General features: G+C 46.9%; 2 protein-coding genes across 2 annotated transcripts; both read right to left on the bottom strand.

The window, feature by feature from the left end:
• Positions 1 to 17898: 17898 nt before the first annotated feature.
• On the bottom strand, positions 17899 to 18039 carry Mrln (myoregulin). The gene has a single exon (XM_038341290.1). The coding sequence runs from the start codon at positions 18037 to 18039 to the stop codon at positions 17899 to 17901; it is 141 nt and encodes a 46-aa protein (XP_038197218.1).
• Positions 18040 to 42366: 24327 nt separating this feature from the next.
• On the bottom strand, positions 42367 to 142870 carry Ccdc6 (coiled-coil domain containing 6). Its single transcript, XM_038343043.2, has 9 exons — positions 142557 to 142870; positions 99544 to 99693; positions 84816 to 84944; positions 70036 to 70139; positions 67954 to 68114; positions 62364 to 62520; positions 54534 to 54634; positions 47396 to 47520; positions 42367 to 46521 (listed from the first exon to the last, which is right to left on the bottom strand). Exons 1-9 carry the CDS (start codon positions 142836 to 142838, stop codon positions 46318 to 46320), a joined length of 1413 nt encoding a protein of 470 aa, XP_038198971.1. The 5' UTR covers positions 142839 to 142870; the 3' UTR covers positions 42367 to 46317.
• Positions 142871 to 144179: the final 1309 nt, after the last annotated feature.

The following is a 144179-nucleotide window of genomic DNA, read 5'->3' as shown; positions in this document are numbered from 1 at the left end:
CCTCTCTTTCTCTTCCACCACTCTTGTCCCCAGGGAACAGTCTCTGTACCCCTCTCTGTACTCCCTGCCCTTTTCTCTACCCCTTCTCTTTCCTCTTGAGGTTAACCTCCTGTATGAGCCTTGTCGCAAGGCGCCACATCTCTTCGCAACAGTTTTAAATTAATTACAACAACTTCTTCCCATTGAGCTTGGCCCTCCAGATATCCTTGGAAGAACAAGGAGGCTGCTTCTGAGTGTTTTAATTCTTGGAATATTTTTTTCCCTTGAGTTTGTTTTCTTTTCCTCCCAGGGCCTCCTTTTGTAGCCCAATCTTGTCCTTCGACTCTTGATCCATCTGCTCCAGCTTCCCGAGTACGGAGATGTCAGGTGTGTAGCATCACACCTGGCTTTAAGTGTGTTTCTGGATTGATTTATTTGAGAGTGCTGAGCTGAAGCAGAAGTTTAGAAGTACAGATAAACTTGGAGATTGACGCCCCATCAGCACACACACCACTCCCAATCCACGCAGAACTTAACCTGCCAATGATTTCAGGTGAAGAGACAGAAGTCCCAAGAGGTTGAGTGAAGAGGCTAAGGGTATAGAGGATGGAAGTGCGGATGCCAAAGCCAAGACTGCCTCTTGGCTTTGTAACCTCTGTTGGGTTTTCTATCTTCTGTGTCCTGTTTCTTCATCTCTAACACACAGCTCTCATTGTAACTGTGGAGAGCTGCCAATTCTACCAGAAAAGGTATTTGTTATAGCCGAACACTAAGAAACGCAGCAAGCCCTAGCTCATAAAACTGTACCACAGAACTCCATCACAACTTTTGTTCTGAACTACCCATGCTATACAATAGATGGCTCATCTATTACAATGACTACGGACAGATGCCGCAGAAAAATCCTTCAAGGAACGTCATCCACATTAGCTGTCGAAACTTACTCGAGAAGCTTCTGTGTTATCAAGCTGCCATGGCAACCACCTAGGATAATCAGCACAGCCCAAAGACCCATAGTCTTAAAAACCAGGTGTGGTGGCATGCACCTTTAATCCCAGCACTCAGAAGGCAGACTCCGGCGAGTCTCTGTGAGTTGGAGGCCAGCCAGCGCTACACAGTGAAACCCTGTCTTGAAAACACAGCAGCAGCAGCAGCAGCAACAACAACAACAACAAAAATTAGTGTCTTAGGTTGACCTGCACCACTCCTCAGGCATCGCCCCCATCCACAGCTCTCTGATATCACCTACAACTCCATATATCTTCTGTCCACTGTCTCTGAATGATCTAGAGAGCTAGGCTCTGACTTAGCTGTGCTTCTTGGATAGCCCTGTGGTTCAACTTTTCTTTGGCAGGTCAAGATTGTTCTTCATTAGATAATCCAGTTAGTAGTGTTATACTATGCTGTTAATAAATCAAAAAATGGGCATTGCTGTGGGGTAAAAAAGAAACAGCTAGCAGCGCTGGCAGCTGTGATCAGCTTGAAACAGCGTAGCCCCAACAGTGTAATTGGTGAGAAGAACATCATAGCTAATGAACACTGAAAGCCTAAGCCTCAATACTCAAAGGTTCTGTTTATGAAAAATGAGCCACTGGAACATTTTCCTAACGTTCAACTAATCAAATAAGCCCTTTCAATATGTAATCTATGAAACTCATATATGATTTATAATGTAGAAATATGCAATTTGTAATTGTATTATAATACTGTACAATACAGTACTCAACAAACACAGATATTATATATTATAGAGTAATAGGACGTATTTTATATTTCATACAAATACATGTAAACGTGTTAACATATGTATGAATATTTCATAATTCCCCTTTGCTTTTTGTAGAGTGAAGCTTACAGTTTATGTTTGCTCCAAATTAGGAGATGGAATCTAATCATAACTGATGAAAAAAATCTCTTAAGGTGCGTTAGTGGATCACCAGCCTAAGATACTCCAAGGTAATGTGTGAGAGATTTCAGGATGTCAAAACATAGGAAAGAACCCTGAGAAGCAGCTATAAATTCTGGATGTCATAAAATAGCAGTTGAAAGAAAACCAATGAAAGTTTTTTTTTTTAAAAAAAAAAACTCTAAGTAATTTAATGGGACGAAAGTTGAAAAAGCTTTAATCTTCATCCTTTCTTCATGATCTTTCTGTTATTAGCCAGGGTTCTCCAAAGGAACAGAACTGATCTATTATATTATGCAATTGTAATATATGGGGTTTAGGTATCCTATGTGACTGACTTACAGGATGCAGTCCAGGTAGCCCAACCATGTCTTTCTCACATTAGAGGGACTGAGAACCCCGGAGCTGCTCATCCCACAAGGCTGTGTGTCCCATCAGTCTCACTCCGGTGCAGAAGGCCCAGAGGACGCCTGGAGCTGCCGATCTTCTGTCTATGCTGGAATCCCCAAGAGCTTGGTTCTAATACCAGTGATGCTACAGCCACAGGAGAGTTCATCAATTCAGCAGCGAGAATGAGGGTAAGCAGACAGAGGACAGTTTTCTTCTTTGAAGTTCTTTTGTCTGGGCCCCCACCAGTCAGCAAAACCCAGACTTAGAGTGGGTCTTTCCCACTTTCAAATAATCTAATTAGGACACGTTTTTCTCAGGAGTGAGGGCCCAGCATCTTGGGTTTCAGTTGATGCAGTCAAGTTGGCAGCCAAGATTCATCATAACAACCTAACATCTGAAATCCTAAGGATTATCAGTGAGCCAAAAATGTCTCCTTTCCCATAAAGACCAGCTATTTTAAAAACTATAAACGTGGGACAGCCACCTTATGAAAGTCCAACAGCTCGTCCACTGGTCAAAGGTAGAGTCAGAGAATTATTTAAACAAGACATGAAGTGGGAGAGAGTTCTGGGGGAGGGGGCTTGTAGAACAGGAAGTGGTAAATATAAAAAATACATTGCATGCATGTATGAAATCTCAAATCAATAAAACATTTTAAAAGGGTAAATTTTAGTGAACATGTATGTCTTTATCATTTCCACATAAAATTTACTGGAGATATACGTGAATTTGGGGAAGAAAGATGTGATCAAGTTTCTCCACAATAATTATAAGTTTGGGATGTTTTAATATAAAATTCTATATATCATATACTTATGAAAAGTGATTGGAGGCATTGCTTTGGGGATATGCTCTCCACACATTTCTTCAAAGAAAAATAATCCCTAGATGTGATATTATAATGATCATCACCAACTCTGTTGTCCTCAAAGCTCAGAATAGGGCACTAATTTTAGAAGAGGGGATGTAAATTATCATTAAGTACTACACTAATTACAGCTGTTTTTAAAAATCAATCAATTATTTAGTCTGGAATGCATTAAAAACAGAGGTTAGGGATTGGGTTTGCATAAGGTACATTAATTGCACTCTGGAGGATTTAGCCAGGAGAAGTGAAAACATACAAAGACTTGTATACAAATGTTCATGGAAGCATCATTTGTAGTAGTCAAATATTGGAACAATCCAAATATCCTCTGACTGATAGATAAATGAATAAAACATATCCACACAGTTAATACTATTCTGCCATAAGAAGATGCTGATGCATACATACTGTTCCATGATGAACTTTGAAAAACTGTGTTAAGTGAAAGAAGGCACCCAGAAAGAAAGACTATATATGAAACCACTGTATTTATATTCAATGCCCAGAATAAGACTGCTCTCTGGGAAGATGGCTTAGCAGTTGTTTGGGTTAGAAAGGGGACACAGTTCCTATTTGGGGTGATGAGAATATTCCCAAATGAGTTGTGCTGGTGTATGATCACTGGGACACACGTTTTAAATTTCATGTAAGACATCCGTCCGTGATGCCTGATGACAGGAAGGGCACGTACCAGCATCTACCTAGCTACGTGTTCTGTCTTCTACCACGGAAGCATCTGCTATGCTTATAGGGCAAATAGCAGTTACAAAGCTGGTCTCTCTCAACCCAGAAGCATTAACTTCCCGTGTTTACTAGGCCATCTCTTGGGTTTTTTTTTGTTTTGTTTTTTGTTTTTTTTTTTTTTGGTTTTTTGAGACAGGGTTTCTCTGTGGCTTTGGAGCCTGTCCTGGAACTAGCTCTGTAAACCAGGCTGGTCTCGAACTCACAGAGATCTGCCTGCCTCTGCCTCCTGAGTGCTGGGATTAAAGGCATGCGCCACCATCGCCCGGCCCCATCTGTTTTGATGGGTTCTGCATACCCAGGGGTCTTTGGATCTGCTATTCTCTCCTCCAGTTCTTCCTCCAAGTCTCCACATAGCTAGTCATAACAGTCAAACCTCCAATGTTACTTTCTCGGGAAAGGGTCCATGGCTTCCCGCCACTTTATTATTATTATTATTATTATTATTATTATTATTATTATTATTTACTATATCTCTCTGTTTTATTCTTACATAGATCAGCATCTTCATGTGCTTGTCAGTTGTTGGTCTGCCTACCTTATGAGAAAGCCAGCTCCAGGGGGAACAGGGACACTTTTTACTTTCTTCTTCAATCTGTGCTGGTATCCACCACTGGCACCCAACGTGGATAACTGGATCCACAGAAAGCTTGAGAAAGCTTGGGAAAGAATAGAGTAAAGCATGTTTTCTTGATAGCAGCAATTTCTCAGGTCTGCTCTGCTTGCTAACGGCTAGCAAGCATTCTCATCTAAGAAAGGCTTCCTGACTCAGTTTTAGCTGCAAAACCCTGCAGCTCTTTTATGAGGTCCTGCCACAAAACACTTAAATGGTGTTGATGAAAAGCTGAATGTGTGTTTTTCGGTTTTCAGCTGTAGCAGGAAAAAAGTTGTGCTGTTTTAAAATGTTGGCTTTCTGGGCCGTACTGCCGGGGCAAACTCTGACTCTTTCAGGCAGGCGGTCCAAATATGTACAGAGCATTTGAATGTGGTCTTTGAGAAGAATGCTGCAGCTTGCTTGCTGGCAGGGACCTTGAAACGCCATAGCATAAAGCTAAGGAATGGGCTGGATCTAGCTGTCAAAGCCACGGCTTTAGTCCTACTGATATTGTTTGGTAAATTAAAGGCTCATGTGCTCAGAAAAAGAGAGAGATACAGTAAAAGAAAGATTCAAAGTCTAAAAAATGTCTAAATGGTTTACTATGTGTTAAAAATATATGCAGGCTAAAGGTTAAACTTCTTAAAAGTAAAAAAGAAAAAAAAGGAAGTAGTTGGGTGTGGTAGTACACACCTTTAATCCCAACACTTGGGTAGAGGTAGATTGACCTCTGTGACTTGAAGGTGTGGTAGCACACACCTTTAATCCCAATGCCTGGGAGGCAAAGACAGGAGGGTTTCTGAGTTCAAGGATAGCCTGGTCTACAGAGTTATTCCAGGACAAAGATATACAGAGATCCTGTCTCAAAAAGTAAAAGTAAAAATAAAAGAAATAAAGGTTAAAACAAAGCTGCAAAAAGATGGAAAATACACAGAGAACCTTGATACTGTATGCTATTATGCTCTCTTTGAATTGTTTGAATGCTGAGGAAGAAGCAACAGCTGCTAAAAGATATTTGTTTATAAATGCTGCTGAACTAATCCAACATAGATATTTTGAAAATATCTTGACTTCAGAATTTGGATCTAAGGATATGATACTTTGGAAAAGAGATTCTTCTTTTGTTTTTACAGGAAATGAGACCCTGTGTATTGCTTCTATCCCAATATGATATGATAGACCACGCCCTCCTGAAAGGTTGCTGTGAACACTTTCAGAAAATCACTTCACCCAACTGATGACTGAGATGAACCTGGCACACAGGTTACACGATGAAAGATCTGATTAACAGCACTCCCATTCAGCAGGAAGCAGTTTGGTAAGAAATAACTGTGCCCATATTCCCAAATATTGTTTATAAATGTTCTTTTACATTTAAAGGGGGATATGATATAGATATGAATAATTTGTATCGATATGAATTTTGCTTTAGTGATTTAAATTTAGTAATTTAAGGTCAATTTTGCTATATGTATATGTATTTCTAATCTTGATTAAGGTATTGTGATTGTGTAGTTCATTTTAAAAATGTAATGTATAATTAGGAAATATAGGTTAATGAATAATCATTGATAATAGTCAAGCTTGTAGTCATGTTAGATTTTCTAGATATATAGAGATATATTTCAGTTAGATAGGCATTTTTCATCTCTTTCAAAGACTACAGAATTTGGCATTTAAAATGTTTTAATAGCTTAGGACTTTTCATGACAATGAGACATGTCTGCTCCTGGCAGCAGCAAGCTACTTCAAGAGGAAGATGGGCATCAAAGAGGCTCCTTATGGGGTTTGATAGCCATTTGGGCAAGAAACTGCTCTTGCCTGGACTGTTGCATAAACTGGACACAGAGAACCCTCAGAGAGAGGACTGCTGAACTTGCCTAAAGGTAAGATGGTTTTTCGGGGTTCCTGCCTGACTTATGAAAGAGTCTGTGAGACATTCTGAAGGACACAGCAGATAGTGACTGAACTGCCTTCAAAATTTCCTGCTTCATAGAAAAGTCTCTGGATATTATGGGCCTGAAGACCGAAGATGGATGCCCCAACGGTACAGAGGAACTTTGGGTGACTGTCCAGGTAGCAAGATGTCTCTGTGATTTCTAGAGTTTTGGAAGTAGCTTACTTCTTGTTCACCTAAGTAATATTATATCCTTCTGGAGTCTTTGATGGAGTTGAAGAATAAATAGTTATAGTTTTACTTAGTTATGAAAAAAGATAAAGTAGATATAAATATTATAACTGTAATTCTTGCTTGATAACTGTTGTTATATGTAATTTTACTATGTTAAAGTGAAAACCTTTTTTGTTTAAACAGAAAAAGGGGAAATGATGTGGGAGTCTTCTGTTTGTTTTGATTTCATTCTTTAATAAAGAAACTGCCTCTATCTATTCTTCAGCTGGATAGTTAATTGTTGGGTGACAGTATGTATTGAGCAAATGATCTCTATATAGAAAAATAATTTCATAAGCAGAGCTGCAAAAGTGAACCTGTGTGTCGGGAGAGCTCCCCTTTACAGGAGTCTGAGGCATGACACTCAGGCTCCAGCGACAGCCACCTCTTGGCTGTCAGCACAAGTGACTTACACTGGAGACCCAGTTGGCAACAAAGGGCTTTGGATGATTACATGTTAATCTCCCCTAACCTCAGTCCCAGGTCACACAGTAGAGCATGTTTGGGGACTGTCCTGCAGTTTATAAATAAGTCTGAATTTGCAGCTGGCCTTGGACTGGCCCACATGGCAGCTTGCCCACAGTCTGTTCAGCAGGTAGAGGAGCTCCTGCTACGATCATCAAACAGCCACGCAAACAATGACCCAGAACAATAACCGGGGTATGAGCCATCATACCAACATCCCACACTGACACCCTTTCCTCAAACATGGCCCCCAGCAGCGACAGAAGTGTTTTATCCCCAGCACATATCCCCTGGGGCTAGGGATTGTCCGCCCTTCCTGCAACAGGTCTATGGCTTATTGTCCTTAGGGATACTTCAAGAGGGCACTCAAATGTTAGAGCATCTACCCTCCTTGTTACTGAGTGCTTCACAGTGCTGGTCACCCAGAGGTATTCCTAAGCTCAAGGAAGTAGCATATCTTCCAGATGGGGCATCTTTGGAGTCTTTGGAAACAGTCTGCTCAAGATAAAATCGGAGGAGGCTTCTCTGAGACTTGTATTTCACTTCTCACATGAAAAATGACTTTATGTTAAGGAAGAGAGGGGCAGCAGAACACTGGTAATATGAAGGGGAGAAGACAGAAAATGAGGAGAGAGGTTTAAGGAGAAGAGGAGGGCAGAGGAGGGTCTGGGAAGAGGGCAGGGAGAGGGATGGGAGGGGAAGGCAGGGAAAGGAGGGAGGGGTGGGAGTAGGGGCAGCAGGTGGGGAAAGCAAATTGGTGGGTAGGACGGAGGTAGGAGTGGGAAGGGAGATGGGAGGGGAGGGAAGAGAAGGGGTGTGGGGAGAGGAATAGGAGTAGGGAGTGGGGAAAGTGATTGGTGGGTAGGACAGTAGAGGGATAAAGAAAAGGATATGTAACACTGGGGATGCTTGAAACAGCTGTATGGAAACCTATTTTTATAAGCTTCATAGATACAGGTATAGATCTATGAGTTTAGTTGGAGTGGGATAATGCTACTGCAGAAAGCCCATAGGCTGACTAATAAAAAGCCCTGTGCCAGGGGTAAGTATAAGGTTACGTTAAATCTTGCCTAAAGACCAGATGCAAAGCTAGAGGCCAGGTAATGGTGATGCACACCTTTAATCCCAGAACTTGGGAGACAGAGGCAGATCCTGTGTAGGCTACTGGCCTACACAGGATCAAATCAGAAACAAATCCAGGTGGTGGTGGCTCACATCTTTAGTCCCAGGTCTAGGGACACGTCTTTGATCCCAGAACTAGAGGGAATATAAAATGGGAGGAGAGAGGCTTAGTCTGCTTAGTTTATGGTAGCCCAGCCTTGGTAGAGGTAAGACTTCTCTAGTGGCTTGGTTGCTTTGCTTTTCTGGTTTTCAGGTTGAGTCCCAATTTCTGTCTCTGGGTTTTTAATCGTTCATACTATAGGTAAAATGATGCTTCCCCCTTGTGCTTTCAGTCAGAGGTTGTCCCAAAAAAGCAATACAAGCCATTGTTATTATTCTCGGCTGCTGTGATGACGAATCTTGGTTGTCAATTTGACGGTGTCTGGAATCAACCAAAACGTAGGCTGTTGCGCACGCCAGTGAGGGCGAATTAGCTCCTTTTCGGTTGCTGTGATAAGATACCACAACCAAAAGTCACTTACAGGAGAAGTTTATTTTGGCTCATGACTCCAGAGAAATAAGCATCTGTTGTGTCGGCTAGATAGGTCAGGGAGGCATGGTGGCCAGAATAGGGAGTTGAGAGCTCACATCCTTAGCTGGAACCACGAAGCAGAGAGCAAACTAGAAGTGTCCCCAGTCTTTATTTTTTATTTTTTTATTATTTATTTATTTATTTATTTATTTATTTATTTTTGGTTTTTTTGAGACAGGGTTTCTCTGTGGCATTGGAGCCTGTCCTGGAACTAGCTCTTGTAGACCAGGCTGGTCTCGAACTCACAGAGATCCGCCTGCCTCTGCCTCCTGAGTGCTGGGATTAAAGGCGTGCGCCACCACCGCCCGGCTGTCCCGGTCTTTAAACTCTTGAAGCCCCCTCCAGTGATATCCTTCCAACCAGCAAAGATAACCTCCTGAACCTTCCTCACGTCATACCGCCGGCTGGGGACCAGTTCTCCAAACACTCAAGCCTGTGGGGAATATTTCTTACCATTACAGAAGTGTCACTGCCTTGGCGGTGAAGGAAGCTGTGTGAGGAGATTTCCAAGAGACTCCCAAGTAAACAGGACACGAGTTTTGTAACCTCTGTTTCTCCAGAACACGGATTTCTTCTTGGAATGTGCTTTGAGGCCCCTCCCAGGTGTAGTCAGTAGGAGCGGGTGTGTTCCGGAAGACATGCTACTGCTCACTTTTTGTTACACGAAAGTGCTTCCAAGCACGGCTGGCCCTTGTGACTGTATGCAGCCTTCACTTATACGACCCTGCCTAATCCTCAGGATATAAACTGTCTGAGTTTATAAGTCTTGGCTGTTGTGTAAAACTTCAGCCCACCTCATTTTCAGACTTCCACTCTTCGAGTTTTGGGCTGCCCACTAGAGCAGTGACAGAGGGATTTCCTGCATTATATTATCTGAAACAGGAAGACCCTCCACCCCACCCCCATTTAGGCAGTGACACCTGGTGCCAGCCCAGATAAAGGACATGAACATGGCAGGAGGAAACTTTGATGTTCACCTGCTTGCCCTCACTCTTGGTGGCAAGTTCATCCATCTTGTTGCTCAGGTATTCCTTTGCTGGTCTTAGAACCAACTTCTTTGGGCTTCCAACATAGGCTAAAGAGTAACAGCTTCTCCATGAGCTCGCTGGGTCTCCAGCACCAGATGGGTACTGCTGAGACACTCAGCCTTGTGGACTGAGCCACTATCAGATTCTTGAACTCTCCAGGGTGAGACGGCCACATTGAACTAGCCAGGCCATATCCTATAAGCCAATCTAATAAAGTCCCTGTGTGTGTGTGTGTGTGTGTGTGTGTGTGTGTATTCATTAGTTCTATTCCTTTAGAGAACCCTGACTAATAACAAAGGCACACCAGAGCTTGAAGGAAAGACCAGACCATACACTTTGGCCACAGGACATGCAAACATCACGTTGGTTTTGCTCTCGAGATGCTTCCTCCATGCTGGCTAGTTTCTATGGTACTGGAATGTGCTGTTCAGGCTGCCGGTGGTGGAGAGATCATAAACAGGTGTGAACCCTGTGAGCGACGGTAATGACCAGTTTGGCAAGGTATGGCCCTGGTTGCAATAGCGATGTGAACGTGGTGTGGCAAGATAGCCCATGGCTGTAGTATTGGCATGAATGTCATGCAGATAAGCAACCACTTTCTGACTGGAGCTAAGGATTGCTCCATGGGAGGAAACACTGATGCTGTAAATCTGACCAAGAATCCATGACTGAGAGCTCACAGTTCCCAGGGAGTGAATTCACCAATGTTTATTGTTGTTGTTAAATGGACATAGTACCTAGGTTCCTATCTCTATAGCCATAACTTAGCGCAGCTCTCAGACCATATCAGAGAAGTTTCTTTGCACTGGATGGTCATTAACCCAGAAACCCATAACTGGTCAAAGTTAAGAGAGTGTCCGTGGAGTGCCGTGTCTCAAATGGGACATCTATGTCACACCCGAGCCCCAAGGACCACCATAGAAGGGAAACAGAAGACTGTAAGAGTAAGAGGTGTCACACACAAGCCCCAAGGACCACCATAGAAGGGAAACAGAAGACCATAAGAGTCAGAGGTCTGGGAAGACCCCAGCGAAACATCTTCTGGGCACGAGAGGACTGCTGTGTTCATGAAGTCACAGCAGCTATGGCTGCCTGGACAAGATCCAGCCAGTCAGCATTCTAGCCTGACCAGGAAAGGGTTCACAAGCTATAGACAGCTTATGGCTTCTGGGGGAGGGAAAGTATTGTGTAATAGACTCTTCACACACACACACACACACACACACACACACACACATCTTCTCATCCCAGAAAGAGAGACTATGTTGTGTTATGGAATATAGTTTTAAGATGTGTTACATTTGTTTATGCTGTGGAATATTTCTTTAATGATGCAAAGATGTGTTGCATTCTTTTATGTTGCATTTGTTTAACTCTGTGAAGCTGTGTTACTTTGTCTATCTAAAACACTTGATTGGTTGATAGCTAGGCAGGAGAAAGGATTGGCAGGGCTGGCAGGCAGAGAGAATAAATAGAAGAAGAAAGAGAGAGAGAGAAGGATGAAGGAGCAAGAAAAGAAGGGGTAGGCCACCCAGTCACCCAGCCAGACACAGAATAAGAAGGAAAGAAAAGATGTACAAAAATAGAGAAAAGTAAAATCCCAGAGGCAAAAACGTAGCCCGAATTAAGTTAAGAAAAGCTGGCTAGAAATAAGCCAAGCTTAGGCTGGGTATTTATAAGTAATAACAAGACTCTGTGTGATTTATTTGGGAACTGGGTGGTGGGTCCCCCAAAGAGGAAAGAAGAAAAAGCAACAACAATGATGGGTTAAAGTAAAAAAAAAAAGTCCAACTTGGTGGATTAATATACTTTTATTGGGGTTTGTAGCAGGAGTATGGTTGAAGGGCTACTTACAGGAACAGAGATGGCACAAAACCAGTTACATCACCAAAAAGAGCACCCTAATATTAGTAGCGACTCCCAAAAGCTGCATCCCTGTCACTCTCTGAGCAGCTTGCACTCAGCTCCAGGGTCTGAGAAATCTCCTCTCTTCCTAATGAAATCCTTTTATAGACTGGGAGAGTGTTCGTGGATCTGCTTTCCCAGTCATATGACCATTTGCTTTCTACTACAGGCTCATGAGTTTCCCCGGTGCCTGGAGGGAATGTTTAAACTTGGAGGAAGCTGCAATTCAACGGAGAGTCAATTTTCTTTAAGTGTGAGACCCCCGGTAGGTCAACCACACTCCAGGGGATGACCCCATACTCATGAACATATTAATAGCAGAAATTGAAACCAGTGCGCTATTAAAAACACAAGAAAATGGGAAGGGGTGGGGCATGGTACTGGGAAAGAGCTGGGGCACTTCCTGGGTAAGCATCGCGACAGGCTTTTGGATCCCTAGACACCCCCACATAAGTCCTACACAGGCGTGTGGCCGCCCACCTGTAATTATACCCTTAGAAAAGTTAGGGAGAAGTGGGGTGGATATGACAAAAATGCATTAGATGCACGTATGAAATTTTCAAATAAAAATGTCCTAAAACTATTTTACAGATGCTTGTGTTTACATATCCAGTGCAAAACTGAGGCTTCTACTCACAAGGCCCCACTGCCGACGGACAAACACAAAGCAACGGACCTCAATGACTGGAGACTGTGAATGCTGCTTCGTCACAGACTGAAGCTTCTGCTTCCTGAGAGGCTGAAGCAGGCAGTCAGCACATTGTGGGCTTTCACATGACTACATTTTCCTTGTAGGATCCTTCCGTTTAGGTCTGAGACATTTCATTAGCATCCCAACCCCTTGCCTTCCAGATGAGGAATCAGTGAGGTCATGAACTTCTCCAGCTTGATGTGGGGCAGAGTAATGGCTGCTAGGAATGCAGCTGAGGGGAAGTGGTCTGGAGCTGGGGTCCTGGTGAAGGGTCAGAGCAGGGTTCGGGGGCAGGTGTCTGCAGCTGGGTCTTGAATTCCTCATCTTCTGGCTGCACCATCCCAGGTAGGATGCCCGGTGAGAACTTCAGCTTTTGACTTAATTCCTTTGAACTTGTCTTTTCTCACTTATGAAATGGAAATCCTGTATAAATGGAAATATGAACAAATCAGCTGATTTGCACATATTAAACTTCATTAACTCTGTAAAAGCACACAGCACAGGGCACTAAAGTTCTAGACATGGGTGCTAATGAGTAAAAAGGTTTCTGCAAACTTGGCATGATGGTGCTTAGGAGGCAGTGGCAGGTGGATTTCTGTGAGTTCAAAACCAGCCTGGTCTATACATCAAGTTCTAGGACAGCCAGAGCTCCATAGTGAGACTGTGTCTCAAGAAAAAAAAAAGCAAGTAAGTTTCTGCAGACACAGACAGTTCAAGACAATAGACAATTTCTCCCAGGGACACAGAACCGAGGCCACATGAATCAGTACCAGGAGATTATGCAATGAACAGCACGATGTTAACTATGCTTAGTCACGGTAGTTAATACTCACTGGTGACAAGTCAAGGAACACTGTCTACTTCAATCCAGGCTTGATTACAGTCACACGGGTAAACACTAAGTTCTATGAAATGCCATAGCAATCCACCCCAGAAAAAACAAGCAAACAAACCTGTTACCCGATCCAGACTGCACACATACATTCCTATGCTGTAGATACTGGTGTAATTCATGAAGACAGCTCTTTCCCAGGACCACTGATGGGAGCTGAAGGTATCTGAGCTCACACAGCTATGCTTCTCTTCCTTTTCTATGTTTCCATTTGTGTGTGCACCTATGCATGTTTCCAAGTGTGCGTGCACACCTGTATATGTGTTATCATGCCTGCGGTGGCCTGAAATTTTTGTTGGTAATCATCCTCAACCCCACTTCACCCTAGTCATTGAGGCAGGGTCTCTTAGTCAAAACCAGAGCTCACTGATATGGCTAATCTGGCTAGCTAGCTCGTCCTGGGGATCGCCTGTCTCCACTTTTCTAAGGGTTTAATTGCAGGTGGGCAGGCACACGCCCCCATAGCATTAATGTAGGTTCCAGGGATCCAAACTCCTGTTCCCCGATGCTTACACAGGAAGGGCCCCAGCTCTTTACCAATGACTTAAACCAATTATTAACACATTCTCTTGCTTGGTTTCATGTAAGTTTTAGCCTTGTTCATTTAATATTTGTGGTATGTACATGATATGCAATTTTTAATATCCACGGTACATGCATGATATATAATATTTAATATCCATGGTATATACATGATATACAAAGCAGATGTTACTAGTGGCTCTCCTTCCTCCCTCTTTCCCTTCCCCCTCTTCCTTTCTCTACCCCTTTCCTTCCTTCCTTTTCCCCTCCCTTCTTTCCTTGTCCAACATGAGAAAACCATACTCAGAGTGGCTAAGCCTCCTGCCCAGAGGCAGTACCACTGTCCAGCCACTGGGGTGACTCTTAATCTACTTGCTACACACACACACACACACACACACACACGACTACAGAGGATCCTTTTACAGCGCAGGTGGTTCAGGATTCAGGGGGTTAGGTGTAACCAGCAAGCTTCTAGAAGCTGCTGCTGAGTCCTTCAATTACCCCCACAATGTTTTCATCGCACCCTGGCCCTGCATTTCCTATCCAACCACTGCTCTGTTGAGCCTTTATTCAGTTGCCCCACTAGACTACAAAGTCCACGAGAGCAAGCATGTGTATTCTCCGTTCGACCTGGCTGCCCAGCACCGCACCCAGCAGAAAGAACTGGAGTATATTTGAAGAGTGGAGGAAAGTGAGTGACCCACGCACAGTGACAAAGCTGTCACTTGGCAGGTTATGATTCTGCTTACCTGCTGATAAAGAGTGCCTCTCATATATCTTTTCTTCTCTGAAGGCACACGGTGACACCGACTTGTAATTGTGAGGTCCAGGAATGGTGGATAAAGGAACCCATGACTTGGGAGGTGGCTCTGAGCGTAGGGAGAAGGCAGAGTAGCCAAGGTGACTGAGACTTGCAGGAGGACACATCACTTTTCCCATCAGACCACAGTAATGAGAGTGGACCACAGCCAGGCCCTGTGCTAAGAAAGCACTCCCAGCCCGTCATCTCAGTTCATTTTCTCTGCTGACCGGGGACACAGGAGCATCCTTATCCCTTAGGAAAGGAAGCTAAGACATGGGGTAATCAAACCCGAAGAGGTCAAGTCAGGACTCCCACCTGCGCATGCAGCTCTAGACACCATGCTTCTGATGAAGAGCCTAGAGCAGAAAGATGATCCCAGGGACAGGAAACAAGGGCTTGTATACAAGGCAACTTTACTTAGCTGTCCGTGACCTGATACGGGCTCCAAGACTGCCCAGTGAGGTGGGTTGAGGAGAAACACATGACATCTACAAGAGAGGAACCTCATGCAGAAACCCTCATATGCAGGAGACCCTTTATGTGCAGAAGAAGCCCTTGTGTGCGGAAGACTCTTTATGTGCAGAAGCAGGCCTTGTATAGGGGACCCCTTATATGCAGAGGCAGGCCTGGTGCTCAGAAGAGGACTGTATCATGCTGTATACAGGAGGAAGTCGTATATGAAGCAGTCTGAGAATACGGTGTCAAGAAAGAGCAGGACCTTGTTAGCTCTCATTTCATGCTCAGTTTGACTCTATTTGTTCCCTGGTTAAAAATCCAACATCTCAAAAAGGTTAGGTAAGAGGCCACCGGGGAAGATGTCTCAAAGGTCCAATTCCTTTCACAGCTCATTAGGCCTCTTATGAAACCTCATATTAAAGACTGGACCAAATCTAAGACAGCCGTCCCGTGGAAGAGATCACAGTTTTGTTAAGCATGTGCGTCTAAGAACCAAACGAAACAAAATGAAAACCAGGGTCTAAAGGACAGACCTTTGTGTTTCAAAAGCCTTTAGAAAACAATACGAAGGTTATACTTTAACACCAGCTGTTAGAAAATGCAGGAATTTCGGAAGAGAGCGAGTGTACTGTCAGCTGGAATGTGGGAAAAGAGTAAATTTAAACTTCCTTGAACTTGATGAAAGATTTTCAAATGGGCATTGAGACAATAAAGGAAGACAACGATACACAAAATACAGCAACAGGCCAGAGTAGGGCATTATGGTTAAAAAAAAAAAAGGCAAGCCCGGATTTGGTTTTAACAAGCTTATCTTTTCAAGTCCTTTTATTTACCTTTGGAGGGAATGTGATATTTTGGTTCAAGGCCTTGCTTTGCCACATCCTCACTTTGGCCCTGAGCTGGCACACGGCCTCTGAGATTCAGTTTCTTCATTGGCTAAACATAGCCAGGCCACACCTGTTGTAAGCCTATGGTAAATACCACTCAGCGGCTGTTTAACACAGGCTTCAGTCTGTCTACCTAGCTTTTCTTCTTTTTCTCTGTGTGGGCTCTCTTTTCCTCAGACTCTCTAGCAAGCATTATTTTTTGTTTGTTTGTTTTGCCGAGACAAGGTTTCTCTGTGTAGCCTTGGTTGTTCTGGAACTTGCTCTGTAGACCAGGCTGGCCTTGAACTCACTGAGATCTGCCCTCCTCTGCCTCCCGAGTGCTGGAATTAAAGGCAGGTGCCACCGCCACCAGGTTTCTCTCAAGAATTTCTATTCCTGGGGCTGGAGAGATGGCTCAGCGGTTAAGAGCATTGCCTACTCTTCCAAAGGTCCTGAGTTCAATTCCCAGCAACCACATGGTGGCTCACAACCATCTGTAATGGGCTCTGGTGCCCTCTTCTGGCCTGCAGGCATACACACAGACAGAATATTGTATACATAATAAATTAATAAATATAAAAAAAAGAATTTCTATTCCTAGCTCTTATGTATGTGATGGTGGAAATATTTATTTAATTGTACCGTGTTAAGAAAAAAATTATTAGTTCATAAGTATGTGTAAGAGTGCTTATGGTTTTTAGTGGGTCTGGTCTGTTGTTACATTGCCTGCTTTATATAGGTAATGCTTCTGGGATTAAGTGTAAGCTTGCTGTGTTAGAAACAATGACAAGCTGTACCTTCTGTGTCGCTGTGAAAAAATACCATGACCAAGGCAACCTATAGAAGGGAGCGTTTACTTGGCTTATGGTTAGAAGGCTGATGCCATCATGAGTGAGGAGGCACGGCAGCAGGCAGGCACGGTAGCAGGAGGAAGAAGAACCAGAGAGATCACATCTTTAACTTCAAGGATGAAGCAGAGGGTGAATGAGAAGTTGCGGGGGGGGGGGGGACTATAAATATTCAAAACATACCCCTTGGGAACATCTGAAAGGAGTGCCACCACCTGCGGACTGAGTGTTCAAATATCCTATGGGGACAGTTCTCATTCAAACCATTGCATAGGGCCCAGAAGATGACTCACTGGGATGACTCCAAGTGCTTGATGTGCAAGTGTGGGAACCTAAGTTAAGACACCTGGACCCTCAGCGTGGGCATGTCTGTGAGCACAGCACACCGGAAGACAAGAAGAGCCCGGACAGCTCCCTGAGTAGTCTAGCCCAAACAACGAGCATCTAGGATCAACCAGAGACACTGTGTCAAGAGCACAAGACGGGGCACCCTAGAGGAGCACACCCAAAGCCAGCCTCTGGCTCGAGGCACAGGGATGGATGCACTCATGCCCCCACACATGCGCGACCCCCTAAACAGAATGGTGAGATCCTTAGAAAGTCAACTCCACTCATGACTTTACCTACTGGCTTTACTCAGAATCCTACATAACAATAATGTTCAAAGAACAAAAAAAAATCAATGCTTTATTCCTCTTTGGAGGGGAGAAGAAGCTGGAGACAAGATCTCTCTATGTAGCCCTGGTTGTGGAACTCACTCTGTAAATCAGGCTGGCCTCGAACTCACAGAGGTCCACCTGCCTCTGCCTCCCGAGTGCTGGGACTAAAGGTGTGCACCACCATGCCTGGACTTTTAACAGTGTGAAAGTTTCACACAAAGAACTCCTGCTTCAATTCATGTGAATCTTATTTGTAGACCATCAAGAACTAAGAAATGCATATGTTGTGATCATCCTAATGTCTCGTTTCTAGAATAAATCGGTATGTCACCGACTTAAGGCCACTCGTCATATTAAAATGTAGGTCTTTATTCACTGGGATTTAGTTGGAAACATACAGAGTAAACAACGTCAGGCTTTCAGGAAGTTATGACGACATATATAATGGACATTAAGTCAACAAACAAAACAAATAGAATTTTCAGAAGCCGTCCCAGAATTTCATCTTCCAGGCTTTGGGGTGAAGTTGTAGACATTAATATCCAGTTTTTACCACTCATATTCAGATATTCTTGCTCCTTAGAAAATAAAAAGAGGGCAATCAGCACCCTGCAATAAGCACATTATATTCCTTACTTCTTTGGTGAAGACAAGCCTTCATATGAACGAATGCTCTACCTATTTGTAGCCAACCAGTGAAGTAAATATTTTTTCCCCACTCATTTTGGTGACTTTATGCCATAGTCATTGGTTTGTTGTTAGTTATTTTGCTTTTTAGGATTTAGTTTTAAATTTATGCAAGTGTTGAGGTATATGCAGATGAGCACAGGGCCCTCAGAAACCAGAAGGGGATTTGGATCCCCTGTAGCTGGGGTTAGAGACAGTTGGGAACCATCTGTAACTCTGGGGACTGAACTGGGGTCCTCTGGAAAAGCAGTACGTGCTCTTAACCACCACGTCGTCTCTCTAGCCCCTGGTCACGGGTTGTTTTTTCTGCATGCCAAACTCGCCTTTCGCTCTACAAGGAATGGGTCAAGAAGCTTCCTGAATGATCATTCCCTTTTTATGCTGTCTGACTTGCCACCCAGGATTCCCATGAGAGAAACAGAGGGAGACATGGGAGATGCAAGTAGTAACAGGAGATGCAAGTAGTAACAGCATCCTTCAAAACTGAATGGCACAGGGTCTTTTCAATTTCTGGAACTTTCCTTCGGGCCTCTCTTTTGTGTGTTTTGGCCTCTGATCAAACATCCTGTCCTCCGCGTCTCTGAGTTATAGAAACCTTTGTCTGTTACAGTTTTGTTTTGAATAGCTGGAATCTTAAACAGAGCTTCGCCATGACTGGTTTCCTACGCTGCAGGAACTTTTTAGCCGTGCATCTAGTGCGGGGCTTACACCATTCCTAATGTCCTTTCCAGAAAACGAGCAGGCAAGTGAACCCTTTTCCAAGCCTTAAACCGAGACTCTGTACATCCTCTCAAAGGACCACCAAGACCTGAACAGAGTGGCAAGATTTGCCTGGTAGGCCATTTCAATGGATACTTTTCTTCACTCAAAGCTAAAAAAGGCAAGGTGAGGGCTGAAAGAAACAGATGAATGCTGAGCTAAATCTCCTTCCACTTTGAGGACTCTTCCTCCATTTCTGCACCCACTGGCTCCACTCTGCAATCTCCCAGAAGGGAACATCTTACCAGAGCTACACAGCAGTCACCCGCAGAGTAAGCACCTAGTCTTTTCTGCACTCAAGATTTCTTTTGCCTGTGTTTCAGCCGAAGAGGGGGCAGGGCAAGAGCCACATACAGGTTCAGGAGTATCCTTCCCTTCCTCCCATAGCTCCAGCCTGGGTGTCCTCAGTCAGGGCTGCCTTGGGGACCTTTCCATTCTTCCCCAAATCAGGAAAGAACGAGAATAGATAGGTGCTGGAGGAACAGAGGGATGGATGGCGAGAGGCCATTTCTCACCTGAGATTTTCGGGCGGCGGCAGGCAGCACGGCTCGACCTGTTTCCAACTCTCCTCTCCAGCTTTCGCAGGACCAAAGTGCTGTGGGCACAGGTGTTCTCCTGGCAACCTCGGTCTCTGTGTCAAAGCACATGGAAGGCTTAATTGGACTGCACCGTGGTTCTGCAGAGGTGCAGCAGCTGCACAGGAAACTGCTGCAGGACTCGAAAGGAAGAATCGTTGAAGACGGGAGACAAGGACGTTTTAATTTTATTTTAAGATAGAATTGGGTGGCTTAGAAACTGAAAACCGAAAAGAAATACCAAGTCAAACTGAAGGATTTCCCTTGTAGGGGAAATATCCACCACACTTTCTAAAGAAACAATTACCTTGAAGTAATAGCTGAACAAATGCATCAATATCCTCATGGCAAAGCTTAAACACATCTCCGTGTAAGAGACCATAGCTCACAAGGCGGCAGGGCTGATTTTTAAATATTAAATTTTAAATATTTTACAACGTAAGAAATAGGGCAGTGGATTTATAATAACAAAGGGCTGTAAAATATGGTCGCTGTGCCCTTCAACCATGTAATTATCCTTCCCGGACTTAATGTCTTGAACATAAAGACACTGTGCTCAACAGTGCCCATTGCGGGTTTTCTTCTGCCCCAATCACCAGACCCCAGCTCTCTGATAGGCTATTTCTCTGTACAGATTCAGTGACCGCTTTTCAAAAGTTATTGGGACCAACGAAGAGTCAAGTTCTTTTTCCTCAGAGTTTGAATTTTTTTTATATACATGATCTTTGTTGGGTACGGGCTCTGAGTCTAAACCCAAAGTTCATCCATGTTTCAAGGTTTAGCACCTATAAACAGTGTAACCCAGCCTGTCAGAATCGGACTTGGAGTCTTCCAGTTGTGGGGTCTGACAGACAGGAAGTTTGAGAGCTTGGGATGCAGGGGGTGAGGATTGGGGTCTCCATCTCTACTCCACATCAGGCAAATAGGCCAAGGTCATGGGAAATAAATCAGATATTTAACACTTTTACCAAGTAAATACATACAGGTAAAACTGAAATTATTTTAATTACATAAGATAAATTAGAAAATAGGAATGGCCACTAAGCCATTATTCAGCCATGGATAGAACGTAATATATCCATTAAAATGATGGTTAATGCACATATGAAATCATAGAAACATCACTTAGAAGATGATGCTTTGATGTAGGTGTGTCTTCTATCTATCTGATGATTTCATTGGTTAATTAATAAAGAAACTGCTTGGCCTGAGGTTAGAACATAGGTGGGTGGCGTAGACAGAACAGGAAGAAGGAAGTGAGGCAGATGGCTCAGACAATCTCCTTTATTAATTAACCAATGAAATCATCAGATAGATAGAAGACACACCTACATCGATGCTTAAATAGTTTAGAGTGGCCACAATACCCCATATACTCCTATGCATCGTACTCTTTGAAAGAACCACATGACTTCCTTCAGAAAAGTACGAATCCAAATAATCTTCATAGTATCTTTACTGGAGACAATCCAAAAATGCCTAGGTGCCATGTCCAGGCATGGCTTCTAGGGCCTTCAACCTGACTGGGCAGTAAGGGAATGAAGAAAAGACAGATTGGGACACAAACACCAACAAGCTGGGATCAGGTGGTCTGGGCTCTTGGCTGGAGAAGCCACAGCATTCTAGAAGCTCAGGGTATTTATATAGAGCTGAGAAGAGAGGTGAGGTCATAACAGATGGAGAGACAAGGAGGAAGGGTTACTGCACAGAGACAGATGAGGAGGCAGGGTCATGGTGAACAGCTGGATCAAGGCACAGGTTTAACAAATCGCAATAGTGGCAGGCTCTGTAGGGGAGCAGTCTTCATGCCATAAATGTCCAGGGAGAGAAAGCTACAGCGGACAATCTCCGCACACACACCACCATCCCATTGCCCTCTGAGCCTCACTCCAGAGGAGAAGGCTTTGCTCTTTTCTCTACGGCTCCCAGGTCCTTGACACAGCCATGCCCATGCTGACAGCACACATTCATTCAGGACGTCACTCACTCGGGAATTTCTGTCCCTACACCCAGGGAGGCAGAGATAAATGGTGGCATAGACATCAAGCTGAATGCCATACTGCAATGACAACTGAACCACAGTGATAGACAAAGTTAGGATGAGCCTTATAAAGACCAAAACCAAACCTCACAAAGCAAGGGACGAAAGCAAAGACACGGTGTTGGCATTTTCACATAAAGCAGATAGTGTGAGCCCCATGTCCGGTTGAGGAGTGTGTGTGTGTGTGTGTGTGTGTGTGTGTGTGTGTGTATGTATATATGGGTAATAGTGGTTTAAAGGGTAAACATGAAGAAGGAAACGGATACTGAGCTAAGGTTGTCCTTAGTATAACACTATACTTGACAAGGAAGCAACTTAAGGGAGTGGGGTTTATTAGGTCCCATGGTTTGAGGGGCTACAGTCCATCATGATGAGGCAGGAGCATGAACAACTAGCTGGTCACTCTGTAACTGCAGTCAAGAAGCAAAGAGAGATATATAATGGCCCTCAACTCATTTTCTTCCTTTGAACTCAGTCTGTGGGATGTGGCGATCCCTATTCTGGGAGGGTCTTCTCTCTTCACATAGACCTCTTTAAAAGCACCTTTAAAAATCTGCCCAGAGGTGTCTCTCCAAATGCACTAATGTTAACCACCACAATCACCCATGACAGGGCAGAGGTCACTAAGAGGGACAGGCAAGAGCTTCCAGCCGGGTCTACTTCTTGTCAATACACTCATAATCACTTTTAAACTATTTGTTATCCTGTGCATAGAGTATGGTGTGGGAAGATTGAAGCCCAAATTCTAATTGGTCTTAATAAATAGAACCCAGGGTCAAATATTAGAAGGTGAAAGCTTTTTGTTTTTTTGTTTTGTTTTGTTTTGTTTTTGTTTTTCGAGACAGAGTTTCTCTGTGGCTTTGGAGCCTGTCCTGGAACTAGCTCTTGTAGACCAGGCTGGCCTTGAACTCACAGAGATCCGTCTGCCTCTGCCTCCCGAGTGCTGGGATTAAAGGCTTGCACCACCACCACCCGGCAGGAGGTGAAAGCTTTAAGGATCAGAGAAGCAGTGCGACCAGCCAATAGAGAGACCTTTTACCTCTACCAGTGTTCAGAGCGAAGGGACGATCCTGTTCTTAGACTGTCTCCTCAGACTGCATCTTCACACTGCACTGAGCTCCTTCTCCACCCACTTTATATTCCTCTCTCTGCCCAGACATACCACTCCTGTCTCCACCTCCCCAGTGCTGGAATTAAAGGCATGGGATCCCAAGTGCTGGGATCACCTTTGTTTGAGCTCTGTTTTTCTTTTAGACAGATTCAATCTCGTGTAGCCCAGGGTGACCTTGAACTCACAGAGCTTCCTCTGCCTCTGTCTCCCTCTCCTACATCCTGGGATTAAAGGTGTGTGCCACCACTCGCTGGCTTCTAGCTCTGCACTCTGATCTTCAGGCAATCTTTATTTGTTAAAGCACAAACAAAAGATCACTCCGGAAGAGCAGAAGTTTGAGGCTAGTTTAGGCTACATAGTAGGCTCCAGGCCTGCCTGAGCTATATAGCTAGACCTAGTCTCAAAAAACAAAAAGAAAAGAAAACAAAATCAACCCCTCCACATACAAAAGAAATAAGGAAACCTTGTGCATATGAGTTTTGTGTGCCCTTCTGTATTTACAGCAGACTTCATAATTAAAGCACTGAGTGGGGAAAGGCAAGAGAAAAATACACACACAGGCAGTGGTCAGCATATCTATGCTTAGGTGCAAGGCCCATGGGTGATTCCCATCTTACAAGCTGTTTCCATTTCTCAGGTTCATTGAGTCAGCAGGCTATTGTCCTTCCAATCTTAGGTAACCAGAAAAAGTTATTTTCCTGACAGCATTCTTTCTGCTCTGCTAAAAAGTAAAAAAGTAGTCCATATTGATTGGTTTTGCTAAACTATCACTACAAAACTATGAACAAAAAGAGCATTAGATTTGCCAGTGAAATGCTTCCTCCCATGAAAATATGTCAGCGAGAGACTCACCAAACAAACATGTTCCCATTTCATTCAAAACACCCATGACAAACAGGAACTTGGCCGTGTCCTGTTTGTCTCTTCCCCTTGATTCTAGATCTGAATCCCTAGTAGATACAAGTTTGTTTGTCCCCATATCAACAGTGTCAGCATGAAAACACACAGCTTTTATCTTGGATTAAAACCTTGACTATCACAATCCTTTGATAGCATTTTTTTTCTACTTTGGGATATAAAGAGTATACCTGGGGATAAGCTGTATAGTAGCATCAATTTTCAGGAAAAAATTTACTTCCCAGTTGTTTTTCTAGGAGAGTTTTTAACTTGCTGACTTGTTTAAAATTTATGTGTAATTTTGCTGCATGCCTTATCGGTCCCTCCAGATCTTTTTCTTTTTTTTCTTTTTTTTTGTTTTTCGAGACAGGGTTTCTCTGTAGCTTTGGAGCCTGTCCTGGAACTAGCTCTTGTAGACCAGGCTGGTCTCAAACTCACAGAGATCCGCCTGCCTCTGCCTCCCGAGTGCTGGGATTAAAGGCGTGCGCCACCACCGCCCGGCTTCAGATCTTTTTCTTTTTTATGATTTATTTTTTTATATTTAAAAATTTCCATCTCCTCCCCTTCTCCTCCCCCTTCCCTCCCCTCCCCTCCACCCATACCCCCCTCCCTCCCTCTCCAGGCCAAGGAGCCATTGGGGTTCCCTACTCTATGTTAAGACCAAGGTCCTCCCAACTCCCCCCAGGTCCAGGAAGGTGATCAACCAAGCTGAGAAGGCTCCCACAGAGCCCATCCATGCAGAAGAATCAAAGCCCAGCGCCTTTGTCCTTGGCTTCTCAGTCAGCCTCCACCGTCGGCCACATTCAGAGAGTCCAGTTTGGTCTCATGTTCCATCAGTCCCATTCCAACTGGAGTTGGTGATCTCCCGGGGCCAAGGGAAGATGGGGAGAGAAAAGCGTGAAGGGGAGACTGGGGGGAGCTCAGAGGAATGGGATGCTTGGGATACAGGAAGGGTCGATATGGGAGCAGGGAAGCATATATCTTAATTTAGGGAGCCATCTGAGGGTTGTCAAGAGACTTGACTCCAGATCTTTTTCTTATCTCAAATGTATTTTAAAATCGTAAGACAGGACCTTCGATTTCTGTTGTGACACTCAAGGTTATTTGGGGTCAAGTTTATTTTACAGTGAAGCACAAAATTTACCCATCCCCAACATAAACCCTTCTGCTTGTCTTTTCCCCATTTTCAGAGGCCCAGGGGAGTTTGTGGAGCATTTTATAGGCTAATATATTAAAAATAGAAGCAACAAGAGCCAGAGAAATGGCTCAGCGGGTAAGAGCACTGACTGTTCTTCCAGAGGACCTGGGTTCAATTCCCAGCACCCACATAGCAGCTCACAACGGTCTGTAACTCCAAGCTCTAACACCCTCACATTGACATATGTGCAGGCCAAACACCAATGCGCATAAAATAAGAATACATAGATTTTAAAAAATATGTAAGAGATAATAGATGATGGTAGTCTTTTATAAAATTTGAAGTTGTCCATTGGCTCCATCAAGACATTGGTGTAAATGACGTAATTCGTCGCCAGGTTCCATTTTTTTATGGGGCAGCTCAGCAAGTGGCATCCTCCAAAGACAGAACGAGATGGATGGGGGTGGATGATGATGGCGCTCGGTTCCCAAAGATCGGTTTCTCCTTCCTGCTGCTCCCAGCTTTGCAAGCCTTTGCCTCAACACCACAAACATCTGATTTTCATAGCGAAATAATACTGACTCCTGGGACCACAAGAAAAGTGTATTTTCTAACCGTTTAGGTCCCCCTAGCAAAATAAGCAAGCCAACAAAAAAACCTGACAGCATTTCTAGTTCACACTTCTCTTTCAGTCATTCCTTTCCCCATCCTCACATGTGGACTTCTTTTTCTTTTTCTTTTTCTTTTTTTTTTTTTTTTTTTTTTTTTTTTTTTTTTTGGTCAAGGCAAAGAACAGTACATGCTTTGTGAGTCTCTTTTCCTATCAAAAAATAAAATAAAATAAAATAAAACACTTTTCCTTGAATTCAGTGAAGAGTCTTAAACACATGAGTCACGCTTCAAAAATATTTCCTTTTTGCGAGAGCTTTCTAACCCTGTGTCTTCATCTCCATCCAACGGCTAAGATAATATTCACCAAAGTTCCCTTGAGACGGGCGCTGAAGAGTGAGACCATGGAAAATGTCACCGCAGTAAACTCCATTCACCGAGGGTCTGCAGTGAGTCAGGCCCTTCCTGGGACACCCGGTAGCCCATGGCCGCTAGCCTCCTGGGGTAGATCCAGACACATCCAGAAGGCTAGCCTCCAGACGACACTCTGTCAACTCCACAGACTGGGTAAGGCTTTTGGATGAGAAGCTGCTTCAGAAAGGGTCAGAGTTGCAGGGGGCACTGGTCAGGCTAGCTGACATTACTAGCCACATTCCTTTGCTTGTTCAGGTTCCTTTCCATAAATGTGAATGGCCTGTGGGACAATTGGGTGTACCTGGGGCCTGACAACCCTGAGTTTTCCAGACTATCTTTATACTGGTGAAGAGTTTTTTGTTTTTTTGTTTTTTTCCTGACATTTGGGCAATCTACCCTCAGCCAGCGGGACATTCCCAGACCACAGGTCACGATCACTGCCTCATAATGAGGTCAGCTGGAAATAAGTTGTCTTGTTTGACTTTGTTTTACCTTGTAGTTCAGACCAGCCTTGGACTCCAAATGTAGCCCAGGCTGGCCTCAAACTGACACTCTTTCTGGACTTCCTAAGTGCTAAGACAGCATAAGTATGCCACCAGGTATCGTTTGTCATCTCGTTTGTAGCCATTGTCCCTTACACCTGAAGGGTTTCCTTCCTTGGCCTGTTCCTGAACATTCATTAGGCCACGGTGGCTAAGAGAAAGGCCGAGATTCAAACTGACGAGATTTGAGCTTCAGGTCTGGGACCTCAGCCAGTTACACTGACCCCTGGCATCAGCAAGGACTTCTGTAACCTGAGGTGGCAAGAGCATTTTCCTTTTAGGATGATGAGAGATCTCAGTGACTCTTTGTGTCTAGAAAGTAAATATGTAAGGCACAATAGCAGTAATTATTAGTCATAGCCTAGAACATTGCCCTTCAGCAAATCACTCACAGGTTCCCTCAGGACCTTCGCATGAACTCTTTGGGTCCTTGTCCACCCTGAGAGTCTACACTGCTGTAGGAGGAGGGCCCGCTTGTTTGTCCAGGCACATTGTTTCTTCGGTGCTCCATCCTGAACTCAGGCAGAACCAATCCTCCATACCAAGCCATGCCTGTCCCTACATGGCCCCACAGCAACAGGTCCAGGTTCCTAGAAGGTGGGGGCCACTGTGCTGATCCTGAGTAACGGGCCAGACAGTCTGTGACACTCTCTGGTTTTCCACAAGCGCTGACATCATACATGTGTTCAAAACAGACACCTTCTTGGAAGACTTAATGGCCTTGTTCAGATGAAAATCACAGTGGGGGAAAACACAGACTACTTTTCTCAGAAAACTGTTTAAACAAGAAAAACCCCAAGGTTGAATGTGTTCAACTTGTCTCAATTTAAAAAGGGCTTTGCATTCCAGTGAGGGTTGTGTTCACTAAGATTGTCTTTTTGAACTTGAGCAAGCCTATGAAAATCTGTTTAGATGTTTTTGCTCTATTTTTTTTTTAATGTTTGCTTGTAACTGGGGAACTGAGCTGGCAGGCCACAAACATTTGACACAGGATGCCATGACCAGCAGCCATTTAAATGACAGCCTGAAGCTCTGTAGCCCCTAAGGGCCCCAAACTCCAGTGATGTGGGGATTAACTGGGAATGTATGCATGTTAATTTGTAAGCTCTATAAGATTTCTGAACTGTCAGCTCAAGTTGTATTTTCTGGGCTGACTAAGGCCCCAATCAAGGATGCCCAAAGCAGAATCGCATCAGAGAGGCCCTTGATACAGAGCAAAGACGGCCTTCATCAGGGGGAATCTCGGATAGGAGAAAACCTGCCTGAAAACAGGAGAAGAACCTCCGGCATTACAATGATTGCAGCCCTGATTGCCGCAGCCTGCTTACTGATTACAACTTAATTTCAAGGTGATTTTCTCCTTTCTAGCTAAAGAAAAAAATAATTAGTAGTGGAAGTATTAAAGAGACGCTGGCACCAGAATGCGCGCTCCATTTTCATCATCCTCTCATTTTGCTACATGAGCTCTTGAGAGGGACAGACTTGGCCAGGGCCACTGGTCATTGTTTTCAGAGCTGGTGCCACAACTGCCCAGCAGCCTTCTGACATTTACAGTCGTTGGTCTGAGCTTCAGCAGAGTTCATTATTTGTAAAGAATCTGCCTTTGTCATCCCCCCAACCCTCCAACCCCCCCCCCCCCGCCCGACCCCACATTTTTGATTCAGGCCAACATAGAACCAGAAAGTTCCCTGTAATGTAAAACACGAGCGAACACAGGAACTATCTGGCGGGTCAGGGTCACACAACAAATTTGACAAAGCAAAGTTGAACTGAGAACAAAGGCGTGTTTGGCCACGTTTGGGCCGTGAACAAGGAGAAGGGAAGAGGAGGATCTGGAGCTGGATGGAACTGGTTTAGATCCTGGCTGGCTCTCTAGGCCTTTGGAAGAGGGATGTTACTTTATCAGGGAGAACAGAGAGAAAAATAACACCTGCCTGACAGGCATCTGTATGATTTACTTCAAGGCCAGCGTCAATTGACCCCCCACACTTTGAAGTCAGGCTCATGAAACACCAGCGGTTAGAAATTAACACGAGCCCTCTCTTAGTTGGAGAGACCAAAGCCCAGAGAGATCAATAATCTCTCCAAGGTCATCTGCTGAACAGGCTGTGACTTGAGAATGGCAAAGAAATCTGCTTGGCACCAAGGACGTAGGCTTTGGCATGGCAGTTTCTCAGGGCTGATAAGAACAAAAACCAAGAGCCCGGCATGCTGCCTGGTGCTCAGGAACCACTGAGATGAATCATCAGAATCAGAAAACCGGCCCTTCTCAGCACCCGACCAGAAGAGCGAAGGAGCGGCTCAAGCAGAAAGCCCTAGGAGGGTGAAGCCCATGGAGATGCACGCCGCCAGCAAAGCCCTGCTTTGGCTGGTAGCGCTTGGGAAAGGCCGCTTGGCTGCCAGGTGCCTGCCAGGGGGCAGAGGGGTTCCCGGACCTGGCTCTCACCACTTTGCCCATGCTTTTTCTTCCAAGCCATCCCTGTCCCTTTTCTTTCACCCATGCTACTCACATCTCTCCTTTCATGTCACCACCATGTCCCACACATGCCCCAGATGCTTGAAAGTCAGCATCCTGGCCCTAAAACAAACCCCTTCTGTACTCATGAGAAAAAGCGTTCTTTTCCTCATCGGCTACTGGGGCTCCTGAAGGTTTGGAGTTCCTAGTTACCACATTCTCACCACTAAGTAAGTTGTATGTTGACCCTTAAATTATGTCAGTTTTTTTGTTTTTGTTTGTTTGTTTGTTTTCATTTATGTATACATTATTCTGTCTGCATATATGCCTGAAGACCAGAAGGGGGCACCAGATTTCATTACAAATGGCTGTGGTTACTGGGGATTGAACTCAGGACCTCTGGAAGAGCAGCCAGTGTGCTCTTAACCTCTGAACCATCTCTCCAGCCCATGTTGGTGTTGTTGAGTGGTATTAGAAACAGTCTGCAATCCAAATGATCAGGATGTTATCGTCTGCTAATGTCCCACCCTCTCCCTAAGTCACAGAATGCACTCTTACAAGGTCTAATGAAATGTCCAGGCTTTGGCTGAGTACTCTTGGTACCAGGCTTGGAAAGAGAACCCCAACAGGCAACAGCTCCCAACATCCAGCCGTCAGGTAGGCTGAGGAAACAGGTATGGGGGATTCGGGTGGACTGGATGGTAGTGGTGGTCATGGGGGTGGGGTGAGGTGGGGATGGTAGGGGTGTTACATGCAGAACTTAACCGCCCAAATGAGTGTCATTCCTGGATTGGGAATGAGGACTAGAGAGGGGAGAATACTTGAGTTCTCCAAAGCATTTGGTAAAAGCTTTCGGTTGCTTACATGGTTTGCCCTACACATTTCTAACGATTCGCTGCTGCTGGTGTAAAATGCTCTTCAGTGTATATACAATTTCTGAGAGCAAAAAAAAAATAAAATAAAAAATAAATAAATAAAAATTTCTGAGAGCTTTCGGATGTTCTCTGGGGACAAGTTTAATTAAGAACGCAGAGGGGCCGGGCGGTGGTGGCGCATGCCTTTAATCCCAGCACTCGGGAGGCAGAGGCAGGCGGATCTCTGTGAGTTTGAGACCAACCTGGTCTACAAGAGCTAGTTCCAGGACAGGCTCCAAAGCTACAGAGAAACCCTGTCTCGAAAAACAAAAACAAAAACAAAAACAAAAAAAAAAAAACGCTGAGGGTGTGGCTGGAGAACACCATCTCGTGTTTAAATGAGACTATGGTTTTCTTTAGGACTGGCAACGATGTCGACCCTCAATTATTCTGGTGGCCACAGGGATGGTGAGGTGTATCTTTGTGTGCTTGTATGTGTGGTGTATGTGCACTGTTTGTGCACATGTATCCATGTGCATGCTTAGTTGTACATGCATGTGGAAGGTATGTGCATGCTTGTGTGTACATGTATGTGAGGGTATTTACATTGTATGTGCACATGTATCCATGTGCAGGTATGTGTGGAGACCAGATGTTAATATCAAATGTCTTTCTTCATAACTTTTTTTTTAAATAAAATCTCTCACTGAGCCCAGAACTCACTGATTGGCTTAGGCAAGCTGGCCTGTGAATTCTGAGGACCTGCTTGTCTCCATGGCTTCTCTCATTACTAGGGTTACAGGGATGCACTGTCAAACACAGTTTGTTTCATTTTAAATTGCCTGTATATAGGTGTTTGCTTTCATGTATGTCTGTGCCCCAAGTAAATGCCTAGCTCATGGACCAGGTCCATGGAGGCCAGAGGAAGGCACCGGATTCCTGGAACTGAAGTTACAGACGGTTGTAAGCCACCATGTGGGTGCCAGGAACTGAACCTGGGTCTTCTGGAAGAGCAGCAAGTGGTTTCAACATGGAGTCATCTCCTGCCTCCATACTCAACAGATGCTGGAGATCTCAACTTGGGCCCTCAGCTCGTGTGCCAAGCACTTGGCCACCATCTCCCATTCCCAGCAAGGTTTATTGTTAAGTAATTTTTCTAAGCTCATCAAGCCATTATGAAGATTATGATCAGTTTGTGGGTTCCCCCAAATTCTGAATCATAAAGAAGCCCACTCTCTTATTGGAGTTCCTCATAAAATAAGCATTTTCTCTTACCACATGAATGGCTTATGGGATGTTCTGGGCCAGTCCTGTGCCTCTACACAGCAGAAATGCAACACACCTTTACCCAGTGTAAACTTACAGAGGAAAACACAAATCCCATCCTGCCTCTGGAGTCCCAACCACCTTCCTCTCTACTCTGTGTAAGCAAAGAGATTCCCAAAAGTGCGCAGCAGAGGAAAATGGGCATGAGGCTCAGGGGTGGAGCTGCCCCACTATCTCTGACCCCAGCTGTAGAGCCTTTAGTCTTGAGTTGTAAGCAAGATAGGATCTTCCCATTCACTCTCAACTCGGGTACAGCACACAACGTTCTGAAAACAAAGACATCCAACACGGGGCAGGTCAACAGGAGCTTGTTCTTCCGACTAATGTTTCCTATCAAGTATAGTGTTTGTAGGCTCTGCAATTCAATTGGAAATGGTGGATAATTCTGAAGAGAAAATACATCGGATGAGGGATTTTTATGGATAACATTAAAATAGTTGTTACTATTCATGGTTATTTATAGACATTATTAGCAAACACCCCCAAACCCTGCAAGATAAGCAACAATTTTCATTTCCTAAGTGGGGAGGCTGAATCTTTGTATAGTTCTGTAACTGCTCTTACCTGGCCCACATCTCTCTTTCCGATTCATCACAATAATGCTGGTAAGATTCTATCTAGAAACGCACACATGCTCAGTAAGGTAGCTCCCACAACCTATGCAAAGAGCTATGCTAGTACATGGCCTCGAAGAAGGACTGGAGTATCAGGTGTCAGCTCTGTTCATGAGGCATCTGGGCGAGGCATCTGGCTCTCTGAATTCCATTATCCTCCCTTGCCAGCCAGCAAACACAATGACCTACTTCGCCAGCCTCTGAGAAGTAACCATTACAAGGGGTGCAGCAAAGACGAAGCCCTTTGGTTACGACACTAGTAAGCTATGGGTCTGTGCAACCTGGCTGCTCTTTCTGACCCAAACCTGGGAAAACAGCTGGGCCTCATGCTCCTCCAGCTCCCCCACGTAGATTCCTGTAAGTGAAAACTCCCTTTGAAACCCCTGGGATTCTATCTGGAGAGAAAACACAGGGAGATGTGTTAAGCTGCAGCTCCACGGCTTGGCCAAGCAATTTATATCCAGCATTATTAATCACCCGTTCCCCCTGCCGTTAGCCAAACCTGAAACGAAAAGGGGTAGGATTCTAATTCGTTAATCTCTCCTCTCACCAGGCCCATGGAACTTGGAGCTATGTTGAAATGCAGGCAGTGGAAATAGGTCTCAGCAAGTTTCACCCTCCATTGTTTCCTAGGAGGAGCAGGCAAGAGTCACACTAAGCTCTCCTCTGCCAACGCTACTTAAAAAGACAAACGCAACACTTACTGTTCGGGGGTTCAACGGGCCAAGTCCAAAGTCACGGGAATGGTGGCTCTTCCTTTCAAGAACACCATATGTTCTTGGTGGAGGCAGAGCTCACCGGGCTGTTATTAATAACTAGCTTGGAGTGTTAGACAGACACATGAGCCAGTGTGTCTTGGGAGGAGAGTGGAAGGGAACTGACGGGCACAGGTGGGATGAACTGTAACAAAAATATTACACAGTAGCTCAAGCAAGCCACTAGGCAGGGATGGCTTCCTCCTCCATTGATAGGTCCCCATGTTAGCTGTTCCAAAATAGTAACAAGCAATCAAAAGCGTCTCGCTGAGAGCGCAAGGCTTAGCTAATGCTGAATGACCTTTGCTCTTCCACACTCCCTTTCTGTGGGGACCTGGGCTTTTATTGCTTTAGCTTTTACTTAAGAGTATGCGTCTCCATATGTGTGTAATGCCACATGTATGCGGGTGCTGAGGAAGGCCAGATTTGTTGGAGCTCTAATTACAGGTGAGTGACCACATGTGGATTTGGGGAAACTCTATTTTTCTTCATCCATTTTCAAAATATATCAAGTGGATTTTAAAATGTCTAGTATTGATCTTGTTCTTGCGTTCGTATCTCTGTGTGGGGTTGTGTGGTAAGGGCTTCATTCCTCAGACCAGTGGTTCTCAATCTGTGGGTCATGATCCCTTTGGGGTCACATATCATGCATAACAAGTATTTACAGTGGTTTATAATGCTAGCAAAACTACACATATGAAGTATCAATAAAAATAATTTTATGGTTGGGAGGGTCACCACAATGTGAGAAACTGTATCAAAGGGTCACAGCATTAGGAAGGTTGAGAACTGCTGCTTTAGACACTGTCCACGATTTTGAGGCTATGTCTCTCACTGATCTGGAACCTGACAAGTATCCGAGGCTTAGCTATGGAGCCTCAGTGACCCACCTGTCTCTGCCTCCCCAGTGCTGGGAATACATGTACTGTCACTCCACCTGACTTTTTTTTTTCCACCTGACTTTTTAATGTGTATCATGGACATCGAAACTCAGGTCTCCATGCTTACTTGGTAAGTACTCTCCTGACTCAGCCATCTCCTCAGCTCTGGTATGGATTGCTTGAAGTTTGTTTGCTCTCCAAAACAATTTTTAAATTATATTATAGTTGTTTATGGGTGAGATAAGTAGATCTCAGGGTGACACCATATCTCCCAAACAACCTGAAGAACTGATGCAATCAGATAGAAAGAGTAGAATGTGGTTTCTGGCTTCAGGAACTCTCTTCTTTTGAAAATCTCTATTTCAAGAATTTTCCAGATGGTCCCTCCAAGCCCCTTCCTCATACTGAACATCAAATTATCCAGATCATTGGGAGAGCAGCATAGACCAAGTTCTACTGAACACAGTTGTTGAGTGTTAAAGGAGAAATGGCATTTACCTAACAGTGACTGCAGTATGTTACCGTACTGTGGCCATCTTTGGGGCAGTGCTTATTGGCTATCTCATTCTTAAGGTCCCAGCTGTCTTTCACCCTAGCTCGGGCCCCATGATGGTGAATCTTCCATAGTTACTTTGGCTGCATTTGGAGTCACCTAGGAGACACACTTCTGTCATGTCTGTAAGAGAGTCTCCACAGAGATTTACCTGAGGCGGAAAGAACCTTCCTTAAGAGGGGGACACCATGCCATGGGCACGATGTACCAGACTTGGAACAAAGAAGAAAAAAAAAGCAAGCTGAGAACTAGCAGTCAGGTCTCTGTGTCATCATTGTGGACCCATTGTGACCAGTTACCTCATGACCTTTCTGCCATGACTTCCCAACCATGAGAAACAACAGAAACAACAAAACCTTTCCTTAAATTTGTCAACTGTGTGGGGTTTTTTTTTTTTTTTTTTTTTTTTTTTTTTTTTGGTTTGGTTTTTTTTTTTTTGCTTTTGTACCAAAACAAACTCTCTACCAACTAGACACTGGTGAGACAGGAGTGATTGCTGGTTGGGTAAATATGTGGGGGCTTCCAAATTTCAACTACCCACACTGTGATTTGATGTGGGAAGCCCTGTTGTATGTTGTGGATATGTGTTGCTTTCATTGATTGATGAATGATGCTGGTTTGGATCTCCGGAACTGGAAGTACAGACAGTTGTGAGATGCCATGTGGGGGCTTTAATTGAACCTAGGTCTTCTGGAAGAGCAGTCAGTGCTCTTAACTGCTAAACCATTTCTCCAGCCCATAGACGCTGTTTTCATGGTTTCCCCAGATATCATTTAAAGAAGTTAATTATGTAGTAATATGCTTGATGAGTGATGAATGAGTCAGGGAACCTTCTAAGAAAACCAAGCAAATCCTTGGTGAAATCTGAGAACCAACCTACTCCTTCCTCATGGACCTAGCTTCCTCTTCTCAGGGACCTCAGCTTTGCAGAAAGGAAGCTCTGGAGGGTGTCTCTTGACAGTCATGTCGGATCTGGAGGCTTTGCTCTGCTCATGTTCCTCCTCAGAATTCTCAGGACCTTGGGCAGCAGGAGCATCCACTGGAGGAAGAAAGACTGGCCTACTGCAGATAGATGATTAGCCAAATGCAGTAAATGAATGCCTTTCATGGTAATATTTATCAGGAAACTAATGTGCTGCGCTTAATCAACCACACACGCGTGCACACACACACACACACACCCCAGAGAGATGGGATCATCTTTGGAATAATAGGTACATAGAGGAATTAAGGAAGAATATCAATGGAAGGCTGTTGCCTTTTGTCCTGTTTGGCTCAATCTGGGCCCCGTTGTGATGTCTGTGCCCATTGTAGGGGATCTCCTGTGGCTGATGCAGCTGTGGGCCTCGGAGATGGAGAGTTTCTGTCAGTTCTTAGACATGAATGACAGTCCTCCCACCTATACAGTGGGGACTTGGCAACTTAATCTTAACAAGTCAAAGCATCCCACAGAAGACAATACAAGATGAACATAGTGTGCTTTCTTCTTTTCTGTCCTTTTCCTCTTGTGTGATGGAGTCTTACCATGTAACCTATGCTGACCTCAATTCTCCAGCCTCCTGCCTCAGCCATCCAAGGGCTGGGATTACAGGTGTGTATCACCATGCACAGCCTAGAACTAAGGGAATTATTTCTGTATGTGGTCTCAGAGGATGGTGGTTAGGGTTGCAATGTAGCTGTGCCAACCTTGAATTAATGATATTTCTGCCTCTATGAATTAATTCTTCTTCTAGCTGCTGCTGCTTTACCAATAACATCTTTCAAAAGCAACTTAAGAATGGAAGGGGCTTTCTGGGCTCTTAATCTATAGGTGGGTATAGCCTTGGAGGGTATGTCATGACCACAGGCATTGTGTGGCGGCTGGCCATACTGTGTTCACAGTCAGGAAGCAAAGACAGACATCCGCTAGCACCCCACTTTCTCCTTTTTTACTCACTTCAGAACCTCAGCCCACAGCACCCTGTCACCTACACTCAAGATATCTCTTCCTTCTGAAGTTAAACGTCTCTGGAAACACCCTCATAGACATACCCCGAAAGTGCATTTTCATGGTGATTCTAAATCCAGCCAAGTGCAGTGACAGTTCCCAAGCTTTGGGATGACCAGTGGGCACCGTGGCACCCAGGAGGAAAGACAGAAACATTCTAAAAGGTGATATCACTTTCATCTGCAATATTCCTATGTCGGTGCCAGGAAAATCAGGTCACTGCTGAAAAGGCACGATTTTATGTTTATGTGCAAGTTCATAAAATGAAAACAGATTTGAGAAGCTCCATTGGCTGCTAGCTTGGGTCTGGAAAGTCACCGAACACAGGTGCATATAATTGTTCTCAGCTTCAGTCGTGGACAAGCGTCATTCAGGGTGACACTTACCCTCACACGACCTGATCTACAGATCCGGAGGGGCCACATCATTCATCCAGAGACACAGGTGTACGAGGTCGCACGCTCTAGTAGAAGACATTCTGGTTCCAAGACCAAGTTCTGAATCCCCTGCTCTCAAAATGGACAGGGATGGCCGTGGCAAAAACATGCCATCTTGGTGGTAAAACGGAAGGGAGGGGAAAATAGGCAAGGGAGGATGGAGACAGAGGAGTCATGCCTAGAGCCAAATGCATGGGGTATTCTGGTGTTTCTGGAACCAGAACTATGGATGCTAGACCCTGCTGAAAGTAAGTCTCATAATACAAAGCTGGTGCTCGGTGTGGATGCACATGAGCCATGCTTCATGGGTGGAACCCCCCTTCAGACACATAACCAGGCCAATCTAAGCTTGACAAGAAATCCATTGGTTCTCCACAAATAAACAAAATGTAACTCATTCAAGGTCAAACCTGGGTCCCTTCCCTTCTTCCAGTCTCAAAGTGTGTGTGTGTGTGTGTGTGTGTGTGTTTGTGTGTGTGTGTAGGGGGGGCGGGCTGTATAAAGTGGCCAGTAGCATGAGTAGCCTTTTCCTCTCTCTGAGTGGCAGTGAAATTTATTCAACAACTAAGGTCCTTATTGCCAATTTAAAAGCAACTGTTTCCCCGAAAGCACACACAGAGACTATCATAAAAACAACAACACTACTGTTTAATTGTTTTACGAGCACATCCGCACCTTCCTGCCTAGGCTGTTCAACTTGCCCTCAGTAAGCAATCAAGGTCTTAAAGGTGAGGGAAGCCAAGTTTTCTTCAGATTATGTGGCAGAATGCAATTTAAGAACTCGGCTGGAAACATGGGTCCTGGTTGAGTCCAAAGAAACCTTTGCTGATTTAGACTTCAGCCAGCCCCATAGACTAACATGTTCTGCCCCGTGGACAGTGAGAACAGCGGACTTTGGATTTCTGTGCCTCAGGGTTCTTCACTTTTAGTTTGATAAGCCATTGCATTTAAGAACCAAGATCCGGGCGGTGGTGGCACATGCCTTTAGTGGAAGCACTTACTTGGTGGTGGTGGTGGTGGTGGGTATAGGCAAGTGGATCTCTGTGGAGTTCGAGACCACCCTGATCTATAAAATGAGTTCCTGGACAGCAAGTGCTATGCAGTGAAATCCTGTCTTGAATATCCAAAAAACACGCAAACAAACAAAACAAAAAACAAACTAACAAAAACCAAACCAAGATGAAAGAACCAGGGCTCAGAATCTCAAAGATGTGCTGCCATGGGCTGGGGAGGTGACCCATTGCAAGAAGTGCTTGAGGCATGAGCATAAGAACCTGAGCCTGAATTCCCAAAATGAACGGTCAGACATAGTAGTGCATCTGCCTGTGACTCCAAGACTCCCCTGAAAAGATGGGAGGCAGGAAAGGGATCTGCAGGTTCTCACACAACAGCTAGCCTGGGTACACGGTGGGAAAGAAAAAACCAGTAAGAGACCTTAACAAGTCTTAAGATGGAAGGTTTGGAACAATAGCAAGGTTGTTTCCCGACCTCCACATACACGGGGAGAGGGTTGATTTAAAGGAATGTGCTGTTTACACAATGTGGCCAGTTAGCAAACATTTTCATAGTGTTTTTCTGAATAATACCTGGGGATAGTGACAGGGTGGCAGAAGATGTTACAAGTGTCCGATGTGGTCAGCAGAGCACTAAGTGTACCCTGGTACACTTGGGTCTCTGGAAAAATGGCTGGGCACAGGTGTATATCACCATTCTCAGCTTCAGCCGCAGACAAGCGTCACCCAGGGTGACCAGGCATCCCAACTCAACTGTCTTTGCCCATTGAGTGGCTAAGATCGTGTTTCTGGAACTGGATTCTTTGGCCTTGCCAACTGATCCCAGGCAAGTCATATGAAGTCTGTGAAATCCAAGACAGAACACGGGATGAGGAGCAGCCAACTCCATCTAGAACATCCAACACGGGACTGCTAAGAGGAAAAGATCGCCCACCCGAGTTCCTCCCACTGTTAACTAATGTTCCTGCTTGTACAGCTTCTGGGCTCCTGTCCAGGCTGAAGCACAAGGTGGTGGCAAGGGAAGACCAAGGCACGGAGGTGGAAAACTACACTGGAACAAAGACACAGTCAGAGAGTGATAGGTTAGCTCTTGGTGCATGAGACGGAGACGCTTTCCACATGACAGCTGTCTCAGGGTCCTGAGATTCCCAAGAGAGTCTCACTCGACCGCATGCCTTCCTCCACATGCATTTCATGCTCGCTCCAAGCCTTTAGCTGTGCTTGGGCTGCGAGTTTCCCACATAAATCACTGCTGCTCCCCCACCCCTTCTCTGGCCCTGCCCCGTGAGGGAATCGCCAAGCATCAAAGGTCATGGCATGCCCAGACTTCATAACACCATGATGTTCCACATTGTCGTCGACAAAGTTCAAGCTTGAGAACAGGGAGGGAAGTCACAAACCGACCAAGCATGCTCCCCAATGCAAAAATCACAGTGAAAGAAGTTTCAGATTTTCTGTTGGACGGCATTCACAGACACTCAGTCACGTGTGGTCACATGTGGCCCATGGGCTAAAGGATGGACATGCATGCTGGACAGCAAAGCCTCTGTTGACCTCAAGCCCAGATGTGCTGGGGCAAAGCTCATGAGAGCCAACTATTACATCTAGGAACAATCACCTGGTTGTAGATCATAGACACTTAAAAATTAAATTACACAGAATTGGGGTTAAAAAAATAGATATGAGAAAAAGATAATCCTAACACACTTTTTTTTTAAAAGAAAAACTCATTTTTTAAATTTTCATTTACTTTTGTTATTTTCATTGAGACACTGTGTCATCTATTCCAGGCTGGCCTCACCTATGCTATGTAGCTGAAGATAACCTGAACTCCCAACCCTCTGCCTCCCACTTCCAAGTGCTAGCACTGCAGGTGTGCACCACCACTTCCGGTTTATGTGGAGTGGGGCAGAGAACACAGGACTGTGCTCTAGCAGGAAAAGTGTTCTACCCCTAAAGCTACACGCCAGCTTGTCTTGCTTTTCTCATGCGCACAAGACCATTTATAGTACATTTATATATATAGTACATATATATATATATATAGTACATTTATATACATATATATATAGTACATTTATATAACAGTTACGTGGTAAACAAAGCTACAGCTTGAAGCCACTTGTGATTGGAACATTTACACTAAAGAAATTAGCAAGCAGTATGAATCAGGGCTACTTTCAGAGAGGTAGGGCTTTTGGTTCGTTGTTTATGAGACATGGTCTAACAGCATAGCCCTGGCTGGTCTGAGGATCTGACATCCTTCCGCCACTGACTCTCTAGTGCTGGGATTAAAAGTGTGTCCCAGAACACTCAGGAGAGCCGGGACTTTTAAAATATGTTGTTCTTTGGATCTCTTTATAAAGCCAGACCTGCCCCAGCTCAGTCTGCTAACTCCACCCTGAGACACATCTGGCAGCAGGACAGTGGTAGCACACACCTTTAATTCCAGCACTCAGGAGGCAGAGGCAGGTGGATGGATATCTGTGAGTTCAAGGCTAGCCCAGCCTTCAAAATGAGTCTCAGGACAGTCAAGGCTACACAGAGAAACCCTGTCTCAATCCCCCCAATCCATATTACAAGAAACACATTAGATCATGATTCTCAATCTTCCTAAAGCTGAGACCTTTAACTACAGTTCATGCAGCAACCCCCAGCCACCCAACCATAACATTTTTGTTGCTACTTCATAACTGTAATTTTGCTCCTATTATGAATTGTAATGCAAATATTAGTTTCCCAACAGTCTTAAGTGATTCAAAGGGGTCAGAACCCACAGGTTGAGAACCACTGCATTAGAGGATACTATAGCCATGAGAACAAAGAAACACTAATCCTTCTTTATAGCCTGAGGTCCACAAGGAAGTCTCATTTACCAAAGTCCCCTGGGTACATTTAATTGTCTTATGATTATTTGGATATGAGTCCAGGAAGGTCTGGTCTATGCCTTTCTCCAAGGCAGGCTTTAATTTCTGTTCCTCTTTCCCATGAGCACACAAGAACTGGCTGTACTGGACTTCCCATATTCAACCTATGCCCTTTCCAAGTAGGTCACGACCTCAAGAGTCTGCAGGTCCATGCTTTAATAACTATAGTGGCGGGCAGACTGGCTCTGAAAAGGGCGGGGCTTTCTGCCCTCCAGGTGCACCGACCCCTCAGCCCGCAATGACTGTGGAATAGCAGCCTTCCTGCACTTGACTTTTTCAAGAGAATCAGCACTTTTTTTTTTTAATTAAAGATGCCTCACTTAAAAATGAATTCCAAATTTCCATCAATGCTTCAGGCAGAATCAGTGATGGTGAGATGGTTAGCTCCCCCCCCCCCCCGCCCCAGGCTACCTGACTTCACCGTGGTGACTTGTGCCATTTGCTGGAATCCCTCACAACACACGGGGTGGGACATTCATTTGCTGCCTCCCAAGACTCTGAAACACAGCACAGAACACCTGGATGTGTGTGTGTGTGGGGGGGAGACCTTCTTCCCAGAGTTGCCTTTAGTCAATGGGTAAAGGTGGTCCAGCGGTTCCATGACCGGTTGGAATCATGCTGAAGCATGTGTGAGGTCTCTCTTAACCACTGGAGATAAGTTCCAGCTGCCCTCACCGCCCAGCAAGCAGCCAGCTCCCCTGCCTTGTGCTGCCTTCGCTCCTGCCACTGACTCCAATTCCAGGAATCACTTCCAAGCTTCCTGCACCCTCGACTTGTGAACCCGGTAAGGAGGGCTCCATCCATCCATTCTAAACTCTGCCTAAACCAATTCCTTTGAGGTCTTCTCTCTTGCTTTCCGGGACAGGGTTTTCTCTGTGTAGCTTTGGCTGTCTGGGAACTCGCTCTTAGACCAGACTGACCCCAAACTCATGAGATCTGCCTGCCTCTGCCTCCTGAGTGCTGGATTAAGGGTGTGCACCATCACCACTATGGAAGTTTTCTCTGATCCAAAGTATATCCTTGTATTAAAAAAAGGGGTGGGGGTGGGGGTGGGAATTGAGACATCAACTGCCTTCTCCCTAAGACAAGCTTTACTATTAAAGTAAAAAAAAAAGGGGGGGGGGAGGAGGGGTTTGACCCAATGAAATGAATTCCTAAAGACTACATTCCTTAAAGGATTCTGTTACTGTGCACTGCCACCCCCCACCCAGCCTTATCAAAATGCAATTGACAAGCCACACTTTCTTCCAACACATGGATACCTATCTGGAATATTCTCTACTCCCAGATTCTGTTATTTTCCTGACCTATTGATGGGATACAGACACATGAGCTGTACTAAGGCTGCTGCTGGGGCTACACAGCAAACTGTTTTAAAGAACAGTTTTGTTACTACCTTTTATTAATTTTGTATATGTGTGTACTGAAGGGGTGTGGAGGTCAAGGACAGCTTAACAGGAACTGGCTCTCTCCGACCACATGGGGTCTCAGAGTTCAGACTCAGGGTGTCAGGCTTACAGCAGATACATTTATCTACTGAGCGATCTCACTGGCCCAAGAGTAAACTTTTTAATAAGTAGAATACATTTTATTTTTAAAAAATAACACTTACTGCCTACTACACACTGTAGTAACAATGAGTGCTGTCTACATACAGTTGATGTCACAGGCTTATCCATACCAGGTCTATTACATACATGTCTAACACACAGCATTTCACAACAGCCTGGCTGTCCAGACCACTGTAGGCTTTCAGGCTGATGCATCATTCATTGACATGTCTTATGGTTCATGCCTGTGCGTGTGGGCCCCCATGTGACATTTTGGGAGATAGCTTTCCTTTACACACACACACACACCACACACCCCTCTAGGTTTACTGTTTGAACTTGAAATATAGCATATCGGGGCAGCAAGCACTCTATGAAGGTTCTAAACCATGGGCCCTATCAGTGGTTAAGAGCACTGGCTGCTCTTTCAGAGGACCTGTGTTCAGTTCTTAGCACCCCCATGGTGGCTCACAGCTTCCTCTAACTCTAGCTGCAAGGGATCCAATGCAGGCACTGAACAATGTAGTATGTGGACATATGTGCAGGACAAATACCCCCAATTTTTTCCCTCTTTAGTATTTATAAAAAAAGAAAACCACACTAGCCCCATTTATGCCACCTTCCTACGTTTACTTCCTCTGGATGCCTTTAGAGATTATAATTGGATTTACTTTGAAAGTCTACTGGAACCAACACCAAACAATGATCGTTTCCAACTCAAAAGACCAGAAAGAATGAGAGGGAAGTTTATGGTTCAAGAGGTACATTTTAAAAAATTATCTTTATTTAGGTTTTCTGAGTCAGCACATGTATTAAAGACTGATCAACATAAAGGAAATAAGACATTAACTGGACATCTTACGTCTCTCTAAACTCCGACAGAGAAGGTCAGGATTGCCACCGTTACCTGAACTCCAAGCTAGTCAAGTTGTAGACAGGCTAGCAGGACGACACACAGAGCACACGGGTGTGCAGAGGCAGAGGACATGCTAGCATTTGGCTCTCCTCTCTTCCTTGCTGACATCTTCCCATTTGACAGTCTGCTGACTTTCCAAATGAAGTCCCAAATAAAAGTCTATGGAAACAACTCAGGGTGCATCTGACTGGACAGTCTTCCGAAGGAATGCATTCCAACCTGTGGCGCCTGCAACCTTTTTTTGTGTGTGTTTTTTTTAATTATTACTATTTTTTTTTTTTTGCCAGGATGAAGTTCAGATCAAGATGCACAATACAATCTGATGTTGGTGAGGACCGAGTCAAACAGTAAAGTTGAGCAGTAACCCAAGTTAAGGCATGAATGCACACACGCACACGTGCACACACACAGCACCCATGCTAGCACGCACAGAGGATCCCACTGATCACTCAAGGAGAGGCGACCTGGGTGTGGCCAGTAATCACAAACTGCTGAGCATTCTGGAAAATGCTCCCAAAAATGGTAGGCTAACACATTTTTATTAAAAAAAATAAAAAAAAAAACCCACCTAAAACTTAACAAAAAAAACCCCCTAAGACTCTTTTAGTCTTTCCCAATGGCTCCTGAGAAGGAACCATGGAACAGCGTCAATGGCTGGTTCTTTAATCGTTGGAAATTGAAGCTTTACTACGCATGTCTTTGGTAGTCATCACTACAAGCTCTCAGCATTGGTTATGCTATGAGACAAGTACTAGACAGAAGGTAAAGTTACACAGGAAACTTTCTCCAACACTTTAAAAAAAACACCCTTTCTGAAGCACGCATTGCCATACTTTTTCCTGTCTTCCTGGGTTTAAGAGCAGAGCTTTGTACAGGGCAAGATCATGTCTTCCCTACCCAACAATGGGGGAGGGGGGGGTACACATTGTTTTCCTACAGCCGAAGGATCAACAAAAATTCACATTATTAATTATATCTGGTCGAATCAGAAGCCAATGACAAAAGGCACAGCAGCATGAGGTGTCAAAAGCCACATTCTGGTCACACATTCATTCCGTGGTCACCCGCCATCTGTCTCCTTTTCAGTCAACCAAGACATATACATAAAATCCTAAACACTTCCACATTGGCCAAAGCTCTAGAAGTCTGTCTAGAAGGCCAGCACGCTTGACTAGAGAAAGCAGGTCAGAGCCCAGAGGCGCTGGGTGCTGGGTGTGTGGACTGGGTTCTGTATGAAGGTGAGGGTGTCTGGGAAGAGACCCTCAACCTATTAGCAGCACAGTGGTACCCGAGGGTCTCTGTCAACACGACAGGAGGTGGAGCCACCGAAGGTACTGTTGCTCTCACCTGCTGAGGATGGCTACTGATTTTAATCCAGAGTCAGCCTGTGAGAGAAAGGAACTGAACCCCAGAGCGCCATGTCTGGCACCAACCCACCTAGGATGGGTTTCCCGCAGTAAGGAGGCTCCTGTCTCTGGGGGCTCAGCAGCTGCTTCTCTTTCCTATTACTGCCGGCTTCCAGAGTAACACAGAGTATCCTAAATTCAGATGTAGTGTTTGTTCTCTTGGTCTTGCTGCCTGCAGGGAGAAGCAACTGGATTATGCTAAAAAGTGCTATGAGAGGACGTTTCGAGGGAAGGGATGGGTCTAGAGGAATCTGCAGGACACTGTCCGAGACAAGCCTGAACGCCAAGAACCTAGCTCGGAGAGGCTCTGCTTGCCGCACAGCAGAGCCTTCACTTTTGTGCTTCTAGGAGGTAACTAAGCTGATGGGCAGCGGAGGAGCGATCTTTACAGAATGGACTTGTGGGCTGGAGTATAAGCCGCGAGCCAGCAGTATTGAAATCTACAATCCCAGAAAAGTCTTGTAAACACATACCAAATTTCTCTCACAAGGAAAATTAAAAAAAAAAAAAAGAAAAGAAAAAAACAACTCAAGACTGTACCGTGAAGGAAGAATTCTTCTGCCCTAGCCTCAGAATTTCCCTGGAATGGTCATGTACCAAGAGGGTCAGGGAGTTGCTGGAGAAATGCCCGGGTTTAGTCTGACATTGAAAACCTACCGCCTTGACAGCGCCAGCCTCCACCCTGGGTCTGATAATGGCACCATGGCCGGCACATCACCCACGCACACACACCTTAAAAATAAAACTTTCACAGACCGACAGTTTCTTCCTGGTTGTCGGAGGGTAACATTCTCAGTGTAGGGGTGGAAGGGAAGAGGTGAAAGGTCCTACGGTGGTTCTTGTCCTCAAGTTCTTAAAATGCCATCAAACACTATCATCCCATAACGCCTTTTTCATTCTGTTAACTCTTAAATATGCATTCGAAGGCAAAAATGGAGGTTCCTAGGCTGTACAATATTAAATATCTACAATGTCACCAGGGTATTTCCTTGTTCTCGGGAGTGTGTTCCGTGAGGAGTCGCTATTGGAGATGGCTGTCACAAACATGAACTCTTAAAAATGACTGATAAATTAATTTTCAGTTCTCTGATTATATCCAACGGATTCACGTTTCTCATCATAAAATATACATTCTCTAGTAAGTTATTTTCATCCACGGCATATATAAATATGCAAACACAGGCAGGGAGAAAGCACTTGACTACGAAAGCACAAAGTAACAGCTGACAAACAGAAATGAAGGTGGTAACAGAGCCACTCGGTGTTCCACCCCAAGTGATTTGTGCTGAATGAATGGCAATCATGTTCAGAACCTCCTCGGTACTCTCCTGGCTTACTTATGATGGGCACCGTGAGTTGCCAGCAAGGCCAATGAGCTCCTCTGCTGGCTACGCTTCCTCTCTGTCAAGTGCCCCTTGGCCATCACGCTAAGATGCCACTTACACTTCAAACAGTATTTCCTAAGAGCATTTTGTACCTGGGAAATACCTGTTCACCCTGGCTCAGGACAGCACAAAAGAATGGAAGGGGTGGAGGGTCACTATTTCGGCTCTATTACAATCTCATGGCCCCTGCAGCAGAGCTCCAAGACAGCATTGGAGTCAGCCATCAAGACCACCAGAGGGAAGGCATCTACCCGCTCATGGTAGAAGGGACCAGCTTAGGTGGCTTAACTTGGAGAAAGGAAAGGAATCGCATCTCAATTAGCGATAATTCCCACCCCAGGCAGGGGGAGAAGCTCCAGCTGTGTGAGTTGTTTCTGTAGGCTGCTTTACGAGAGACACGTGGTCAATGTACATCAAAAACAACCTGTAAAAAGTGTGTCTGTAGAAAGCTCTACACTAGACATGTTGTGGGCACCGATTCATCTCACTTCCGATCCTATACTCAGAGTTAGGTTTGCAAAGGTCTGAACTGTAGTGCTCGATTCTTGGGATAGTTTGGTAAACTCCCCTGTGAACTGGAGGAGGAGGGTTACTAACAGCTCAGTAATTTCCTGCAAGTTCACAGAGGAACAATCTAAAACAAGATTTCCCTTCCTATTTTACAGACCTAAAAGCCAAGAAGAGAAGCCCTGGGGCCGGGCGTAGGGTGTGGGGTTTTGCACACTGCTTCTTATGACCAAATACCAGATAGCAATGTTCCAGCCAGGGAATGACGGACACGGAGATTCAAGTAAAACACCGATGGAAAGAAGTCGTCTGGTTAGTGTTGTAGACCCACAACACCGGCTGCGTTTCCGACGAACATTCACGACACTACGAGGAGGGCAGCTAGACAACCTCAGTGCAAACACATCAGATCCAAATATGCCAGGAAGGAAGCCTTTGGCGTTGAGAAGGCGGCTCCATCAGACGAGTCCCGACTTGAAATTCTGACTAAGCTCATGCATTAAGGCTGGGAGGAGGGGTGCACCAAATGCTGCTGCGAGGACGGGGCGGGCTGCGAGGAGGTGGCTGCCGTGGGGACCGCGGGCTGCATGGGGGGCGGAGGCGGTGGCGGAGGTGGCTGGACTGGGCTCTGTGTGTTGGGAGATGGAGGAGGCGTGGGCCTTTTGAATTTATCAGGACTGCTGCTTCTCCGTGGCGACGGCCTCTGTAAGGGGGGGGACACAGGGACAGCAGGTCAGTTTGGGATATCAGTTCAAGTCCAACGAAGTCAGAACCGGGGCTGAGGAGGATGGAACCTAGGCCAACAAGGGTCAGAAAAGCCATGGGTTCCTTCTTTATCATTAGTGGTTCCTGAACTAGCTGGGCCAACATAAACAAGGTAGTGTTCATCATACCTACGCCTGTGAAGAAGCAATACAAAAATGATAATATGTCTTTCATAGTCAAACACTCAACTGGGGTCCTTTAATAAAACAAAATAATACTAAAGATGCCATATAAACACTATCACTTGTGCGCCCTCATCCCCCTCCACTATTCGGCTTTCTTCTCACATTCTGAGGGGTCCCAGGACAACACCTTCTGCCTTTACACAACACCCTTCAAAGTTCAGAAGACTTGGATGGGCGCCCCACGTAATTTCACAGAGGAAGGCGGCTCTTTGAATTAGTTTCCCTCCTCCTCCATCCAGTTCTCACGTTTCTTCCTGTTCTCTCAGCCAACTGCACAGCCACGTATTATGCAGGGCTATTCTCCCAAGTGGAGCGCGAGAACCGGAAGAGAACTTGGCCCTCCTGAATCCAGGAGAGAAAAATAAATCTGGAAGTCAGGGCAAACTTTTAGGAAGGCCAACCAGGGTCGGCGAACTGCAACAAATTACATTTCATAGTGAGCAGTTTCCACAAAAGAAGATGAGTCTCCCCATCTGGGGGATGTGAGTTTCAACACCAGAACTCTGTGTCCAACTCTTGGGAATACTGTGTCCAGAGGGAGAAGTGACCCAAGACACAAGGTGGCAAGGGCGGGCGGCGGCCGCACTCTTCAGTGAGGAACCGCCGGCGCCCAGCGAGGGCACTTACTGTGATGCCGTGAGAGGCTCCCATGTGCTGAACGTGGAGGCCTGGGGAGTTGTAGTAAGACATCCCGGCGCGGGTCAATGAGGTTGGTGGTGTGAAACCAACCGTATGACTCGCGTACGAAAGACCTGAAATACAAACAAGGACAAGGAGGTTCAGCGTTATTTTGTAGCCGGGTTGTCTAGAATCCTCCAGGGAACTTTTCAATAAAAATAGACGTGCATAAGTGTGGGGCCACTCAGTGGGCACGGTGGGTAGCAAGGGGCATAAAAACAGACAACTGTCGAGCACAGGAGCCGAACAGTAATCCCAGACACGAATGTGGTCGTAGTCCACCAAATGACCCTTTAGATGGCGGCCAAGAGTTGCAGAAAGGATGACAAGAATGGTCTCTTCAATAGTGTTGGGAAAACTTCATATCCACAGGGAAAAACAAACATACATACATTGTGGAACAGTACTTTATCCAGGCAAAGATGTGCTACATCTGTTTCTGCCGCAGAATATTACTTTAACTATGCGAAGGTGCGTTGTGTTTGTTTAACTATGTAAAGATGTGTTGCTGTTCCACCTTGCCTTCCTAAGGCACCTGCTCGGTCTAAGAAAAAGGTGAACGGCCAATAGCTAGGCAGGAGAGGAATGGGCAAGGATAGGGTGCAGAGAAAATAAGGAGGAGGAGAAAGCTACGAGTGAGAGAGAAGAGAAAAGGAGAAAACAAGGGTTGAAAGAGAGAGGGACACGCCCGGAGAAACCCGGCAGCCAGCCAGACGCAAGCAGCAGTGGAAGTAAGATATACAGGCGAGAAACGTCAAAAGCCCGAGGCAAAATGTAGCCCACGAGAAACAGGTTAAGTTATAAGAGCTAGTAGAGCAAGCATAAAATAAGACTGAGCATTCAAAACTAATAAGAAGTCTCCATATCATGATTTGGGAGCTGGTTGAGCGGCCCAAGAGAAAGCCTGCTACCAACCAACAAACACCTTTTACGTTACACCACACACAGCATCAAATGGACTATGAAGCCACAGGGCATGCCTGTGTTTTACCAGTGGGTAAAACCTGCGGTGTGAAAACAGCCTAACAGCCCACCAGAGGCTGAGCAGACAGAGGATCCAGGGATACAGATAGTTGAGTACTGTTGTTACAAAGCGGGAAATCCTGCCTTACGCACGAGCCCAGAGAGCATTACGCCAAGCGAACCCGTCACAGAGTATACTGATATTTTATTTATGCTTTAATAAATAAAGCTTGCTTGAAGATCAGAGGGCAATACTAAGCCACTAGAGGCCAGGCAGTGACGTCACACACCTTTAATCCCTGGATTTGGGAGACAGAGGCAGATGGATCTCTGTAAACTCAAGGTCATCCTGGGCTACACAAGATCAACACAGAAACAGATACAGGTTGTGGTGGCTCACATCTTTAATCCCATTATTAGGGAGTCATATGTCTTTAATCCCAGCACTAGAGGGGAATATAATAGGAGGAGACAGAGGCTCAGGGCTCAGTCTGTAGTTGCTCAGCCTTGGTAGAGGTGAGACTTTTCTAGTGGCTTGGCTGTTACGCTTTTCTGATCTTCGGCTTGAGCCCCAGTATCTCTCTCTGGGTTTTTATTATTTGTGCAACAACAGAGAGACAAATACTGCACAGCTCCATGTATACGTGGAATCTAAAATGGCAGAGCAGACACAGGAGAATGGTGGCTGCCAGGGACCAGGAAGGAGGGGAGAAAGGCGAGCTCTGCGGCTGTGTCAGCATAGCAAGACGCAGAGACCTGCCAGACAGCACTGACTGCACCCCACAGATAACCGCAGTATTGTACACTCAAAGAGAGGGCAGACCTCAGGCTAAGTGCTCGCCATAGCTTTAAAAAGTCAAGCCCTGCAGTTCATCCCTTTAAAGAATAGGAATATAGAAGAACCAAGGGGAAAATAAGAAAAGGTAAAAATCAAATGTAAAGAAAAGGAAGAGAGATGATACCAGTAATAATTATACAGGACAAAACTATGTGTACATGTGTGTGTAAGCGTGTGTAAGTGTGTGTGTAATTGTGTGCATGTATACAAACTTCACAACCTGGAAATGTCTGATACAGGATACAAAAGCCCCACACATGCCAATGTTCCCTAAAAGACACCAAGGAAGTAACACCTATCAGGGCTGAGGAGGTGGCTCAATTGATGAGGTCCTTGCTGCACCTGCATGAGGACTGCCCGGGGAACATGCCAGGAGGGCCCCTGGGGCCTGCCAGTCAGACAGCCTAGCTGAATTGGTGAGCTTCAGGTAGATGGGAGACACTATTTCAAAACAAGATGGAGAGTGCACTCCCGAGGAATGATGCCGAGGTTGTCCTGGGGGTCCAATTAGCCGGATTTGAAATACTCAAGAGTGATTAGCTATGGACAGTCTAAGAAGCCCTAGAGAGCTGTACGGAAGCTGCAGTGGTCTGGGCAACACTGACGTCCCATCAATCCAGTGCTTTACACCTTCACTCCTAGCGTCTAAACGGAAACATGGCACAGGGTGGGGCCTTGCTGTGGCTTCAGTGGGTCCCGTCCACACTTCCACCACAGGCGCACACGAACACTCGGTCCCCAGCAGATGGCACTGTCCGGGAAGAGGCAGGGCCTCAGAAGGGAGGAGTAAGCGGAGGAGAATCTTAAGGTTTCTACGGTGCAGCCTCACTTCCAGACTGCTTCCTGCCTGTGGATACAATGTGACCAGCTGCCTCAGGCTCTTGTCCCCATGTTCTTCTCTGATGGGACAGGCTGGAACCCACCCTTTGCCCCTTAGGCCACTTCCTGTCAAAAGTCTGGCCATAGTGTAACTAACAGCCATTAAAAAAACTGATGAAGTAAAAATACTAACGGAGAAGGATTTGGACAAGGACTGGTGTCACCGACTTCTTTGTGGCTGGAGGCCAGGCTTTATTAACTACTGCCGCCTATTTCCTTCCACAAAGATACACCGAGTATCTTACAGGACTCTTCTGTGCCTTTCAGATCAAATGCTCAGAGCTTATCTCCTGATTTTTGACGCACATTCAACCAAGCGGTGCTCTGCGATGAAGTCATTTAGACCACAGCGATCGTTTAACGTTGACTGGTTCATGATGCGCTGAGATTAAAGAGGTCATCTTCAAGTAACAGCCTGGAACAAAACTCTAATTCTGCTCCTTACGAAAGTAATGGTGATACTGGGGGTGGGAATGGGGGTGTCCCACTCAGAGGTGCAACCACTGTCTATGGGCCCAAGGTCTGGGTTCAGTCCCCATCACCAAGAAAGAAAGAAGAAAGACAAAGAACAAATGAATAAATACCTTCAACCCCCCACCCCACAAGAAATAAAAGGACTCCTTAATTTTAAAGAGTGCTCAAGGAATCTCTTGATTAAGAATACTCAGTGGCTGAGACACTGGCTCCTCTTGCAGAGGAGCTGGGTTTGGTTCCCAGCACCTACATGGTGGCTCATAACCATCTAGTTCCAGGAGACCCAACCCCCTCTTCCTGACCTCTGAGGGAATCAGGTATGCATGGAATGCACGCACACACATATGCAGGCTAAAAATGCATACACATAAAAATATAAAATAACATTAAAAATAGATTCCTTTCATGAAACAAAAAATCCAGCCTACTTACTAGATTAATTTTTCTAAAGAATAATTTTAATTATGTTAAACCACTAACCATGAATCTTCAAAGTCTCTCTATTGCTTGTCCGTCCGTCCATCCGTCCATCCATCCACTCTTTCTCCCCTTCTGATGCTCTAGGCCAGTAATTCTCAACTGTGAACACCAAGCCCTCTGACTCTAACCCTAAGCCCAACCAAATCAATCAATCAATCAATCAATCAATCAATCAATCAATCAATCATCAATCAATCAATTAATCAATCAAGGGAATCCAGGGCAGTGATGACAATCTTCCATCTGGTACTGAGCCACAAGGACATATCATTTTATCTCATTGTGCTATAAATCCCACCACTAGCAAACCTGACTGCTGTGACACCCTCAGAAGACTAAAAGGCCTCAATAAGTTATTAGCATAGTTTTTTTTTTTTTTTAACCATCTTCCTCAGGCCCTACTGATTACATAATATTAAGTCAGGGGATCTTATTTTCTATTCTCTCTTAAATCTTAATAACCATGCAGCTCACCTTTTGGCCCAGAAATACATTAGAGAATAAACAATAATAGCAGCAACAAACCCTTGTTGAACCTGGAAATCTGCATACAGAGGCTGCTGAGCAGAAAATAACGCAGCTTAAGGACAGGGACACATTGTAAGAATTTCAATGGGAGAGATCAGCGTGTCCCCAGACGGCTAGGGAATAACACCACTGTGAAGTACTGCGGTTTCTGATGCCCACTGCTGAGGTCATGGCTGTCCATGGCGTTTATTGGTCACACTGTCCTAGCTTTGGTACCTGGGGGCTCCTGGCTCTCTGTCACATCCTTACCACTATTTCTGAGAAATTCTTCACTTTGTGAAGATGTCACACATCCATCTTTCTGAGGGGCCCAAGTTCCTTTTAACTAAGAACAGAGACAGAAACCAAATCTGGCTTCTGGATGCACTACTGTTACTGGAGACACAAAGCTGCTTTTAGACCTAGTTACTGCCCATTCCTGATTCAGACACATCCAAACAAGCTACTGAGACGATGGTACCATTATACAAATGCAGTACGATTGCCTTGCTGACATTTCAACAACAGAAATACTATTCTAAACCAAACTCTCACATTTGCTGGCCCTGCCCCACCACTCAATGTCTGCAGTATTTTTTCTGATCGTTTAGAAATGACCTGCCTCTAAAAATTATGAGCTTTAAGCAAATCAAATAAGGTATTAAGTTACACACAACATGAGTTTGCATTTCTGCCTGCTACTAAGTAACCCTCCCCCACTACAATCCTGACTTAAGTCTTCCTTTTATGCCAATAGATCAAAAGATAAAAAGAGACTTTTATTGTGGTGATAAAAGTGGAGAGGCAGCTAAGAGAGGCTTTCGGGGACAGACTTAAGGCCACTGGAGACTAGAGGAAGGGATTCTGATGTGGGAGTCCCCTCTGTGTGCTGTGATTACCACTAATGAATGAAGAAACTGCCTCGGCCTGTTGATAGGACAGAACTTAGGTAGGCAGGAAGGACTGGACAGAATGCTGGGAGGAAGAAAGGCAGAGTCAGAGAGAGGGAGAGAGAGACAGAGACAGACAGACAGACACACACACACACACACACACACACAGAGAGAGAGAGAGAGAGAGAGAGAGAGAGAGAGAGAGAGAGAGAGAGACAGAGACAGAGACACAGAGAGAGACAGAGACAGAGACACCATGGAGCCTCCGGAGTCAGACATGCCGAATCTTTGCTGGTAAGCCACTGCCACGTGGCAATATACAGATTAATAGAAATGGGTTAAATTAAGATGTAAAAGTTAGCCAGTAAGAAGCTAGAGCTAATGAGCCAAGCAGTGTTTTAATTAATACAGTTTCTGTAGATTATTTCAGTTCTGGGCGGTCAGGACAAACAAGTGACCTCCTCCTACAGGATTCAGATTTGGGAACATTCTTTTGGTAAGACACAAGGAACAATGGCCAGCCACACTGTTCATCTTGGATAGGAATCACTGGCCATCCTTGGTCTCCTTTCTCTAACAGTTGCCACCATGTGGGAGACTTGTTCTTGTTAGCTTTGAGTGTCTCCTTTGAAGAGGGAAAGGGGGTAAGGAAGCTAGAGAGATGGCTCTGTGGTTAGAGCACTGGCTGCTATTCCAGAGGACCTGATGTAAATGCCCAGTACCCCAATATGGTGGCTCACAGCCAGCTGCAACTCTAATATCAGGGACCCAGTGTTTCCTTCTGACCTCTGAGGGCATTGCTCGCACATGGTTCACAGACACAGCAAAATAATAATATTAATAATATCATCAAAAGTCACTGTAGTGCTGGCCAGACCCCAAACTGATAAAGCCAAGATACTTCTGCCACACCGTCCTCATTGCAGTCACTCAAGAGAATCATGACCTCTTCATCATCCTTAAGGGAAACCCTTGCTTTGATCATGACATCAGACAAAACTAACCACAGTCCTCACAAAGCCTCTGCAAGGCCACCCCTACTGTGCCACTCCTCCAACCAGGCGCCACCCCTGCAGACTTGTCCCTCAACTCTTCCTGCAGCTTGTTCATCAGGTAGCACATAAACAGGAGTGTGCCAGTCTCTGTCTTCCCCCCACTGCCCCTGCCACCCTTCCTCTGCCCCACTTCCTCCTCGTCCCTTGAGGGTGAAGCCTGTACTTGATCCACCAACACTGGAGTGCCAGACAATGCTGGTGCTGGGCCTGGGACACTGAGGAGTATTTTGGGGGTCAGGTGAAGACATTCATACTGGGAAACAAAGCAGGAAGGAGCAACAGCAGCTGCCTTGCTTCTTTCTGGCCTTCTAGGTCTGGTTCACATATCACTGACGTGTCAAGAGGCAGCTCAGGCTAGGAACTTGATGTTGTACAAGGAAGCCCATCCTGGCCTCTTCTTGGCCCAAGGACTGAGAGCTGGTAACCCAAGAATGGCAGCTTCTTCTATTTTCACAAGGGAAGAAGGATGCCTACAGTATCATTGGAAGCAGGAACGTAGTAAAAGGACCCACGAAAGACACACGGTAAAGCATCTTGGAACTCTACCCAGAGACCCTGCCCATCCCGAGACTAGTCACACACAGTCTTCTTCTAGAAAGGGTTTCTGAGGTCAAACCTAGGTTAATAAATAATCTGTATCTAAAGCTCAGTGAACACCGAGGAAGAGGCAGCTATCGATGGTGTGAAGCCCTCAAAAATAAAGGTTGAAAGAAAAATAATAATACAGCAGTAATACCCCCCCCCCCCACACACAGTTCTTGTGTTTAAGATCTTCAAGCCAACACTCAGTACTGACAGTGACTTATTTTTGAAAAACACAAAATAGAAGAGAGCACAACCGGGGCTGTCGATTAAACATGCCAGAAGAGCTGGCTGAAAATCGGTGAGGAGCACTTGCTAAACCCGTGTGAGGCCCTGGATTCAATCCCCAGTCCCCCCTCCTCCCCTGGAAACCTCCCGGGAACCAGTGACACTGTGGTAAAGGAGGTTACACTCACCGGGTGATATAGGCCTGCTGGAACTGGGAGAAGGCGTGTAAGGGATTGGGCTGGACACAGTGCGAGGTCTTAGTCCTTGTGCTGACATCTCATTAAAATACCTAGAAGAAGAGAGGAGGGGGGAGCTGAAACATGGGTGTTCACGTAGTCCCCAGAAGACATCCTAGCTGCAAAAGGTGTGACCACACAATCTGAGGTCAAAACCCAGGGAGTTGGTGAGGGTGGACCCAGGGGACATTGTGAGTGCAGACTTCTGGGTCATACTGCTCCAGGTTGACAGAGGCCTGTCATAGCCATGCCACACATCAGAGAGGACCAGGCTTGAAGAAGTCCCTTCAGTGATCCCAGAAGCACAAAGACCTCTACGCTGAAATTGCTCTTTGAAGCTCAAAACTAAATAAGCTCACCAATATTTAAGTTATCCCATTAAGTTTAAAGACACATATGCCCTCTGGGGCTGAGTGCAAGGCAAGCTTTACATAACAGATGGTCACGCATTAGAATTTCACCGACGACAGCAGTGGAGGGTCACGCTCAGCCACACTGTGCTGAGTCTCAGCTTCCACCTGATTTTAGAAGTCACGCCAGTCCTGAATGTGCTCAAGCGGGGTCATCAGCACCAACGGCTTTCACTATGTGATCCAAGCACAGAGTGCTGATGGGAGAGAATTTCTGCTTGACAGACTTCCTGACAAACAGCCCTCCCAAGGCCTTAACGTTAAACAGGCCTGTACTTTCATCCCAGAGCACAGTCAGCCCTGGCATTAATTCACACGAGGAGGAACTAACATGGCCATTTCCCAGCAGGTTAATAGATCCTGACTGACACACAGCTCAATTAGATGCCTGCCTCTTTGTCTTCTTCCCCTCTTTAGAACAGCCCACCACAGCAATACCAGGTAGGCCCCTTGCTCATACTGCAAGCAGGCAGGTGGTTACTATCACCCCTTCAAGTGGTCTTAAGTGGCTGAAGCTTTCTCTCCCTGAGATTCACCACATTGTTAGTGGTCCTTGGAGGCTGAGTGGTACTTAATCAGGCAACTCCGCTGTACCTGGAGTAATTTATGAACAAATAAAAGCAGGGCTGGGGATGTAGCTCAGCTGGCAGAGTGCCTGCCTACCAAGCATGGAGCCCTGGGTTGTGCCTCCATACACCCGTAATCCCAACTCTGGGGTGGACACAGGAAGGTCAAAATCCAAGGTCGGCTCAGGACTGCAGGAGAGCCTGCCTAAAAGCAGAAGACAAGCAACAAAAATGAAGTAAAATGCCAGGTGTGGCGGCGTACGCCGTTAATCCGAGCACTTGGGGAGGCGGAGGCAGGTGGATCTCCAAGAGTTTAAGAGCAGCCTGGTCTACAGAGCAGGTCCAGGACAACCAGGACTGTTATAAAGAGAAACCCTGCCTAGAATAAATAGAATAGATAGATTAGATAGATAGATAGATAGATAGATAGATAGATAGATAGATAGATAGATAGATAGAGATAGACAGACAGACAGATAGACAGACAGACAGATAAGAGTTAAGTAAGTAAGACAGACTTCTGCAGTAAACATTAATCCACCTGGACGTGTGAAGGAGCCACGTTTCAAGAATGCCCCCCGCCCACCGAGGCCCAGCCCAGGTGTTTTGTATTCCAACCCCAGTCTCCTCTGAGTCTTCAAATATGTACTAAACTATCCAGTCAACTGCTTTGTGTTTGGGCTGACATTTTCAGTCAAACCATTTTCCTGAGAATGAGAAACTGCAGAACAGATGCACGAAGTTCAGAAGCAAGGATCAGAGTTCTGTAGCACAATCTCTTGACAAGAGAAGCAATTCTTTAAGGGAGGAAGGAGGGAGATGTTTAAAAGGGGAAAACTTGTTTACTTCCTTCTGCAACTTTCAATTATAACTTGTCATAATTTTTTTTTAAATCAATTCTCTTGAAAGCATCGAGGGGAACAGTGGGAAGGCTTTGGCAGGCTTCTGGTCTAAATTTCCCCTAAAGAAACAGAGGCGGAGAGCTGGATGTATCCTCAGCAGACAGCACTTCTCACAGAACAGACCCTAGCTGGCAAGCCGGGTCTCACAGCGAGGATGCCCATCTGTCTCAGGAGACTCTGTCTCCCTTTAACCCTGAGATGTGGCCCATGGGAAGCCAGACCACACCTGGTCAGAAACGGTCTGTGTCACAGGAAGGCTAATTCCATAAATTAGCTGTAAATGCTGCACACCCAAAGTCCTTGTTCTATTTTGACTTGTTATCTTAATGACTTCCTTACTCAAAAGCAAAGAGGAGGAGATGAAGGAGGAGGGTCCAAACAAGGTACAGATGCAGAAACCAGCTGTTCTGGTTACCTGTATGACGCTTGTTTCAGCATAGGAGACAAGAGAAGTTCAAGCTAAAGACATAGTAAAATCACTGCAGAAAATTTCCCAGAGCTAGGGAAGAAATGGCCACACAGATGAAAAAAGCACCTCGCACATCCTATAGTAGAGTCACTGAGTACACAGAACAAAGAAATTAACACTGACACTTACAGAAGAGTATCAAGTCACAGAGAAGAGGAAACCCATTAGAGAACAGCAGACTATTCAAGAGAAATTCTAAAAGTCAGAAGGGACATACAACAATGTATTCCAAACTCTGAAAACAGTTAACCAGCAATCCAGATTATTATTATACCCAGCAAAACTATTCCTTTTAGTTGACAGAGAGTTTTCATTATAAACACAAGCTAGAGGAATTTATAATCAATAAACCAGCACTATAGAAGAAACCTGAAGGAATTCTACATAGCAAAGAGAAAAGAAAAAACATACCCATGAGGCTACTGTGAAGAATGAAATATGTACTAGAACAGCAAACAAGCAAATGGGGATTGGCAAAGTGCCAAAGGTTATAGAATCTGTAATTGTCAGGAAGGCACGAACACCTTTCAATATTAACTCTGAATGTTAATAGCCCCAACCATCCAAAGCACACAAGAGGAGTAAATTGGATTAAAAAACAGGAGCCATCTGTCTGTTGCCTACAAGGGAACATATCTTACCCGCAAAGCCAAATTAGAGTAAAAAGAAGAGACATTCTAAGGCAACGGAACTTGAAAACAAGTTGGTATTGCTGTTGAAACATCTGGCAAAGTAGACTTCAACGGAGAGCAAGTCAGGAGAGGTAAGGAGGATGTGCGCAGTTTCATAAATATAAACACCACAGATGTAAACACACACACTTAGGCAGTATCGGGAGACTTCCTTTCCCTTGCTCACGGAGCAACAGGCCGTCCAGACCAAAAGAACAAAGAAATATCAGAGTCAGACATCAAAGATCAAATGGATTTAAACAGATATCTAAGATGACTCCACTTAAACAGTGCAGGATACACATTCTCACTGGCAGCCTATGGACCCTTCTCCAAAATGGGTCAAACTGAGGATCAGAACAAGTCTTAAGAAAGTTTAACTAATTACGTTCTACCTGTTTGCACTGGAGCAAAACTGGAGATTAATAATGAGAGAGACCACAGAACACAAAAGGTCACACAGAGTAAACAACACAGCACTGAATGATGAATAGGTCATAGAAGAAGTCAGGAGGGAAATTAAAAATTCCCAGAATTCAATGAAATCAAAAACAAGAGTATCAGAACTCAAGGAATACAATGAAAGTGTTTCTAAGAAGTTTACAGTTACAAATGCCCAGAGAGAAAGAGAGAGAGAGAGAGAGGGAGAGATCACAACTCTATAACTTAATTATACACCTCAAGAGAAAGAACATGCCAAACCCCAAACTCAATAGACAGAAATACCTGGGGGCTGGAGGGATGGCTCAGAGGTTAAGAGCATTGCCTGCTCTTCCAAAGGTCCTGAGTTCGATTCCCAGCAACCACATGGTGGCTCACAACCATCTGTAATGGGGTCTGGTGCCCTCTTCTGGCGTGTAGGCATACAGACAGACAGAATATTGTATACACAATAAATGAATGAATGAATGAATGAATGAATGAATGAATGAATGAATGAATAAATATTATAAAAAAAATAGACAGAAATACCAAGAACAGGACAGAGGCTAATGAAATGGAAGTAATAACTACTACTAATAACCAATGAAATAAAATGTTGGTTCTTTGAAAAGGGAAGTTTGACAGAGCCTTAGCCAAACTAACCCAGAGACAGACACCAATCAGACTCAGAGGACCATAAAAGCCCAGTGTGAAAACCTGTACTCTAGAACATTGCCATATCTACAAGAAATGGACACATTCTGAAACACACAAACTTATCAAAATTAAATTGAGAAGACGTAAGCTACTTAGAACTTAAGACAGAGTTCATGCCAAGCAATGAGACTGACTTAGTAAGACAAAGTTTCCCAACTAAAAACAATTTTAAAAGTGCAGTCTCAGGAGGATTCACTGCTGAGTTCTACCAGACCTCCAAAGAAGCGACATCAAAGCTCTTCCAAGGACAGCATGAAAGAGGAAAGGGAAGAACACAGCCAGCATTGCTGCTACTCAAACCACATAAGGACCCTACAACAGCAGTCAAACCTTTCTGCTGGGCAAGGATGCAAAAATTCTCACTGAAAGAGCTTGCAAATGGAATCAAGAAGAACATTTGCCACGACCCAGTCAGTTTCATTTGAGGGATGCAAGGATGGTTCAACATACTCATATCAATAAATACATATCAATAAATACATCAGCGGTCTTTGATGTGGAAATCGCGTCACCATCTCCAGAGTCCAACATCCTTTCATGATAAAAGACCTGAAGAAACTATGGGAGAGTAGACCTCAAAGTAATAAAGGATATATGCAACAAACTGATGATAGCCAACATTACACCACATGGTGGTCTATTATTTGTGTCTTAATAAGTAAAGCTCGCCTGAAGCAAAGCAGCCACACTAGTCAGCCATACAGGCCAGGCAGTGGCTGCATACACCTTCAATCCCAGCAGTCACAGTAGATAATCATAAATGCCGGGTGGTGGTGGTGCATGCCTTTAATCCCAGCATTAGAGCGGAATGTGAGGCGGGATGAGACAATAACTCGCTCTCTAGTGGCTCGGCTGCTTTGCATTTCTGATCTTCAGGTTGAACCCCAGTATCTGTCTCTGGGTTTTTAATATTTGTGTTACCACACTAAGTGGGAGAACCTCAAATCATTGCTGCCCAAAGCAGAACTGTGACAAGGACACCCATTTCTCCACACTTACTCATTATGGCCACCAAGTCGTAGCTAGGAAGAAGCAGAAATAAAGAAATAAAACTGATTCAAATAAAGAAAGGAAGAAACCAAATGACTCCTATTTGTACAAATGATTTGTTATATAGATCTTAACAATGACAAAATTTAAAATTCTGAAAGAAAACATTTGAAAAAGACGCCCCCCCCCCAAACCAATGGACGTTGCTTCCATTGGCATGAATATGCAGAATTACTATAATGTTATTTGCAGTCCTCATCTAAGTTCCAAAGGCATTCTTCATGGGGGGAGGGGGGGATACTGACGTTGACATACAAGCAAAAAGACTCCAGAGAATCAAGGCAATCCCGAGAAGAAGGAAAAGAGTTCACATTGTCACTGTGTTTGATTTCAAGGAACACTACAGAGCCATACTAATAAAAACAGCAAGGCACATCGAAAAAAAAACAGCAGATGGAGACTCAGATCCATGTCACTACCTGGCTTTTTCTGAGAGAGGCACAAAAATACACACTGGAGAATGGACAGCCTCTCTAACAACAGTGCTGAGAAGAGTGGGTACCCCTCACAGGTAGAATGAAGCCTGTGCATAATAAAAATCAACTCAAAACAGATCAAAGACTTCAAAGACCTGAGAGTCTGAAGCTGCTGGGGAAAACACTTTAAGACACAGGCATTGACTGGCAGAGACGTTCTGGAAAGAAAGACACAGCTCAGGACATGATATCAAGAACTGGTAAACAGGATGCTATGAAATGGAAAACCAATGGAAACAGTAACTGCTGAAGAAAATCTTTGCCAGGTACGCATCAAACAGGCGGTTAATGATATCCAGAATAAGGAACTAAAAGAAATAAATACTAAAAATCCAAACAAGCCCATCAATAAACAAGAAAATGAGATAAACAGTTGTTCTTAAACGCTGGACAGGCCAGCTGTGGCGGGCACGCCTTGCCTGTGTGAGGACAGCCTGGTCTACACAGTGAGCTCCAGGTCAGGCGGACCTGCCCAGTGAGATCCTATCTCGGAGAAAACTTATAAAAGTCAATAAACTTATGAAAAAATGTCCAACATCCTTAGCTACCAGGGAAATTCCAGTCAAAACTATCCCGAGATTCTCACCCTGGCTGGAATGTTACTAAGAAAACAAGGAACAAATGCTGGTGGGGACCGGGATACGAGGAAGCCCTCATAGGCTGCTGGTGGGAATGTGGGCCAGCCCAACTGCTATCAAAAGCAGTATGAGGGTTTCTCAAAAAAAAAAAAAAAAAAAAAAAAAAAAAAAAAAAAACCAGAACAGTCCTATGCCTCGGATATGCCGCTACCAGAGGGCTTTACATCAGTCACAGTGATGCCTGTACATCTCTGCTCTACAGTTCTATGCACAACAGCTGACTTACAGATTCTGCACGGAGGTCCCTACACAAGGGAAATGCGGCATGCCCATGCCATGGAGCTTACGCAAGGGTAAAAAAGACAGAAACTAGGCTATTTGCTGAAAGACAGAGGCCGCTGGAAACCAAAGCAAGTCAATTAAAGCCAGACTCGGAGGCAAGGATCCTGTCTTCTCTTATTTGTCGGTTCTAGATTTCTTACATATACACAAAGCCATTTATATGTACACACGGGGCATGAAATCAGAAGGAGGGCAAGAGGGATGGAAAGATGCCCAATCAGATGGAAGAAAGTGGAGAAAGGAGAGGGTGTGAAGTGAACGTGGTCAACTCACCTAATATACTTGAGAGAGACGGTCTCTAGGAAACCCAACACTGTTCAAAGCCCACCCCCAACAGATCATGCTGTAACTCTATGGCCTGATGCTTTCCTGATTCAGATTATAATTGCAGAGTTACTTCCAAAGGACACAGATGCATATATGAGCTAAATACTAAACTCAGTGGGTTATAAACAAAGATATCAAAGCAGGAGGGGATGGATAGAAAGGGAGGGGGGTGGGAGAGACTGAGAGAGTCATGGGGGATGAAATTGATCCAAATCTAATATACACGTTTGAAATTATCAAGGAATTAAAAGAAAATCCTGGCATTGTGTACTGACAAAGGAGGTAACATAAATATACTAAAGGGGAAAAATATCACTAAAATGTTTGCAATTCAATTAAAGAAGATTTGGAGGAAATCCTGCTAAATGTGCCTGTGGTATTTGTATCCAAGTATGTGAACTTATTTATTCCCGTTACCAGAAATAGGAACAGCAGCAAATGTATTTCTCGAGTACTCTGCTTACATTTAAATACCAATGTCGAAGATTTAAAAAACAAAACAGATGTCAGCTTTGCCTCCACTCCTCTCCCTCGCCCGCCCGCCATTGCAGAAGGGCACTTTCTGCTCCAGCGTAAGCAGAGGATCCCATCCTGCACCTCTACAGCGAGCATGAGCTTTAGCATGGGGTATTCATCACCATGAACCCAAGTGACATTTAAGCTCTGCCCTTCTAGAATGTATCATTTTATAATCAATTTATGAGTGCGGGTTTTTGCCTGCATGCATGCCTGGACACAGCCTACTTGCCTGGTGCCTGTGGGGGGCATATGAGAGCCCTGGATCCCCTGGGACTGGAGGTATAGGTGGTGTGTGTGGCCGGTGGGGGTGGGGGTGGGGCACGGACGCAAACCTTTCGTCATCCATCTCCAAGCTGGACTCGCTTTCGGAGAGCTGGCGGCACAGCGCTTCCCTTCTCTCCATCTCCCTCTGAAGCTTCCGCTGCAGCCTCAGGTTCTCTTCCCTCATGTGCCGCTCCTCCTCCAAGTACTGGGCCATCTTCTCGGAATCTGAAAAGCCACAGCTCGCAATTAAACCGCGGTTTGTGCAATCATTACCCCACCTGTGGAATGGGCCCCCTCCCCTAGCGGGAGTCCAGGGCTTAAAATTAATCCTTGGCGTCAAAGTTCACAAGTGAGTTACAGTTAGCGAATGATCTAACAACAGGCAGTGTTGGCGGGCTAGGTGTCTTCACATTCACAGGACAGTCAAGACTTCCTTCTCCTCCATGGTAGAGGCTGGGAGAGAAGGGAGCCCAGTTAGGGGAACAGGCTGCCTCTCCACTCTAGATAGGCCCCTTGGGAGGTGGGGAGTCACCCACCGTGCATGGTGTGCTAGATGCTCAGATAACATTCTTGTAAAACAGTTAACACACACAGTTAACGACAACTCTTCTCCATGAAGTGTATGTAAGCCTCACCCAGGTGTGCGTGGACAACCTTCAGAAACTGCTTCGCTCCTCAATCATGTGGATTCTGGAGATGGAACTCGGGTCCTTGGGCTTGGTGGCCAAGTGCCTTTACCCACTGAGCCCGCCTGCCCAATAAAGGCTTCTGATAACAATTATTCAATGATTTCCAAGTATGCATCAGAATATACAAAAGCTCTTAAACTGTATTTCTTAATGTAAGACAATTGTTTTGTCTTAAATTATGTGTAGATGTGTGTCTGTGTGTTAGTATGTGCAGTAGAGTGCAATGCCCATGGAAGCCAGACTGACGTCCCGTGCCCTAGTGCTGAAATTACAGCTGCTAGGAACTGAAATGGGACAGCAGTAAGCAGTCTTAACTGCTGAGCCATCTCTCCAGTCTGGACTCTCCCTGTTTCAGGAACTAAGATACTCAGATTATTAGACACCATTATGTAGACTAAACACTAAATCTCTCGGCTGTTTTGAATACAGCCGGAAACCCCGCCGCCTAATCCATATGCAAAGTCTTTTTAACTGAAGTGATGCTAGGAAAACACTTACAAAGCTCACTTTTAATATGGACAGCTTCAATTAAGTCTCCCCAAGCATGCCTGTGTGCAGACTTCTCACCGAGAGCTACAGGAAGCACCAGGTGGCCCTGGGTGGACCTGATGTTGCTCAAACTCAGAGGACGACTACAGAGCAAGTTCTCTTCCCCAGACAAAGTCTCCCAGGACAGTGACTTAAGAGGAAACATCGTTTTTCAAAGAAAATCGCAATTCAGGCTGGACATGGAATACATGCCTGATTTCCCAGCACACGGGGTGGGATGAAGGGGTGGTTAAGGTTGGAGAGTTCAAGGTCAGCCTGGGCTACACAGTGAGACCCCCGTCTCAAACAAGCAATAGAACAGACAAAACTAAAAGGGGACACGGCAGAGGAATGCTGAGATAGTAACTTATAGACAAGGTCACCTCAGGTAGGACTTCAGGACTTCCTGCCGACACATCTATTTAACTCAGATATACTCGCAGGTCCCAAGCACAACTTCTCCAGTGTCCGGACCCTGGCACAGGAGGCTGGAACCAAGGCATTCCTTGGGTGCCCTCTGCTGGTCACTGTCACTCCCTGTCTAGTGTGTGTGTGTGTGTGGGAGGGGGGTGTTTGAATGGCCCTCATAGTCTAGTACTTCCTGAAACCGAATCACAGGTGCCATCCAGTGAGGGTGGCAGCTGAACCAGTTTCAAAGCAATGCTCCCACAGGCGGGCTGCTTTCCATCCCCTTCCCAGCCTACTGACCACAGGGAGTCTGAGCCCAAGGCTTAACCCAAACTGAGAACTTGAGACCATTAACTGCTTGTGACAGGGATGGAGGATAAGGGGCTAACTCCACAGCTACAGCAAAGGGGGTGCAAGCCATCTGACAAGCAAAGTTGGAGACAGAGGAGAGGACGGGTCATGGACACACCGTCCTCTAAAGATGCCTTACCGAAACCAGCTGAGTGATGCTGATGGCCTCTTTGGGCCAGGCTTTTTTGTCCTGGGGGGAAAAAATCACACTAGCATTTCACAGATGCCTTCAGCAAGATCTGCAGGTCTTTTAAAGACCAAGCAGTGCAGTGAGTAGCAAGGGATGAGAATAAAGCATCCTTCCCTCGGAGCCGACTAGTCAAGCATGAATGAGGAAGGAGAAAGGGGGCTGGGAGCCCTGGGAAGAAGTGATTAAAAACACACTGCCTAGCCAGCCCAGACAAACTGGCATTGAGAACGTTTTCATTTAGCTCACCCGGTTTATGGGCTTCATGCAGTTACCTATGATACACCTCAGAATGACTAGGATTAAAAACGAACATGCCAGCGTAATACAGTCTAGTCCTGGAAGAACTCCGGAAACCACCCAGTGCTGGCAGGAACGATGGTGGCACCCACAGGCTCATCCCCAACAGGCTACTGCGTGACACAGCAAAGACAAGAGGGATTCCGTAGGTGTGATGAAGTTAAGGATTCAGGATGGCGAAATAATCCTGGATTATCAGGGTGGGTGTGAGATAATCATAAGGGTTAGTCAGTGAAAAGGGGACCTGAACAGGGAGAGGACATGGGAGTGGCAGCCCTACAAGAAGAGCCAAAGAGGTGGCATAGATGGAACCCCAAGTGGCCCAAAACAAAAGGGGAGCTTTTATATATAGCCTGTGCCTAGGCTTGTTGCTGCAAAAGTGAGAGAGAACACACTACACTTTTTGAAAGACTTCCACGGTCTTGATGTACCATCCAAGACAGAACACTGGACCCCTACTTGCAATGCGCTCCAGGAGAGAAGTAAGGTGCATGACAAGCATGCTCACTGCAGCTGGAGTCCAACCAACAGGGGTCACTTGGGCCTTGTGAGATGGCCCTTGAGGTAAGAGGCTCCCACCAAGCCTGCTAGCCCGAGCTGGATTCCTCAACCCACATGGGGAAAGGAGAGGACTTACTCCCACAAGCACTAGGGAGGCAGAGGCAGGTGGATATCTGCGTTCAAGGTCAACCTGGTCTACAAAGTGAATCCTGGGATAGTCAGGACTACACCAAAATACCCTGTCCTGGAAAACAAAACAAAGCTGTTTTCAAAAAGAGGGATGCAAAAAGTCATCCTCACGGCGCAACTCTTGGTACAAAGCAATTTCATATGCATGTACACACCTGCAAGAACACTAGGCATGTGCCCATGCAAACTGCTCGCCTGGCAGGCACAGCGAAAGGGAAGCCCTGCCCCCATGATATTACTTCAAGAAAGACATGTCTGCAAACAAACATCAGGAGGGTAGACCCCTAAAAATGCAAAGTGACCTAGACAAGTTCAGAAACCCAGGACCCTGATTTCTACTCCACACCTTGGCCTTTTCCAAAATATTAAGTCTAAATTTCAGAAGCATTTATTCTGCAAATACCACGCGCAAATGTCAGCTGAGATTAGATGCAGCAATAAGGAAGGCAAACACCCTTCACAGTGCCCCCTTCCTAATTCAGAGCTGCAGGGAGGGCTCCTGCACAGACTCATTAGCACATCAGACAGATAAACATGATTACAAAGGTCACCTGGCCTGACAGGGTTAATTGTCAATGTGATACTGGCTGGAGTAAACACTTTTGTCTTTTACTCCCACATCAAAGTACTGAAACACTGGGCACCAAAGGAATTGGAATTTCCCCAGGAATCTCACACTGGGAGAAGGAAAATGTGACAGGCGGAGGGGAACCTGTCTCCCCGGAAGAGATTTCATGCTCTACAGGATGAGACTGAAACCCAGACAAAGATGCATCCATGATGGGTAGGACCACACTTTAACCAGGACTGACTAGATGTTCAATCCCCGGTCCAAGGGAAGGATGTTTTACTCTCATCCCTTGGCACTCACTGCACTGCTTAGTCTCTTAAAGGCCTGCAGATCTTGCTGAAAGCATCTGTGAACGCTAGTGTGATTTTTGCCCCCCACGACAGAAAAGGCTGGCCCAAAGAGGCCATCAGCAAAGCTCAGGATAGCTCAGCTGGTCTCAGTAAGGCTTAAAGGACAATGTTAATGTCCTGTCCCATCCTGTCTCCAACTTTGTATATCAGATGGCCTGAACCCTCTTTGGTGTAGCTGTGACATTAGCTCCCCAGCTTCCATCCCTGGCTCAGGAGCACTTGAAGGTCTTGAGTTCTCAATTTGTGTTGAGTCTCGGAAACAGTTGGGGCTCAGACTCGATGTGATTCATAAGCTGGGAAGGGGATGGAAAACAGCCCGCTTGTGGGAACAATGTTTTGAAACTGGTATGGATTTATGCAAACGTCTATCTCACTTCAGGACCCTAAACACAGACTTGGGAGTTTTGCTTGATTTGTCTCCTTCCCCAGTGTGGCCAGTGACTGACTAAATCTTCCTTTTCTGCTTTCCACTATGAATTTGGCTTTTCAATTTTTAAAAATTTATTTAACTTTATGTGCACTGGCATCACCTGGATCTGGAGGTACAGACAGTTGTGAGCTGCCACATGGGTGCTGGAAATTGATTCCAGGTCCTCTGACAAAGCAGCCAGTGCTCTTAACCACTGGGTTCTCAGGCCCAGAATTTGGCCTCTTTATTGCCTTACAAAGGACAGGTAGCCAGACCTGACTTGGGGTTAGAGGTCGTGACCTGCTCCCCCAGTCACGTTCGGTAACAGAAGCACGTGGAACGGGGCCTCAGAAAATTATGTGGGAAGGGTTATTTTAATTATATTCACTGATGTGGGGTGATATGCCCCGTGAGTGGCACCGTTCCAAATCGGCTTTCCTGAGGTTCAGGGTCAGAGTCAGGCCCTGGTAGGCTGACGGTGCTGTAGTGGATGGCCCCACACTTGAGTACCTGGATAGCATGAGTGGGGTTAGGGAGTTAAATAAAATGCGGAGACCAAGTCGGAAGTGTGGTGATGGAGGGTGGGTGTGGCTAGAGTTAGGGGGAGAACAGTGACTATAATCAAAATAACATGAAATACATATGTTCATGTGTATGTATATACATATAAAAATACATATACACATATGAAAGATATATGTATATCCTTTATATGTATTTTAGAAAGGTAGCTGAGCAGAAATATGAATTAATCAACTCTTCTGTTTCCAACCGAGGGTGTGATGTGACCAGTTCCTCTGTTACTTCCCATGTCACAGGAGCTGTAATCTGTGTGCCAAATAAGCACATTTTCCCTTAAGTAGAGAATTTTATCTCAGCAAGGAAGGAAGGAAGATGCCCGGGAACCCGCTAATTCAGTGACTCCCTCTTGAGATTATTACAAGTATCTTCTGGAAGTATTCTAAATTATCGGCCCTCCCCTATGATAGCTTCCTTTTTAAAAAATATGTATCCCGAGATGACAGGGACATGCGTACAAAAGCCTACGCATCACTAATAAAGCACACCGTGAACATGACTACCACAAGCTCATTAGCAAGCACGGGGACTGACGTGGGCTTGGTACACGCACTGATGCGGCAGACAGGAACTCGAGGGGACGGGAGGCCACGTACGCTGTAACTGGGCTGCTCGCAGCTGCTTCTTCAGCCGCTCCACTTCATTCTTTAAAAACCTGATATGCCTCATCATGTTCTCGGGAGAATCAATCTCCATGGAGATGTCTCTAGGCGATGGTGGGGCAGACACAGGCTGGTCTAATTTCTCCTGTAAGATTCTTCACAGCCAGGAAGAGAAGGAAAAAAAAAGAAAGAAAAGAAAGCAACAATGAAGACCAGTTTGCAGCAAAGACTACACAACATTCGCGCTGAGAGCTGGCCTGAAAAGCATCCGTAGGACAGACTGACGCCCGTCTGTCTAGCTCGCTACCTCTCTGTCCATCCTCAGCTATAATTATCACAGGTCAAACAGGCGACACAGCAAGATCTCATCCCTTTTGTTTCTTGTACGTTCATGTGTTAGTACACGTGCCACCTCCACGTGGAAGTCAGAGGGCTCTCTCAGGTGTGGCTCCTCCCTTTACCCCTGTATGTAAGGAGGTCTCTTGCTCTCTGCTGCTAAGCAAGGTAAACTGGCCCGGGCTTCTGGGAATTCTGTCACCACCTCCCATCTTGCTTTAGGAGCACACTGGGATTACATGCATGAGCTAGCGTATCTACTTTGATGTAGGTACTAGGAATCTGTGCTCAGGTCCTCGGGCTTTGTGCTACACATATGACCCACGGAGCCACCCACCCCTGTTCCTTCAGCTCTTTGAGTGACCCTGGCAGTCATTTGTAACTATAAAGTCTGTGGAACACCTTTCTGGTTATTATGCCCAGAGTCCAGCCAACATTTAGACACTAGCTGACTATGTGGTTAGCAAGCTGGCTGAAAAGGATACTTTGGGTGAAATTTAGGAACTGCTATGAATCACAGTGGAAGAGGAAGTCACTTACAGCCAGTAAAGCTCCTCTTCATAAAAACCTGTGGTGAAGGTTTGGACAACTGGGACCAATGATAAAATGTTAAAAAAAAATCAAATCAAATCATAATTCTTCGGTTAATAGCTGGTGCACTCAGCTATTATCGTTCAGATGTAACTTAAAAATAAGGGTCAACAGCATTTTGCCTACAAAATGACCATTTCTTACAGCAAGTTCAATAACAATGCAATTATATGTACATAAAACCTCAGCTGCATTCCAAACGGGCAGGCTAACTGCAACACTCTAACTTCCTTCCGTAAGCTGCTGGGGCTCCTGGGGTTGCCTTGTGTTTAGTTGTTTACCTTCCAGTTGGCCCAACTGCAAACTGACTCTCCTGTCGGTCTACCCTAGCTGAGAAAATTAACATGTAAATATGGTCACAATCACAAAATAACTGCCTAATTCAGATTATCAGAACTGCTACCATAATGCTGACTGCCTATGGCTGGAGGAAGTCTCCTAGACACATATTTCAAATTTTCACTTTTCTTAAACTCTGAGGTTGGTTTGGTGTTTGTAATTCTACATATGAACTCAGAATAGTGTGAACAGCGCTTTAAAACCAACGCACAGGCTTCTGGGAGGCAAACAAAACTCTGGGGCAGGGAACTAAGACTCAACTTCAAAGGAAACTGGCCTTTACCCCACACAAAGCTCTGAGACAGGATCTTCCTGCCATTCTTATAAGCTCTGCCCCTTCCAACCCCAGAGCACAGTGCGATCAAAAACGAGGACCAAGGCAATCTGCAACAAGGCCACTTAGAAAACATCCATTTTGGGGTGACACTTTCTATCTGTACACTGAACGCACAAGCATTAAACATCCATAGGTATTTATTTACAATAGGCTTAAAAGCAAATGGCTAGCTATTTTTCCATCAAAATCTTCCAACTAAGTGAATCCTAGACACGTGCACTAATTAACAGGGGAACTGTGGCACTATGGTCGACTCTGACTATGGAGGGAAGAGAAAAACAAGGCACAGGAAGGAGATCACCAAGAGAGAGAGATCAACATTTACTTCCTTTAACAAGTTAGGATGGTGTGTGTCACCCAAGCAATTCAAATGTCCCACTGTTCTCCACAGTAACAGCCAGGAGTCCTCCAAACTTGCATACCCCCACCCCACACGCATGCACAAACACGCACACAACCAAGGCTAAGCAAACCTCTTTTCAGCTTCCAGCTTATCCATCCTCTTCCACAGCCGATTCACCAGAGCCTCTTGTTCTTGTTCCAGCGTGTTTTCCAGGTCAATCTTCTCCCGTCTCAACTAGAGGAAAGGGAAGAACTTTACTGAGAATGCCAGAGCACTGGGGCATCCTTGACTGGATCTAACCGTGAATGGGAAAGAGATGAGGACAGAGTTGGCAGAATAGCTTCGGAACGACTGGGTGCTAGATCAAACTATTTCCTATAACTGTAACCACTGCAGCAAGACAGCCAACCCCGGCACTAATTCACCGCCATAATTAGACTTCTCTCTGGTTCTTGAAAAGCCGCGAGAACCAAGTAGTTATGATCACAAACCTTGAGTCAAATGTCTGGGTTCAAACCCGAGCTCCACCAACGGTCAGTTAGAAGAACGGGAAGTTATGAGATGTAAAGGAGAAGCCTAACGTCTGGGTGACCGAGTTTATATGACTTAACTTAGGCATCAGTAATAGGTGCACTTAGAATTGTGTGCTCAATATTAATCACTGTCTCTGGTTGTTTTATCCTGTTCTAGCCGCACAGGGCACAACTCCACAGCCCCCTATTCTTGCCGGTTTTCTTTCTTAATACTGTCAGTATTTCGGTGGTAATATACTACTAGTTTTGTAAGCTATTCCTTATTACAAAATAAGGGGGCTTCATTATGACACCTTCGCACACGCATAGACCATGCTGTGACTGTATGCACCACAGCCCCATCACCCTCCTCTCAGCTCCCCTCATCCTCGTGTGTTTTGTTCATTAACAAATTCTAAACGTCTAGATTCAAGATTTCGGTAAACACCGGCGGTTGTTTCGGACCCTTGAACGAGCCAGGATCATACAGGAAACACAAAGTATTTCATTTGTGTGGAGGAATACGGCTTTGAGGAACAGCTCAAAGGTAACACACAGGGAAGAAGCAGGGTCAGGGTTCTTCAGGAGTACCTGGTGACACAGCAGGGAGCTCCATGAGTCCAGGGCATCCTGACTGCCAGGTCAGACTGGCTTCCATCTCACAAAAATACCAAACTGTTGGGTTATCTGTAATTATCTCCCCTACACCTTTCTCAGGTTTTTGTTTGTTTTGTTTTAAGTTCAGGTTCCCACAACTGGCACCCTCTCACCGGCGGTCAAATATCTACGTATCAGGCCAAGCGCCACACCTCTCACCAGGTTACTCTGCAGCCCCCAGAACCCATGGTTACAGCTGGTCGGCAGAGAGTGCGTTTGAAAAGCCGCTTCCTAATTAAGGCTTTCAGTGGCATGCCCAATTCTTCACTGGGATTCAGCAGCTCCGCTTCTCATTTCAGGTTCATTAACGGCGGACTGAGAGCCCTATTAGACTCCCCCAATAAACTTGGAGCTTCCTCAGTGGAAAAGAGTGTATGAAAGTATCCCTGGGACATGAGCTCCCCTAGCCTGTCAGGCTTGTATCTGGGAGGGGGGCGGGGTACAGAAGGGGCAGGGAGGCCCAGCTCCACAGTGCCTCCCCCTCCCCTTCCATTGTTCATGTCCCTATTAGAGCAGACCTAGAGGACCTGTAATCCCAGCACTCAGAGGCTGAGGTGTGGGGGCTGGGGGACGGGGACGGGACACTGAGAGTAGGAGGCCCAATCTGAAATGAAACAAAATGCATGCTAAAATAAAATAGAGGACTCACACTGGGGAGGAGCCAGGGGAAAGAAATGCTCAGTAACAAACCCAGTGAGAACACCACCCTTTCCTACCAGGCTCAGTTGGGAGGCGCACAAGGATTTTCCCAATCCACTCTGCAAGGTTTAGTCTAAGCACACTTTCTCCGGTACCACTAAGAGAGAAGACACTCTGAACTCCAAAGATCGTCCTCAAATAAAATGGGGAGAGCAGTCTGTTAGAACTCAGACATTACTGATCTATCAGACATTACTAACCTAGGCATCACAAAAGAAGCCAAAAGGAAGACACAAGCAGAACAGACACAAAGTCTATTACAACGGAGCTTCTCCCAAAGTGGTCTGGGGGCCAACGGGATAACTCTGTGGACAAAGGCGCTGGCTACCAAGCAAGGCAACCTGAGTTTGCGCCTCAGGAACCAGATGGGAGAAGAGAACTGACTTCTGGAGATTTTCTGCATGCCATGGGACATGCCATCTTCCCCCACATGAGTAACTGTAATTTCTTTAAAAAGAGAAGGAAGGAAAAAAGCACTGAGAGGGCTGGGAGCTGGCTCAGTAGATTAAATACTCACCATGCAAGAACGAGGGCCATCATCTGGGTCCCCACCATGCACAAGGCAGGGCAGGACACCTGTAACCCTGGTACTCAGGAGGTAAGAGCACCGGGGCGAGCTGGTCCCTGGGGCAAGCTGGCTAGCTAGACTGAGCAAATCAGCAGGTTCCAGAGTCAGTGAGAGAGCCTGCCTCAGTCGATAAATTAAGTGGAGAGTGACCAGAGAAGACACTTGCCTCCCCCACCTCATGAAGGACTAGGTATTCAAGTCTGAAGCTACCACATAGCAAGACCCCACTCACACAAAGAACATAGGGAATATAATAATCTATTCAAATACAAGCCCTCCATCAACCAGACACTTAGCCAGGAGTCTTTTATTTTTGGTTTACTGAGAAGATGACAAAGCCTAAGAAAACAGGAGAGGGATGGGATCACCTAAGTCCTTCCAGAGAGGTTGTAGCTGAAGGTCAGCCCACTCTCACCGCTAGTTCTCTTAATACACATATGACCAGGCATCCATCAGAACCACTTGGAAAAATAAAAGCACCACTATTTAGAAAATGACCTCTCAGGAACCAGCTGTGTGTACTTCACAGCTGGAGGGGAGACATTCTGTAGGCTGTAGTCCCTTCCCTGTAAATTAATCCGGCCTTTGCATACACACCAGAAGAAAGTAGCTCAGAGGATGCTTGAGGGGACGCGGCAGCTGCTGACAGTGCAGAGTGGCCCTGGCTCAGTGGCGCAGCCTTCACAGGTTAAAGCTGCAGAGACAGCCAGAACTGAAGCACAGCCTCGGCTGTTTTGGGGTGGTTACTCGGCCCTAGCAACTCTCCTCCTAGCAGGGAACACCTCTCATTCTGCACCCCCCCCCCACATCCCGCCTTCCAGAAAACAGTCCTTAAAAAGAACAAAACACACAGTCCATTTGTGTTAGTCCAGATTAAGACTCACCCCACCTTTATCTGATGAACCAATCAGCAACCATTTTTCAGAACTAAGGACAGGTCCTAGGGTATTTGCACCCCAGAACTCACACACATGGCAGCTTCATGAAAGTCAACCAGCAAAGAGTCAGAGGAGGGGAAGGATGGCCACTTTCAAGTCCCAGAGGTTACAGCCATCACTGCAGGTCAGTGACAGACTCCAGAAGCTGAGAGTGTTTCTGTACTGAGAGCGGACTGAAGGGGTGGGGGTGGGCGGGTGTGTTTAACGAACTATGCAGCATGATAAATAGTCCCCTGGATGAAATGGTTGTCTCTTTCCCACTTCCTGCCTTATCCTATTTTTAAAAATGAACATCTATTTTTTTGTCATAAAAAACATTTAAAGGTATCTAATTTTAGAAAGCTGCAGTTTCATAATAGAAACAATACAGCAACCACCAATAGCAACCCAACAATAAACTGGTGTTAATTTGTGGGTATTAAAGCACCTTTCAGGGATCAATCACTTCTCCTACAAGGATAAAAATGAGCAAAGGTTACCTCCCTGGGAGACATCAAGAGAGCCCAGAGTCAGCTTTGTATAATACAACCTCTCCTCTTTTCTCTCAGAAGAACTTCTAAAACAGTGGTTTCAACCCACGGGTCACAACCCCTTAGTGGAGCATCAAATGACCCTTTCACAGGGGCCGCCTAAGACCATCAGAAAACACAGATGATTTACATTATGATTTACATTATGATTCATAACAGTAGCAAAATTAGTTATGAAGTAGCAACGAAAATAATTTTATGATCGGGGGTCACCATAACATGAAGAACTGTATTACAGAGTCACAGCACTGGGAAGGCTGAGAACCACCGCTCTAGAGTCTGCCTGCCTCTACCTCCCAAATGCTGGGGTTAAAGGTCATGGGCCACAACACCCAATGGGAACTTTAAAAAAACAAACAACAAAACAGACATGGGTCTCCCTTCGTGGGGTTTCAGCACTCTATTACACAGGCTGGCATGCTGGCTGGTCATAACTCTCCAGGATTTTTTGCCTTTTTGACCAAGTAATTACTGTGGTGGGAAGCAGGCCGCAAACCACTGGGTATGTGTCCTTTAGCTATGTCAAAAACTCAGAGGAGGGGCCGGAGAGATGGCTCAGTGCGAAAAGCACTTGTTGCTCTTGCCTGGGGACTTGAGCTCAGTCTCCAGCACCCATATCTGATGCCTCACAGCCCCCATATCTCCAGTTTCAGGAGCTTCCATAGCTCTAGTCAGGCCTCCTCAGTCACTACACACACACACACACACACACACACACACACACACACAAAATAAATCTAACTCTAAAACGTCGGTAGACAAGTTCTTACAAAATATCATATGGGCAATTTTCACAAGCATCAGCTCATCGTTTACTGTTAGGGAGGCTGGCAGGTAAAGAACAACATGCAGGAGTCCGTTCTCTCGCTCAAACTCAGGTCGTCAGGCTTGGTGGCAACGCTCTCTCACACAGAAACAATCTTGTTAACCCTAACGTGTTAGGAAAGTAAGACCAAAGAAATTTCTTGAGATATACTGTATCCAAAATGCAAGTATCCTTAAAATAAAATCATTTCTTGCGTCTACATTCACCCCCCACTGCCCTGTGGGGCTGCATTGAGTCACTCACTCATTTTCCAAATGCACACTGCTCAGAATCTTTCTACGTCAATCAACATCCAGCAGGATCTCGGCAGATTTCCGATACATTTCAAATGATAAGCAGGCAATCTCAGGATGGGCACTCTGGATTTTATTGCCTATAACACAGCCTCCTAGTGTCATTTATTTGACTCTCAGGGCCTGATTATTCAATGCACACCATTGGCTGACTAGACACTCCTTTCTTCTACACAGGCCCATGTGTGAACCGGCCCATGTGGAGACATGACCTGATGCTAGTGGAAACAAGGTTAAACGAGGAGGACCACAGCTGAGTTTTGTACTTAACCGAAGTGCAGATGCCATCAGGGGCCAGGGGTCCCTTTAACTGCTATAGGACACACACCTCTCTTCCCCAACCTCTCAACTGACACTGGGACATCTCGGCAGCTCAAGAAGACAGGACAAATGAAGTGACAGGGACGGCCAAAGCTTCTTGAGAGAAGGTAATGACCCCAGTGCCTCTACATCCAGGGCACAAAACCCTATGCGATCTTCAGCATGGCTGGAGGTTTCTCTATCCCTCTCCTGGAGGAGCAGCGGGTATGACTCTTTTTTTCGAGTCAGGGTTTCTCTGTGTAACAGCCCTATCTGTCCTGGAACTAGCTCTTGTAGACCAAGCTGGCCTCGAACTCAGAGAGATCCGCCTGCCTCTGCCTCCCAAGTACTGGGATTAAAGTTGTGCACCACCACTGCCCAGAGGATATGACTCTTGTACCCAAGCTTTGGAAGAAACTGGCACAGCTCCAAAGGTCTGCTGACATCCAGTTTTTCTTTTTTTCTTTTTTTCGAGACAGGGTTTCCATGTAGTTTCTAGAGCCTGTCCTGGAACTAGCTCTTGTAGACCAGGCTGGCATCGAACTCAGATATCTGCCTGCCTCTGCCTCCCGAGTACTGGGATTAAAGGTGTGAGCCACCACCGCCCAGCCTTGACACCCAGTTTTGAAATGATATACATTGCTTTAGGAAAAAGAGAAGGGGAGGAGATGAAGAAAAATTACCAACAGCAGCTGGGGGTGGGGTTGGAAATACAGGCGCTGTTCTGGTAGTATTTTTGTGATTTTATGTATCTTTTTGTACTTGTTTTCCAATGTTCTTGGGCAAGCAAGGGATTGTCATTACAATGCAAACATTGAGTATAATAAAAGGTTTTAAAACTTCCATAATTTGAGATGAATGCTTGAAATTGAGTTTTAAAACATGTATGGAGGTCATGGGATTTTATCTTCTTGGTTTTTTGTTTGTTTGGTTTTTCTGGTTTTTCAAGACAGGGTTTCTCTGTAGCTTTGGAGCCTGTCCTGGAACTAGCTCTTGTAGACCAGGCTGGCCTCACACTCACAGAGATTCACCTGCCTCTGCCTCCCGAGTGCTGGGATTAAAGGCGTGCGCCACCACCGCCCGGCTCAATTTTATTGTCTTAATGCAGGGGGATGCTCAGGAAATAAAGCTTACTTTTCGACTCTTCATGCTTTCAAAACACACAGGGACCCCCCTCCCAGGCCCTTCCAGCTGCTGGAATCTGCAAGGACAGCTGTGGATGTGAATGGGATGCTAACAGACCTTGTCTGGTTCTCATAGCTGTGGCTGGAAGATATAACTTGTTCTCCAACAACCACAAAGCCAAAGACTTCTCTCTTGTGTAAGACACAGGGACACCCCACGAGCGCACTGGCCTGTAGGCACTCATCGGTGCTCTTGTCCCACTCACACAAGACACACACTCGGGTGGCTATGTATTCGAGCCGCGTGTAGGGTGTCAGTTCCGTTTTTACAATGAGCCAGTTACCTTTCAGACAACATAAAAGGTGTCGCACACGAAAAACCCCAATTTCTAAGAGCAAGAATCTATCTCAAATGTAAACTTAAGAGTGTATTATTAAACATTTCCCTGTTTCGCCGAAAAAAAAATGAACCACGGCCAATCTCAGATAGGAACTGGTGGGGGAAGAAGGGGGTTGGTCAATAGAGAGGTATTTAACAGGAAGGGGGTTTGATGACGAAGGATCACTGATAGGGATGTAGGTAATTGATGGGGAGTAAGAAGCTTGGCAGGATGGCATCGGGAGGTAGGGAGGAAGGGGTTCACAGGAAGCAGAAGTACTAATAAAGATGGGGGTGGTGGATAAGTATTAAAGGAGGATACATGGGTGCGTAGAAGTAATCAGAATGTCACGTGTGTATGCGTGAAACCGCCACGTCACAGAAATGATCAATAGAAAATACAATCTTTTCCCGAGGACTCCAACGCCACCCATACTGGCCTTTGTTGTTTTCTGCAGCTGCAGATGGCACAGGACAGGACACTCGGCAGTGTCCTCAGAAGCTGGGGTCTCATCAAGCCTGTGAGTCACCTGTCAGGGCTAGGAACTGAGGGTAACACCATGGGACACTGTTAGCACCGAGGTATGGCCAGCCTTGGGACAGCTAAATGACTCACTGTTAATGACGAGCTTGTGCCCTCAAAATCCCGCTGCCACAGCCTGTCTCTCTCCTCACCCTGTGAGGGAGAGGGAGATCATTTACCACGTTCACCAGCATGTCTGTGCAGTCTGCTGGCACTGGCCTGGCTGCCTCCTCCCCCGTTTCTGCCTGCCAGGACGTCTGTTTCCTCACTGGAGGAATGGACACAGGTGTTTCTCTCACTGGTCTGGGTCCCGTCTTCTCTGCCTTCATCTTGCTGTGTCCCGGTCTCCTCTGCTTCCCTCCACAGCAGGCTTCCACCCAGCACTTCATCACTGACCGCCGGGGACCACTTGTCATCCCAGAGCAAGGCTCCAGGCCAGGAAACTTCTGTCATCGTTTCTGGGAGACTGTGACTTATGGGGGATACGTGGTAAAGACGTGAGTTCATAGAGAATCATGCCATCCAATCAGCACAATGGAGGTACAGGCAAAAACAAGTCCAAAGAGCCAGGTCACAAGGACATACAAGGAGAGAAACCTCATAAACTGAAATGTTGGTGATTGGGCTGAGGAAGGGGTAAGATATCTATTGATAGGCTCTTGGAAAATAGGCAGCCCAAATACCCAAAGAGACAGGTAACAACTTTTTTTCCCTATTCTACTTTTTTTTTTTTTTGAAACAGGGTTTCTTTGTATAGCCTTGGCCATCCTAGAACTAGCTCTGTAGGCCAGGCTGGCCTCGAACTCAGAGATCCACCTGCCTCTGCCTCCCGAGTGCTGGGATTAAAGGTGTGCACCATCATCATCGGCCTTGTTTCTTTCTTCTTTTTAAGATTTGTTTTATTATGTGTGTTCACACTTATGCCTGTGTGGATGTATGGGCACCTGTGTGCAGGGGTCCACGAGGCCAGAAATGGGTGCTGGATCCCTCAGAGCTGGAGGTACAGGTGTTCATAAGTTAGCTGCCTCATGTGGGGGGTGATGGGATTTGAACTCAGTCCTCATGATTAGGCAGCAAGGGCTCTTAAGTGCTGCACCATCTCTCGAGCTCAACAACCTATGTTGCTTAATGGCAGCAGCTGTGATACTTGTCCCTGGGAAAATAATCACTGGGTCGGCACAGTGTCTGCCCTTCCTGATGGTCTGCAGAGCTTACGAGACAGAAACAACTGAGCCAAGTATGGAATGTTACAGGACGCCCGGACAACATGTGCAGACGCCTGGCTCACTGGAGGACAGACTGGAAGGCCCGGAGGGGCACAGAAGACCGTGTTCTAGGCAGAGGGAACGAGATCAAGGAAGTTCTAGAAACAACAAGGCTTCTGACACATCGGAGCAAGCTTTTCCACCTGCAGGTTGCAGCCCGCTGCCGGATTGTGAAACTGGTCTCATCTTTTGTGACCCACGTCTTCTAAAAACGAGGCAGGACTGAAGAATCGACGCTCGGTGTGTGAGCGCCTCCCTTAAGTGAACCATAGTCATCCACAGTGACACCATAGGTGTGTGCTGGGTTATCGTGTGCACTGAATCCTCCTGCAGCAGAGGAGAGTCTCCACCTACATGGAGCATGTGAGAGGTGGGGGCAGGGGAGTAAATACTCCCCCAAACCTACAAATTAGATATTATGCCTGCTTTACAAAAAAAGTCAAACTATAGCCTGGGGTCACGGGGCTCTCATTCCAGCACGGAGGGTGAAAGGGCTCCAGGGAAACTTCTGGAAGTTACTTTGGCTGAAGAGTGGGCATTATAGTTGTCGATGAAACCAAATGACTATACCAACCCAGGATCTGTCCTTCACACATGGAATCTGAGAGAGTAGGGACACCTCACATAAGAAGACACTCAAAATTCCATGAGTAGCCGGTGGCGTTACATGGGGCCAATTGTCCGAGGGAGGTGGGTAGGTGGTGTATTCAGGCATCTACACTGGCCTGTCCTTGGGGTTCTAACAGGCTACATCCTCAGTGCTCGCTCGCTCTCTCTCTCTCTCTCTCTCTCTCCCCCCTTCCTCCTCCCCTCCCTCCCTCCCTCCCTCTCTCTCCCCCCTCTTTCTTCTCTTCTGCTGCTCCTGTCCCCAGAGGCCGGTCTCCCCCTTCCCCTAATAAAAATCCCTCCACGAGAACTCTGCTGCACAGCATCTTTCTTGTGCGCGCTGCTTTATTTAAAAATTCCAACAGGTGGGAAAGAGGGAGGGCAGGCAGGTATTTGGCCCGTGGCAGGCAGCTGTGTGTCATTCAAGTGTGAACTGAGTCACATGACTGGATTTACTCCACTATTTTCCTGCTTCTTCACTTGAGCATCTATGCTGGGTGTTGGATGCCACTGTTTCTTTCACTGGTCGATTTTGTGTTCCTGGAACACAACACCCCAAGGCAAGGCATGCAGAATCAAAGTAAGTCGATTAGGCATGCAGTTTGGAGGGTCAAAGTCTAAGACTGGGTTCAGGTCTAAAGAGGCCCCCTGGCTTGCATCTCAACATGGCGCATAGCATCACAGCAGAAGGATACTGGACAGAGAGATAGGAAACCAGACACTCAGGACTGGAATTCGTCCTGCTCTTTGACAGCTGTCTCTCTCCAGCACCAGAACCACAGCACTCTGAAGGTGGTGCCCCCAGTGACCTAGCTCCTTCACACCAGCTCCCCCGTCTCTAGGGTTCCAGGCCATGCCAGCAGCACCACATCGTAGCACGGCTTGGCCACATCCAAGGCACGACATTTCTCACGAGACAGTTTCCTGAGCCAAGTGCAGAGAAGGCCCTGGGAACTGGGGAGCCGGGCTTCACTAATAAGCTATCGTGTGACTTGCCTGGTAGACAGGTGAGGACAGTCTTATCCAGCTGACAGTAAACACTTTGGGATCAAGAGTCTTAGACACAGAAAAACAAAACAAAACACAACACAACTTCTAAATGTTGTTACTGTCACCTGAGCAATGTGAATAGCAAGCAAGAGACTTAGTGACCAAGCTGTCGCTGTGGGATAAAGATGGAAGGACTCGCAGGCAATGGACAGTGTTTGATATCAGCTCTAAAGGCATGCTGGCCGGACTAGTCCACTTTAGTACTGTGGTCAGTAAAGGCCTGGCAGGTTTCTATTGCTTCAGCAAGTTCCCATACACCTGCTTATAAATTCTCTTTGGCACTGAGCATTTAAAATGTGAAATAAACCCTAACTGGATGGTTATGAACGCTGTGGGCTGTCTGAACAGACAGAAGTTGAGTTCCCTGGGGGACAAACAACGTATTCCCTTGTCTAGAACACCAGACTGGGGACGCTCCCCTCGCCTATTATGTGTGACCTGCGTAACAGGAGAAATCTTGGTCCCCACCCCATCTCTCTGATTCCATCTCTGAGAAGGGAGCCCAAGTGGGCTGGACCACTGACAGGCCAAACTCATCTGTTTCTGAGGGGCAAGTCCCAAGACCCTCCTCCTCTGCAGAACGTTCTGGAGGAGGTACATCAGGGACAAGAGGATACAGTGACAACTTCTAAAAGCAGATCTGATGTCCCCATAGGGTGTGAGGACATTTACCTTCCCAACAACACGGCTTCTCAACTATGAATACACACACTGCGACACAAGTACCAGCAGTAGCTCTGGTGGCCCAGGCACCATACTCATCGGGCTGCTACCGAAGAGAAGACCAAGCACTACTCATTAACCTGTCAAGAGGAAGCCCTGACTTTCAACGCCATCAGCTGAGAGCAAAGGCCTTGTAGAAGCGAAGTTAAGCATGGCCTCCAGAGGGGGGAGCCCGAGAACACAGTTCGTGGCCAGGTAAACCCTGCTTTAAGAAGAACAGAGGATGCACCTCTTAAAAACCATGACAGCCCAAGCTGCACCTTCAAATGAACACAGAACAGCCAATACAAAGTTCCGGCAGAACGGCTTCCAAGAGCCCTTCCTCAGGTTCATCCACCAAATGTGAGCTATGCTAAAATTACGTTTTATACAATTTTTAATAGTGATCATGTGACCTAGCAATTTTCATTTCAAGGTAGGTTTAAGGTCATGCAAGTAGGGGTTTCTTGCTGTTCACACAGTAAGAAACACAAAGACAAAAAAACTGTACACACATCTTTGTAAAACACTGTAACAGTTCACCCAAACACGTACTAGACAATGAGTGGATGGGTCAGACGCGGTGTACCACATACAGTGGGAAACTATTCGGCTAGAAAAGATAGAAGTGTGCAGACATGGACTGCTATGCTAAATGAAGGGTGTCTGTCTCAAGAACCCACGTATGATGTTAGTGGGAAGAAACACCTAGAACAGGCATATCCCTCTACAGAAGGCAGTGCTGTGCTTAAGGGGAGCGGGACAGGCAGGTGAAGGGTGTGGAGCTTCTGTTGGAGTCCATGGGACTGCTCTAAGGACGACTGATGATGTCAGCACAACTGTAAACATACTACATGAAATGGTGATCCGTGCATTACATCTCAATAGAACTGGGTCTACAGGGGGAAGGGGGCAGGGCAGCAGCTTGGGCTAGTTTCTGAATGCCCATTTAGCATGCTGGAAGCCATGGTGAATGAGTTCAAAGTCACTCTCAGTCACAACAGTGATACTGAAACCATCCTGGGCTATGTGCGATCCTGTCTTAAAACACAGAAGAAAAAAAATCTGAAGAGAGGAACCAGAGCCACACCTGGTTCCTTTCACATTCATAGCAGGCCCTGAACACTCCCCTACCCAGCTCTGTCTTCTAACAGGGAAAGGACAGCTCTCTTGTGTTCAAAGCAACACTCAGGCCTAACCATGATGTGTCTGTGAGGCTGAAGGACAGGGCACTCCCGCTACCCGCAAGAAGCTATGGCTTCAACAGTGGCTGGTTGTTAGAACAAACAAAGGTGCCCACCGCTGACGGTGACAGCCATGCATAGGGCATCAACAGCACACACCGCACAAAGCCACTCTGACAGCAACAGACAGCACAGCACCCCACAAAGATACATAGACGACAACCACAGAGCTGACCACAGAGCCCCTCAGGTGGTGCTGCAGACGCTCCGAAGAAACCAGAACATCCCTCTCAAACACTGGTTACGATTACCTGCGGTGCAAAAGGATGCAGCAGAGTTCTTCACACTTAGCCACCAGACCCACCCACGTGAATGCCAGAGACATTTCAGACAATGTAACACCTCTCCACTTTAATTAAAATATAATCTTGACATGACTCGTCTCAGATTCCCCGCAAGACACACTCTGCTGGGTCTGTTCCTAGTAACACACAAGCTCGCAGACACAGACAGTGTGCACTGAGCTGTTACTTAAACCTGCAAAGAGTCCAAAGGCTGAGAGACAGTGGGAGGGATCATCCCGGCTCCAGTTTTGCCTTCACAGCCCCTCTGTGTAAGTTTACTCTAAGACTGAAGCATTCCATCCTGTAGCAAACTCGTTAAGCTAGAAGGTAAACAACTCAAAATAGCTTCAGAAAGTCCCAGAAACTGATCAGATTCTCTAGGACCCTCCCTGCCAGAGTCAACAACAACAATAACAACAAAAAGAGAGAGTACCCGCCCTCGGACTCAAGGAAGCCAAGCTACAAGGAAGACTTGAGACCAGACCAGCTCCCTGGAAGCAGCAGCAACCCTCCGACCTGCCTGGGAGGGGTCTGGACCAAGGACACTCTCCAGACCTGTGGAGCTGCCTGGAGGCTGTGCAGTGTGCTCCAGGCTGTTCTGTCAGCTGTCCCCCCCCCCCCCACCGTGCTTGGTGATAGGCTGTCTTTGAGTCATTTCTGCCCCTGTAACCCCTCACCTGTATTCCTGCATGCAATCTCAATAAAACTCACTGGCTCACAAAGCTGGACTTTGGTGGCATCCAAATCTCGCCTGCTGTGAGTTCCCTATCTGGGGTGAACAGACACTGTGTCTCCCTGGAGAAGTTTTGTCACACGATACCCCTTTCCCCACCTCCCCAAGGCTTGTGAGAGATTACAGTCCTCTCCTGCTGATGCTAGCTTACTTTCTCTACCTTGTGACCACAACTGACACCCGGGCAGAGGGTCACAGCTTATGAACACACACCAAGCAGAAGGCTGCTTAAAATACGGGCCACTGACATCATAATGTCCCAGCTCAGTGTGCACAATACTGATACTGTGAGACTCTTACTGGGCCTCCTGAGTGTCCCTCAGCTAAATGGTCTAGATGCCTGGGACCTGTACTGTGGAATAAGACACAAATCCTCAAAGGTTTATCCTACAGTGCCGTTTGTCTATTATGGCAACGCAGTAGGTAAACACTGGAACAAAGCGTTTTAAAGCTGGGAAAACGTGCCTTCTAAAACTTATATATTACATCATCTTCCTTTCAAAGCTGATTAATAGAAACAGAGTACTCTAGATATACGTATGAAACAACCAGCATTTGGGAACAAAATTTAACAAGGAAGGGATGAGGACTTTTTAAAGAAATCATTCAGTCCCACAAAACCCAGGCACAATTGGTTGGTCCCCTCCTTTGATACCTTTGTGTAGGGAACTATGTGGATAACAAGAAAAAGAAGTTATTGTTGGAGAAAAAACACCTCTCATTCCCATCCTGGCTTCAACTCAGGCAAACTGTGAACACCCAGACCTATAGAGTGACAGACAAACAGGCCAGCACAGGGATGGACAAAGAGAAAAGATGCAGACGGAGAGAGATCACAATACTAGCACAAATGTAGCCAGATCATCCTATGGTTTTAGGCATCTGCAAGACGGAGCTGGGATGTCTTAACCCGCCTGCTCAGCTTTGCGTGGAAGCCCAGAGCCACACACCGTGGATGGCCTTTTATAACGTGCCTTAAGGGAAATGTCACCTCAGGCCACTGAGTGAGAAAAGGCATCAAAGGTCACAATGCAGGGGACACAGCTGCCTGAATGGAAGGATGATGGCTGCCACAGCTGTGTACGACATGAATAGAAGGACCAGATTATACTTCTAAGGCTAGCTCTGGAATGGACACCCACAGCAGCCTGTCAGACAAGCGGAGGGGTCCAGTGAGACTAGCCACCTTCTGTACCTCCCCCAGTCTGCTGCTCCCCAGTTTCAGCGTTCACCTGGTTTTGTTTGCTAAGGGGTACCTGGGGCTCAGAAGTGGGCACAGTTCATCAAAGTCATCCTACCCAGGATGAGCTGACCAAGTCCACCACTCCTTTACCAGTCTCTACAAGGCTAGGAATGTGGGAAGATATCCACCGTTTCTTCTGAACAACTCTTGACCGTGGCTTTGGTCCCCAGAAGCCCGCCAGAGGACTGACACAGGAACCATCCTGGCCTTAGAACCTTTCCCCTCTGCTTCAGAGGAAAGGAACCTGACATTTCTGTCATGAAACAGGAGCTCACAGCTCAGCTCCTGAAGTGCACTAACCGTGGTTGAAGCGAGAGAGAGAGCGTGCGTGAGGGGATGAACAGGGAAATGGGCTGAAATGAGTCCCTCCTTCCTACTCCTCTGTGCCTCTCCACCCCGTGGTGAGAGAAAGCAGGGAGGGAGCTGGGGCTCACCTGCTCTAACGTGAGTTGCTTGGAGATGGTGTCGTTCTCCAGCTTTTTAATCTTCTTCATCAGCTTGTTGACCTGAAACTCCTGCTCCTGCTCCAGATGCTGCTCCAGCTCCGCCTTCTCATGCTGCAGCTGGAAGACAAGAACAGGGGTGCAAACACTGAGCAACTCAAACGCCATCAACGCCTTGCAAACCCGGGCTTCCAAAGACCCCTCCGCTACAAGGCCACTCACAAACACAACAGTGCCTACCTGTGCCCAGGCGTGCACAACTCGTAGCAGATTCCTTGTAAAACACGGGGCGTCATCCAAACAGTAAATACGTAAACCATAATCAAACCCGGTTATCTATCTATTCTAAAAGAGTTCGGTGGACGTCTCTACAGGGAGGAATTGGGAATCCAGGAATCAGAGGAGAGGGATGCTTTAGAACACGTACTGCCACCTCTTTTAAGTTATACATCATGGACAAGAAGACTAAGGACTTCAGGCATAGGCGTGCCAATCAAGAGAAGGTAAGCTCTCTTCTTCTGCCTTGAGATTTGGGTTTGAACTGACGTCGCCAGGCTTTTGTGACAAGTGCCTCTGCCCGCTCAGCCTTCTCACGGGCCCAAGGAATTTTCCATGTAGAAACTTCACACTGCCAGCCATTAAATTAACCGTAACCTACTCAGATTTGCATCATGTCTGTAGAAAGAGATGTCACAATCCAAAAATACACTTAGCAAATTATTCGGAATTATGCTATTTCCCAAGGTGCACGTAAGCTGGTGCTGGCAAAAATCAGCAACATCAAGTTTTCTTTGCATAATGAAATCATCACACCTCCTACGTCTTGCTAACGAACCCGGGGTGTGTATGTGTGGGGTGGAGGGACTAGGGCGGGACCTCTTATATATGCAATTAAAAGTTAATGCTACGGTGTTAAATGTGAAAATTTTACATAGTTTAAATATAAAACCAATCTTTAAAATCCAAAAGGAAATTAAAGAAACCCAGGGGTCACAAGTGAGGCCAGAGTTCTCACTGATAACCGGTCATGATTTCCAGCATCTCATGGATGGGTATGTTATGACTACGGGTGAAAGATCAATATGCATACAGACAGAGCTTGGGTGTAGAATTTATTGAGATAAAGGGAATGGGGAAAGAGAAAACAGGAGAGAGACGTGGGGGGGGGGGGAGAGAGGCAGAAACAGAAAGCTGCCTCCTCAGAGAAATGGCAAAAAGGAAGAGTGGGAGTAGACGGGGTTTGCCTCTTAAGGGGCAGGGTACTGTCTGCCATGCCTGCAGGCATGAGGCAGGGCACAGGGCATGATGCATTGTGCCAGGTTCCCAGGGGGCAGGGCCAAGGTGTGCCTGGATACTAACAGGGTTGGGGCATCAGTGAGACACAGACACTAATCTATAGTGAGAGTCAGCCCTCTGCTGCAGAACCCGGGAGAGCTGACAGTAATAATGAAGTTCACAGAGTTTAACTTCTTTCACTGAACGGTATGTTCGGCATGAGCAGTGGGCCCAGCCCAGCTCACTCACCTCCATTTTTATACGGAACACAACAGCTCACTTAAAGGAGGAGGACAATGCACCTGGAAATCAACAGAGCTCAGGAACCACACCCAGCCCTTGGCCCCATCCCTCAGCAAAGGCAGGACACACCAGGAAGGCTGCCTTCAGACTCTGCCTCCAGTCGTGCCGAGAGACATGTTTGGCATTTGGAGAATCAAAAGACTAACTCCAAGAAAAATTACGCCAGCCACTTTCCCTCAGGAGGGGACAGTGGGCAACTGGGAGACCCAGGGCCAGATCACCCCCAAAGGGATACACACTCACATCTGGCAGGGTTTCTACTGTTACTGTCTAAAGGCACCGGCTCAATCTGAGGTCATCTTCCACCACGAGAAGTGTTGTCCGAAACAGCTGCTGCATCCTCCCTCCCCACAAACAAGCTGGTCACCCTTGCAGGGACGCAGAAAAAATAACAGAAAGCAGATGTGAGGAGATGCTTACAGGGATAAATCTATTCTTAGCTCATTCTTGAAAACTCAGGTTAAGTCCATGCAGTCGTTAGGACTACAGGAGTGGCCAGAGCCCAGGCAGAGCTTCTGAGCGGCAGACTCTGAAAAACAAACAAGGGCTGCCCTAACCAAATACTGCCATTCTGCAGTGCAGGTATGATGTGGGTGGCAGGTAAACCCACTGTTAAGATGTCCCTGTGCCTTAAAACAGACTGGCCACATTAGGTCTGTCTGCGAGTTAAGGACAAGAGGCACTTAAGTCTTAAACCCTTTAATCCATTTGCATAAAGGTGTTTCTAAATATATCCTCCGACATGTTTTTCAACTGCAGGCATTTTATTAGCTGAAAATGGCTCCTTTAATTTGTCTTTCTCCTTTTTCCTCTGAAAAGAGTATTACTGCTTCTGCCCCCAGGTAAATTAAAACAATAAAGAATGGAATCTAACCCTGAAAAGCTTCTGGCCCAACCCGCATCATCTGTCAGGGAATGTTAAACCGAGAGGCTCTGGCTGATGGCAGGAAATCATATTTAGACAGATGTTCAACTGCTGTCAATAGCCAGCAAGGCGTTTCTGTTAAAAGACGACACAGTGAACTTGGAACAAAGGCCCTACTGCAGCTTCGGTGTCCTCCAGAGTCATGCCCTACGGAAGACTGGAGGATAAAGCTGTCATGACCAGGACAAGGTCCCCAGGTTACACTACCATTTGGAAGCTACCGAGCTACCCCAAGCCACGACTCTGCCAGGGATTCACAGCTGTCATTGTTCCCCAAGGAGAGAACAGAGTAGCAGCCCTTCTGCCACCTCTCAGGTGACAGGCAGATCTGAAGCAGGGCACGGAGTTTCCCAGCGGAGGAAACAGAAGAGGAAAACGTGGCTCAGTGCAGGAATGGCTTACACACCCCCACAGCGATGTGATGGGATTTAAGATGAAGGGGAGTGGAGCAGAGAGGGAGGTGGAGTGGGGAGGGCGAGGGAGCAGGGAGGGGGAAGAGGTGTGTAGGGCGGTGCAGGTGGTGATTTTGAAAATCTCCAGTTTGCCTCAGATAGTCTGCCTGAAATAGAAATTATAAATTATCCGTTTCAGGCAGATTCAGAACCTGAAGCCCTCAAACGCTCCAAAGCCTGAAACTATCTGAGCACTGAAAAAAAACCTCTACAGGTAGAAAGTGTCACACCTGCCTTCATGCAGGAGTACAACTACAGGGGCACTCAACACCGAAACCACAGCCAGGCTGTGTGCAACAGTCACACTGTGTGTTTTCACTTGAGTCCTCTTGTCCAGGATACCTCTGTTAGTTATAAACAGATAATCCAAACTCCTAGAATACCTGAAATTCCTTACACCCAGTGTCACAAGCACTTCAGAAGAGACACTGTGTCTCTTTTGTGCCATTTCAAGCCATTCTGGACGGAAAAGGGCTGGGATGGACACCCTGAATCCACCTGCTGGTTCAAACCATAGCTCATTTCACCACAAACCCTTGAGTGAACCTTGTCAGAGGCAGACCTGAGAGCCGCCACCAGAAATGAGCTCCAGGACCCTTGCTGCTCTGTCTCCCATATGGGTGAGAACCTCCAACTCAACCATTAAATCTCTAATCTCACACGCCCTTCACACGCTGCCACTAAGGTCTGCAATTCTTATGAAAAATAAAATAATATCAAGTAAAGAAAGCAAGCAAACACCACAACATGCTAGAAATCAACTACCGGTATTTCCTTAATGCAACTCTACTGTGATTATTTGGGTGAAAAGGGTTATCTTGAAAACTAGAGTTTAGGAGCTGAGACGGCTCATAATGGCACTTACGGAGGGCAATAGTTCTGTCCCCAGCACCCATATGATGGATGGCTCATAGCCAATTCTAACCTCAGTTCCAAAGGATCTGATGCCCTGTTCTATATCCCCATGTTATGCATGCACATAAAACATATACATACACTCAGGTGTGTGTGCATACATGCACATAAAACACTTTTTTTTAATAAGGAGGGTTTAAGTATACTCTATAGAAGATATTCTCAATGATTACGGAATAACCTAAAACACTTAGCTGTGGTGAATACTGTTAATACTGACAACAGCAAATCTATGAAACTGGGATCACATTACATGACAGGTGTTCGCCTAGCAGGTTTTACGCTAAAACAGGATCCTAGCTGCTCAGGTGGGCCTTGAACATAAGCCTCCTGCCTCAGCCTCTTGAGGAGCTGGGATGACAAGCGTACACAACCACATGACCTTGTGCGCTCAACACCACTTGCTACAGCAGGGATGAAAGCGTGAGCAGCCACAGGTGCCCCCATGGTGTCCTCCGCCAGGTCCCAGGCGGCACAGCAATGCCGTGGGTCTTACCTTTTCTTGATGCAGTCTGAGCCAGCACCTGAGTGTCACCCCAGGACCCAGCTTCCTCAAGGAGACCCGGGGCGCCCCACTCAACAGTAATTCGCCTCTTTGTGTACAACTTCCCGTTCCCCACCTAAAAGACTGATGGCTTAGACAGTCACAGCCTCCTGCATGGGACCAGGTAAAACCTACGACTGGCGTTAGCCACTGGACTGTCTTTCACCTATTCCTTAGGAAAATATCACAAAATGTATGAGAACATTAATCACCTCTCAGGAACCAATTTAACAGCCCTTGACTGAGAGGCAACTCAGACAAACACCATGAGCGCTGGAATCACCCTGAGGGTCTCATAAGAGCACGCTCCAATTCGCAGCCCCCCCCCCCATACACACACTGCTGCTGCTGGCCCCGTCCTTGCTCAACAGCTCCTTCACATCTCCCTTGTCCTCCATCACATGAATGCAGCCTCTGCCATGGCTGACAAACACCCCCTCGATGAGCCAGGCTAGCTGAGGTCTTACTATTGTTCGTGAGATTACATCAACAATATCCCCAGAACCACTGAGGACCAATGGATCAGGGTCTTCAGCGGATCTGGATCAGCAGCTGTCTTGGTTAGGGTTTCTACCGCTGTGATGAAACGCTATGGCCAAAGAGACTTAGGGAGGAAAGGGTTTACTTAGCTCACACGTCCACATTGCTGTTCATCACTGAAGGAAGTCAGGACAGGAACTCAAGCAGGGCAGGAATCTGGGAGGCAGGACCTGATGCAGAGGCCATGGAGGATTGCTGCTTACTGGGCTTGCTCCATATGGTTTGCTCAGCCTGCTTTCTTTTAGAACCCAGGACCATGAGCCTGGGGATGGTACCACCCACAATGCACTAGGCCTTCGCCCATCAATTACTAATTCAGAAAACGCCCTAGAGGCTTGCCTACAGCCTGATGTTATGGAGCCATTTTCTCAACTGAGGTTCCCTCCTCTCAGATGGCCACGGTTCATGTCAAGCTGACATAAATCTAGCCAGCACAGCAGACAACTCCTGATAGTCCAGTGCCCTCTTCAACACTCAAAAATAACTGCCTACTAACTGCAGATTAATTCCAAAGACATTTGCATCGCGTTCAAGTCCTTCTGCAACCTAGTACAGTCAGCCCCCCGGCTTTGCACCACGCTCAGTACACGTGACAGCATGAGGTTTACCCTAAAGCACAAAGAGATGGGCCTGGGTGAGGGAGTGGCTGTGGAGGCAAATCCTGGGCTAGGGAGATAGCCCAGTGGGAAAAGTACTGCCGTGTAAGCTTGAGGATGCTGTTGGCCCAGCACCCATGTAAAACGTTGGGTTAGGCAACAGCATGCCAATGCCAGAGCTTGGAAGGGGGCGGTGTAAAGAGGATGGACAGGCAGATCTCTGAAGCTCCCTGGCCAACTGAAGAGCTGAATCAGAGAGCTCATGGTTCCGAGAGAAGCCATCTCGAGAAAGAATTAAAGCGGGCTGGGAAGATGGTTCCATGGAGAAGCAATCCCCGGAACCCACGTATAACCACCAGGTGTGAGTGTGTGTCTACAATCTTAGTGCTCCTAAAAAAAGAGGTGCGGCAGAGGCAGGAGAAGTCAGGAAACTCTGGGGCTAGCTAACCTGTACACATAGGAGCTAACAAAGAGACCTTGCCTCGATCGAAGTGCAAGGCACGGACCAACACTTGTACAAACAGACATGCCCACTCACATCACACACTTAAAAAAAAAAGAAAATAAGTAAAGTGGACAGCTTTTTGAGAGAGGGACCTGGGGCCAGGCGGTGGTGGCGCACGCCTTTATCCAAGCACTCGGGAGGCAGAGGCAGGCGGATCTCTGTGAGTTCGAGGCCAGCCTGGTCTACAGTGCGAGTTCGAGGACAGGCTCCAAAGCTACAGAGAGAAACCAGAAACCAAGTCTCAGAAAAACCAAAGAGAGAGGTACCACCAATGTTAGACACCTGGCCTGCATGCACATGTGTACACATGTGCACACTTACCTAAATACCCATACTACACACAGACACAAGGCCCATGTCTTTTCCTCCAAATTATAAAACTTGTGGAGACCACTCAGGTCTAAGGATGAAGGGGACAACATTGAGGGTAACACAGGCCTGCTCCTAGCAGAAAGTGGCTCTACTTCCACCTCATGCCCCTGTCACCTTAGAACTTTGTGTACAGAGCCTGACTCCCACATCCCAAATTAGTTAACACTGGGGGGCTAGCTCATAAAACTTCCACGGTGCCTCCCCACGTGCCTCTCGGCACAATGCGCACCACCCTCCCACTGCAGTGAGCACTGTTAGCACGTGACCCTCTAAAAGTAGGGAATCTGCCTGAGGGCACAGTCATACCCTGGGCACCTTGGGTAACTTGCTGTCATTTATTGGCTTTCACTTGGCATAGGGAACTGTGACCCTGTGCACCACACAGGACAGACGCTTGCCTTCAAAGGCTAGCGGACGGCCAGAAGCCTTGCAGGTGAGGGTTCCAGCCAAGGTCTCCGGTCCCAAACCCTTTGACCTTAGCCTTGACGTAAGCGGCCACCCACACTGGATTGCCCTGAAGGGCAGTGACCGGAACGCTTTACTCCACAGTGTCTCAACAAAGCTCACACGGTGTGGGGATGAACGATGGCACCGGCACTCTGTCTGCCCTAGAATGACCCTCAGGACGAATGAAAACAACTCGGGAGGTACAAAAGACACCATGACGAGGGTACGGCATCCACAACAAGAACAAAGCTGTGGTAGTGTCGAAGTTCAAAATGACATGGCAAGAGGCTGCTAACGGGGCTGCAGAATGCATGCCACTGTCAGGAGCCATCACCCAAACCGACAAATACCCCCTCTTCTGAGGTCCTCACCCCCCGATTCTCACAGTCGTCACCTCCTTGCATCCTCTAATTTCCTTTTCCTCTTTGACTGCCTGTACGTACTTAGACACCAGCTTTGCCTGATTTTGTGTCCTTTTCATCCAGTCTCCTCTGCTAATCGTACTTGCGGTAAGTTAAACCGTGGCTCTTATTTTTATCGCACCGAACGTCCAACTAAATGAGTATGCAATGCTCACCTTTTACTGGTCACAGACACTGCGTTACTTCTAGTTGGTGGTTCTTAGGAGTGAGAGACGAGAAGGGCCTCTTCTCCAGGGGGTGGCGAACACGTGCAGACAGGGTGACCCCGAGGGAACAGTGTGGCTGCTGCATCACACGGAAACAAGATTTCCAGCTTGCTTAGGAAATGCACATCTGTTCCAAAGATGTCACACTTCCGCGGCTCTCTGAGCAGAGCAGGATGACTCGCAAGCACTTTGGCTGGAGTCCTGAACTTTCTCGCTTGTGTCCTGGCCATTTAGCTACCTACCAACAAGAGCAGCTGGGTCAAATTCTGTGCCATTTCTCCTCCCAACTGTCTGTGTCCGTCTCTCTCTCTCAGGACCGCAGTTTCACGCTGGCCATGTGTCACACACACCTTGCCCCACTCTGTGGCTTTCCCTTGTACACGCCTTACACGATCTCCTGTGGTGTCTCTGACCCTCAAGGCACATCTCCTAGCGATGGTGTTGATTCCTATAGAGATAAATCCTAATGGACAATACCTCCAGCCTTACTTATCGGCACTAGCCTGGCTGTCTCCACGGAGCCAGGGCCTCTGTCCAAAGGCCTGTTTTCTCCATCTAGAGTCTAGACGTCTCTCCTGGGCTTCTGATCTTCTGCGTCAACCTACGCCACCAGCTGCTTTCCCACTTTGAAGGATGGGGGCCGCTTTTCCAGCCATAGGCCCACACCTCTAGGCCTCCTGTGTTCCCACTGATGGCTCAAGTTCATCCAGTCAGGTCAACCTGACACAAGACGCACACTTCCAACTAGAAACAGTAATGTCTCCCTCCTTCTCATAAATCCAGCAAGCTTCGGCCGTGGCTTTAACCTCATGATTTTTATTCTCCTTTAACCTTTATTTTCCCTGCTATCGGCTCCATCTCATACTTTTATGTCAAAGCCGGGCCAGAGCAGCTTCTGACCCCATGCATCTTTCCAGAATCAATACTAACTCACTCAAGGACAAACGGCATGTGCAGACACTCATGTGCAGTCTTTCAGAGGAACGTGGCAATGTTGGGATTTTCAATTACTTTTATTTTATGTGTATGAGTGCTTTTGCCGGCATGTGTGTCCGTACACCACATGTGTTCAGTGCCCATAGAGGCCAGAAGAGAGTCGGATCCCTTGGCATGGGAACCAGACAGTTGTAAGTTACAGGATGGTTGCTGGAAATCGAACCCGGGTCTTCTGGAATTGCAGCCAGTGCTCGCAACCACTGAGCATTCTCTCCAGCCACGGAGCAATGTCTTATCCCTGCAGAGCTTTCTCGTCTTCTCTCGCCCTCACACTGAACCCGTTCTACTGAGAGCTGCCACGGATGCTATTTACAGGGGGGATTTGGGTTTATACTTTGGCCACGGGTGGGCCAGTGGCATTTCCAAAGCAGTTTAAACAATCCGGCAGTTCCTTGCAGCTGTTTTGTGAATGGAACTTATTTGCTCCATGAAAGGAAATGGAAACCAGACAGAGATTGAGAGTCCGGTAATTGGGAACGAGAAGCAAGCAAAAAAAAACAAAAAAAAAAAAAAACAAAACAAAACAAAAAAAAAACCTTCCAACTGTTTTGGTAGCTATGATGCAAAAGCAATCTCCCCTGGTCCGTATTATCTCCAAACACCACTGGCCACAAGGACCACAGGTCCAGCCAACCTAATGAAAAACATATATCAAGGTCTCTTCACCTCCCTCACAGAAGGCGAAGCTGCCTTTTGAATGCATACCAAGACATTCTTGACCTCGGCGACCCTGAAATTAACAAAACAGTTTCTTATTATCACTATGTCATGTGATTTTGCTGCCTGCACAAACTGAATGAAATGAGTTACCACCTTTGTGGAAGCATCAGGAAGTGGCCTCAAATCCTAGCTGGCATCTTTGAAAAGGACGGTCTGGGAGTCTCCACTCACTACCAATGCCTAGAGACACACCAGGTGTCTCAGAGGCATAAAGCTTAGGGGGTTCTGGGTAAAGCACATCCGTCTGGTGGTACTGGAAGGAGACACAGCTTCTCCATGAGGGAGAGGGCAAGAGCAAGGTGTCTTTTCTATTGCTGAGACAGAGCACCATGACCAAGGCAACGTTTAGCTGGCCTCACAGTTTCAGAGGCTTAGAGTCTACCATGCTGGAGCGAAGGCTCAGCAGCAGAACAGGTGAGAGCTCACATCTTGACGCACACAAGTAGGAGGCAGAGAGGGAGCTAACTATAAATGGCACAAGTCTCAGAGCTTGTTCCCAATGACATACTTCCTCCAGCAAGGCCACCCCTCCTAATGCTACCTAAACCGGCAGCAACTGTGGATCAAGGACTCAAACATACGCGAGCCTACAGGGGCCACCCACGCCGGCCACCACGGCAGCATGGTGGGCAAACAAGAACAACTGGGCACATTATTTTGCTTCCTTCCCATTTTTATTCCCATGTAAGAGAAGGAAGGATGCTGCTGCCACTTGCACCAGTCTGAAACACTCGCCACCGTCTTCCGAATGACGTTTATCTGAGGCACCGGCTGGCAACCTCCTGGTGACAGAGGCTTTGCCACCGGTTTCACACAAAACTTCTACGTTTCCATAGATGTTAGAAAACTACTGAAATTCCAGAAAGCGCTCTAACCTCAGGGGCCAAGTTAGTAACAAAACTGACACTCAAGAGGCTGGAGAGACGATGGCTCAGCAGTTACAGGTATCCACTGCTCTTTACAGAGGACTTGAGTTCAGTTCCCAGCTCCCACATTGGGCAGCTGCCAATCATCTGTAGCTCTAGCTCGAAGAGGGTCCAATGGCCTTGGTGGGCATTGCACTCGCATGCACAAACACCCCCCCCATACACACACACACACACACACACACACACACACACAATTTAAAAATCGAATTGATTTCTCAGTAGAACAAAAGTATAGTCATTTCCATTCCATCTAAAATGACAACATTTCCCTCTGGGCCAGATCCTACTTCAAATGCAAATCAAAATAAGACCGTGAACCTATTTGTTGTTTCAAAGTAAGCAAATTGAAAACTGGACAAGCTGAGGAATATGGAATATCCAGCATTCCCTATTATCCTCAATTATTCTATGATAAAGCAACAGAGGGTCAGCAAGGAGTGAACGCCACCAGGCATTTGGATTATACTTGTTCTTCATGATGGGAGACAAGTGAGAAACCGTTATCACCCAAGAATAAGGCTGAGTGACCATAGGGGCCTCCATGCTACTCCTGACCATGACAGCGGGGCTCCGAGGGCTGAAGTAAGGGGCAGAGGCGCGGTTTTCAAGAGGCAAAGACATCCAGTTGAGAGAATTTTTAAATCCCATGAAAAGAGTGTCCAGTTACAGAAACAATGCATGTTGCTTGTAAACAGTAAGAGAAGGCAGGCTGACAATGAACATAACCTAGCGGGTGTGGCAGTGCGCGGCTGTATTCCCAGCACTTAAAAGGCTGAAGGCAGAAGAATCGTGAGTTGGGGGACAATCCAGACCTTGCCTCAAAAGGTAATAAATTAAATTAATAACAGACTGTATGCTCGGCCTCCCAGTCCAAGTGCCTGCTAACATGTTGGAGAACCGCTTTTGAGACTTCTAACATGCATGCCGCCTATCGGTCTGAGTCTGCTCGTTCCAAGCATCATATTCATTTCAATGCCACATAATGACGACGCTGCCTTCTCTCTGAGGGGCTGCAGAGCAGCGCCGAACGCTATCCTTCGAAAGCTACTGCTCTTTCAGGTAGCCAGTCCCACAACGTGGGCTCAAAAAGGCATACGCTGCTTCAAATAAAGTTTTCAAAAAACAGAAAAGCAGGCAGCGAGACGAGCTACACGCTGCGTGTCTGACATCATGCAGTTTGCTCTACTGAAGACTCACTTCCCAGACTGATAGTCCAAAGGGCCCTCACCTACAGTTAGATCAACTTGATTTTGCTTTTATATAAGCATCTCAGGAGCAGGTATGGTGCCTTCAGCCCCTGGAGGCAGAAGCAGGCAGAACTCCATTGGGCCTCGGCTAATTGTTCTCAGGAATCTCTTTGAAACGGATACTAAGAAAACATCCAATCCCTACAGAGAAATCACACTGTCCTATAAACTGGATGTCCAGCGTTGTTTGGGTGGAACACGCTAAGCCCTCTCATAAAGAACAGATCAACTCTCCCACGTGTGTTTGTCTGTGGCACCTACAACACAGTCTCTCTTAGCAAGTTTTTAATTTCAAAACAGAAATAAAACACCTGGAAAGCCATATTAAAGGAATTACACAGTTGGAAAAGCCTATTTGCGTCGATTACTCTTAACAATCTTCCAGATGGAGTAAGCTTTTCCACACTGGGTGGTTCAGAGTTTGAGTATCTGACAAAGGACCGGTTGGCTCCATTAAGGAAATGTGTACCAAGGGTCTGGAGGGTGGGGATCAAACACTAGACAGGCCTTTCCTGGAGTTATGGCTCCTCCGACTGGCCAACATTGGAGGCGGGTTCTTGGGCATGTGTGTATGCCTACTGGGTTAGTTGCTGTGATGAACTATCCGGCTCATGGTTTGAGGGTGTATGTCCATCACACCGAAGGGAGTGACGGTGTGTAAAGCTGATCCCGCGGCATCCTCAGGCAGAAAGTTCAGTTCATTCTCTCCTTAGATAGTCTAGGACCCCTGCCCTCAGGGGCGGTGCCACCCCTTCAGGATAGGTCTTCCCTCAGTTAAACCTGTCTGGAAATGCCCTCCCTATAGACCTCCTGGCCGATTCTATACCCTGCCAAGTTTTCAGCTAAGACCAAGCATTACTGCTGCTAGCTGAGAGAATGGGTTTACAGAGCTGTAAAAGGAGCCACACTTGGAGACAGGCCAGAAACGCCCACCTCCAAGTAACACACTACCGACTACCTTCAAGATCCCAAGACCCAGCAGACGATGGTTCAATACGGTTCCTCAGCGAAGAGTTTCAGTTTGAAAACATTCTGGAGATGGAGAGCAGTGAGTGACATTGTCAGATGTTAGTGTACACCCTACCACCGGATTAGACCCTCCAAATAGACTTAACACCATGTTTAAGCAAGTATAAACAACCAACAACCACCTAAAGATCTAAAAGATCTAAAAGCCGAGCCAAGATTCGTGAGGAACTGTCTAAGGAACATGCTAACGAAATCCCTAATACACCCGAGAGTTTAACAGTGTGTTCTGAGACTTGCCTGCTCATCACACTTTATACTGGGTCTCGAGGTGGACACGAGACACAACCACATGAAGTTTCAGACTACATACTACTTTGGGGGGGGTAAGGGGTTCAGTTTAGGGTGTCAAACAGTTCAAACACTATTCGCTTTAGAAAGAAAAACTGGGCGTGTGGATTTAGGTTTCTAATACATACAAATTTAGATTTGAGGAATATGGGAACAGTCACTACAGTTCTCCAGGGAAGAGGTGAATTCTTAAAACACTGGAAGAACACATTTGAAGCCCAAGCCTCGTCTTGGGCCTGATGTGCCACCATCACTGCTTCCCTCTGCGCGTGGCTCTTATATCTTCTCTTTCTTCATATCTTATTTGGAGGGGAGGGACACCGATGTTAACTGGAAAGGCTATGATAGGTGAATGGGAGGCCAATTCTACAAAGAACAAGACCTCTCGCCTTAGAGATGAACGTTTACACAGAAAACAAATCTCACTGGCTAGGTTCTAATTGTTGGGTGAAACGCTTCAGCCAGATACTAACAGCAATGTGAGTTCCGTAAGAAAGGCTTCGTGCACTATGAAAAATGAAGAAAACTGACGGCCCAGCTAAACACGGGAAGAAACACCCTGTGATTGTGCCTGTGTCCCTGCGCTTCTAGAAACAGCACACAGAGTAAGTCATCATCAACTGCTGACAACATGGGCCACGGCGGCAAGTCAAATTAACCTCCTCCCTCTTCTCTCTAAGTCACAATGCAAATGAATAATTTTTTTTAAAAATGTGTACAAAAGCATTCTGCTCTGCACCTCTGCTAATGACCGGCCCTGGCCACTTGCATCAGTCCCTTCCCAACGGCCACTGCTGGAATCCACTTTGGTACAAGCTTCCAGCACCGTCTTCATTCAACAACTAGGAAAGAAAATGCTAGAAAAGGGAGAAAGTTAAAGCTTCTACACACAGAAGCTTCCCAGAGCCGCCTCAAGGTGAGAAGGTGAGAACCCAGCACCATGACGACAAACTTCTAGTGCCTTCTTACAAGGGACCTCGCTGAAACACACTCTTGGTTGTAGTATATGCAACCTGTGTGTGATTCTGGCAAACGGAAGACACAAACCCGTGATGCAACCTGTGTGTGATTCTGGCAAACGGAAGACACAAACCCGTGCTTCCTTCAATGACATCTCAGCGCAGATACAGACGCCCTTCATATGGCCGCCCACCTGCTCACTTTCTATCTTATTCGTAAATTCCTAGGAATTAGATACAAACTATTTCCGCAGAGTGGTGCTTCTCAACCTTCCTCATGCCGCGGCCCTTTAGGGAAGTTCACACTGTGGTGATCCCCACCATAAAATGATCTCCATCACTATTTCATAACTGTATTTCCTACTGTTATGAATCACAGTGCAAATCTCTGTTTTTCAATGGTCTTAGGTGACCTCTGTGAAAGGGTTTTTCTACCCCGAAGGGGGTCGCGACCCACGGGTTAGGAACCACTGCCACAGAGGACTTTTAGTTGTGTTCTGCTAATAACTTATGCGCCTACAAACAAGCAGAGAGGCGACTGAACTCCTAACAGGGACCCAAAAGGCCCTGCTGTGCTTTGCAAGTGGCTTCACTCCATGACTAGCAAGAGCAATCTGTTCCAGTCAGTACCTCAGCTCACCCACTAGAACAGGACCTCACTTCCCCACCACATATGTGAGCGCAGAAGACCCACCTCCGCCTGCGGAGGTGTCTGTGACTCAACGGCAGACTCCACAGCAAAGAAAGGAATCTTCCAGCAGGCGCTGAGCCCCGCATTTCCACAATGCGACCTGGGTACGGCCCTGCTGGTGTTTTGCTGGTGACCACTGGCAGTCCTGAGGAGCCTCATGCGCCTCATCCCGCCTTCCCGAGGTGGGCTCCAGAGTCTGCAGGACCCATACCCCAGCATTCTTAAATCACAGAACCGAGACGACGACCACATTAGCACTTGAGAAATGAAAACACTCTATAAAGCCATTTTTCTAGGAGAAGGAGAGCAAGAGGGAGAGGAAGTGTGTGGGGCAGGGAAGGTCAAAGAGACCGTTTACCTGCATCAGCTTCCGAGAGAGCTCATTGGTGAGAAACTCCTCTTCTTTCTCATAGTTCACGGCGAGGGTTTCTTTCTCCTTCTGCAAGGCCTGGATTTTCTTGAATAACGTGTTACTGATGAATTCTTCTTCCTGCTCAGCCCTCGCTTGCTGTTTAGAAGAATGAGAAGAAGAAAGCAAAAATGTGGTGAGAACACAGAGAATTTCCCAAATGCAACGTAGCTCTTATTTCTAGACCTGCCTATTTTAACACGCGAGAGCTCTGTTCTTAACGGTGAACCTTCACACCCCTACACACAAAGCAGAGGAATTCCGCAGGGGTTCTAGGTACAACTTCCCACTATCTGCATGAACCTTCTTAAAAGTGATAGGTCAAATTATCAAAGGCAAGATTTCAGGAGGTACCCCAAGATCGATACCCAAACACACAGCATCCTTCGTGACAGGACCCAGCCTGCGCAGCACACACCTGATCAGCGCACATTCCCTCAATGCCACCACCTCGAATGAACCGAGGCACACCTGTGTGTTTGTGGGACTGTTACAAAGGGAGGTACTGAGTCCTAAAAAGTAGGTAAGAGGTACTTAAGTGTCTACAGGCCAACCGGAAGACCAGAGAGAGAACTCTCACAGTTTACTTTCTGTCCCTACTAGTAACTCAGGGGTGGAAGGTGGGGTAACTGCCAAAGCACGAATTACTGAGTTGAAAAAACACAGTGGAAACACTTGAGCAAAAGGGGCCAGGCATAATGCAGTGGGTGACAACATTCTTCTGGGGGGGAGGTCACCTCTCATTTCCCCAAAAGCTTTAAAAAACTGCAAAGCAGGGGCTGGAGAGATGGCTCAGAGATTAAGAGCACTGCCTGCTCTTCCAAAGGTCCTGAGTTCAATTCCCAGCAACCACATGGTGGCTCACAACCATCTGTAATGGGGTCTGGTGCCCTCTTCTTACCTACAGGCATACACACAAACAGAATACTGTATACATAATAAATAAATAAATAAATAAATAAGTAGATAAATAAATAAATAAATAAGTAGATAAATAAATAAATAAATCTGCAGAGCATGATCACTCTCGAGGAAAATCCCTTTTAGAAAGAAAGGGACTCAGCTCTATCCAAAGGGGGAAAAAAAGCAACCTCTGATATATTTATTCCACATACATTCCTTGAGCTGTTTTTTCTTTTTTTAATTTTGAGATTTTCATTTTATGTGAATAGGTATTGACCTGCATGGATGTCTGTGCACCATGTGTGCCTATGGCAGCTGGAAAACAGTGTTGGTTCCCTTAGAACTAAAGTTACAGGCGACTGTAAACTACTGTGTAAGTGCTGGAAATCCAACCAAGATCCCCCGGAAGAGCAGCCGTTGTGCTTAACTGCTGAGCCATCTCTCCAGTCTCCTCTTCTATTATTTTAAATAGATACTTTAATTCCACTGTTGGCATTTACAAGCAGAAAGCACAAAGCCAAGTCTAGAGAGAGAGAGAGAGCTGCATAAATCCCATGCCTCTGCTGACACCAGACAGCCAGAAGGACAGGAAAAAGGAGGCCGGTTTGGGTGGCCACTACCTTTATCTTTAAAGGGCAAGGCCATCACCACCTCAAGACCAGCTTCCCCAACAGAGTCCAAGATCCTCAAGGCTTTGGTGTCAGCACACCCCTGGGTTACATTCTCTCAGTAACCCTAGAAAACATCTGCCAAAATACACTTGTGATACTGGGACTGACATCCAGGACTACACAGGACAGCACTGAAGTGTTGAGCCACACAGAGCATACCCACCAGTTATAAAGTTCCTGAAGAGCCAAGGACTCGAGGAGCAGACCTTGATTCCCCCCAGGGTTGGTTCCCTTACCTGCCTCACTTCACAAGCCCTTGGCATGACCTCACCCTCCCTGCTACAGACGAGGAAGTAGGTGAGAACTCAACTTTTGTCTTTTAAAGTCACTATGTACTCTTCTTCCAAATTCAGAAACTTCAAGATCCCCTGCTCACACGATAGGCAAGAATCCCAAGTATTTACATAGCTAGCTCATCTAGATAGCTAACCCCGCAATCCACCTGCAATCTCCCCAAGCTGCTTGCTTTCCTGGTTCTGACCAATCTAGTCCAATTCTGACTAGATGTCATGGAAGAGAAAGACAGAGGGTCTCTGCCCAGCTGGCTGAGCTGATGCTGAGCTTAGATCTCAAAAGGGTCACTTGCCACAAGCCAGCATCCAAGCCACCACTTATACATGATCACACGTTATCTTAAATGAGTGGCAGTTTCACCACAAGTAGTTAAGAGGAGTCTCCACCCAGACTGGGCAGACCACCTCCTCCTTCACATAGGACCTACAGGGACAGTAAGGTTTCCAGCTAGTCCTTCTGACACAGAAGATCAACCTTCAGCCTTCATCTACTTGGTTCCTTCCGTCTCATCATTTGATGTCCAGCTACAGGGATGACAGACTGTAGTTCCCTATAAACAAGAACTTTAAGGGCAGATGAGGGCTCGCAGTTGCCCAAGCCTAGGGAGTTGCTGCTACCGTGTGCCGATTGCTTGCAGAGCTGAGGGGAGCATCTTGGAACTGGGTGGCATGGACAGTTCTGAATATACTAGCAGCCACCAAAACGCATGTTCTAAAAGGGTGACTGTCATCTTTTTTTCATATTATTAAGACTCTGCTAATTAACAAAGCATGTTTTACAGAGCTGTGTTTTTCTACATGGTTCTTCCCAGGCAAAGGAGCACATTTTTAAGTTACTGTGATGGTTCCTTCCCAACTGACACGCCATGGAGGTGGGAAGCCAGGTGAAAAAGATTTACCGTTGAAGAGGAGTTATTTATTTCTTGGCAAAGCACATAGAAAATGCTCCTCTGAAACCCTGAGTGAAAATAACTAACATGTTGACTACTATCTGGAGCTGGACGTCCTGGTGCATACCTGTAATCCCAGTATTTGGGAGGCTGCAGAGGGATCACAATGAGTTCAAAGCCAGCCTGAGCTACACAGCAAGATGTTGTCTCCAAAGCCCAGGCTACCAGAGCTTATGAAAAGCTCCTTCAGCTTCCTGGCAGTTCTAAGTTCTAGCTGGGGACATCTGGTTGGCACAGGTTATGTTAGACATGAGTTCATAGTTGAAGAGAAAGGTAAGATGTATTTGACATGGCCTCAGAGGATAATGTTCTGAGAAAAATCTGACATGGCATCCAGCGTCCTACTGGTATCCTGACGGTATGGGTAAACCTGATCATGACAGAAGGCACACATCACAGAAAAGCATCCTACGTCCATTCAATCCTCCAGCAGGCTTTGCCCACGGTGTGGAGCATAATCTCAACTTTGCATCCCAATCTTAAAAAACAGGCCCTCCGATCGAATCTGTACAGAGTCATTGTTGTAGGCATTCCCTAGAGGAGGTCAGGACAAAGCAAGCCGGGGCACTAGCCCAGAGACACCATCAGGTTGACAGAGGGAGATAAAGCAAGTTCCTTGTGAAATCTCATCCTCGGGTTACACCAGTTATCTTCCCATTTATCTGAAATATTTGAAAATCTCAGTACCCCTAAGCACGACTCAGTTCAAAACTAAAGCCTGCATCTCAAAGCTCAAAGCTGAACAAACAAATCCAGGTTTATCTCTCTCTCTGTGAAGTCTCAAACCAAAATGTAAGCAAGCACATCGGGAACGCAGGCAAGAAGAATGTCTTCATTGTTCTGTGTGTCTGCAGAACTGAAGATGAGGAAAAACACACCGTTCTGTCTTCCTATCCAGTACGAATCGAGTCGCTTCGCAATGAGGACATCTGAGTCATGGACAAGTGTCTACACAACACGCTGGTCTCTGCCACCAGTGAGCTCTCAGCGTCTACCGAGTTGAAAATGGACCCTACCCTCACCGTTATCCTTTTCCTAGCCTACCAAATAGAATTTCCAATACACTAGAAAGTGAATATAACCAAAGGGAGAGCTGGATCAACTCCTCCGGAATAGCAAGCATGGAGCGACCCTTAGATGGGCTCTTCTCAGTCACCATCACTTCGGCAGAGATCTGACGGCGGCGCCTACGGTGGCGGCATTCTGGAGAGTTCCAGAACTATCTATTAGAGCATTCACTGCTGCTAAGGACATCCAGGGGCCTGAGCGAACCAGAACCACTCAGGTGGATGTAACACCTGTGGGGCCCAACAAAAGGCAGGCCGTGTTCCCAAAGCACGAAAGTACAGGCACACAGGCATGCGCTTGACCACAGCTTCAGGAAATGGCTCTAGCCAGGGCAAAAAGAGACGACCAACAGGACTCAGTGCAGTGACTTAAGGTATTACCTTGACATTGGCTAGTGATCTGTCTTAGTTACCAAGAATCACGAACTGCGACTGCTTAGGAATCCAGACAGGATCCTTTTACTACTGCAATCATTTAAATTAAGGCTATACTTGTATATATTACTTTAATTATTTAAAAAAAATAATTATTCTGGGACTGGATAGATGCTCGGCGGTTAAGAGCACTGGCTGCTCTTTCAGAGAACCCGGGTTTCAGAGACTCGCAGAACTCACAGCTGGCTTACAATCCCATGTGTACTCCACCTCCAGGGTGCCCAATGCCTTGACACCCACACACCCAGATACAAAATAATAACAAGCATTCCAATTGCTATCCCGTTGTCTAGTCATTAGTGACCTAAATTTGACCCTTTGGGGGGCACCTGTGCCTTCTCAGACACATACAGGTCAGAGGAAGACTTTGTGGGAGTCCACCATGTGGGTTCCAGGGATCAAATTCAGACTGTCCGTCTTGGCAGTGCACTCCCTTGTTCCCTGAGTCACCTCGACATCCCCAGATCTAAATTCTAAAAAGTTTAAAAGTCTTGCTCAGCAGTTGGGGAGCTGGGGGAGGGACAGAGTTTGAGGCAAAACTGGGCTATATGGTCAGTTCTAGGCTATCCTGGGCTACAGAGTCTAACTTTGTCTCAAAATAATAATAATACCAAAAATTAGTTTGAATGGCATCCTGATGGCATATTGTTAGGGCAGCAAGAACCACCCAACACACTGCCAGACAACTGGGTAAAACCCCATTCTTTCTAAACTGTCATTTTGTGAGGTAGTTTGCACTTAATGACTGCCCCAGCACATGCTCAGAATTTAACAGGATCCCTCGAGACTGACAGCTGGTGGGTCTTACCGGATTAGTTTACACACTGGCTAAACCAATAGGTTTACCAATACAAACCACTTTCCCGCAGAAATCTGTTTAAGGAAGGTGGCAGTGAAACCAAACACAAACCAGATGTCCCACCGTCCCAATGTAAAGCTCAACACCCGAGGACGGCAATTCCTCACCCAGCTGTACCAGTTGACGCATGCTCCCTCCCCATTCTACACACTAGTCCACAGCACTTACTGATACACACACACACACACACAGAGAGAGAGAGAGAGAGAGAGAGAGAGAGAGAGAGAGAGAGAGAGAGAGAGAGAGAGAGAGAGAGAGAGAGAGAGAGACCGACTGACTTGCAGACTCTTCATGAGCAGTGGCTACAGTACCACCAAGCTCAGACTCTATCCCAAACCATGGTTATAAGACTGTAGTTTGCTTTCTAGATAACAAGAACTCATCTGAGATCTTGAGGCTAAAAGGAACCTAAGAGTTACCAAGTTTTATCAGTCTGTGGTGCCTGTCAAGTAAGCTGTAGAGAAGTTAGAGGCCCCCCCCACCCCCACAGGCAGCCTGCAGACAAAACAGGCACATATTCTTCTATGCTCAGGCTACTGTGTGTGAGAAGAACCCAGGTACTACGTTTGTTTGTTTTTGTTTTTCGAGGCAGGGTTTCCCTGTAGCTTTGGAGCCTGTCCTGGTATTCACTCTATAGACCAGGTTGGCCTCGAATTCACTAATATCTACCTGCCTCTGCCTCCCAAGTGCTGGGAATAGAGGGGTGCACCACCAGGGCCCGGCCGAACCCAAGTACTCCCACAGATACATCTCACGCTACCATATGAATCCGACACCTAAATCCATGTGAGAAACCCTTGCTTATTTGTGTGGGTACATCACAAGTCTATGAATTGGGCTGACCTAACAGGTCAGTGACAGACAGACCACACGGGGAGGGAGGTTCATATTCAAGATGAAAGAAGCAGGCTACCTGCTACATGAGACAGGTATGTGGTGGCCACCTCTGTGTGGCCCCAGTGGGGTCTTGACTCCTTCAAGGCATTGTCTTCTCCCTTATGAAATAAATATGTCACCTCCCTCTGAGGTGCTGAGAAGACACACTGCAATTAATTCGGTTGGGCTGGGGAGATGGCTCAACTGGTCAAACACTTGTCATATAAACTTGAGGACTGGGGTCTGGGAGCCTGGCACTCACATAAAAAGTTGACTACACTGTTATCTTTTGGAGTCTGAGACAAAAAGATTTTTGGTTCCTGCCTGCCAGTCTCACCAATCGACGAGATTCATATTCAGAGAGGGACTCTGTCTTTGGGGGGAGGGTGGATCTGGGCTTGGTGGCACAGGGTCACTTTAAACACAGAACTCAAGAGGAAGAGGCAGGTGGATCTTTGAGTTGGAGGCCAAACAGGCCTGTATTGCAAGTTCTTGGCCAGCTATGGTGGCACAGTGAGACCCCCATCTTAATAGGCAGACAACCAACAAATAAGGCGGGCCATGATTAAGAAAGACACCTGACACCCGGCCTTCATACCATGTGCACAAGTGAGTGTGAGCACACATACACACGCACATTTCAAGTATCGAGCTCACCACAGTATCTCCGTTTCCATACAAAACTCACACGCAAGCGTTCACAGAAGCATCCTTCAGAAGGACCATTCGTGAAGGCCAAGAAGTAGAAACTACCTAAGTGCCCATCTACAGAATGGCATCGCATCTCCAAGAATGAGGTCAGGATCCATATTACCACAAGGCAAACCTGGAAAATACTATACCAACTAAAGTAGTCAGTCATAAAAAGTCACCTGCTCTAGGATGCCACATCAAAAAACAAGCAAATCCACAGAGACAGAACAGTAACAGCTGACTCCAGCAAAGTGCAGAGAATGAGCACTAAGAGGGTGGCACCCTCTTTGGGGTGAAGAAAGAAGTATCGTTTAACTGGGTGAGCATGGTGGCACAGACTGTGCACAAGCTCTACACACCCCAGTAACTGACATTGGAGTGGAGGGCATTCTCTGCTTTCCTGATGCCCAAGACCTTGAGCTTGACCTGAAGGGCCACCCCCATGGCCTGGGCAATGAACCACCCGGGGGACGAGCCGGTATCTCTCTCCTGCCAAGACACATACGAGACTTGAGGCAGAGTTTTAGTATCAGAGGAGGAAAGGGGCAGATATACGGGAAAGGCGCTGTCTCCACGCACGGAAGGAACCACCCTCAGCCTCAGAAGAACTGAGAACCACCCTCGGCCTCCACCGGGTGCCCAGCCACGAGAAGCAACCGATCATCCTACAGACACTGTAGGTTAGATACACAAAGACCCCCAAAGCTTAGAAGATGGACCGTGAGGATAGGGTAACAGAAGCCCTCAGCTGAACGAAATCTACAGCCTGCAGGTCAAGGAAAGAAAGAATCCCAGCAAACCCCCGGCAGCTGGCCTAGCTGCTGAGTAGACAGACTCAGCTGAAACTGGATGCCCAAATGGAGGAGGTGGTGGTGTGGTATGAACGGCACTGACTTTGGGTTGTGCACAATGTTCACCATTCACTCAGGAATGGCAGAAATCAGAAAAATGCAAGCAAACACACACAAATCAAGTTGTAAAATTTAATCAATAGAAAATAGCTAGATGTGATCTTCCAGGGATGGGAAATGGGGAGGGGGGGGCGCGCCTTACAGTAGCAAGGACAGAATGCTAAAGGACCTAGCAGAAGAGGGAAGTAAAGGCTGGAGCAGACAGAAGGAAACTAGAATCCAGAGGGAACACTAGGGACAATGTCCCAAAATCAGAATCAAGGAGCTTTCTCCCCTACCCCATGAGGTGTGACTGGGGACAGGAAACTTAACAACACCCCCAAGGCATGGGTGCCCATCCAGCTTCTAGGGCAAGGCAGACTTTATTATCATTAAAAAGAAACTTTCCAAAGGGAAAATGGTCACAGCAGGCTCCACTGCCTAGAAGCTGAATGACCAAGGCTTCAAACAGTCACTCTCATCCCCACACAGAATTAAGAAAGTACAAAAAACAAAAAACAAAAACAAAACAAAACAAAAAAACAAAAACACTACCTGTACACTCACTCTGGACTGATAAAAATTAAGATGTCAGACAAAAAAAAAATCAAACTTTGACAAGAACGAAGACCCATGGGAATTCTCCATGCAATACAGCTGGCAGTGTGAAATGGACCAGGCGTCCCGAAAAACTAAATATTGCTATTCTTTTCAGGGTACCAATTCCACTCCAGATATCTGCCTGGAAAATCTTGCCCTGTGCATCGAGATGATTTCTTTGTGTGCATAAAACACCATGAGCACCTCCAATACCTCATCAGACCAGAAAGAGAAGATTCAAAGGAGAGCAATGAAGTCCACAGAAACAGCTAACTACAGCATGGACCAATCTAAGAAATAGTACTGCATCAACAAAAGCTACAGGAGAAATGCACCCTTCTTCAATAAAGCTAAACCAAGCCACAGAACGCACGATGAACTGGCGTAGTGAGGGGGCTAGAGGGACCAACCAGCAGTCAAGAGGACTTGATTGTCGCAGAGGGCCTGAGTCTGTCTGGTGCCTGGTAGCTAGGTCGGGCAGCTCCCACCAGCCTCTCTCCAGCTCTGAGGGCTCCGAAGCCCTCTTCTGTCCGCTCCAGGCACTGTGAGCATGTGCGCGCATGCACTCACACACGCTTAAAGAAACAAAGATAGATTTTTAAAAGTTACCGGTTTAGGTATGCCCTTGAGAAATAAGGATTAGGGGTAAGACATGGAACATTTCACGGGTGCTTCCAGGTCTGAGGGAACCATCCTGGCCTGTGGACCAGAGCCAGACAGTTCTTCTTGTGCTTTGAAACTTGCACGTCTTATGGTTCGTTTATTTTGCCTGAATAAATTACAACATAATAAAAACGTTAGCCAAAAGTTATATAGCCGTGGTGGAGAAGCATTTCCCCTTGGTAGTGAGACATATTGTCGGGCTAATCCCCCACGGACGTGTCAACAGAGTACCCTGGTCTGGGCAATGACGTCAATCAAGACCCCTTTCCCAGGTGATTCTAAACTGTATCAAATGACAGTGAAGGCTAACTAGGACAACACTTAAAAAGTAATCACTGAGCCGTACACATTTAATACACAAATTTTCATTTCATTCACACAAAAGAGTAAATAGCTCATATAACATGCACGACTATAAAGCATGCAGAGTCGGACTCTTAAAAACCGAAATGCCTCTAAGAAACAAGTGGGTTGTTTCTGTGGCTCTGGGAAGGAAGGACTTGAAATCCTGATCCTCCTGCCTCAGCTTCCCCAGTACTGGGATTACAGGTGTGCATCGCCACGTTCAGCCTATGCCGTGTTTATACAAAAAAGAAAGAAAGGAAGGAAGGAAGGAAGGAAGGAAGGAAGGAAGGAAGGAAGGAAGGAAGGAAGAATAACGTACAGCTGCCTCAAAGAGGCAGAAAGAGAAGCGTATTTTATAACATAGTAAAACCCGAAAGGGCTCTCAGTTCTTATCGTTATGACAATTCATGAATTTCCATAATTATTAGACATGCCTGATACTTATCATCCTGACACATTCAGACAAACGGCGAGCCCATGCTCCAAGTATCATCTCTACTATGCTTTCAGGCAAACTCCATCTTATAAATGTCTGACAAGTTAAAAAAAAAGTTCTAGCTTGTACGTCGCTTAGGATAACGCTCTCTACTGCAATCTCTCTGTGATTCAATTCCCCAGGCCAGCTTTCAAGGACTCACCCACGCCGCAAAGTAACCTTAGCCTAGGATGAAACAAAATGACCAGGATCTTGGTTGGAAAACACCGCTTCTGTGTAGGCTGCAGAGAGGAAGTTTCCCTTCCTCTTTAAATTCAGAACCATCTACGGCTTTGCTTACCAGTCAGGTCAGAGATGAAGACCTTCCTCCCCCAAACAGCCAAACTCCCCTACACAGCAACACCAGGGACCCTTCCAGCTGGGGATTGGAAAGAGACTTATCAAACTGACCTAAATTATTCTACAACGTGAAAAACTGCCCAACCTGAGGTAAGAGGAGATAAGAAGGTGTTCCCCAAAATCCCCACCAGAACCATGCCACCCACTCGCTTCCTAACCGAGCACAGGTTCCAAACAACAGCAAGGCCTTGTTGCTGGAGGCCGACTGCTGACCCTTAGCTAGTAGCACTGGAACTGCGTTCAGCTGCAGCTTTAACTGAACCGGTAACCAGCATCAAAGGTGAGATCAAGGGGCAGGAAACACACCTACTTTTGGAAAAGAAGCCATACTGACGGCAGATGGGCAAGCAGTTGACAGTGAAGTCTCTCCAACCACACACATCTGTAAGAATGAGAGTCACAGCTGCAAAGGCATTGGGGGCGGGGCTTCCTACTTCAGGCCCTGGGGGTTCATTTCAGCCAAGAGCTGTCCTCCGTGTCTAGGGGCGTGGCTTCAGAGACTGGCTTCCTATGGCTTCGGCTTAACAGACAGTGGCAGGTGTTTTGTGGCTATGTGTTTGTTGCTTGCTCTTTCTAGACTTCCTGGGGAGGAGGAACAGGAGACTGAACCTTGCTTCCACTGTGAAGGTTTTCTTCTGGTTGGACACCAGGGTACAGGGGTGAGACAATGTCACCTCCTTGAGACCCGGAGTTCAGTTGGAGTAGAACCTCCCAGATTGGGGGATTCTCCAGAGGGGTAACAGATAATTGAGACCCAAGAATCCCCTGGAGGAGCTTCCTGGAAAGCTCACTGTTCAGTGCAGTGGATTAAGGTGGTACTGGATCCCATAAATACAATTCCCCAAAGACTGAAAATCAAGAGCCCCAGTTACTTGGCCAAGAACCCAGACAAGCTGCCTGGCACTCTAGACAGGCTCTCGGCTTTATCACACTTCCTTACTGTACACAGTTCGGACTGTACACAGCTGGGTGATGGTTCTCCAGCATCGACTGGGCCAACCCGCCAGCAGTGTTACATTTTTCCATATTCCACTACCAGTTATGGGATGAACTGGGTCCCTCCAGATAGATAGGCCAAAGTCCTAATTCCCAAGAACCAGTGAGTAGTGAGAGTGACCTTATTTGGAAATAAAGTCTCTGCAGATAAAGCTAAGATGAGGTCATTAGGGTGGGCCCTACTGTAACTCCTGGTGTCCCTAACAAGGGAAACCAGAAACACAAGGGGGGGGGGGGGGGAGAGGAGGGGAGATAGGGGAAGCAGCAGCATTGTAGCCAGAGGCAGGAACTGGCGAGGAGAAACTAGCAGCTTAGAAAACTGCCCTGGCCAGTATCTGGCCATGGAACTTGCAGCTTCCAGAGCTGGGTAGAAAATGCAGATCTTTTATAAACTCCAAGACTGGAGGATGCAGTCAAATATTCCTTAGGCAATTAGCACATACCACAAGCCCTCCCCCCTGCCACATACACACACACACACACAAACACACACACACACAAATTCTCTCTCTAAAATAACTCACGTATAAGGCGCTATGGAGACACATTTTAATATCTCTTATCCCGAATATTCCAAAGGAACCTCCAGGTTTCTTTCAAGGCTCTAATAAGGCATTTATTTGCCTTAACTCTGCGGAGGTTCTGTAATAAACTGGGGGAAGGTATGTTCAGCCTCAAAATTAGCGAGAAAAGTTAGGACCATCCAAGTACTTCTTTAGGAGAATGAATGTCCCCTAACTCAGGGGTGGTGTGGCAGTGACACGCAGACACAACCTGCATGCCAGATGCTGCGGCATAGCCCTAGCTAGCACGCTGCAAGGAAGTCAAGAGGCGGCGGCAGTTGCTGGCAAAGGGCAGACGAGCAGACATTCATTTCCCTACACATTTACCTGGCAAATACATGCCGGCAAATTAACCATGCCACAAGCACAGGAATATAACAGAATGACTGGAAGAGACGGTAAGAGGCGGGACATTACACTAAGGGACGAATTGGTGTCCTTTCAGTTCTGAAAATACCTCGCTGGTGTTCAGCTTGCCTCCTGTTCTCCAACCCAGTCAAACACTAAAACTGCAGTCATGTAGACATTTGTTGGCTTTGGGGTTTCTGCGGGTGTGTGTGTGTGTGTGTGTGTGTGTGTGTGTGTGTGTGTGTGTGAGTGTGTGTGTGTGTGGTGGAGGTTGCCATATGTGGAGTCACTTATGTATGTGGGTGAGATGTATATGTACATATTTAGAGGTCAGAGGCTCACACCGGGTGTCCTTCTCGATCACTGTCTCACATACTGAAGCTGGGTCTCTCACTTGCACCCGGAACTCACCATTTCAGATAGTCTAACCAGCCAGACGACCCTGCTTCTGCCTCCACACACAGCCTGCCTGCCTGCCATGTCCACTAGGCATTTACGTGGACTCTGGGGATCCGAACTCAGTACTTTACTCACTGAGTCATCTCTCTAGTTCTTGTCTGGACATTTTACGCAGATTAAGCAGTACAGAGATGGGACATTCTGTGCTCACGGAAATGTCATCCGCTGGAATCCAAATGGCCTATCCATCAGCCATCAGACACCAGTGTGAGATGCCATCATGTCTGCCTCACTTCCGGACGCCCACGTCCAACCCCAGTCCAACAAAATCTCCCAGGAAGCTGCAAAGGGTACGGTTGCAGTTAGGGTTGCTGACCGACCAACTTAGAACACTAGGATCCTAGCTTCTCCGGGTGTGGCCAGAGAAACTCTGGGCATGGAAAACGGAGGCCGAAGAGGTCAGTCAGCGTCACCGTCACCATATGAGAGACCTCAGGGTACATGGCTAACACTGAGAGGAAGAGAGGAGCCACCAGCAAGGAATCTAAGCTGCCTCTCGATATTAGAGAAAGCAAGGGCAGAGACTTCAGGTCAGAGGTTCCCAACCTGTGGGTCGAGACTCCTACCAGATTTCCTGCATATCATATTCACACTATGATGCGCAACGGTAGCAAGGCTTCAGTTCTGAAGTAGCAATGAAACAGTTTTATGGTTGGTGTCACCACAGCATGAGGAACTGTATTTAAGAGTCGCAGCGTCAGGAAGGACCGCTTGCTCTGGATGCTGTGGGTACTCAAGCCTGCCACATTCTGCTGTCCGTCCAACTGGACTGCACCCCAACAGAACTTTGAGACGATCAATCCATACAGTCTTAAGCTACAACATTTGTGGGAATTTGCCACAGCAAGAAAGAATGAATGCGGGCAACTGGGAAATGATAACTCACCCCAACCACAGGAAAATGTCGCTATGATTAAGAACAAGAAAGAACTTGTCAGCCGTGCCCAGACCACCAGTGTTCAGCAGGGAAAAAGACAGGCTGAGAAACACACCAGGATCCCAACTTCCTCACTGAAGGGATTCGTGTCATCCCTCAGGTGCTACAAGAGACTAAAACATGAAACCAGGTCAGAGGTGATTCCAGGACAGCAATGACAAGCAGCCTTCAGTAAACCCACGGTGCGTATTTAGCAGTAGGAGAAACAATGTGTAGGGCTGCAGAGAGAGTAAAATCCCTGCCACGCCAAGTGTGAAGCAGGTACCTCTACTTCCCACCCTCATTCGAGATGGGAAGTGCAGAGAAAACAGAATCCCCGGAAGACCACAGGCCAGCTGGCCTGACACACACAGCCACAAACAAGGTCTAAAAGCAAAGACAGAGACACCTGAGGTCGTCATCAGATTGCCACGTGTTCACTGTGGCATGCATACAACTGCATATATACAAACAAACAAACAAACACACAAAAGAGATCACAAAGACTGATAAATAGATGGAAACAGACAGACTGGCTGATTTTAGATAGATGGATTTTAGACAGTCTGGTAAAGACCGGCTCATCTAAAAGGACCGTGACAAGCTCCCCAGGACTGACTGAGTCAGGAGGTCTGAGCTGGAAGCTTTCTGAGCAGGAAGAATTATACAGAGGCGCAAGAGAGCTATAAGACAGAATGCTCCGAGACTCACAGCCAGGGGAGCTTCCAAGACAACCTCTTCCTACCTCAGAAGGCATTCCAGACACTGAAATTACATTTTCAAGTTTTCTGTGGAAAACGATGTCAAGTGCAAGCCACGTCTCTCTGGGAACCAAACACTGGTTAGTGACTCTTTAATTCTATCACCACCACGCAGTCTGAGCAAGTCCCTGCCCCTGGCCTCCCAGTGCCCAGTAGCCCTTGGGTCTCTGGTGTGTGGTTTTCTGAAACAAGAGGTCATGTTAGGGCAAAACCCCTGCTTCTACTGACTCAGTGGCACCAGACTACCCCAAACATCTACTACGCAGAAGGCAAGAATGTGTTTTCACTATGCAAAGTGTACTGTTGTTTGGAAGAAACTTTGGCCTGCACACACCTGCCTGAACATGACAATTAGGGCCTCGAGCACGTGCAAGCAGCACACACTCGCACTGACACATCCTCGCACACATCTTGTTAAACTACCGTCAACCGAATGTATGAGAATATAAGAGCAAGGTGCCGTGCAATGCTGTCACCTGGCCAGGGCATGGCCCATAAGCCCACGAGCTCACTACAGCTGTGGTTACCTACACAAGATGGAGCCAACGAGGTCAGCCACATCCCAGCAGGCAGTGCTGCAGACAATGAGGAAGAGGATGTGATGAGAGCGGGAGGGAACATGTCTAAGGAGAGAAAGAGAGGAGCTGGAGCTGGGTAGGCTCAAGACAGACTATATGTGTGTGTGAAATCTGTCAAAGAACAAATAAAAGCCATCAAAAAAAAAAAAAAAAAAAAAAAAAAAAAAACAACAACATATCCCCACAGTGAATACCCAAGGACCCTTACCACTGCCCCACCATGGAACTTTCTGGCATTCTTGAAAAGCTACTCTGCCTAGAGAGAACATTGAGCTCTTTCCAGCAAGTTCCATCAAACTTAAAGATGACCACCACGTTACATAAACATCATCTGTTAACTAAAGGGGAAAAAAAAATCCACAAAGGAAAGCCACCCAAAATAGCCCCTCTTCCAACCTATAAAACAAAACAAATACCACTTATGTGTTGTTTATACATAGAAATCTTTAATATTTGCAGAACGGGATGGGCAGAGAACTCACCTAGTCTGTGAGACAGAGTTTGATACCCAGCAATAATAGTAATAACAATTTTTCGCGCGTTATAAACACAGAATGTATTTTTTTTAAAACTGGAAAGTAGTGGCCTACGCCTTTAATCCCAGCACTCAGGAGGCAAAAGCAGGTGGATCTCTGAGTTCGAGGCCAGCCTGGTCTACAGAGTGAGTTCCAGGACAGGCTCCAAAGCTACAGAGAAACCCTGTCTTGGGAGAGGAAGGAGGGAGGGAGGGAGGGAGGGAGGGAGGGAGGGAGGGGAGGGAAGGAAAAAAACAGAATGCACTTTTAAAAGTCCAACCTAAGACAGCTTCTCTAGAACAAGTGGATAGTTCAACACTGGATGATCTATTACTATACTTTCTGATGCTGGGGTTATTTAAATGAATACTAAAGGGTAGAAAGCATGTGTCTTTATAAGTCTTAGTCATAAAAACAAATGGAATCAAGCGAGCATTCCCAGCATCTCCCCAAAACTTCCACCCAACAACTTTACTAGTGCACTCCCATACACATGGGGAATAGGAGGAGGATGCTACCGTCAGCATCCTTCGGCACGGTACAGAACATCCCAGCTAAGGCAATAAAAAGAAAGCAAACAGTGGAAGTGTTTCTCGCGTCAGGGTTAGGGCCCAAGGTCATTACGGAAGTGGACCATAGCAGACAGCTGGCCTTTCTTTGATCATGGGATGCCTGGGGTACAGTTAGGGAGGGGGGTGTGGTGGTGGTGGGGTGGCAGTGTCAGGACCCTGTTCTATTTAAAAACAACAACAACAACAACAACAACAACAAAAAAAAAAAAAAACAAAAAAAAAACGGTCGTCAATGGAAAGGAACAAGAAACTTGTGGGGCTCATTAGGTAAAGTGCCTGCCACAGCAACAGGAGAATCTGAGTTTGAACCCTAGGACCCATATAAAAAACCATGTGTGGTGGCCTCATGTGTCACCCCAGTGATAGGGAGGTAGAGACAAGCGAATCCCTGGTACTTGTTGGACAGGCAGCCTAGCCTAATCAGTAAACTCCAGTGAGAGGCTATCTCAAAAGGACTAGGTAGACGGTTCCTGACGAACGCTATCAAAGGTTGATCTCTGACCTCCACATGTACAGGCAGGTAGTGCAGAGGTCTCGACTCAGGCCCGCATGCACACAACAGAGGTACGGAGATTAACCCCAAGCTTGCAATCAAGGAGTAAGAGACACAACAGGGAAGCCAATGCCATTTAAATGATTACTGTCTCTGTCTCATCACTGAAAACACCAGACTATGTTAACTTACACACACGATACATAAAAGATAAAGATGTCAAGAGGAAGGCGACAGAAGACACAGACCCACATTTCCAGCCCTCCCCTTGCTCAATTGCATTGCATACCGTGCCTTGGACTTGGAATCCACTGCCCCAAGCATTCTCTAACTTCTTTTCCATTGCTGGGCTGCATACTACAAGGTACGGCTCACCATCCCTATCCACTGGTTTTGTACCAGAAAAGCCACACAGCTGCAGCCCACAGGTAAGGACACATTACATGTACATTCCATGTGCACCATTGAGGAGGTTGGATGCTATCAGAAAGCAGTATTTGGAGGGAGGTGGGAGGCCATAGCTGGACATGTAAAGGGCTTGCCGTGCAACCATGAAGACTCAAGTTCAGCCCCTGGCACTCAAAAAAAAAAAAAAAAAAAAAAAAAAAAGCCCAGCATGGTGGTGTACACCAATAAAGGCAGCTCCAGGGAGGTAGAAACCAGAGGAATCCCAGACAGCCAGTCTGGCCAGTCCACATACATGCACACCTTCACGCACACAAACCCCAACATTAAGAAAGCATGCACTGATTAAGCTTCATTCCCGGCCACACTGAGAGGATCTGGGGATCTAAAGGGCACCAAATGATGACCCAGATAAACCATTTTCCACATCTCCACATTCTGAAAATACCAACAGGATGCTAAAGGGAACCTGACAGCCCTAGCATCTAAGTAGATTTTCTGGGCAGTCTAGTTCCTGAGATCTAATCTTAGTTCAAACTCATGCACTCACCATGGTGCGGCCATAGACCTGAGGTCCAAGTTCAAAAGGTAAAGGGGAGACACTGGAAGATTCTAAGGGGGACAGACTGGACAGGGAGGAGGGCATCCTGAGCTCCTCGAGTGTGGCCCTGTGGCTGAGCTGACACTCGGAGGTCAGTATCCAGGGCCTCAGGGCTGTTCTGTTTGGCGACCTGGATACATATCACACAACGATGTTCACCGTTCACGTATTATGTCAGCTATACCTACAACGCTTCTTTTCAAAGAGCAGATGCGGCAGCCGTGCAAACTCTGCAGGTCGTGTATGTCCACTGTCTGGCCACATCTGAGCCTCTCTGGGACTGAGTTTCCACCTGTGAGGGAGGGGCGCTTTGTGGTGACTGCATCAGAGATGCTTCTCTTACTTTAAGCCGGAAGAGAGCAGATCAACATCCAACTTGCCCCTTGCCACACTCCCCTTCTGCCTCCTTCCCCTGCCTGTGACCTCTAGCCTGCTCCCAGGTCTCAGGAGGCTCCTCCGGCTGCAAATACACACCTGCTGACCACCCTCTGTCCTCCAGATGATACCTGACTTAGTTTCTTTTCCTGTTGCTGATAAAACACTCTCAGGAAAGCAACAAAGAGCAGATTGAGCTTTCCTGGCTCACAGTTCAGAGTAGAGCCCATCACGGGAAGGAAGTCAAGGCAGCCAGGCTTTTAAACATTTGGTCACACCCAGTCAAGACAGAGCCATTGGCTGACAGTAGTGGCGCACACCTTTAATCCCAGCACTCGGGGGGCAGAGACAAATGGATCTCTGTGAGTTTGAGGTCAGCCTGGTCTACAGAACAAGTTCCAGGGCAGTCAGGATGGTTATATAGAAAAACTTGGGTGGGGGGAGACAACAGAGCCATAAATGCTTGCTCAGCTTGCCCTCTCCATGGTCAAGAAGTGTCTTCCCATATCAATTAACCCAAGTCAAGATAATTCCCTGCCGTTCTGGTCTCCTAGGTGACTCCAGATTCTGTTAAGATGACTGACATTATCCATCACCCATTCTAAAGTGTAAACAATTACCAGTTATATCCCGAACCAAGATCCCCCTCTCCTACTGTCTGTGTCCCTGAACCAAGACAGAGACCCTGCGGCTGTTTTCAGTTTGTCACAAGCAGAATACTAGAGGAGGGGCTGATGTTGTTAAGAGAAAAGTGGGACCAATGCGCCCCTCTGAGAAGCAGGTGTGAGCTAGAATATGGGGTGTCCTATAAGGTCTTCAGGAGTTTTAAGACGAACATCAAAGCGGCATATTTGAGGCAGAAGAAAGTGCTGGGGCTGCCGACGAGGAAAACCCTACCAGCATGTCCCTGACGGGCCTGAGGAGGTAACATGGCTCTGAACTTGGACTCTCTCAAAGGTCAGCCTGAGCCTACTGTAATTTCAGATCCGTTCTGGGCAGTTTTTATAAAGCAGTTCATCCTAAAACTCACTAAGACAGTTCTCTGAGTGCACACAGGATTTTAAGGACGAGTAGACATGAGTGGTCACACCCAAGTGAACATCGATAGAAAAATCCGAAAGCATACACGTAACTCTGAACTGGCAATTCCACTCCAAGATGCTCCAATGGGCAGCACCGACCATCAGTGGGGTGATGTATGAAATGATTTTAAGGAAACGAGTCCGTGACCTCATCTGTGGGAAGCAACACACTAGGTACAACAGAGGGGCACTAAATGCAGCCCTGACTGTCTGCGAGCCGCTGCACATGCAGCCCTTGAAGAATGCAACGCTATGCCCAGAGGAAGAATAAACTCAGAGTGTTCTCTAAGTGGAGGAAGGGGGGGGGGGGGACAACGGGTACAGTGTGTGGCTATTCATGAACATCTTTTAAAAAGACATGGGACACTTCTATCTGCATAAAATTTATCTAAAAGAAGCCTAATTAAGAACGGTGGCCTCTTCTACAGAGACAGACATGACAGGGATGAGGAGCCCATCCTTGGTTTTGATCTGGTCTCAGATGGAGAGGCAAGAGCCCTTCGCCATTTAAGCCTATCGTAGGATACAATACAAACCTATCTACGTTGTATACTTGTGACTTGGCCCCTACTATTACCTATTAAGGAAGCCCTGCATCTCATCCTGTCACACCGCAGAGCAAGTCAACAGAGGACAACCAGGTACAGGGACAGAGAGGAGCAATAAATGCTATCTAATGATAAAGTGGCAGATCAGAGGAGCACATGATGCATCCTGGGAAGCTGCCAATGGATGGATCTGCTTGTGACTCTAGTCTCCAACGCAGAAAGCAATCCACTAGCGTGTCGAAGAAACGCATACGTCATAGTTACAGACTCCCTCCTGGTGGTGCCCATCCACAGACACCCACTTCTTATCCCTAAGTGACTGACCTAGGCGTAAGGGCATCCTCTTACACCTGACTCCACCTACTCTCTGGCCCCCGACCACTGACCCACCTCATTTTCAATTCCGCCAAGCCGACTTTCTTTGCCAGGCTTCCTTTGCAGCCCTGATGTGCCGGCCAAGACTCAAAAGGGTTCCTCTGAGTCATCTTGGAGATTACCACACCAAGAGGCTCCACCAGATAAGGAAAAATCTGGTCTCTGACTCATCTGGGCCGCAGGTCGAGGGGTTGTCCCACAGTCAGAAGATGCTAACACTGGGGCAGGCAGAGTCTGAACCAGGAAAGTCTCAGGGAAAACAGGGTGGTTTAGGAGAGGGCACATTCCCCTCACTGCACACTCAGAAGGGAAGGGCAGACAATAAACATGGGGATGAACGGAGACACCCGTCTGGGCTTCATCTACAGCACATCGTCCCTCTCCACTGCCACTTCCTTCTTCAGACTCAGCTGCGGCTTTGCTTTGAACACAGACAGCTGCATCTTTCTGCCTTATCTGGTCTTTAGAGCATGAAGATGACCAGCACAAACATACCCTAAAGAAAATCTTTTAAAAAAAAAAGGACTACCCATCCCCAGCCTGAATCTGCTCAATTGAAAGACTAAAAATAAAAGAACGTCTACTCTGACATAGTATGGGGGGAAAAAAACAAATGAATAAATGAAGACAGATTTCTAACTTAAAAGGCACTCGAGCCAGCACTCCCTTCTGAATTAGACGAGAGACTGTCTGCCAGGTCGCGCCCGACCCCACTCCTACCCAGATCTATCTTAGCCACATCTCAATTGCACCCGGACATACATCTTTCACTTCCCTAAACTTGCCACGCCTCTGACGTTTTCAGGATATAGGCAGGGTCTGTTCCCCTGGCCCAGAACATTCTTTGACCAGCTCTCTGCGCGATGAGTTTTTATTGTTGTTCAAAGCAGTTACAGATGGTGGCAGTCTACATGTCAGGGACGCTTCCCCTGGCTGCCCCAAGCCTGGGAGCTCAAGTCAGTCATGTCCTCTCAGGAGGCTTATCACCATTTAAAGGCAGCTGCCTGGTCTGCCTTTCTCTAGAGAATGTAAACTCTAAAAGGAAGGGACTGTCCCCCAAGCCTTGACACCCAGAACAGCTGCACTAACACTGCGCCTGGGACACGGACAAAGACTGACTACCATGGAAGACGAGTAAATGGATGGAGGGTCCAATGCTCAAAAATCAATTATTAAGAAGGGGAAACGGAAAATACTGCAGAGTGGATTAAGTCCGTCAGATAAACAGCTTGAGATTGCCCAGGAGGGAGAAAGAATTCCAGTTAAACCTGAGAGAGGACAGAGCTTCTGGGAGGAGAAAAATGCTGCTATCAAACAATCTAGAATGCAAGCATTTCAGCATCGGATCAACCGGCCATGGGTTGTTTGTCCCAATTCAAGACCTTACACGACATCTCAAGCACCACTACAGAGAGAAGTAACCGAGAAAATACAATGGAGACCAGGGATACAAAGGACATACCTCAACACAATAAAGGAGATTTACAGAAAGCCCAGACAACATCAACTCAAACTGAGAGAAACATTTCTACTAACATCAGGAACAAGACAATGCTGCCCACTCTCTCCGTACCTATTCACTATATAGTACTGGAAGTCTTAGCTAAAGCAGTAAGACAAAAGGAGGTCATAGGAATACAAACAGGAAGGGAAGAAAAATCTTTATTGGTAGATGGCATGATAGTATACGTAAGTGACCCTAAAAAAATCCCACCAGGAATCTCCTACAGCTGATAAACAATTTCAGCAAAGAAGGTGGACACAAAAATTAATACAAAAGTCAGTGGCCCTCCTATATACAATTGACAAGTAGACAAAGAAAGAAATCAGGCAAACGATACTCATAGCTCCAAAAAAATCTAAACTCTCTTGGGGTAAAATTCTAACCAAGCAAGTGAAAATCTTGTATAATTAAAACCTTAAGACACTGAAGAAAGAAATTGAAGAACATATCAGAAGATGAAAAGCTCTCCCGTGCTCATGATCAATAGGATTAATGCAGTGAAAATGGCCATCCTCCCCCAAAGCAATTTACAGATACAATGCAATCCCCATAAAAATTCAAAAAAAAATTCTTAAAAAACCTTGAAAGGACAATTTTTAGCTTCATATGGAAAAACATAAGATCCAGAACCGCTAAAAACAATACTGAATAATAAAAGACTTGCTGGGGATATTACCATTCCTGGCCCCAGATTGTACCAGAAAGCTATAGTAATAAAAACAGCATGACATTGGCACAGGAAGACATACTGATCAATAGAATCGAACTGAAGACCCAGACATTAAGTCCACATACCTTTGGACACCTGTTTTTGTTTCTGTTGTTGTTTGTTTTGTTGTATAAAGAAGCCAGAAATACACAATGGGAAAAGACAGCATATTTAACAAATGAATCAGGTCAAACTTAATGGCTGCATGTCTAAAATGCCAATAGATTCATCCATTCTTAACCACCCTGCACACAAAACTCAACTCCAACTGGATCAAAGACCACAACATAAGGCCAAATACACTGAAGCTGAGAGAAGAGAAAGTGGGGCATCATCTTGAACTCATTAGCACAGGAGAAAACTTTCTGAACACACTGATAACACAATAATAAATGGGACCTCATGAAACTGAAAAGCTTCTGCACAGCAAAGGACACCATTATTTGGACATAGTGGCAGGCTACAGAATGCGAAAAGACTTTTATGAACTGTACATCTGATAAAGACTAATATCTAAAATAAACTTTAAAAAACTGAACATGGAGAAAGCAAATTAACTCTATTGAAAAACGGGGCACAGGTCATAACAGGGTTCTCAAAAGATGAAACACAAATGGCTGAGAAGCACTTAAGGAAAGATTCACCATCCTTAGTCGACCAGGAAAATGCAAATCAAAACTACTTCAATATTTCATCTCACACCGGTCAGAATGGCCAAGATTAATAAACAAATGACATCTCATGCTGGTAAAGAAGCAGAGCAAGGGGAACACTCATCCATTGCTGCAGGCAGTGCAAACCAGTGTGGCGGTTCTTCAGGCAGCTACCTAGAATCTACTTCAAAGATCCAGCCATGGATTAACCACTCCTCACCAGGTACCCAAAGGATGCTTCATCCGACTACAGAGATACTTGATCATTGGTGCTCTACTCCTAACAGGCAAAAATTAGAAAAGACCTAGATGTCCATCAATGGAAGGATGGATAAAGAAAATGTGGTGTATTTACACACTGGAATATTACTCAGCTGTTGTAAAGAACGAAATCATGAAATAATCTACAGGTAAATGGATGGAGCTAGGAAAAAAAATCATCCTGAGCCAGGTGTGGTGGTGCACACCTTTAATCCCAGAACTTGGGAGCAAAGGCAGATGGATCTCTGTGAGTTTAAGGCCAACCTGGTCTACAGAAAAGAAACCCTGTCTTGGGGGAGGGGGGAAACAAAAACAAAAAAACCAAACAACAACAACAACAACAACAACAACAACAAAATCATCCTGAGTGAGGTAATCCAGACCCCAAAAGACAAATATGGTATGTATTCACTTTGTGGCTATTAGCTGTTAAGTATTTGGTAAATTGGCTATGATCCGTATAACCGCAGAAGTTAGCTATAAAGTAGAAAACTGGAGGTGGGGAGATAGATCTCTGTAGGAAGGGGAAATAGAACAGACTGTTATGGAGGGTATGGGAGGAAGAACAGAACAGGAAGATCAATCAAACAGAGAAGGAAGAGAAGAGGTAAGTAAGAGAAGAGGGCTTACCTCTTCTCTTACTTTCCTCTCTGGGAAGGAAGATAGGGAGAGACAGCTAAAACTGGCCATCTGAGGGGTTGTAAGGAAACCTAATACAGTAGAAGCTTCCTAAAATATATACATATATGAAAGAAATATAAATGGATTCACCAACTAACAGGGGAAAAACAAAGCCCTAACCAGACATCTCTTGTCATGAAAGGAAACTTCCAGCTCTAGAAATGAGCTACATCTAATTGAGTTGTTGGTCAAAGGAGCCCCATGGAAATCCCCAAAGAACCCGGGTTACTGGCAAAGCTATCAGTTGCTCTCCAAACGGATGGTAAGGCCCTACAGCTGAAGAGCACACCTACACAACCCACTGAAAACAGAAGTCAAGCAGGCACCTACATGTAAGCTTCTCCCCGATGACTAGTGCTCGCGGTATGCCACCAGAGGAGAAATGAAAACACCAACCCAGCTACAAATCCTTCAATCTACAATGGTGACACCCCCACAAGATATACCGGTGCAATAGTGGCACAAAGCTTGTGGGAGTAACCAATTAATATCTGACTGGACTTAAGGCCCACTCCATGAGACGGAACCCATACCTGATAACTCTCAAGTGGCCAAGACTCTAAGACTAGATAGGCCAGAGACCTGGAGAAATCTAATCCTATTGTTCTGCCAAAGGAATGTGGCAATAAAGTGACATTCTTCTACACTCAGATCAGAGTCTTGCTCAGCCATCATCAAAGAAGCTTCCTCTTCAAGCAGATTGGAACAGAAACAGAGACCCACAATGGAACAAACTGCAGAGTTACAGTAAAGGACTTGGGAAGGCTCCATCCTAAAAGGGATGTCTCCATCAAACCATTCCCCCTCAGAGCTCAGGGAACCCAGAAGAAGAGGAGGTAGGAAGATTCTAAGAGCCAGGGGGGATGGAGGGCACCAGGGAAACAAGGCCTGTAAACACAGCAGGGCTGACATACATATGAACTCACATACTATGGCAACATGCATGGTCCTTGCCCAGGTCTAAGCCAGACGGGGTCCCAGCACTTAGAGGGAAGTGGACACAAGTTCCCCCCCACCCATCCCTAACCCAAAAGCTATCTGCAACTGATAGCCACACACAAAGGAAAAATTCTACTGACTAGAAGGGAGAGAAAGGGCAAGCTCAGGGAACACTGGCCGGCCAGCCTATCTGAACTGGTGAGCTCCGTCAACAGAGAGACTCTGACTCAAAGATTAAGATGGAGAGCAACTGAAGAAACGTCTACATATCAACCATAGGCCTGCAGATTCAAGCACAAGCATGTGCATGTGTAGCACACACCCCCACACGAGCACACATGCATACACACACAGGCTTTCACACACAATGCAAACACTCAGATGTCACATACCACACACACATAAACACACTTTGTAAAAAGCCATTTTGAAATCACTTGAGAATTTTAGAATTTGACTCCCTTTGTTTTTAAGTGCTCAGCACCCCGCCCCCCCCCCACACTCTCTCCATCCACATTCCCCTACCCCCACAACCTCTACTTACAGAATAGGAACCTTGGCCTGGGAGCATACTGCCTACCCTTGACCCTTCCAGTTCAGCTGTCAGCACTGTTCCCTGGCAGGTAACTTAATGCTTGCCCTGTGCCCCAGATCCTTTATGCTGACCCCACAGTCCCCATGACACCATAGAGTTGATACAGTTGACACCATTGCACTGCAGGTCTCCCAGAGGTAGAGATCCTGAGCTACCCACTCGTCCATCTGGTCCAGAGCCTTCTGTCTGCACACACTCCCCTCAGATTCCTGTCTACTTCTTCCCACCTCTGGGGCTTCGAACACCCCACCAGACTTTCTGGAAGCCACAGCTAACAGCCTCAGGGTGCTTGTCAGATGTTGCTCAGCTAAAAGCTCCCACAGAAGACCATGCGTGATGCCTACTTCAGACGTCCTTAAGTAGAGCTTCAGAAACCAAGATCCTTGTTCCAACTGTGGGGCACCTGGAAGACTTGCTGCAGCGTGCTGGGATGCCAGCTGGCACACCTTACTGAGGGCTAAATTAGCATGCCTTGGATGCTTGGGGCACTGCTAGCAGAAAGCAGGGCATTGGGCAAAGGACCCTTGAACCTGCTGTCAACAGCTCCAGGGGGAGAGGAGAGAGTGGAGGTCAGCAGGCTCAGCATGCAGAGGTGAGGAGCTGGAAACAGAGGAGGAAGCAAGGACAGGACCCAAAAGTCCAGAAATGCCTATGCTGTTCACCCTCCAAACATGCATTCCCAACAAGGCTGACCACGTATATCAGTCACTAGAGAAGCCGGGGAGTCTGCAACTCACACTTCCTAGGGGTAAGCCTGAAATTTTTCACGATAGAAATGCAGACTGGAGAGAGGTCTCAGCAGTGAAGAGCACTTGCTGCTCTTGTAGAGGCCCTGGGTTCTCAGCACGCACATGGCAGCACAAGGCCACCTCTAACTCCAGTCCCAGGGGATCCAAAACCCTCTGCTGGCCTCTGCAGGCACAAGGTATGCATGTGGTGCAGACATCCTACAGACTAAGCACACATACACATAAAGTCAAAGTAAATAAATCTTTAAAAGCTGACTATGGAATTCAATCTTGGCACAGGGCTAAGGAGATGGCCCAGTGGTTAAGAACGAACACGTTCTGCTCTTCTAGGTCAATTCCCAGAACCTACACACTGGTAGGTCACAACTGCCTAGAACTTCAGTTCCAGATTTCTGACACTTCTGGCCTTGAGTATTTGAACACACACAGACATACACACAAGACACACACACATAATACATACATACATACATACACACACACACATACACCTTTATACAAAGTTAAAATAAAATTCATTAGCATCGAAAAACTAATTTCACAGTAGAGGACTGTGAAGACTGTGTATACCCTAATGACGTAGTCAATCGGCAGACACCGGGGCTGAGAGACAAGTCCCCAAAGGGCACTGGGCTGGGCAGCCATCTCTCCTGGACGCTGACACATGGGGAACCAGAGAGCCCACTGGGAGCAACACTATTCTTGTCCATGAACTTCCTCCCAGTGTTGAGGAGGCATCACAAGCAAGTCGGTATTAGTTAAATGGCATGTGTGTGTCAGAAGCAGATGGTCTGTAAGACACCCATGTGCAAAGCCTCCCACAGGCATCCCCGGGGAAGACACACATCAGTCAGAAATGACAACATCAACCCACGAGGAGGCATTCCATCACAAGGTCCTAAAGGAGAACAAGACAGGAAAGACTAGCCCCAATTCTGCCATCTGGGGCTGCACAGGCTGTCGTGCCTTTGTCTCCTCTGTTCCCTCTCCCTAGAATGGTCCCCGTTCTAGCCTCTTGAGAGGAACCTAGAAGTCTTTTAATGTTCTATCATCTGCAAAAACACTCAGTAGCTGCCCAAGGCAGACACAGCCAACACATTCTCATTTTCATTTCATTAGGACTGAGCAAGCAGCCCAAGAGAGTTCCATACTGCCTTCTCCTGGTCTGTAGGCTGTAGTACCAAGCAGCCCAAGAGGGTTCCATACTGCCTTCTCCCGGTCTGTAGGCCGTAGTACCCAGAACCTGAAGTCAGCTAACCTACTGTGTTCCACCAATGTCTGGCAATGAAAACAGAAGGCAGGAGGGCCAATCTGGGGTGATTCTTTCCTTCACCTTGCCCAGGCTCCCCACTTGTAAATCCATCTTCTGGCTCCAAAAATACCAGCTGCCTCCTGCATCCTTCAGAGAAAGCGTGGGACTGCAGGCCCTGCAAACCCTGGGCTGCTCACTGTCCAGCTTCCGGCTGCATGACACTCCCATCATGGGGATAGCTGATTCCCAGGATCTCAGGCTTTCGGTGAATCCTGAATACTGAGATGACAACCCTGGCAGTCACACTGTCCCTACCTGTTTCTCCAATAGCCTAATGCCATCTCCACTGAAGTCACCAGGTCCCTGGGCTTTGGATGGCTTATTCCTCATTTTCTGATTTCCTTCCAAAAGGGGCATCTTAAGTTAACCACTAATACTATTCAGGTGTCTGAAAACTGTTCAGTTAAATAAATAGGCATTTCATCATCTATAAAAGCTAAGCAGAAAGGCCACAAGACAGGAACACTTTGACAAGCATGTTTAAGGAATGGCAGGTGTAAGAAATATTTATCTATTAAGAATTCACTCCCTCGGGATAAAACCGGACTCCCTGAACATGGCGGACATTGAGGGCAGCTGAGAAGCCAAGGACAATGGCACTGGATTTAGATCCTACTACATATACTGGCTTTGGGGAGGCCTAGCCTGTTTGGATGCTCACCTTCCTAGACCTGGATGGAGTGGGGAGGACCTTGGACTTCCCACAGGGCAAGGAACCCTTACTGCTCTTCGGACAGGAGAGGAAGGAGGAGTAGAGGTGGGGAGGGGGAGGTAAATGGGAGGCAGGGAGGAGGCAGAAATTAAAAAATAAATAAATAAAATAAAAAAATTCACTCCCAAAAAATTAAAGCAACTGTCCAACCTATAGAGTGAGCACCTGGATTCATTTTAGAAAAATTAAAAACAAAACCCATTTGCTTTGCCCTTAGCATCTGTGAGGACTGTCACAGGCCCCCAATAGCAGGCAGACACAGAAACGTAGAGTGGGTAAGTACAAAGGTTCCAAAGCCAGGCTGCCAAACCCTAGACCCAACAAAACCAGCTGAATAGCCTTAGCCAAGGAACATCTCCACATCAGTTCTTCAGTTTCCGAAGCCGCAGCAACAGCGTTCCCTAGTTTTGTTTCAAGGCCCAACCCAAACAGAAACACTGGTTGCCTTCGCTTTCTCTGCATCCTCCATCAAGGCTCTCAGACTCAAAGGCCATCCGAGTCACAGAGCAGGCAGGTCTGATGGCCGCCCTTCCTAAGACATTCCTTGGAAGGGACTTTCAGAACTCAGGAACCAAGCTGCTCACCTGTTGGCCAAACACAGGTGTCTGGCCAACTGCAAATACACCTCAGCAAGCCGAGGAGACAAGTGAGGTACTAAGAGGTATGTTCCCAAACGGTAGGACGCTAAAAAGCCAGTTCTCCCTGGGCCATCACAAGCGCAAGCGGAAAGGAGAATAAAAGAGACGGGCTCACCTGTGGCTGATACACAGGGACACCTGAGACCTACAATGAAAGCCCGAGTGGAAAAGAGGAACCCGATGGTGGAAGGGTGGAAAGGGTGACGTGAGGTCGGGGGACACCACTGCTGAACCCATCAGAAGTCTCAAGAACCCAGTGGAGAGAGCTCATTGGGTTGGGCTGCCTCCAGATCCAGAAGGGAAGCAGACTATGAACACAGGCAAGAGGCAAATTCACAACCAATGGAAAAGGGAAAACAGAAATCCCACAGACAGGTCCCAAGAGCTTTCATAAGTGAAGTCCTCTACCTACAAACCCTGAGAGGTGAGATGGGCCAGGTTCAGAACAGCCTGGGAACAGAACACACCTCCAGGGCTCAGAACTACCAGGCAGAGCATCCAACACAGTTAAACTCAACTTCAGACAAAGGACAAACAATTTTAAAGCGTATACCCCATGCAACATTCAAGGCATACGTAAAAACTGTCAGGGGTTTTGTTTTTTAAATATAGAGGGCTATGTATGCGTCCTGTTTCATTTGGAACCTTTCCCAGTTTCCAGGTGTCTTCCCCCATTATCCTCGACCTCCCTCAAAGAACAAATAAAACCCCAAAGAGGACTTATTGACAGAGCTAAGCCACCAGAAGCTGAGTGGCAGCATATAAAACCGGAAGCATGAACCAAAGGTCCTGGAAGCCACAGAGGACTTGGGGAGGCCCGGAGGAAGAGCGCCTTGTATCCACAGGAAGCAGCAACTGCTGACGCAAAGTCCACTTTCCTTTTCCTACCACCTAGCAGGTACCAGTCAGTGACTCGGCGCCCGAAACTCAAGGCCAAGAAGGAAGCAAGTGAGGGACAGCGGTGACGAGCGCTCATCTCCTTTAGGTCAATGGGAGGGCATTCAGAGAAGACTGATGAAGATATAAAAGACAGAAACTGAAAGGGTCTTAGAGTCCTTGCTGCAATCCTACATCTGCACAGAGGAGGTGAAGGCTTCCTCCATGGCTCTGTAGCTAGTAACAACAGTTCTTCACTCAGAAAAGGTACGCTTCTTGCCTTCTCACCATCCTTGTGAGGAACACAGCCCTCAAAGTCCCCGGGACACTAACACTACAGCCAGGGAAGAGACTGAGACACCACAGAGGGAACAGAGGGCACGTGAGAGTCTTCTCAACAGCAAATTTCTACCAGACCTGACCCTGGCTCACGCTCCTGGGCTATCTTTCTATGTCTGCATCCTTCAAGCTCTTCTCTGGGACTCAAGCCCCATCCACACCAGCACCATCACAAAGACTGGTGTTTCGGTTTCTGGTCTTCAAACCAACTGTTAGGCACAACTTGCACTAGTGTGTTGCCCACCAAGTTCACTTTCTGGAAGCCGAGAGCAGGGTCAAAGGTCACACATCAGAGAAGCTGACCAGGGCAGCCCTGTCTTTCCACAGTGCTCAAGCCAGGAAATGAACAGCTGGAAGGTACATGCTTGCTTTCTTTTCCAGAAAGGATGGAAAGAGCCCTTCAACCCTGGGGATGGAATCAATCAGGAAGCAGGCTTGCCCCAATGTAACTGCATAACCCCATGGGCTAGTTCAGGCCTGGTTTACCAAACCCCTAGATACCGGCCAAGTTCCCAGGTATCCCATCCCCTAGTCAGAGAAGCACGGACCCTAAATGACTGAACCGAGGTGAGGCTCTCCCTAGTCTGAGGTCTCCAGCATCCAGGTGTGGCTCCAGCTTTTCTCCCAGCTTTCGAAATATCATTTCAAAATACCACTGACATCTTGGAGGACTAGCTAGAGCGGGATTGTTGTTGAAATATACTCTAGGCAACTGCAGAGAGGGGTGGGCTGAGATGATCGCTAGAACCCACACAGGGGACAGGGTAGGGGACACATGGAAGGTGCAGGGCCATCAGAACCCACATGGCAGAAACTAAAAACAACACCTGATAGCTACTCACAGAGTAAAATATTCTCCAGCAATAATACCCAGCCTGTACTCCAAATGGATGCTGTGGGACACTAGTATCTGCACTAGGAGGTGTTGTAATATGATGCTATTATGCTCTTTTGACTTTTCTGGAGGGCCTGCCACCCAGCTCACAGATGAATCACACACGGAGGCTTATTCTTATTTATAAACATCCAGCCTTAGCTTGTCTTGTTTCTTGCCCGCTTGTCTTAATTTATATTATCCTGTCTACCCTTTGGCCTCTGTGTTTTCCCGGTTCTCTTCTGTAAATCTTATTCTTACTCCGTGGATTGCTGTGAGGCTGGGTGGCTGGCCCCTGAAGTCCTTCCCTCTGTTAGACTACTACTCCGAACCTCTTCTCCCAGTTTTCTCCTTCTATATACTCTCTGTGCCTGCCTGCCAGCCTGCACATCCTTTCCCCTGCCTTGCTACTGGCTGTTCAGATCTTTATTAGGCCATTAGGTGTTCGAGATAAGCAAAGTACCACAGCTTCACGGAGTTAAACTAATGCAACATAAACAAAAGTAACACACCTTAAAATAATATTCCCAACAAGGAGGAGTCAAAGGAGGCAAATGCAGAGTAGCATTCATATAATCCCAACCATGGGAAGTCTGTGCACTAAGAGGAGTCAGAAAGGCCTCTGGGGGATCTGACGGGAGAGAGCATTGAAGATCTCAGAGTGCCTTCGGCAGCTGCTACCCTGAGCTGAGCAGAGAGACAGCACCGTGGTTTCCTCTCTAAATCCGCCACCCCATTCAATCCACCTGTGGGAGGTTTGTGAGCTGCACAGTAATTACATCCCACTCCCCTCCAGAGCTTGCACGGCATGAACTGTGTCGGACAGCCATGTTAAGTCCGTAGTAAACACAGCTAGCAGGGTCTTCCCATGCAGGGTGTCATGCCAGGTCCTATCCCAGCACACACCGCCATCTCTGAGGTGTCTGGGACTGGGAGACCACGAAGAGCTGCTGTATGGTGAGAGCTGACCTGGCACGAGGAAGACAATGTGCAGTCGGTACCATGATGGGGAATACGGCAGATCATTTATTGCAATGAAATACCTGCTCTCCAAACAGAAAACTGACAAATGGGTGCCACAAGCAGCCAAGGCTAAAAGGCAGGGCGCCCTATCGCTCGTTCACCTGACTTCTCCCTCCCACTTCTCCTCAAGAGGGCAGAGCCCAACCAGATGCGGCCACCAGCTCCCTACTCTCCTCCCAAGATCCCCAGGTCCCTAGACATCTGGGGGATTTATCTGAGCATGAGATCAGTCCCTCTTCCTCTAGATCAAATCCAGCTTCTTCGTGTCTTGGCTAAAAACTGGCCTCCTTCTAGAACAGTGATTCTCGACCTATGGGTCGCGACCCCTCTGGGATACATATCAGATATTTACATCTTGATTCTTACAGTTATAAAGTGGCAATGAAAATCATTTTATGGGTGGGGGTCACCACAACATGAGGGACTGTATTACAGGGTCGCAGCGTTAGGAAGGTTGAGAGCCACTGTGTTAGAGCAGGCCCTCATTCTCGCTCAAGTCGGACAACCACCCTAACAGTCTCTCCTCAGTGGCACACAAAGGCACAGTTTCCTGACGTGAAGCCGGTACTCAGTGTATGGGGGGGGGGGTCCATGACCCAACTCCTTGTGCTATGCTAACCACGCTATTTTTTTAATATTTATTTTATTTATTTATTATGTATACAATATTTATGCCTGAAGGCCAGAGAGGGTGCCAGACCTCATTACAGATGGTTGTGAGCCACCATGTGGTTGTTGGGAATTGAACTCAGGACCTTTGGAAGAGCAGGCAATGCTCTTAACCACTGAGCCATCTCTCCAGCCCCTAACCATGCTATTTTTAAGCAAAGAAATCAGAAAACAAGCAAAGAACTAGAAATTGACTCCGGCTTGGAATGGGAACAAATGACATGCGGTGTAGGAAGTGGGATTACTGTGGTGCACGCCGATGCAGTGTCTGTCGGATGGTAAGCCAGACAGACAGGCAGCAGAACTAGCCCCGTCAGTGCAGACGCCCTCTCTGCTGTGGCTCTTTCCCTAGACAGAGTGTGCAGCCCTGGCACCACTCCCCTGAGCCCAGGATGGCCTCTGATGACCTTAGTGAATGAACTAAGTGTATGGAAACCAAGAGCAAATACCACCCTCCCACTGGCTGTCACCTCAGGCTTTAGGTTTGGAGCCAGACTCAAGGTCAAACGATGGCCTCGCCTGAAAACCATGAGACACACCCCCTTCGCTGCGCCCCAGATAATGAAACCTCAGCACACCTGTTTGGGGGTTCGCAGCAAATAACGAGAGGTACTGATCTGCAGGACCATAGTAAGGATTCAATGAGAAGATGCAGTGCCCAAGAGAAGGGTCGAGGGTAAAAGTGCTTACTACTGTCTGCCGACCTGGGCTCAATCCCTGCATACATGGTGGGAGAAGAGAACAGACTCCCCCAAGTTCCTCTGACCTCCACATGGAACACACACACACACACACACACACACACACACACACACACACGTACATACGCGAATAAATATAAAATGTATTCTCGAGAGGATGCTTACAACTCCTCTTCCCTTGGTACCTCTCTTACCACAGAGACCAATAAAAGACTTGGAAGAGGCCGGAGAGGTGGCTCAGGGATTAAGAGCATTCGCTGCTCTTCCACAGGCCCTGCTTCAGACCCCAACATCCACGTGGCAGTAATTCAGAACCATCTATAACTCCAGCTCGAGGGAAGGCAACACCCTTTTCTGACCTCTGTGGGGACTGCACACACAATACACATGCATACAGGCAGGCAAACACTCACATACATTAAAAAAAAAAAAAAGACAAGTGGGAAAATGTTCTCGGGAATTCTATAAGGTTTTCTTTGTTCCTTCACCGTCAAGTATTAGTTTACTCAAAATTCGGCTCAGAAAATGCAACACTTTTCATTTTAGTATTAATGAATTTACATTTAAAAACAACAACAACAAAAGGCAAATAATCTGAGATGGGACGACCAAGTCCCTTCTCTAGGTGCAGGGCCAGGGCTCTGTGCTCGCTTGTCACAGGGTCAAGAAAAACCAGATGCAGGGCAGAAAGCAGGTCATAAAAACTTATGTCGGAGCCAGAGACTGACAACACCGGAAGTCTCAACTCTAACGTCATTTCCAGGACTGCTTTAGTAGATTGATCTTAAAAAAAAAAAAAAAAAAAAAAAAAAAAAAAAAAAAAAACAATATGAACAGAGTGGGTAAAAAGCTTGGCCTCAGGCCTGAGGACCTAAGGTTAGAGATCCAGCGTCTTTGCGAGGGTTTCTACGGCTATGAAAAATATCACACCCAGAAGCAGCGTGGGAAGTCAAGAGTTTATTTCATCTTACAGCTTGTAGGCCATCATCCAGGGACGTCAGGAAAGAACTCAAGGCAGGAACCTGCAGGCAGGAGCTGATGCAGGTGCTGCTTACTGGCTTGCTCAGCCTGCTTTCTTATAGCACCCAGGACCACTGCCCAGGGGTGGCACCACTCACAGTGAGTGGCTCTGCCCTCCCAAATCAAGAAGATACACCACCACAGGCTTGCCTGCAGCCCAACTGAGCGGGGGCATTGTCTCAATTAAAGTTCCCTCTTCACAAATGGCTCTGGTTTGTGTCAAGTTAACATAAAAGTCGCCAGCACAGCAGCATCCAGTAAATCCCAGGGTTCAGCAGCTAGAACTCGCATGGAATCCCAGCACAGAGGCAAGAGGAGCCCTGGGGGCTGACAGCAGTCTAGCCAACTGGTGAGCTTCGGGATCTGTGAGGCAGACAACCAGTGGTGACCTCTGAGCCAGCCCCACCTCCCCGTTCCCATATAGGGACACACACACAGGTAAATAAATAAATATGGAGCCAAGTATATGGCTCAATGGTAGAGTCCTGGCCTAGCATGCGCAAGGCTATGGTTTCCACCCAGCACACCACACATAAAGAACATGAATAAATAAGTATAATGATTATTAAAAGAGATCACAAGGGAGGGAAAGCAGGGGCACCAAAGAGCATAAAGTTCTGGTTCTGATCAGTGACGACACAAAACACCCTGAATACATTTGTGGTCCTTAATCTTATACTGCAACCTGGTGACGTCAGCAGAGTGTACATTGAGAATTTCATACTACAAGAAAGTTACTGTCCTCTCCTCTGGGTGCCCGAGTTTCCCACTCCTTGCGTTCAAGGTTCAAAGAGGTGTGTAAGGGTTCATGTTCTTTCCAGGAGACACAGGCCCTCACAGTGGCACCTTGGGGCTGAATGTGGCCAACTATCTGCTTTGTGTGCTCTCTGTTAACAAGGACTCTAAGAGCTTCTAGCCAATTGTATTCAATCTCATCGCCTGACCCTCTGGAAACACCAAATACCACACAGGCGGGGGGGGGGGGGGCTCTGAATGGATATGGATGAAGGTTCATCAGTGAAGAACCCCCCCCCCCCCCCGCCACACAAACCAACTCTCTGCAGAATACAAGTTTATTTGTTGGTGTTTCTGGATAACTGAACAAACACAATAGTTCCACAGGCTAAGGGACTACTTCTACACCGAACACCCATCTCTTAGGTCCTCTCATTTAATGTGTGAAGGCCTAGGCCATGTGAGCAACACAAGGAACATTCCACACAGGCAACTAGGTCACTAGCTGAAGCACGCCCATAAGCCACTGTCTTCAAACTTTCATTTCCCCCTTCCTTTTTTGGAAAGCTCTTTTCAATGATGGCCCATGTCTGGGAGGGCACCCCACCTCCACTCCGCACTGAGCACTTGATGCCCTGAGATGCCCTGGGGGGGGGGGGGTATTAAGCAGATCATGTGGGAGGCACACCTGGCCTCCTGGGGGGGTGGGGGGCCGGAGGCTGGACCGATCTGAAACAGATGTTGTGAGAGATTAGCCCCATCCATTAGCATCGGGCTTTCCACCAGCTGGAATGCTAACCTGCCCAGAAAATCCTCTTGTTTAATTAACCTTACCTTACGTGGTCTTTTGCCTTCCCATAGTTTTGGGTTTAAAAAGCTTTGACAGTCTGGTCCCTCCAACAGCATTCCGTGAAGGGAAGGTGGGAGAGAACCACCGAGGGCGGCCTGCTATGCCGCCAGACACAAATCACAAAACTTAAACACCAGTGACATTTCTGTCCCATCATCACCAAATAAAATTGAAAATTAAAAACAAACAAAAGGTTGAACCACCTCAGCAGAGATAAGTGGAGCAACAGCTCTCGCCAGCTCCCCCTTACAAGATAAACTACAAGCTAAGGAAGCTATGAGGGGCTTTGACACCACGCTTTCCTTACAGATGCATATCAAGATAGATAAACTTCATTTGAGAAAGCTGAAGGGAGAAGGGCCCTGGTTCAGAAACCCTGAAGAAGCAAGTACTGACTTCCTTTCTTCCTTGCATGGGGGTACGGGGGGGGGGGGGGATCCTGGAGATCATTCATTCCCTCTGCGCTCAACTACCTGCAGTACCCAGCCAGGGCCAAGCTAGATAAAGTCAGGTGTGGTCCTGGGTGAGCATTACAGGAGCCGTCAAACTCCTTCTGGATATTTTTCAGTACCTGGCACATAGAAGATCAGGTGCAGTCACTGGGGACCGGACCCTGTCACTTAAGAACCATACTTACTAGCTGTCACTTTGTGCCTTTCTGGGAAAATAAAGGTACAGAGTGGAGGGATCAGAGATCAATTTCCTACCATCAAACAAAGAAGCACCATGACTTTCGATCACTGAAACACACTCCACACTGCAGGGTCACTCAGGGATGAACATGGTCCAAGCCTATGACATATCCGAACGGAAATGTCCTTAGGAAAACCACCAACGTGTACAGTGAACATCACTAATTAAACAGATTTTTAAATAAAATGCACGCCCCCCCCCCCATCTAGAGACAGGAGAGGAGCGCTGATTCTAAAGAGCCAGCAGCCACATTCCTCGTCCCTCAGAGAGCTAAAGCAGTATTTGCAACTCACTGATGTGGATGTGGGGATAAACTTCACACTGCACCTGACAACTACCAAACATGTGTGTTTACACACGCATGTGCACACATGCACACGATTTCTGTGGAAGGCAAGACCAGTCTGCAAGCTTCCATTCCAGGATCCTGGCCATTACAAGTGTTTTCTAGAGCATCCCTTCCTGTCAGAAACACACTGAACCTGTGAGCATTCACTCTGCTAGCTTTGACAATAATTCAATATACCTAAAAGCAACCGGCGCTGTGACTGAAGAGAAAATGCAAGGCCTCCCCACTGAGGGAAAAATTATGCCGAAGGACAAGAAACACGGCTTACTCCTCCTCGCTGTATCTTAAACACAAGCATTAGCATTGCTAGGTGTAATCGTCATTACATCTGCAAGGTATGTCTTCAGGGGGAGAAAAGCATGAAGAATGCACTTACAGGGTGTGTGGTATCCCCACCTCCACTCAGAGCATCATTAGGGGACAACTCTGGACTCAAGGCTCCCGAACCTCTTCTCACACCCATCCTCAAGCCAAGACCCAGGTCCCCTGTATCTGCACAATCTCCCTGCCCTATGATGGTCATGGGTGTTTCCCAGAGGCAGTGTAGGTGATTTTAATACAAAAGAAGCCATAAGAACTATCTGGAATGATCTGTCACCATCAGCACCACCAAAGCAGCAAATGTGAACATGCCCACTTCCAACAGGCCTGCTTCTGTCCTGGGCCTTTCTCAGAAACTCAACCTGAAGACACTTTGTCCCCTTGCAAATGAAATGTAGCGGCAACATCCAGGTATGCGCTACAAGGTAGCCTACAAGGTAGAGGCCAGGGCTTAGGGCACACTGGCTGCAGTGAGTCCCCACAATATACAGTGTATCCACTCATCCACCTATTCTATTTGGCAAATCATGAAGACAGGGTTTGCTGTTGTGGCAGGAGTGGCCTATGAACACCAAGTACAGGTGACAAAACCCTCACCCCAGAAAACCAATGCAAACAGGGCCCCTCCTGAGCCAGCTCACCAACCCTGGCATGTCTCCCGGATGCCAACTGCAGAGAAACATGGACAAAGAAAGAGTCTGATCCCACAGGAAGACCCACCTCTCCTGAAGAAGATGGGGGTGGTAGCAGACAGGTTATGAGACTGACCAATCACGGCTCACAGAGCATCAAGGCCAGGGCACATGGGTGTGGAGACAGCATAGGCTACTAGAATTCACAGAGGCTAGGGAACACAGTTTAGGCCTGTGTGGGCTCAGAAAATGCACACAGGCCAGCAGATCAGAACAGAGTAGTTAAGAAGCAAGTCGGGTCAGTCACACCGCCTGGAACACCAACAGAAAGCCGACCTGGACTGAGAGAGAACAAAGAAAAAGTTCAAGCAGCTTTGCTGTTGGCTTGACAGGTTTCTCGTTTCTCCAGTCTTGAACAGCTGTCCCCACAAACCAAACGCTGTGGATTCTCTAACTAGTCCCCATTTCTAATTAGCTCCTATTTCCAGCAAATGGATAACAAGAGGACTACAAAAGAATGTGGTGACATCCGTCAGGTCTGGGGTGCTCTGAATGAGACACCCGGAAGGCACTCACACAGATGTATTTAAAAAAAAAAAAAAAAAACTTTCAATGGAAGGACAGTCTCTTTCAGAGAAGCTTACAGAGTGACCTAACACTGAGCTCCCAGCTCCCTCAAAACTTTAAGTGCATGACTCCTTAAGAACCTAAAATATGTTTCATTTTTCTAGAAAGAGGGGGAAAAAAGACACCCTGCCCTTTTCCAGGGGCAAAACTGATGGGCCTGCCAAAATTAAGTCTTAAAAATGGAATCTTGCTGCCTGAGGCTCCACAGTAAATAAAATAATCCTAAATACACATTACGAACTATATATAGGGTGTCCTTCACTGGGTAAGAACACCATTGTTGATGGACAGGCCATCGGAGGTTTCTAAACATGGCATTCAGCCATTGTTTTAGGCTACCACTTCCAAAGGCTTTTGTATTGGACTTGAAAGATGGCTCCAAGGTTAAGAGCACTGGCTGCCCTTCTAGAGGACCTTCATTCGGATCCCAGCACCCACACAGCAGTTCCCAGCCACCTCTCAATTCCAGTCCCAAGGGATCCAACACCCTCTAGGGGCCACCGAGGGCACTGCACACGTGTGGTGCACATGTATGCATCTAGGCAAACACATAAAATAAAAAAAAAACCAACCTTTTATTTCTGTATTGACCTAAACTTCTATTAAGGAGTTAGTTTTATTATCAGAAACAGCACTTAAATCCTAGTGATTACAGGCGTTTATTTCCAAACTAAACATACTGAATGTCTGGGCCTAGCTAGAAGAGATACACACACCTGCGGAGCTGGCAGCTGACCACGCTCACACATGTAGTACCAGCAGCTGGCCGAGAACTCTGCAACCCCACAGGGACCGCCCAGGATGGTACTTCCACACCTGCACCCCGGGACCACCCTCAGGCTCTGAGTCAAAACAACCAGAGACCACATTCTCCCAGGACTTGGCAGGCTGATCCCGACTAGCACATGAACACCATGCAAAGGGGTGACTAAGCATTTGGTTTGTTTATTTTCCCACTCCAAAAAAAGAAAAAAGAGAGAAATCGTCATCTATAATCAGTAGCCTGGCTCTGCCGCTGATTGAGCGGGTAAAACTGGATAATCACTCAAAACACTCTAGCCCTCTTCTAAGCCCCAGATAAAAGACACTGAAGACTCGCTCCGACTCATCCCCCATAGGATGCACAGTCCTAGGGAAGAGGTCTGTTACACGTTATTCTCCCCACAGGCCATGGCTACCTCTTGCTACACGGATGCCGAGGAGCAAAGGATCCACCCTTCTTGAAATGGGAATCCTGATGGAAGGAGCGGCCTGCACCGGAACGGACAGGAGAGCCCAAAGGCTAGGGCGTCTATCTGCCTTGAACCTGACTGCGGAAAAAGAGGTCAAGCTGGGAAGTTCCCAGAGAAAGAGCAGAATCCCAGAAGCGCAGGACAGCACTCAGTGAAGAGGGAGGGGAAGGGCGCCTCAAACTTCACTTAACACTGGTAGGGATGAAAACACTTCCAGGCACTTTGGGACATAGTTTGGCAATTTCTTACCAAAGTAAACACGCAGTTACCACATAACCCAGCAACCCTAATCCTGGGTATTTACCCAAATGGGCCGAAATCTTTTGTCTAGACAAATGGATGGGAATGTTTAAGGCAGATTTACTCACAATGGCCAGGACTTGCAAACAACTAAGATGTCCTTCGGTACGTAGATAGACATAAATGCTCCCATCCAAGCGCTCAAAAGAAGCAAGCCGTGAAAACAAATACTGTAGAGGGGCTGGGGAGAGAGGTTACCTGCTGGATAGTCATGAGGACCGGGTTCCAATCCCCTTAACCCAAGAAAAAGCCATGAATGCTGGGTGAGCCTAGAAACCAGTGGGGGAGGGGGCTAAGCAAGCTGGCTTAGCTAAACTAACCTAATCTGCAGGCCGGCCGTGGGTTAAAGTGAGAAAGATCCGGCCCCAGCATATAAGGGAGAGACGAAATCAAGGACGACAATCCCAAGCCTACACACAAACACACCAAGAGCATGGAGGATCCTTCAATTCTTTCTACCAAGTGACAGAACCCAACCTGTTTCCACACCCAACATATAACATCCTGGGAATGGCAAAACTACACAGTAAGGGAAACGACAGTCTCCAAGTCTTGCAGGAGGAAGCAATAAGGAAGACAGAGAATTACTGCAGCGGCAGAATTCTTCGTTATGCTCTCAGGGTGAGCGATGTCTTTGTCCATTTGTCCAAGCCCACAGAATATACAACTCCCAGAAAGCCCTGATGTAAACCATATGAGTGGACATGGGACGCTCAACTCTTAACAAACGCACTGCTCTGGTACTCTCGGGGCTGCTGGTGGAGGAGGCTGTGCCTACCAAGGGTGTAGCAAGCAGGTGGGAGAATGACTTTCTGTTGATTTTTACTGAAAACCTAAACCTACTCTAAAAAAAAAAAAAACAAAAAAACCTACTTTTTTCATGGCTCTCTCTCTCCCCCACGTGCAGCCTTCATCACCTTTGTGACCATCAACATGGAAGGTAACGTTATAATTAGAGGAACTAAGAAGAGCCAGGAAAGCAAGAAACAGGATGATGTTCCCGATCTTCCTGTCAAATTAACAACAACTGTGGAAAATAGTAGAGGCTTCCCTTGCCTGCCCTGGCCTTGTCACAGCCTTCCAGGTTGGATCTGTCATGAATCCACACAGCCTGACCCTGGCAGGAACTCTACAGGTGGTGGTCTGCTCTGAATCCAAAAGCCACTGGAGAGGCCAAGCCCCACCCAGCCCCATCTTCATCCCAGGTCAAAAGCCCGCAGCAATCCCTTCGCTACACAGGACAATTAGCGCCTACTAACCCCTGCCAAAAATGAGGGACCCAGATGGACTACAAGCACTTTTATCTCTCCGAATACATTAGGGATTGAGAGAGAGAGAGAGAGAGAGAGAGAGAGAGAGAGAGAGAGAGAGAGAGAGAGAGAGAGAGAGAGCGAGCTGCCCAACACTTTCAAACTGTCAGCATGAACAATGTCAGACCCTTACTGACACGGGGACTACAAAACACTTGCTTCCACAAGGGACCGGAAGGCATGTTAGCTGCTAAGAAACAAAGCTGCCCCCCTTACCCACTGTTCCCAAGTATTCAGGACGCTTCTGGTCTTGCAGGCCAGCAATGAACACGTTTGTCCCTGCGAGGCCACAGTGTCTGCATATGGGTGACAGGCCTACTTAGAGGTCAACAGGTCAAACAGATAACCCTTTCACAGAGTCTCCTGCCTCACAACAAACAGCAGCCTAGCCTGCAGGAAAGAGGCTGAAGGTAAGCTCTGTTCCTTTCCATAGCTCAAGGTCTGTGAAAAACTAATGCTTTCCTTTACAACGCATTTAAAGTAGTTTTCATTTACATCAAATCTTAAATAAACAACCGCCACCAATGTCCTCCCTGCTCCAAATCAACTCTGCCAAGTCCCCTCTTGGGCCAGTCAGACTGGAGGCTTGCAAGCCATCATCTCCACAAACCGGTTTCCTTCCCTATCAAAAGGCCGGTCCAACAACTTGCAACCTGGAGATGCGTGCTCGCGGGTCCAGCCCCAGGGAACCGGACTGTTGAGAGCAAGCAGGGTGCCTTTCTACAAAAATCAACGCGGGTATTTAGGTTGCAAATCACACAGCCTCCTTGGCTGAAACCTGCTATCTAGACAAACCAAGAAAGGCCATGGAGAAGCCAGGCACAGGGAACACACACACACACACACACATTTCACTTTTTCTTGGCACAAGGGCAGCTTAAATTTGTCCCGTTTTCGTCTCCAGGATGTGATCCTTGACCCATCATCAAATTTCTTTTCTCCGCTGGAAGGTTTCATCTAATCAGCTGTGTGCAAGCGGCTCTGGCAATTTATCCTCCTTGATTTCTTGACATTTTCTTCCGTGCTGCTGGCCGGGAAACTGTTTTGATCTGAATAGGGTTGTCTGTGGGGGATTCTGCATGTTAATGATGTGGAGTTGGCAAGGATGGGAGGTGAGAGCACAACGCGTACTTTTTCTAGTTACGTTTCGCCTCATCACCGCTACCGGGGCCTTTCCACTCTGTTACACCAGGAGGCTGATCTCAGACTAATCTTACCCTCTTCCAGGGAGCCTCGAGGGGCCAGGTAGAAACAGAACAGATGGCCTGTGTTCCCGTCAAGTACCCAGACTAGCAGGCAAGTACTCCTAAGCACTCCACCACCAATGAAGGAGACGCACGTACATCCTTGCTCAGCCAGGCGGTCCCAGCGGCCACCCTCCATCCTGGCTTCAGCTCCAACCCTGTCCCAGCCAGTGCCAGACGCTACACTCCCCCCCCCCGCCCTTCTCTGTACCCGCCCAACCTAGTAGTCCAAAAGGACAGGGATTCCGAACGAGGTACTAGTGTAGCCCCAGTGCCCGCCCTTCCCTCTCTATCCTGGCCAGAAAACTCCACTTCCCGGATTCCGAGCCACTCTCTCCCTCCCCCTGCGCCGGCGATCCAGCAAAGCGCCGTGCTTCTGCCAACTGGGTGCCCAGCCCAGCGACACACCCCGCCTCCCCCACTAACCCCCAAACAGACCCCAGCTTCGTCCATTCATGAGGACTGGGTGGGGGTGGGGGTGCGCGATTCGGAGTCTCCAGGCACCAGAGGACTGAGAGAGTCCCACCCCGCCCCCCAAGCCACGCCGCCAGCCTCCAGCCCTGCCTCGGAGGGGCCTCCACCCGGGGCGAAGAGGAGACGTGGGGGGTCTCCCCAAGCGCCTTAAACACCCCAAGGGAGGGAGGGCGCGCGTGGACCCCGAGGCCGGCTCCCTGTGTCCCCAGGCCCGCAGCCCCTCGCGGGTGCGCGCCCTCGGGGTCCCCCACCCGGTCGGCGGGGTGCACTCACGATGGTCACGCTGGCTTTGCGCAGGTCGCGGTTCTCCTCCTGCAGCGCCTTGCACTTGAGTTTGTAGGTCTCCAGCTCGATCTTCAGCACCTTGTTCTCCTGCTGCAGCGAGGCCAGGCGGTTGGTGAGCTCCTCCAGGCGGAACGGCGAGATGACAATGCCCCCCGACTTCCCGCCGCCGCCCCCGCCGCTGCCGCCCGAGGTCGCCGAGCAGGACGACTGCATGGCTGCCGGGCCGCCGCCCGCCGCGTCGGTATCGCTCTCGCTCGCGCTGTCCGCCATGGCGGAGCGAGTGGGCGCGGGGAGCCGGGGAGCCGGCGAAGCGGGGAGCCCGGAGAGGGGCGCGGAGGACCGGGCGCGCGGCGAGTGGGCGCGGGGCCGGGCGCGCGGCGGGGAGCGGGGAGCTCTGAGCGCGGCGCGGGCGGCAGGGCGCAGACGCGCGGCGGCGGCGGCGGAGAAAGAGAGGGCGCTTCCCGCGGCCGCGCGAGCTGCTCCGCCAGGGAACAGAGACCCCGCCCGGACTCGGGCAGTACTGCAGCGCCGGGGCCTGGCGCGCTCGGCGGGGGACGTCCCCGCAGCCCCAGCCCCGCGCTCAGCGACCGGCTCGCACGCACACACACGCTCGGGTCCGCGCCGCCTTCCCGCGCACGTGCTCCCGCCCCGGGCCCTTGCGTCCCAGGCTCCAACCCACGGCCGCGCCGCCTCTTCCGGAGAAAGGCGGACTCCACGACCGCGCCAGCCCTGCAGGTGCCGGGACACGTGGGAGGGGCAGCCGGGCTCCTCGGTCCACCCCACCCTCCCACCCCCGCCAAGCTGTAGCCTGGCACCTTCCGTTGGCTCCGGCGCGCGTGGATCTCTCTGGCTGCTTCATGCAGAGGCTCGCTTGGAGCTAGGAACAGAAAGTTCCCCTGCAGTGGGCCCCGGGAGGTGGCGGGGTGGGGGGAGGGGGCACTGCAAAACGGCAGCCACAGGTTAGCCTCGCTTGGGAAAGAATTTTGCAGAGAAGACAAGCCCCTTTCGTCCAGTTGTTTAAAACCAGGCGCAGCCCCCTCCAGCCTTTTCCCCTTTGCATCTTGCAAACACTCTCTGCACAGGGCACGAAATAGGATTAAGACACCAAGAATCGTCTAGTCGTGAAACGGGAGTATTTTTTCCCAGAAGGGTTGAAACACACTTAAAGTGCCAATTTTCCAAAGTAACTGCAGGCACAATGCTAAACAAATAGCCACGATTAAGTGAGGGAACTGTATAACCATTATTACCGCTCACCAACTCCTACAAAACTCCAGGAGGTAAAAATAAAACCGTAATTACTACCGTAGAGCGCCAGCCTCAAACAATCAGAAACTCAAATACTGTTAGGCCCTTCCCTCCTCGAAGGGCTTGCAGGAAACTGGCTTAGCAGGTGAACAGGGTCTAAACACTTCACCCCGCTGATACCAAACAGCTTTCACTTACGGGTAAAAAAAAATTAGAAAGTGAAACTGACCAGACGGGTTTTATTATCCGAGTTTAGTCAAAGGAAGAACAAACTCATGGAAACAAAATGCAAAAGGGGGGCAGGGGTGGAGTGGGTTAAAGGTGTTTTCTAGCCGTCAACTGCTCCAGGAGTTTATATAAAGC

This window comes from Arvicola amphibius, chromosome 9 (assembly GCF_903992535.2).
Source record: "Arvicola amphibius chromosome 9, mArvAmp1.2, whole genome shotgun sequence".
Taxonomy (NCBI): domain Eukaryota; kingdom Metazoa; phylum Chordata; class Mammalia; order Rodentia; family Cricetidae; genus Arvicola; species Arvicola amphibius.
The sequence above is the reverse complement of the archived record's forward strand: the minus strand, read 5'-3'. Positions and strand labels throughout refer to the sequence as shown.

What these genes read in the sequence shown, in the direction of transcription:
- Mrln (XM_038341290.1), bottom strand. Translation starts at nt 18,039, where the DNA reads ATGAGTGGTAAAAACTGGATATTAATGTCTACAACTTCACCCCAAAGC.
- Ccdc6 (XM_038343043.2), bottom strand. Translation starts at nt 142,838, where the DNA reads ATGGCGGACAGCGCGAGCGAGAGCGATACCGACGCGGCGGGCGGCGGC. An exon ending in GCGAGCAGCCCAGTTACAGC is followed by an intron (nt 62,521 to 67,953) that starts GTACGTGGCCTC and finishes GTGGCTTTTCAG; the next exon opens with ATTCCGAGAAGATGGCCCAG. An exon ending in GAGCCTCTCACGGCATCACA is followed by an intron (nt 46,522 to 47,395) that starts GTAAGTGCCCTC and finishes CCCCCCTTACAG; the next exon opens with AGGCCGTCGCCACGGAGAAG.